This window comes from Aedes aegypti, chromosome 3 (genome assembly GCF_002204515.2).
Source record: "Aedes aegypti strain LVP_AGWG chromosome 3, AaegL5.0 Primary Assembly, whole genome shotgun sequence".
Lineage (NCBI taxonomy): Eukaryota > Metazoa > Arthropoda > Insecta > Diptera > Culicidae > Aedes > Aedes aegypti.
The window spans coordinates 192,305,784-192,435,000 of NC_035109.1; the positions used below are offsets into that span (position 1 = coordinate 192,305,784).

At 37.4% G+C, this 129,217-nt stretch overlaps 3 protein-coding genes and 1 long non-coding RNA gene across 4 annotated transcripts; 1 reads left to right on the forward strand and 3 right to left on the reverse strand.

Annotated features, from left to right (window-relative positions):
- Positions 1 to 1,719: 1,719 nt before the first annotated feature.
- LOC5575047 lies at positions 1,720 to 16,110 on the reverse strand. Its single transcript, XM_001655434.2, has 5 exons — positions 15,149 to 16,110; positions 14,798 to 15,092; positions 5,183 to 5,259; positions 4,951 to 5,097; positions 1,720 to 3,230 (listed from the first exon to the last, which is right to left on the reverse strand). The coding sequence occupies exons 1-5, from the start codon at positions 15,713 to 15,715 to the stop codon at positions 3,174 to 3,176; spliced, it is 1,143 nt and encodes a 380-aa protein (XP_001655484.2). The 5' UTR covers positions 15,716 to 16,110; the 3' UTR covers positions 1,720 to 3,173.
- A 21,258-nt stretch (positions 16,111 to 37,368) lies between these two features.
- Positions 37,369 to 60,419, reverse strand: LOC5575046 (ADP-ribosylation factor-like protein 13B). Its single transcript, XM_021852627.1, has 6 exons — positions 60,245 to 60,419; positions 60,059 to 60,189; positions 58,035 to 58,111; positions 57,570 to 57,983; positions 37,637 to 37,895; positions 37,369 to 37,571 (listed from the first exon to the last, which is right to left on the reverse strand). Exons 1-6 carry the CDS (start codon positions 60,289 to 60,291, stop codon positions 37,459 to 37,461), a joined length of 1,041 nt encoding a protein of 346 aa, XP_021708319.1. The 5' UTR covers positions 60,292 to 60,419; the 3' UTR covers positions 37,369 to 37,458.
- On the reverse strand, positions 39,685 to 40,240 carry LOC110678937. Its single transcript, XR_002502062.1, has 2 exons — positions 39,936 to 40,240; positions 39,685 to 39,875 (listed from the first exon to the last, which is right to left on the reverse strand). It is a non-coding gene; the product is annotated as an uncharacterized LOC110678937 (long non-coding RNA).
- Positions 60,420 to 86,612: 26,193 nt separating the features above from the next.
- LOC5575045 (DNA topoisomerase 3-beta) lies at positions 86,613 to 126,846 on the forward strand. The gene is made up of 8 exons (XM_001655432.2): positions 86,613 to 86,834; positions 86,906 to 87,653; positions 124,458 to 124,586; positions 124,648 to 124,719; positions 124,788 to 125,385; positions 125,501 to 126,155; positions 126,373 to 126,500; positions 126,563 to 126,846. The coding sequence occupies exons 1-8, from the start codon at positions 86,744 to 86,746 to the stop codon at positions 126,710 to 126,712; spliced, it is 2,571 nt and encodes an 856-aa protein (XP_001655482.1). The 5' UTR covers positions 86,613 to 86,743; the 3' UTR covers positions 126,713 to 126,846.
- The last annotated feature ends 2,371 nt before the right edge of the window (positions 126,847 to 129,217 follow it).

Here is a 129,217-nt window from a genome sequence, read left to right on the forward strand (position 1 = left end):
GAAATCTCTAAGATTTTTTGTTTTGAACAAGGATGGAAATCTAGTGATCATGATAAAACATATGATGCATCGTGGTTTTTCTTTATCATGCAATCATAGCAACAACGACAAACCTTTAGTCGTCAAGCCATCACAACAAACTCCGCTCCGCGAAAAATGAATCGCTCGGCCTGTGAGCTGACGATCAGTGTTCACGAATCAAAGTCATAATTTTAGAGGATTTTTTCTGATTGTACTCCACGATTTGTCTCCTAGCTTGTTGTTTTTAATCTGAAAGTCAATCGTGCGTGGTATGTGAGAGTTTATCCGTGAATTTTGAATTGATTCGCATTAATCGCGACATGTTACAATATCCGACAAACCCTTTGTCCTACGACAAACAGTTCATCGGATGCTCGATATATCTATGATCATCGCGCGTGTTGAGGTGTTGAAATCATGTTGCTGCAAGAGTGACGGCCCTCTTGGACCATTCAGATACCGTGTTGTTTGTCGTTAGAGCTGATTTTTTTTCCATTCTTGGTTTTGAAATTCTAATTTTTCTGCATTGAATCCTTACATATTCTGTGTATGTAAAGATATTTTACAATAATTGTATAAGCTCTAGTTTTCAATGTAGACATACCTTATAGAGCTCTGCGTAAAAATCTTCCTCTATCTTTCACTCTTTCAAAATAATTGTGAACAACAATGCAAGAAGGAGTAAAAATGCCGTATAAAATCGAAACAGAGCAGTGCCGTATGTATTTGTATATCTGTAAATGTTTATGGCTGTATGTAATTGTTTAATTTTATTGGCTTGAAAGCTTAAGAAAGCTACATGTTTATTAATATTTTCCAATGATTTCAATTATGCAGTAGAATTGGGAAAATGGATTAAATCAGGCCTGCCAAAGTCGAGCACTCGACATTGAAGAAGTATGTAAGTCGCATACGAAATAAGCCTATCTGTCAAGATAAGCAACATATTAGAGTTTAAAGGCAGTTGCTCGTCTTACTAGTGATTTTTAGTATTTTCATTAAAGGTAATAATTTCTCTGGTCGGATTATTATTGCAAACGGATCAACCATTTATGTTAAAATAAACCAAAAAGGTTAGGCCGGCCTGGATTAGATTGATGAGTTGTAGTGTGTTTACTTTAAATTCATAAAAGGTTATGTCAATAAGTGAAGTCGTTATAAAACGGCATACTACCATGGGCTGGTCATATTGTATGACTGTGCGTAGGAAATTATGCTCAATTCAAAACATCTGATAATTCATTCGTGTTCAATATACGTCAAATTGGTCGTTAACCGGTAAAAATTCATAAACATTAGTGTAACTCTAATATTTTCCTATGAGAGAAAGGCCAAGAATACATAAATCGACTTTTTTCAAATTTTTGCCGTTGAAAGATTTTTTAATATGCCGCAAGCTTGTTTTGACTACCAAGGCTATCTTCTAGTGAAAAAATATCGGAGGTTCATGCAAGTTCGATAATATGTATGTTTCAGCACACCGTGCCCCGTTCGAAATGGGGAATGTACGAAAGTTACCCATTTTTATATAATGTAATAATTGGGTGGAGTTCTCCTTGAACTCAATAAATCCTATGGGGTACACGACACCTTTGGTACCCCCTAGTTTTGCCTATGCACTTACCCCAGTATACTCTGCATTTAGGTTTTTCAGTCAATCATTTAAGTGGTCGGTCATCGAAAGAAGAAATCCCCTGCGGTTTTGGTACAAGTACATCGTTTCCTTTATTCGCTACTAATCAAGATTCCACAGCCGTATAATCTCTCGATGCATTCCACAGCAGACTGATATCGGATGCGCTTTCGACCCGATCGGAGAAAAAGAACAGCAAATTGCTGGCATCTATCGAACCGTTGATAATTCGCAGTGTTTCTTTCGGCGTGAGATATAAATGCTCGCCATACCGGATAATGCTCTCCGCCATTGCTGAGCGGCCGTTGTGAATATTTAAATCTAATAAGCCACGCACCGCGTCTTTCGAGAAAAGGATTGGTGCTTGGACGTTGCACTGCCCTAGATATTTAACTTCATTCATCGCATTTTCGTTGGGCGACGCTTTTGCGCATATTGCTGTGTGACTTCGGGGTAATCGCTGGTTTATGGCAGTTATAATTTGCGGTGTGTTGATAAAGTGCATGTCGTTGGTAATTAGTAGATAGTCACCCGGAATACATTGGTGATAGTAACGTTTCAGGTGTCTATGAATGAAGCTTTCATGCTCGTTTAGCTGGCTTGGTAGCTTTGTTAATGCAAATTTTATTTGTACGGTGGGGTAGTTTCCAGTGAGAGCCCACGTGTCTCTGATTGTTTGGCGCACTTTCCTATTTCTTTTGGGTGACCGCACTAGTATGAATAACTTCGTATGGATATGTTGCTGGCACTTTTCACTGCTGTTGTTGATCCAACCAGAACTTTGGCGTATGCTTTTTAGCTGATACATGAGCTTGTCGTTATCACGATTTATCACTGTTGCAGGCTCGTAAGCCAATTGCACACTGGTAACGATTATGAGCGACAGTGCAGTTATCACAGTTATCACACAAAAAAGGGTAAACTTCTCAAAAAATCGTGTCATTCTGTTAGTGTGTTTGCCAAACAATGTCGTGCTTATTGCAGTGGGTAGCTTGTAAACAACTGATTGTGTTCGAAGCACCGTCGAGGCAACGGTGTTTGGGTGGGTGGTCAAGTGATTGTCGCCTGAATCAACTGTGCATACCTATATTTGTTTTATGAAAGATACACATTCTAGCACATACTATGCCAGAGGTTTCCAACCGTTTTGATGTAACGACGTATCGACTAAACTGTTTTTTTAGATTTGCGCTAATTAGTTCTCTTAGTAATCACCATGCGTTTCCAGATCTGATTTTGTTGTACGCCCTGGCATTGCGTATTTTGTGTGTGCAATACTCAGATTAGAAGTAATTAGCTGAAACACTTCATACTTTATCTCCATGCAAACACGTGATTTACACATGAGCGAAACGTCCCAAATAAATAGATCACCCTCAGATGTCATACTTCAGTTTTCAATCATCCTACATTCGCTCAGTTGGGAACCGCTGCGCAAAGTGGTATGGAAATTCACAGCTGCATCAAGGCACTTCTTAGTTCGATGAGTAATAGGTGGCATATTTAGCTGAGTGTGAATTTAGTTTCCCTCCAGTTGGAGCATTATCACTATGTAAGTGGCGGTAGTTGCAAGTGTCTGAAATTGAGAGTTCAATGTTTTAATAAAACTTCTCAATATATCGGAATGGGTAATTCCATGATAAAATATTACTAATTATCTATATTCATTTGTGGATTACAAAATATTAATTAGATTATTTATGACTATTTTGATTATTATTTTGAATTTCACCAATAATTAATAATGCATCAATAATTCTCACAAGAGTATCGGGGTTTATTACTGATTTCTTTCTAGGGTTACTCTATAGGTGCTATCATATAATCCTGCTTTTTCAAATAAAAACCCTAGCTAAAAGAAATCTCTCGTGAAACTTCCAAATATCCCGGCATGGATTTTCTAGGTTATTCCATAGTTTTGCTATGGAAGTCTGCTTTGTACAACAGTTGTGATTTTTATGCTATCATTTTGCAACAAAGATATCTATCGACACCAAACCAAAATTTATTCCTCAAGAATCTTCTTAAGAACAATATTCGACAGTTTTTATTTACAGTATGACCCTTTATAATACGGTAAAATCAATAAATGTACATGGAAGTCGCATAATAATGAACGCACTTCGAGGAAACCACAGTTTGAAATCGTCATATCTCGAAATCCAGATAGTATAGAAACTTGGGGTCTTTAGTAAAGTTATTCTGGAGGTGAAGCGCTATCTGATGGTACCTCATTTAATTCGGAATTTGACCGCTAGGTGGCACTAGTGGGCATGGAAGTTTTTCTTTTGTTTTGCAGATTTTTCAGGATCCTGACCATTTAGAAGGATGTCGTCTTTGGCAAAGTTGTTTAGTAAGTTGAGGACTATCATTTTTCGAGCTAGTTAATTCAAAATTTTGCCACTAGGCGGCGCTAGTGAGCATGAAACATATGTTTGCAGATATATCAGGAGCTTGACCACTTAGAAAGTTGGTGTCTTCGGCAAAGTAGTTTGGTAGCTCAAGGGCTATCATTATTTGAGCCAAGAAATACGATATTTTACCAACAGGCGGCGAGTGAGCATGAAATTTTTGTTTTGCGGATACTGCAGGATCTTGACTTTTTAGACAGGCACCTTTGGCAAAGTTGTTCAGAAGCTCTGGGACTATCATTATTTTAATAAATCTCTAACTTTAAGGATTAAACAAAGAAAGAATTTGAGCTACTGAACAACTCTGCCGAAGACACCATCTTTCTAAGTGATCAGGCTCCTGAGATATTTGCGAAACAAATGTTTTATGCTCACTAGCGCTGCCTAGTGGCAACGTTTTGAATCAACTAGCTCAAACAATGATAGTCCTTGAGTTACCGAACAACTTTACCGAAGACACCATCTTTCTAAGTGGTCAGGATCATGATATCTGGGAAACAAAAGCTTAATGCTCACTAGCGCCGCCTAATGGCAAAATCCCGAATTTCTTGGCTATGAAAATGATAGCCCATAAGCTACTGATCAATTTTGCCGAAGACGTCATCTATCTAAGTGGTCAGACTCCTGAGATATTCGCAAAACCAAGGGTGTTGTACAAAGTATAACGCGCGACTACTCGCGTTACAAAAATTTGCGCGACGACCGAAAGGTTAAAATTGAGAGTAGGATTATTCAGAAGTAGATAGTGAATTCAGTACTCCAACAATATTTTTGCTATAGTTCTATTAATTGGATTCTATAGCGATGGTCATTTCAATTAACATTCGATTTTTCCAACTGCTGAGACTTATATGGTGGTTACCCTACAGATACCTGATAACTTACCGATCCAAGCAAGCAATAATCTATATCGAAGAAACCATTAGCCGATGTGACGAACGGTTGATGTTGCATTTGAGCTAGGAAATCACGTACGTCCAAGTCTTCGTAGTCGTAATCCGGTTTCAGCAGGGCCTCCGCTGTATCAAGTGACTTGATGAAATTAAAGTAATATTCACTAATCGCATTTTACGTTTTTTTTCCGTGCGCTACGAACTATGATTCAAATTTCACTTACCTTTCTCTTGCAGTTGGCTGCAGAATGACACAGTAAAGCAAGGCTGCTTATTATAAATACTATGCTAAGCGATGATTCTGTCAATCATAAAAAAAGAAATGTTAAGCATATTTATTGAATTATGGCATTTTTTTTCGCTTCCTGTCAGTATCTCATTAGGAAACCCGAGGATCTTTCTGATAATCTTCATGGTCTTCTTCTTCCTGGCGTTACATCCAACTGAGACAGAACCTGCATCTCATCTTAGTGCTCTTATGAGCACTTCCTTAGTTGTTAACTGAGAGCATTATTTGCCAATTTACCATATTTGCATGTGTATATTTATCGTGTGGCTATAACCTGGGAGTTCGTGAAAGTTTTTAGCCCGAAAAGAATCTCTACCGATGAGATTCGAACCTACGACCCTCAGTATGTATTTTGTTTAATATCTGCGCGTTTACCTTTACGGGGTTTTCGTTACGCGGGTTTTGCTGGGCAGTGTTTTGGAAAGCCCAAACAAGACGATTCGTTTTTGGGACGCCGGGAGTTTGGTTTTCGGTTTGTGGGTTTTGCTGGACAGTGTTTTGGAAAGCCCAAAACAAGACGCTTCGTTTTTGGGACGCCGGGAGTTTGGTTTTCGTTACGCGGGTTTTGCTGGGCAGTGTTTTGGAAAGCCCAAACAAGACGATTCGTTTTCGGGACGCCGGGAGTTTGGTTTTCGGTTTGTGGGTTTTGCTGGGCAGTGTTTTAGAAAGCCCAAAACAAGACGCTTTGTTTTCGGGACGCCGGGAGTTTGGTTTTCGTTACGCTAGTTTTGCTGGGCAGTGTTTTGGAAAGCCCAAGCAAGACGCTTCGTTTTCGGGACGCCGGGAGTTTGGTTTTCGTTACGCGGGTTTTGCTGGGCAGTGTTTTGGAAAGCCCAAACAAGACGATTCGTTTTCGGGACGCCGGGAGTTTGGTTTTCGTTGCGCGAGTTTTGCTGGGCAGTGTTTTGGAAAGCCCAAAACAAGACGTTTCGTTCGGGACGCCGGGAGTTTGGTTTTCGGTTTGTGGGTTTGGCTGGGCAGTGTTTTGGAAAGCCCAAAACAAGACGCTTCGTTTTCGGGACGCCGGGAGTTTGGTTTTCGTTACGCGGGTTTTGCTGGGCAGTGTTTTGGAAAGCTCAAGCAAGACGCTTCGTTTTCGGGACGCCGGGAGTTTGGTTTTCGTTACGCGGGTTTTGCTGGGCAGTGTTTTGGAAAGCTCAAGCAAGACGCTTCGTTTTCGGGACACCGGGAGTTTGGTTTTCGGTTTGTGGGTTTTGTTGGGCAGTGTTTTGGAAAGCCCAAGCAAGACGATTCGTTTTCGGGACGTCGGGAGTTCGGTTTCCGGTTCGCGGGTTTTGCTGGGCAGTGTTTTGGAAAGCCCAAACAAGACGCTTCGTTTTTAGGACGCTGGGAGTTTGGTTTTCGGTTCGCGTGTGAGTGCGGCACGCTGTGTGAGTGCGAGTGTTCAGTCGAGGTTGGATTACCAACTGGTGAGCTCGTTTCATGCTTATGATAACACATTTTTTCCTGTAAACGTTATTTTTTTTGTAATATTCAATCAAACTTTGTATGGTTCGTCACTACAAGTGTCGGCATTGTGCCTGTTTTATACAATTCTAATAAACATAGAAACTTTTTGACATTACTTAAAATATTGTTTGAATTGTTCGGCATTATGAATGTCGACGTTTATTTTGAAACTTCTACCAAAAACTTTTCTTCTTGAAGCATAAATGTTCAGTAAAACTTTTATGTAATTTTCGAACAAACTATGTATGGTTCTTCACTATAAGTGTCGGCATTATTCCTGTTTCATATAATTTAAAACATACGCATAGGGGTCGTCCATAAATGACGTAGCTTTTTAGGGGGGAGGGGGGTCTTCACGTATTTGTGACGAAGTGTGACGAGGGGGAGGGAGTGGTCCTAGCTAGAGGACGTAGCATTTTAAGGTGATTATAAAGCAAAGCCAAACTTTGAATTTTTTAGTGCACAAGACTGGAGAATCTGGCAACAGATCGCGTGGAAAATCAAATCAACTTGCTTGCTTGCTGGTGGTGACTAATGGGATACATTTTCAATGGGAAGCGCTGTTTGGTTCTCAAGACTTGTGTTCTTGAAAATTTGAGGTGTGGCTTCTTTCTATAATCATCTTAAATCAAGTTCGTTAAAAGAAAGGCGCTGAAAAAATTGCATAGAATTTTTTTTTTTCAAACTTTAATTTTTTACTAATAAACTTGGGTTATAAAATTATGATTAAGCTTCAAAACATTCATATGACAAGATTGAAAAAATATCTATCAAACTTTAGATAAATGCAATCAAACAAATGTTTTGAAGCTTTGAATAATTATGTGAATATTATATTAAATTTGTGTCTAAATTAATACATTTATAAATAAACAAAAAAGTTTAATAAATTGATTTAAAATCAATACTCTAACTACTTGGAGTACATTTTTTTGCCATTTGTTAACATCACATAAATTCAGGCGTTTTAGTTTTATCCACATTTTCTGTTGGAGCTTTATATCTTCAACAAAATAAAATATGCTCTTCTTGGCAAATATTACATTTAAAACAAAAAAAATATTCCGTGAATTATGTCTTCAATGTTGCAGGAAATCTCCACCCAATCAACTCATCATTTGTTTTGATATATCAATGCTCTTGATGGAATAGATTCGAGTGTTATAAAAATTGCCCTATCATTCAATTTTCTTAATAACTCGGTAATTTGGAGATTTTTTATTATTCAACTTTTTCCAAGGGGGTGGTCACTCTACACACTTGGTCGGTGCACTTTATTTTTGGTTGTGCCTTCAGAGTGCCAAGGTGTGCCGAGCGTGCCAAGCTTGCTATAAGATCACATGCTATAAAATATCAATGAACTGAAATTACGAAGAAACGATCTCAGCAAACATTGACATTTAATTTTTCTTTTATTTTGCCTCTCGTTCTACAAATTTACTCTAGAAACGTAATTTTGCAAATTTAATTATTTAGCTATAAGTCAAACTAATTGCAGCGCAGCGTTCTTTTAATGTAATTTTAAACATTTTCAGAAATTTAAAATCAACCCTCCTTGGTTTGCATCTGTATTCCAAAGCTCGCAAGTTATTTGATTAATGAAGAAAATCAGTTGAAATTACATGCAACTTATTCAAGTTGCTCTGGTTCTCTTCTAGATATCAACGGGATTTTTGCGGAATGAAAGAACCATATAGCTTAAAAAAAATACAAACTTTATGAGTAATTTATTGACAATAATTTTTCATTTGAACGAAAAACATATGAAGCTTCTGCCAATGATTATTTCCACGATCACCACTACTCGACTAAAAACGATTGTTTTTCGTTAACGCTGTATTACACAACCACCACCACCATTTTACGGTAATTGGATGCAACTTCTAACATTCTGTAATGGAAAAGGCATGTCACCTTTCTTCTCCAACAATTAGTTGATTCGTGGGAGAAGAAACCATCATCCTTTTATCTTTCACGGTATGGAATCAAGCATTAAAAAAGGCTTTCGAGCCCATCCCCTCGGCCGCCGTGGATCATACAAATGGAGTCATGGTCACAGTCAATGAAATTCACATATCCTTTCCGAAAATCATTCAGTTTTGTGAACCTAAAATGTAAAATAAATGAATAATTAGGAAGAAAATTTTTTTCTAGTTCCATGCGAAAAAATCTCTGGGTGACAGTAAACAAAACATTTGAAAACCATGGCTAGCTGGGATTTTTTCTCAGAATTTTCAGTTCAGTTTTATAGCAGATGCTACTATGGCAAAATTGTGCCGCTGAGCGTGCTGATGTGCGCCCAATGTGTGTAGGGCACACTGTGTAGAGTGACCACCCCCTTGACTTTTTCATTATAGGTTTCGTAAGATTATTTCAGTATGGAAACAATAATGAAATTTAACTGAAATATTAATAGAGATTATTGTATTTGTATAATAATCGCTAAAATTTTCTAAACATTCCAAATATTTCAAGTGTAATCTTTTATGTATCTGGCCACTGTTTGCTAAAATGATTTGAAATTGGATAATATTAACGATGATTCATTTCGAATTAATATATTTTCTTTATCATCTTCATTGAAATCTATTTCCCAACAACGAATAATTGAAAAAAACAATCCTCTAATATAACAAAATGTTTGTTAAATATATTATTAAATATATTAAACCCTAACTCGACAGTAACAAGCTTCATCAATCCAATCAAAATTTGTTTTCACATTTTCTATAGTAAACTTGTTTTTCATGGTAAGAACAGCAAAAGAAATATAATTTAGCCTATATGAACCTGGAAACCAAAATAAATGAAAATGTTTACTTGAAACTTTTCCAAATTAATTTTGAGCGCTACTGTATATCAAACTGTTAGATTAGATTATTCTTACATTTACAGTAATTAATATCAAACTTTGTATTGAACTTCTCAATTCCAATTTTTTGTTTCAACCAAGTCACTAAGGAAAACAAATTAAAAAAATAAAGGGGGGGAGGGTGCTTGATATGCTACGTATTTTCCAGGGGGGAGTACCAACATTTGTGACGAAATGCTACGAGGGGGGAGGGGGGTGTAAAAAATCAGTGAAAAAATGCTACGTCATTTATGGACGGCCCCATATATTTTTTTTTTCGCCATTAATAAAAACTTCTTTTGAATGGTTCGACATTACAGATGTTGACGTTTATTTCAAATCTTCTACCAAAAACTTTTTGAGACAAAACTAAAAACTAGCTTTAAGTATAAACCGTATTTTTTCTCCTTATCCATGGATCGCATCACCGACCAAAGGTGACTCCCAGATCTTTTCCTTCTCCACTAATAAACATCCTTCCCGTGGTGATTGTGGAGATGCAGAGGTATTCTCGGTCTCTAGAAGCAACAATCATTACACCATAACATTCCTTCCCCATCCCAACTGACTGTAAGGACTTGGCCGGCGCCGTTATTGATCAACAATATTAGAGCTGCTAAAATTGCATTCCGAGAGTAAGCGGAAACTCCCATCCCTTATTCATTTGGATCGCAGTGCAATTATTACCAGTTCCGATCAATCACGGAGTAGCAACCATTGACATGTACAGTCAGTCTATGCTATGCTATGTTATGCTAATATCTGCGCGTTTACCTTTACGGTTATTTGGACTCCTTCAGATTCTCGCCTTATTTTTGTTTCTGGGATAGTGTTGAATAAAGATACCGCTGAAAAATTAGGGATCAAAAGAATCTTGCCAGGAATCGCTGAAAATACCTCGAGTTTCTTGATTCTTGCTGAAACATCAGCCCGTTAGGAACTCCGTGATTCATCAGTGAACCTGCTCAGTATCATATAGATTCCACTTTTTGCCGCTAGCAATCCTCAGTAAGGCACAAAGAATTCACATGTTTTGCTGAAAAATCTCTAAAAATGCTAAACATCTAGCTAGAAACTCCCAGGAATCCGCTAGGCAGCCTCAGGATCTTGCAAGGAATGTTCACAATCTCTCAATATCTTCAGTAACATGTCAAGAACCTGAATGATTCCGTTAGAATCTTGCTGAAAATGTTAATAATTTTGCTAGAAAGTCTTAAGCTCCAGTTAAAAAACCCAAGAATCTCGCTGTCAATTTTCAGAGTCTAGCGTTTCAAGTTCTTTGAGATAGTGTTGAACAAAACTAATGCTGAACTTTTCCCGAAAACTACGGTCGTGTTAGGATTTCTCCAATAACCCTCAATATCCTATTACAATTAATAAGGAATTCGTTGGAAATCCTCAGGACCCCTCAATGAATTCCATATGCTCTTATTTTCGCAATAGAAAATGACACGTTTGTTTTGTAAATGATTCTCGTTCATTTTGTTATCCATAACAGACAAAGTCAACTTTCCATAACTTAATATTAAAGTTAGGAAGATATCGATACTCAAGTTATAGAACACAAAATTAAAATCAGTGTAGCTGGGGGCCTTTCTTAGCCTAGTGGTAACGTCCGCGGGTACCAAGCAAAGTCATGCTGAAGGTGTCTGGGTTATCTGATCCCTGGTCCGGTTCAGTATCTTTTCGTAATGAAAATTTGTTTGTCTTCCTAGGACATAGTCGTTGTACCTGCCACACGATACATAAATGCGATAATGGCTACTTTGACAAATGAAGCTCTCAGTTAACAACTTGTACTAGGCCATACAGATATGTAAAATAAAAATCAAAAAAATATATATCATATATGGCTGGATAGACTGAACCAAGGGTTTTTAAGGTGCAAGAGAAAATGACACAAAAGTAAAAACTAAAAAAGCAGTTTTCTTCTTTTAAAACAACAAATTGATGAAAATAAAAACGCACAGCCTTTTTATTTGGCAAATAAAAGAGCTGTGTGTTTTTATTTTCTTCAATTTGTCTATTTAAAAATAGAAAACTGCTTTTTCAGTTTTGACTTTTGCACCATTTTTAATTGGGCCTTAATGGTTTCTGGAAAATGTACCCCAGCATTCGAAATATCAAAATATTTGCATAATGGAACTTATCTGTTTGATTATACGTCTGTATCAAAATAATATCGGAATAATCAGAATTTATGAAGTTACTTCCATATCTTTGAAACGCTAAATTATCATCTAGTCCGGTCTGTCTCAACACCATATGATCATCATATTTTTTTGTTTTTTACAAGGGGAAAATCTGCAAACAGATCCCTTGAAAAGGTAACTCAGGGAGTGCGGGGATGACGCACCAACGACGACCCGCTAAAACCAGCCTATGCACTGTGCTTGAGCAATTCTTTTAGAATCCCATCGACACAACCCTTGAACTCAGACCCTTATCTCTTATTTCTTCGGGGAGGGACCAGTGCATATAGCACAATACGTGTAGCAGAAGTAGCCTAGGCAAACTGCTTCTCCTAGCCGACTTAAACAATGTTACAAGGGACCAGCCTCGGTAGGGCTAGTCCTCTGCAGCCAACTCTTGGTCGGCGCGCCATAGGCGCTGCAATTCTAACATAATGTAAGTGACAGCCGTAGTTACTGCATTCCAGCACTCGGCATCCGCACACATTCTCTCTATAATTTTGTCGGGGGACGTGTCCCCTCCGCATGTAGTGAGCATGCGACCTCTCACAACAATATGAAACGGGGGCAATGGAGCTTAGTGGAGCTATCCCATTCCTGCTGCCAGCTTCTGAGCGTTCCCTCTTTACACGCGTCGCGAACTCCTCTGGTACCCCTTTGGTTGAAGCATTGAACATCTTCCTTGATGATGAGCCCGATGGGCGTCATCCCGGCTATGATGCACACGGCCTCTTTAGATACCGTCCGGTATGCACTTGCTACTCTTAAGCACATTATCCTGTACGTGCTTTCCAACCGCTTTAGGTTTCTGCTCGTTCTAAGCGCTTTTGACCAGATTGGTCCTCCATACCTTAGTGTGGATAGCGCCACGCTTACCAGTAGCTTGCGTTTGCTGGCAATTAAAGCAGAGCTGTTAGACATCATCCTCGAAAGCGGCGCTATAGCCGTAGAAGCCCTTTTACAGGCATATTCAACATGGCTAGCGAAGCTGAGCTTGTCATCGATCATTACCCCAAGATGCCTAAGGGATCGCTTCGACTCTATGGTGCAATCACCTACCGAGATAAACGCCCGTTGCTCGGACTTGCGGTTGTTGACCACCACCACCTCAGTCTTGTGACGGGCCAGTCCTAGTTTCCTAGACTTCATCCATTCCTCAACTATGGAAAAAGAGTGCGCTGCTGTCAACTCTACTTCCTGCATCGATATCGTCGGCGAAGCCAACAATCTTAACACCCGTCGGAAGGGGCAGCCTCAGTACATCATCGTACATCGCATTCCATAACAGCGGGCCCAGGATTGAACCTTGAGGTACTCCCGCGGTAATTCGGACGCTTTTCTGCCCCTCCTCTGTGTCATACAGCAGAATCCTACCATCAAAATAGCTTTCTAGAAGCTTACACAACTACACCGGCACCTTGAGACGGTGAAGTGCGTGTGCTATTGCTTCCCAGCTTGCGCTGTTAAACGCATTTTTCACATCCAGAGTGACAACCGCGCAGTAACGGATGCCGCTTCTTTTATGTTCGATTGCCACCTCAGCTGTCTGAACGACCGACTGGATGGCGTCCAGAGTAGATTTACCTTTTCAAAATCCAAACTGGTTGTTGGACAGGCCGTCCGCACTCTCCGTATACGGTACTAGCCTGTTGAGAATCAACCTCTCCAATAACTTGCTCGTCGTATCTAGTAGACAGATAGGTCTATACGCCGACGGATCACCTGGTGGTTTCCCCGCCTTTGGTAGTAACACCAATTTTGTCGCTACCATACATCCGGGAAGATTCTTTGATCAATGCAGCGTTGCATCGTGGTTCTGGACATGTCTGAATCCGCGTTCACTGCCGCTTTTAAGGCAACATTCGGGATACCGTCGGGTCCTGGTGACTTGTTTGACGCGAATGATTTCACGACTTCTGCCAGCTCTTCGTTTGTCACTCTCGCCACTTCTTCTCCTTCATCTGCCGCATATACGGCGCTAGAGGCCTGGTGCGGGAAGAGTACATAGATTATCGATCGAAACAACTCGGGCGACTTCTTTTGGGGCGCTATGGTACCTTTGGTCTTAGCCATTACCACTCTGTAGGCGTCACCCCATGGACTAGAATTGGCACTCTCATGATCATCATATTATACGATAAATGATTATCACTATCACTTATTTTAATGGAAATTATAAACTTAGGTATATGAACTTTGACTAGAAACTCAAAATCCGACTTTAGCTGAGGTCGTTTTATAAAAAGGTCAAGCAAGTCCTCATATATACGTTAACCCTGGGGCCTTCCTTAACCGAGTGGTTAGAGTCCGCGGCTACAAAGCAAAGCCATGGATCTCGGTTCGATTCCCGGTTGGTCCAGAATCTTTTCGCAATGGAAATTTCCTTGACTTTCCTGGGCATAGAGTATCATCGTATTTGCCACATGATATACGAATGTGAAAATGGCAACTTTGGCAAAGAAAGCTCACAGTTAATAACTCTGGAAGTGCTCATTGAATATAATGCTGAAAAGCAGGCTCTGTCCCAGTGAAGACGTAAAGACAAAAAGAAGATATATACTTTAAATCATGTAAAAATCCAAAAGTATAGATATCTGACACAAGTAAATCAGAAATTAATTATTTTTATTGGTATTAAAAATGCATGAAATGCTATGATTTCGTAAAGTTATCTTATGTGACTATTGATTTTTAAAAATTTCATAATTTTGTCAATTGTTTTCTAGCAAAGCCAAATAAAATTTCAAACAAAAATTCTTGTGGAACATCTTGGATACAATGTACTTAAACTCCCCACATCGAAGGATTTTGAAAAAAAAAAACATTCATTACTAGTTAAGTTCCAACGAAACACAAAAGTAGGATCAGTGCTGGGTAGAGAAGAATTGACCTTCTAAAATCAATAATTTAACAAAAATAAAATTTTTTAATTGTTATTATTGTTATTAAAAAATATTGTGATTCTCGTTATCAAAGTCGTGCTCATACTTTCTGGAACAGCCTTTATGTTGTGAAAATAAAACATATTTTGACTTACCGAGATATAGCCAGCCATTATTGTTGAAACTTTTCTGTCCGTTGATGCACCAAAAGCTAGTAATGATAAGCAAAACGAACAATTTTAAAACTAATGTAACGGTAGACCAACCGAAAATGCAATTTATTTTTCGGAAACATTTCCATATGGCAGTATAAGTCTGTTGAACCCTTCTGATGACTTCACGAAAATTGGGTTGTCCATTGGCAAAATTCATATCCTCATTGCCCAAGAATTGGAGCTCTCCATTTAGGATGTGCAATCTTTCAGCCACCAAATCAATGTAGAATATTTGCTGGAATACAAGAAAGTGTTATATTGTCTTATTTTTGAAAAAAATATGTCATTTACCATCGATAGTCTAACGTTCAACAACCATACGAGGGGAACTGATGTGAGTGCTTTTTGCAGAGCCAATAATTTCTCTTGCGTGCTAATTATTTCACAAACATGTATTAAAGACCAGTGTAGTCCCAAAAGCAAAATTTTAATCAAAGTGCGTCGTTTAATCCTTTGATCGTTCAATTGCAATCTGTACTTTTCGCGGATTATAAAGTCATCGACCACGATGTCATTGATAAGTAGCATGTGGTTCCGTCGGCATAGCAAAGCTTGAACAAGTATACAACCGGCATCGACAGTTATTAGGATAAGTATACACCATTGAGAAAATTTGACCACCATTCCATGCCAATTGCCTCTCAAACTGTTTGAATATATTTGGTAAAAGCAAGTGATGTTGATTGACACAACGAGTAGCCACAGAATAAATTTCCCTACACTTTCCCTGACATGAAGTGTTCGTTTATCGATGGAAAATGGCACCAATCCGGCACTTGAAAATATTAGAAATAAGCTCCAATTAACACGGACGAAATGTTTCTCCATGATGTAGTGGCACGCAACTAAAATTGCCATCCCGATAATAAAACGACATGGGTGCCGAATGGGCACATGAATATTAGATGATTAGAGTCCGTTTTCCGGTTGCATTAGCTATACGAGCAATCACTCACTTAAAATTGCAATAAAATTATTAGGTAAGTCGTAACTGCTCCAACCATCTGGAAGTAAATTAGAAAAATGGTTATTCGAGCAGTAAATTAACAAAATCTTACGAATCTTACCAAATTAAGAAATTTCAAATCAATATCGAAGAAATCATGTGCGCAAAATACAAGCTTTTGGTGTAACAATTGATGGGATACCATTTCAAGATCGATGTTTGTCTGTAAAGAAGAAGAGTATATAGAAAGAAACTCGCATTTCGTATCGCTGTATTGTCTTCATAGGGTGGCTGATCCAGTGGTAGTGTGTGTACCAATAATAGTGGTAGTGCGGTTTTAAGCGTGTTATAGTCAATTTTTATTTGTATGTGTATTTTCCCAGCATGGCCCTTATCAAATTGATATGAATTTGTATAAAATTTGTCTGTAAATTAGTAAGGAAATAGTAGAAAACAATTAAAATCCTTAACTTTTTTGCTCCTTTGCACCAGTAATAGTGGGACGTTCCTATAATAGTAGGTTTCAATGGAAAATCAATGTAAACCACTATTATAGGAACAGACGTTAGCAAATACCACTATTACTGGAACATGTTCCAGTGATGGAGGAAATGGTTTTTTGAAAGATTCAATGATTTTATCATTCTAAGATTATTTTTTACGTATAACAGAACAAAAAAGCTTTCGTATGACGTATTCAGATGAAAAACGAGCTTCCGTTATTTTCTGGTGATATTTTATCCCTCAACCCGTAACTATTGCCACTATCATTGGTACAGACACCCTATATCTTCTTTCTGTAAATAAATTGGCCGGGGAAATGATTACGATTGTATTGAAGCTACTGAACTTACATTTAGCCATAATATGCGTCGAATTGAAGTGGTTCTTTTTGCAAACAGACCCAATGGCAAAATGAATTAGGTAGCAGGTCTCTTTTTAGAAAAATGGCTTTTTTAAATTCCAGCATCCAAAAAGTCTCTATTTTTATGGAAGGTCTCTAAAGTCTCTTTTTCAACCAAAATGGTCTCTAAAATAACTATGTTCATCTTTTTCTTTGCAGTGAACCCTTGTAGATAATTTTTGGGGTTCCAAAGAAACTTTCATAGACTTTTATGCAATCATTCACCCGGAATTCCTTTTCAGGTTCCCCGATGAAAAGCTAAAGAAATTCTTGTAGTGATATCTTAAGATATTTATTCTGAAATACTTTTAAGAGCTCCTCTAGGCATCCCCTTATAAATTCCTCTCGAGATTTCTTAGAAACTCTTTTAAATTTCAAGGAATTTATCTAGATTTTTCCCAGGAAATTCAGCAATACTACTTCCAGTTGTTTTGATAGGAACGAGCTTCTCGAGCAGTTCTTCCAAACATTCCTTGAGTATTTTTCAAATGATTCATAGATTTTCATTTTTACGGATTTCATCATAAAAAAATCATGGATTTTTCCAAATTTTATTTGAGCATTCACAGCTGAAAATACTACAACCCTGCGGTTTACTCCCCCTCCCCCTAAAACGTAATTTGTACACGGCGCCAAAGTAATCTCTGAGAAAACTGTTGTAGAAATTCCTGATGACGTCTACATTTTCTGCTTGTTGGCATTACGTCGTCATTAGAACAGAGCCTGCTTCTCAGCTTAGGTCCAATGTGCACTTCCACAGTTATTAACTGAAAGCTTTCTTTGCCAAAGTTGCCATTTCCGCATTCGTATATCGTGTGACAAGTACGATTATACTCTATGCCCAGGGAAGTCAAGAAAATTTTTATTACGAAAAGACCGACCGCTAATCAAACCCAGACACTTTCAGCATGGCTGTCCTTGGAAGCCGCGGGCTCTAACCACTCGGCTAAGGAAGGCCCCAATGGAGGAATTCCTAAGAAATGCATATTGGAATCAATGTATGTAGAACTAAAAATTGCCGGATGATTTACAGAAGGAATGCACAAAACAAAGTTGTGAATCTCCAAAGAAATCCCTAAGAATATTCCTGAGGTAATTCTTTGCGATATTCTCAATAAAATTCCTTAATAGATATGATTCGGGGATGACTAGTAGTTTTGATGGATTCTTGGCAGAAATCTGAGAGATTCATGATTCATTTTTTGCAGATGTTTCGTAAGATTTGTCGTGGATTTCTGACGAGACCTATATAGATGATCTGATTTGTGATCGAGAAAAAGTAAAGAAAAATGAATAATATGGATGAAGTGCACTTGGTATATAATTTTATAGTTTAAGTTTAGGAAATAGAAAAGTAAAATCGAATATGTACCTCTTCTTTCTGCTTTTATGAATTTTGTAGCATCGCTGCCCAGTTTATGGATTCTATGTGACAAATTTTCGTTCTGAAATGAAAAAGAGTGGTCGTTTGAAAACAAACAAAATATATATAACTAATGGTACTCTTTGTAGTTATTGTAGATATCGTAAAACGGGATCACTTTGATAGTTTTTTGAAAAAAATTTTGAATATTTCTGCATATTTCAAACATGTCAAACACGATTATAAATCTAAAAGTATTTGTATAAAATTCTATTTGAGAATAAATATCGATTAATTTTTTTGAATCCAACACAAATCAATAGTTTTTGGAAAATAAATAAGTATACTGCTAACAAAATCGAATAAATTACTTTAAATTACACGCAACGTTGCATACTTCTAGGCCAATGTTTCCTAAACTTGATTAAACTTTCCCCTTTGAGACCAAAATTTTCTGGAATCGCCCCGCTCTGGAATGTACACACATAGATTTTTTTCACAAGCTCGGCTGTGCGAATCTCGGTTTTCTAATTTTAACCGAGATTCAGCTAACAAATTGTCTGGTTGCTTAGCAACGAAGCACGATTAACTGATACTCGGCTTTTATTTCCTGAGATCCTAGGGAACTTGTTTGCCAACTACTCGGCTGTGCGGATCCCGGTTAAATTAGCCGAAATTCGGCATTCCTAATTAAGTGTGTAGATTTCACTTTTATGTATTAAGCCTGATTTGTTGCTGAAATGGAATGGAATTGCAGAAATTTTTAACAGCGGCTCCATTTTTTTTCAACTGTGTACTGTGATCAGAAAAAAGAGTTTACCTTTCAACAGCGAATTGGGCTTTACATGCGAAAATGTGTTGTGCTTTGAAAAATATTTCATGATTTGTGTAATGCAACCTTTCTAATAATAAGTTTACTTGTTATAGTATGTTATGTTATAAAAATATATGTAATAATTGGATACTAACCTATCCCGATCATAGTAGACTATGACTTTTATACAATCTGTGACAATTGACAGTAGAATCATTAATCTAAGAATGGCAATGTCGCTGCTATTCGTGTGACCAACATCTAGTTTGCTGCGATGTGACAGCGTGAGCACTGGGCCTCAAAGTGTCAAATGCCGAAACAAAACATTCTCTATTGCGTGGGATCGATCAATTAATTAAAAATAGCAATTAAAGGTAATAATTAGTTAAATCAGTTTTGTGACAACAGCGCCACTAGCGTTCTACAAGTAATATTTCTATTCAATTGACTGACTAGAAATCATTCCCGAATAAACTTTGAAACTTATAATAAGTGTTTTACTACACTTATATAGTACCGTAATTCGGGGTGTAGTTGATCAGTGGGGAGAAGTTGATCAATCACGTACCCACATGTATAAACTGCTAGGAGAGCTATGATTCGATTTCAATTAGCACAATTTCTGTGATGTCGTATTACCTGATGACTGATCTTGATGTTCTTAAATTCGGTTTGACATTCAAGATAATTATACCATGGAAAAATAGACTTTTCAGGAAATGTTTGATAAACTGTTGAAGAGTTCTTCTCCATAAAATCGACTATTGTCAAGGCTATTTGAAGACACCATTTAAATAAACTGTTTCATACATTCCAGATATGTTCTGTGAATCCAGTTTTGAATTTGCTTTGTGGATAAAACATAATTTTCAGAGAACAAAATGTATATTTTGTGCGCGAGTTGCTAATTTGATAGAAAATGGCATAATCTTAGGCGTTTAATGTGATGTATTCTGTAATTTACAACATTCAAATCTAAAATTGACCGATATATCATTAAGTTGTAAAACTTTTGAGACTTGATCCAGATTCACTGACTTCAAATTTAGTAAGTAGCATATCGCTTTATCTTAGGAAACCTATCGCAGTAATTGATCAACTTCACCCCGGAATCAAAAACTCCACTTTTTGATTCCTAAAAAAATGTTTTTGTTATTAGGAGAACATTTCGTCAAAATTTCGTTTGTATTACCCGATAAATATCCAACCAGTACAGGTTTTAAAAATATTTGGATGATAATTCGTGCATCCTACTAGGGGTTACAGAACAGAATCACTCAAAAGTGATCAACTTCACCCCATTTTAAAGTACCGTAAAACGGGGTAACTTTTATAGTTTTTTTTGAAAGAAAATAGAATTATTGAGCTAATTGTTACTTTTTGATTTTGCTAAAGTTCGTCGAAAATCATTCGATCACCTGTCCTACCATGGGAAAGAGCTTAGCTTAGCTTATCTTGGACTACACACTACACTGACTACACATATCAATGGTTGCTATTCCGTTGTTGATCGAAGTCAGTGAAGATGGACAAATAATCAACTAGAAGTTCGGCTGGGATTGACCATAGTCTTCTTCAGTGTGCATAATTCAGTGCCTCTATTAATATACATGCAAAAAAAAATTGTGCGGTAAAAACTACCATATTAGGGGGTTAACTTAAGCGCTCGCACTGGCAATTTTCAGCAGACCAGAAATGCGCTTGATTTTACCATGTCTGTAGTCGAAATCCGATTGTTGTAAATTATTGCTGTCAAATGTACCAGTAATGTGGTGGGATGTACCGTAAACATATTAAATTGGTCTGAAATTGCATGGTAGTTTTAAGAATGGACGTAGTCAGCTAAAATAGTCATTTTTACCACAGATTTTTTTTCCCGTGTAGGGTCAATAACGCACTATGAGCGGTTTCCATGCAGACTGGCGGCCAAAAAAATTTTTCCATCTCATGTCGTATTTATGAGTTTTATGATACAAATTTGATGTTTTATTTTCAAAAACAAGTTTTCGCGACTAACTTTTGAATAGGACCTATAGCGAAACATTAATATTTGTTACTTATAATGCATATAAGCCATTTATGCGATTAACGTTGTGCAAACCGTTATAAATATTAAAACTTACATAGGAATGATGATATGGATGATTTAGCAAAATTCAGTTATTTTCTAAATTAGTTTTTAGCTGTTTTCAATAGAAAATGGTTAAACATATTGGAAAAATTCAAAAAGCCTTAAATTAAAAAAGTGCAAATTTGTGCAGCTAAATTCTTCACGATCCTTTAGTTTACATCTCAAAGTATCCTTGGAACTGAATTGAAGCCTGGGACAACTTGGGACAAAAAAGTACTCGATGTACTATAAGCTTATTCGATTTTTTACCCGCTTTATAAAAAACATCAAAGAAGCCAGTATTTTGAAGCTTTTTTTATTTTTTATATTGTTTATAGAAAGCCTTTTTTGTAAGCTTCCAAATGGTGTAAAAACATTTTACGTTAGTTTTTTAGAAAAAAAAGTTATATTCATTTGAGTAAACCATAGTTTTTGTTAATAAAAACAAGTTTTTTTTTCCAAAGGCTCAACTTTGGCACCTCATATCTGAGTGTGCAATGCAAATCATGCCCTAATATTTTGGGGATTTCTTAGCAGACTTGTTTACAATGAAATGGCGAACAAGAATTGAAATTTGGGGCACATCACATGGGATTTTTTCATAATTTCACTCATAATTTATCTATCTTTACCACGCGTAATGAGTTAATGTTCTAGTATAGCTAGGCTATCAAGGATAAGTGACGAACTTTAATACTATAACTTCATTAAACAGTGATCGTGATCGTAAAACAGGTGGTTTGTAAGCGTTTTGAAAATACTAAAATCTCATTATCAAAGTTACCCGCATTATCAAAGATAGCCCATTTTACAGTAGTTCAATCCTTTCTTGCGGCGTATTTATGTAAATACGTCGCAAAGAGCGGGAACGCTAATAGAAGTGCGCGATTGCATCAATTCGAGTCGGTGTCTTCAGCGGACTAGTTGTTCACATATCAAAGAATAAGTGCCTGAAGATGCTTCGTTTCAATTCCGTAATTTCGCCCCTTATGAAGCCGCACTTCGCAATTCACTGGTGAAAGAAATCCACAATATCTTTTGTGTACATTACCTCGCGGGTGACTTCATTGCATGTTACGGTAACATACAGCATGTAAACTATTACTGTGATGATGCTTGCGACAGGATCTAATAAACATGATATTATTTGAAATCAATCTAGATATATAATTTTGTTATTCACACAACTCACATAGTATATTGTAGAGGAAATTCATGCCGACAACAGAGAAGTTTATGAAAACGTAAAATATGTAACCAGTTAGAATATAAAAACAAAATGCTGTAAAAGGATAAAAATCGTTGTTACATAAGTAAAATGCTTATAATCAAACTATTACCCATTCGTCACTTACCAAAAGTGGTTATGTGGGAATAACCATAAGTTTTATTCATACATTCGATTGCCAAATAACAGTTGGTATGAATTGTTGAAAAGAATTTGATTTCAGTTCGCCATGCTTTTAGCATCTTATCGTGTTTTTGTTCCTGTGAGCATTGAAATTGGTGTAAATATTTGGGTAATTATTTTGGCTAAGAAATACTAAATACTAAATGATGATGAGATTGCTTAGTTTACACTTATACTTACTTTATAGCCTTTTTGCCACAACTGGTTCGATTTCAACAATTTGTTCATACGATTCACCCGACGGAGTAGCTCTTTGAGCAAGCATAAAAATGTAATGTTCCCATTTATCATTATAACCGTACACGTGAATCGATGCATGCTGCAGAAAATGCTTTCACAACATTCGATGGATACAGTGGATATTGCTTGCAGAATAATACTGAGCAAAAATGAGATTGCTACTTTTATTTTGACATCACGATTCAATGCACCATAATCAAACGATGTTTTTAGTTGATAATTAAACTCGGAGTCAATCCGATCTATGTAATGGAACACATGATTTTCTTGGCGCCTCAAGCAACCAAGGACGGATTGAAGAGGGAACGATATTGCAGCCATTTCCAGGACGAATATTGTGGCAGTGCTCGTTATTGCGGTCACAATGGATTTCTGATGGATCTCCTCGAATGTATCGGCAAAGCATTTGATGCACAAAACTATGCTGCTTATTATACATCCCGCTGCGTAGAGTAAGTAAAGCATATGATTTCGATAGGGTTTCAAAAGATTAGCTATTCCAAAACAATAATGTAGCTTTATCATTGGATTAAAGGCATTTACAATTGGGTTTAATGAGGCCATGCTAACCTGAGAATACTCGACTTTGGACTACTAAGGGCATTCCAACGGGGATTCATATAAACGTTAACAACTGACGATGAGATTCATTTGATATGTGACTTATAATATATTGCAGGTAGTACTTATAATTAGAGTCCGGTAATTAATTAAATTGAGTTGGCCGTGCGCAAAGTTAATTTACGAAATTGCGTATAATGTCTCTGTAAATCAGAACTTGAGTTTGATTGGCCATCCGTTATTGATAGATGATATGTAGTTGTACCTCACCTGTAGAAGAAGGTTTTTTTTTGTTTTTTACAAGGGGGAAATCTGCAAACAGATCCCCTGAGAAGGTAACTCAGGGAATGTGGGGATGACGCACCATCGACCACCCGCTAAAACCAGCCTATGCACTGTGCTTGAGCAATTCTTTTAGAATTGCGCAAGTGGTGAACAGTGCATCGACATGACCCTTGGACTCAGACTCTTATCTCCACGGAACCACCTTACGGTATTTCTTCGGGAAGGGACCAATGCATATACTGCCGTGAATCGCAAGTCAGTCCCATCTGCATTTTCGTCAAAATTGAGTTGAGCTCAGTTTTCAACATATCTTCCAATACTCTTTCAGCTGCATATTATTTGTTCGGAAAAAATAGGAAAAAAATTGTCCCATAATGAAAAGTAACCGCATGTCAGTCCCACTACAGATTTCCGCACCGTGTAACACAAAAATGAACCGTGTTTCGATCATCTTTATATTTTTCTCGGAAAGATATCGTAGTAAAAAGCAAGTTGTAAAAGTTTCATTAAGATTGGAACATGTTGCACAACACGTATACTGCCGTGAATCGCAAGTCAGTCCCGTCTGTAAAAAGTAGGCATTGAGAAAATGGGCTGTGAGGTTTCCAAACTCGTTTTCCATACGAAAATTGCAGAGGATTTAAACATGTTCAAATCTTAATAAAATTTTCCCAGGTTACTTTTCACTACGATACCGTTTTGTCTCAAATTCCGAACAGACTCATATTCCGAACACTCTGTTTTTGTATGGCGATTCGGTTGAAATGTTTCGCTGAAATATGTCATCAAATAACAAAGAAATGGCAGTCATTTGCAATTCAATTTTAACGTCTTACAATCTATTTTATACCTCGGGAGTTGTGATGATTCTCTAGTTCGAGACCAGTAAAACTAGTTTAGATAAATTTATTTGCGAAATTATTCATTTGAATACGCTTTATTCGTGCTGTTCGGAATTTGAATCAAGGTGTTCGGAATATGAGACAGATTGAACACAGTGTTCGGCATTTGAATCAAAATGTTGTTCCACGCTTTCACGTATAAACAATACAACATAAGTTAAAATTAACAATTTTATCGCCACACCCAACAGCTAACAGGAGAAATTGAAATTTTCACAAATATCAGCTGATTTATGCCTATCAGATGCATTTGAAGTCACTGTTGGCCTTAAGTGTTCGGAATATGAGTCAAAACGGTATCTTTCCGAGAAAAATATAAAAATTATCAGAACATGGTTCATTTTTGTGTTGCACGGTGCGGAAATCTGTAGTGGGACGGATTTGCGGTTACTTTTCATTATGGGACAATTTGACTTGCTGTTTTTTCCTACTTTTTTCCGAACAAATCTTATTATCTCATTAAAGCAGCTAAAAGAGCATTGGAAAAGGTATGTTGAAAATTGAACTTAACTCAATTTTGACAAAAATGCAGATGGGACTGACTTGCGATTCACGGCAGTATAGCAGAAGTAGCCTAGGCAAACTGCTTCTCCTAGTCGACTTAAACAATGTTACAAGGGACCAGCCAGTGGCGTAGCTAGAGTCTTTGGGGCCCAGTGCGGAGCCAAATTTGGGGGCCCCTCCGAAGGAGGTTAGCCAAATTATTTTATTATCGAACTCACACGTACTTTCAACATTTTTTTCGAAAACGTTCAATATTTACATTAATTAACTCATTAAGCGTGGTAAAGATGGAAGAATTATGAGTGACATCATGAAAAATTCACGAGCTCAGGGGAGATTCGAACCCATTACTCTTGTATGCCAGACGAGTGCTTTACCAACTAAGCTACCGAGCCCCTTGGCGATTCAATAACTCAGAAGGTTACAAGTTTCAAATTCAAACCCAATATTTGTAAAAAAATCGTGACAATCTCTACCTGTGAAAAACCACCCATACCAGGGCGTAACTAGAATTTCGTCCAGGAAACAGTTTTTATTGCTACGTCTTGTGGAATTAAAAAATATTTGTGTGAAGCGATTGCCTCAGAAGTTTCTATATGTTTCTGTTTGAAGGGATCTTTAGAAATATTCTTGGATAACTTTCTGTATATTGCACGGTACTAGGTAGTATGCTTACGGTTATTCCTAGTTGAACTTCTTGAAGACTCGTGAAAAATCTCAGAAAAATCTCAAGGGGTATATATGAAATAAGTAAAATAATTCGTAGAAGAATCCTTGGAATTAATGGTTAACAAATACTTGCAAAAACCACGGGCTTGGCCAAAGGTACGCCAAGAAATCCCTTCAGTGGTTTTTAGGGGAAAATGCTCAAAGGTCGCCTTAGTGAAATTCTTGGTTGAAACCTTGATAAATTCCTAGAATGACTCTTATAGGCAGTCTTGAAGAATCCTTTAAAAAGAAAAAAAATACCTATTTGGAATCCTGTGGCAATTTGTTTAAATCCCGTTATTGAATTGACCTCCATATAGGAACGCCAGACAGATTATTACTAGCTTTATCATAGCGATTTTAAGCCCGAAAAGATTCTTCAGAAATTAATAGAAAAAATCCTGATAGCATTGCTCAAAACATTCTGTAGAGTTTCTACATGAAAGCACTGGAAAAAGTTCCCTAGATTTATGGCTAGTCTTAATTCTGTAGAAATCCAGTTAGGATTTCTGCAAACATTCCTTAAAGAATTCTAAGCGAGTTATTGAAAGAATTCACTCGTATTTTTTAACTAAATCTCTCGAAACGTTTAACAAAAAATAAATGTTGGTAAAATTCATGGCAAAATTTCGTATAAATTACCAAAGGTTTTTCTAAAGAAATATCCTTATGAATTATTTAAGGTCTCCCGACAAAAAAATTTGATGATTTTTGATTGGTGTTCAAGAATGATTCAAAAAATAATACCTGAAGAAAATTCGATTAATAAATTTCATGGAGCAGTTATTGTGGATTGTTCAGTGTAAGTGATTATTGTTAGAATAATCAAAATACTTCCTAACGCAGACACTCTGGAGAAATATCTGTAGTAATTTCTAAAGGATTGATTTTGAGATAAGGCTGATGCATTTTTATCTTTCGCCACCACGTCCTTCAAAAAATCGAAAATTTTGAAGACGAGACCAAAAAAGATGCATTGCTCTGTTTAACACTATCAGAGTATTAACGTTTTTAATTTCAAATAACCCCATGGAAAAACGACCCCAAGGACAACCTTGAAATACAAAGAGCGTATTGTTCTGTCACATTTTAAGAAAAAAAAAATGAAATTTAAATTTGTTAATATTGCCCTTTTTATGTATTTTATTTGTTTGCAGCTCAGTTTGTACCCTGAATATTTTTCCCCGCCTTGGGCCTCCTAAGTGGTCTTGAACATAAAAGAAAATTAGTATTTCCATCAGTCCAAATAGTTAAATAAAAATCAAAATCTTTGGCTTACACATTTTACAAAATTCATTATTTAGAAATCTAAAAAACTGAACTCTTTTAGGCCTTGACTCATTTATCATATTGAGAAAATATCTGTATCATTTCTGAAATAAAAACAAAGAAAATGGTTCAGATCGTAGGAAAATGTGTGCAAGCTCAAAGCGCACCAATGCTCTAGATTTTTGGAGGCCTTAACACTTAGGTAGATTTGTTTGGAAATAAGAATTCATGAAATATTTTTTTTATAAATTCAAAGCCGTAATTAGAATCAATATTTTCAAAATAGGTATTTGAACCTACTTAAGTAACTGCAGGAAGTAAAGCCAAAAGCGGCCCTCATCGAATGCTCTTCTTCTTTTTCTTTTTCTGGTCAACCGACACCTTTTGGCATCGGTTGTAGTTTTACGTCAGCCTAGTTCTGGTACTGAGCCTAAACACGGACGCTCAGGCTGGCCTCCACACACGGGAATTTATACCCGATCGACTGGGGTGAGAGGCAATCATGCTTACCACTACACCACCGACGCCGCTTATCGAAATCTCAGTTTTCTCATGAGTGCAATCGATTGAACATCAAGGAAAATAACATAAAAAACAAATATTTGTGTAGGCCCCTAAACTGTGGGGGCCAAAGCCATGGGCCCTCGGGCCCCTCGACCCACTTTTAACCTAGCTCTAAAGTATTAAAAATAAGGGATAATCTAGGGGCCCCTGTACATCGCTGATCCTAGTCTCCTCCAAAAATTATGCTTGTCATGTTCATTATCTTTTTGGGATCTTACAAATTGTCAGTTTCCAACAAGCTATGTCGAACTTTTAATGTTATGAGAAATCCACCCCGCGGACCGCACCTACCGCACCCCCCTAGCTACGCTACTGGGACCAGCCTCGGTAGGGCTAATCCTCTGCAGCCAACTCTTGGTCGGCGCGCCATAGGCGCTGCAATTCTAACATAATGTGAGTGCCAGCCGTAGTTACTGCATTCCAGCACTCGGCATCCGCACACATTCTCTCTATAATATTGTCGGGGGACGTGTCCCCTCCGCATGTAGTGAGCATGTGACCTCTAACAACAATGAAACGGGGGCAATCGAACACGACATGCTCCGCTGTTTCCTCCACACCAGCACAATTGGGGCACGCAGGACAGAAACTGCGTCAGGTGGAAGTTCACTTCCCCATGGTTTCTATTATACCAATCTGACACATTTGGTATTAGCCGATGGGTCCATCTACCGTTAGTGGAGTTATCCCATTCCTGCTGCCAGCTTATGAGCGTTTCCTCTTTACACGCGCCGGGCACTCCTCTGGTACCCCTTTGGTTGAAGCATTGAACATCTTCCTTGATGATGAGCCCGATGGGCGTCATCCCGGCTATGATGCACACGGCCTCTTTAGATACCGTCCGGTATGCACTTGCTACTCTTTAGCACACGGCCTCTTTAGATACCGTCCGGTATGCACTTGCTACTCTTAAGCACATCCTGTACGTGCTTTCCAACCGCTTTAGGTTTCTGCTCGTTCTAAGCGCTTTTGACCAGATTGGTCCTCCATATCTTAGTATGGATAACGCCACGCTTGCCAGTAGCTTGCGTTTGCTTGCAATTATAGCAGTAGCTTGCGTTTGCTGGCAATTACAGCAGAGCTGTTAGACATCATCCTCAAAAGCGGCCCTATAGCCGTAGATGCCCTTTTACAGGCATATTCAACATGACTAGCGAAGCTGAGCTTGTCATTGATCATTACCCCAAGATGCCTAAGGGATCGCTTCGACTCTATGGTGCAATCACCTACCGAGATAAGCGCCCGTTGCTCGGACTTGCGGTTGCGGAGAAGGGGTGGCAGAATGAATCTGTTATAGACTATCAAACCATGCCCGTTTCCAACATTGACTTCCACCACCAGTCACCACCTGGGAGGGAGGCACAGATACTACACACTATACTACTCTGTTGCTGTGCACCTTTGATCATTCCGGACAAACATGGAAAAAGGGCAAAAAAACATACTTCAAATCCATTCAACATCGCAATACATAAAATAAAACAAAATGAAATTGACATTACTTACACTACATTTTTTTCTATATACTTTTTTTTAATTTCATAATATATACTAGCATTGAGAAATAAAACAAAAACATGTATATGTAAAATGTACTACGTCGGTTGACGAAATAAATAAATAGGGTAACGTATATAACTTCGACATGCATATAATTTGGACAGGCTAGTCGTTCTATGCTCATTTCCAATGAGATGGTGAGGAATATATGTACGGGAAATCATTTATTGCATTATTAATACACTATGCTACTTAATAATGATGACCATTTTCAAAACAATTACAAATTGGCTTCAAAACTATCAAAATTGTAAATCGTATTATCAGAACATCTGTGAAACCTACGAATGCAAGAGGACGTGCATTTCAAGAACATACATGAAATGCAATAATAGAGCTCAGAATTGACGTTCATAAAAAGTTTAAAAGTAGCAATATGATAAAATATGTCTTAAATTTAAGCTAAGTTCATCTAAAATCTTAACATGAGTATATAAGGCATAAATCAGGTGATGTCCAAAATAGATTATGGTTTTTGTTCTGTTGATATAATTTGGCCATCCGATGAAATACACTGGAATGTCGCATGCATGCATACTTGCAGGCGTTTTCTCGTGGATCTGATTATATTTGCTTGCATTAATTGAAATTATTGATTATCACTAATACACACATCCAATAAGCGAAAAAATTGCATAAGTCACAAGTAAACTCTCAAAGTTTTATGAAACAATCGTCTTTTTAAAAAACCATTGTATGGATATTGAGATAACGCCCCTGTCCAAATTATATTCACATGAGGGTGTCCAAAATGTATATTTGTGGTCCGAAATGTACAAGTCACCAAAAAACGCTATTTTGGAAGCTTATACTACAGTTTGTAAGCTTTTTATCCCCAGAATCTCAAAGAACAATGAGACATTAAGCATATAAGCATAATTACGTAATAAAATATTAATATCTAATGCAGTTGATTGATCGCCGTTTCCAGACGGTTGTGCTACTTTTTCCCGAATGTCGGTTCCCCGAATGTCGTTTCCCCGAACGCCAGTTCCCCGAATGCCATTTCCTCGAACATCCCGTTTCCCCGAATAACCCACTTCCCCGAAAAGTTTTTGGAACTCATAATTGTCATATATTTATACATTTCAGGGTGGTGAACGTACTGGTCATCTAATATGCAGCCTTCTTTATTTGGTTGGCGGTTCTTACGAGTGTTACCGTCCTCAGCATTTTTGGCAACATGTGTATAACCCCGAAAATGATCAAATACCTCCTTCTTTTGATTGCTTATCGTTCTTTCTATTCACCACCTAGCCACTGAAAACTATTCCAGCACCTATTTGAACTGCTCCACTTTTCGGGGAAACGGGTCATTCGGGGAAATGGCATTCGGGGAAACGGGTCATTCGGGGAACTGGCATTCGGGGAACCGACATTCGGGGAAACGACATTCGGGGAAAAGTAACACAATCTTCCAGACATATCCTTAGCCTGTCCAAAATACATAATTTACCCTATATTTAAGTCCTTTATGGGGTACCATGTGGGGCCTTCCTTAGCCGAGTGGTTAGAGTGCACGGCTACAAAGCAAAGTCATGCTGAAGGTTTCTGGGTTCGATTCCCGGTCGGTCCAGGATCTTTTCGTAATGGCAATTTCCTCGACTTCGCTGGGCATAGAGTATCATCGTACCTGCCACACGACATACGAATGCGAAAATGGCAACTCAACTAACGAACGAGCTCTACGAAGCATCTCTTGAGGAATGCTGGAGTAGTGTCAAAGCAGCCATTACATAGCGTAACAAAAATGACATTTTTGCGTGTCTCGAAGATCAAATTATGTACCTCCACTCTTAAAAATAATGAAAATTACTGCGGACGTAATTCACATTATGGCAGAATAACACATGACGTAACTGATGAAATGACGTAAATGTGTTCTGAAAGATGCATTGAACAAAAAATGTAATTTTACATGATGAACTTTCATGTCGTTCATCATGTAAAATCCACGAGTCCACTATGATTGATATCGAAACTTTTTGTAATCTAATCCACTGACCATGATGCAGAATATGACTTCAACTTTCATTTCAGATATAATTTGGTTGAAATGCACGATTAAAGTTAGAGTCAATCGATTTTTTCAGCATGCTTGCAGTCTGCATACAAAATTCTTCGTTTCTTTTATATAGCAAAATACAATACTTTTTGAAACCATCAAAAAATAATTTTTGAGCTTCGAAAGTATTAGAAATTTATTGATAAGTATTGTTATACACATGTCAAATTGAGCAAATAAATGCTATACTTGCATGCAAGTTGGCTGAAATAGTCAAATTATGCATTTTCAACAGTCAATATCTCAAAAACTAGACGTGCTTTGACATGTTTCAAAACGGCAATGGATTCAGCAACCCTTAATAGGGCGCTTGCAACAAAAAAAGTGTGCCCGTCCTCCTTTGATTTTGCTGGGTAACGGTTTGAAACGGAAAACAGCTTACAAAACGTTTCCTAGCAAAATCAAAGGGGTCCGTTGGGCACACTAAACAAAGGCTGCAAGTGCCCTATTAAGTGAATAGCGGTATTTATTTTGGGACTTGAGACAAAATCGTGTTCCGCAGTGTTACCGAAGTTGCAACGATGCCATTGGGTTCGTGTAAAGTAAAGAAATCGACGGATCGTTTGGTTCGACGAAGAGTGTCAGACAGTTTTTCACAAAAAGAATGCAATGCGGACGATGTTGCTGCATTAATATACCCGTCAAAATGTGGAAAGATACAAACAGAAGCTAAGCAATCAAACCCATCTATTGTGCAGTATGCACCTGAAACGTAATGTGCTCAAGTAAAATTTCTCTTTTTTACCAAAGTAATTTTGACAGCCGATCCAGTATGAGCAAAGTGTCACTTTTACTTGCGGATTAATTGAGCGGCACATTTTTCCGTACGGAAAAGTGACAGCTCTATTTGATTTGTACAGCAGGCGTTACCGACGTTATGAAATCAGCTCTACTTCTCAGCAGCGTACATCTCAAGTAATTTCGTTAGCGGAATCATTCCTTGACCGTTTCTTGCAGGCTATCGACATGGATGAAGACACCATCTTCTATGGTGACAGAGGGCTCGATTGGCTTGTCAGATGGATCGGGCCAGTGACATCCTGTCTACTGCGAATCGCTGCAGTTGATATAGGGCATGTCAATGGCCTGGTTTCTTGTCCTATCCTTGTAACAAGTTACAATATTTTCTAATAGAAAATACGATTAAGATAAAAAATAATTTAAATTCAAATGCATTTAGAAATAAACATACCCCTCGTAGACTTTGGTAGCAGGTAAGCGGTAAGCTAAAAAAGTCACTCATTTTCATATGGGGTTACGGATAGCCAATAGAAAACGAACACGCGCTCGCGGTCGAATATAATAGAAGCCAGAAAAAGAATAGGAGCTTCATAGTAAATCACCTAGCTTCGGTCTCAGTCCGGTTTAGTCTATTCGCATGAGAAGGTGCATAAGCAGTTCAGAAAATTTAAAAAAAAACGTGGTGTGTTACAGTTACAGTTACGAGCTAGATAACAGTTGAAAAATACCAAGTGAGTTTAAATCATACTGTAGCATTATGCACTGAAAAGAGGTTAACTTAAATTATCTTTGATAGGATTCTCGCTAAAACCATTGTGATTATTGTAAAGCACATGGTTATCAGTCCTTGTGAAATAGAGCAAAAATCTCAGGTAAATTAGCAAACACATTCCTAAAGTATATGTAAACTCATTAAAGTTGTCGTTTGAAGATTTCCTTCAAACGAAGGTCGCCGGTCGGGGCCAAGTTCGGCCGACCCAGGCCAGAAAAGCACTACGGGAGTGAACTCGCACCTAACCATCAAAACCGGAGAGGATCGCTTGGCTGCGATCACGTCGTACATCCGCCATTCTCGTACGACGCCGCAGTGGACAGATCACCAACTATCTGCTAATCACCACGGCGAGCGGTAACCTCCTCCCGCTCCATAGTCCCTTGTGAGCAAATCACCTCCGCGGAGCAAATCGGTGCAACGTTACGCCCAAGCACGGTACCAGAGCATAGATCACCACCTGCTGCCAGCATACCCCTCCGGGGTGGAAGCATTCATAATTAGAGCTTTCAAGTTCGTGTTCATCCAGCCATCCATCGTACCGGTACGCAACGTCTCCAAGCTTCATCCCGCCTCGTCGCCCGCCAGACGTCAGGAAGCAGGTACGAGTGAATCAGGTGATGTACTAGAGTGAATCCAACTAGAATCCATGGAATAGCGTGTGGAACATGTGTTAGGCTGGAGAGAATAAATGTAGACGATTGAATGCGAAGTGTCGTGACTAACTTGACCCGATCTTAGCTAGGATTTTTAAATATCTCGGAAACTCGAATCAATTTTTAATTCAGGCATACGTTTGTTGGAATATTGGTTGCACGTGTCACATATCAGGAAGTGAACCTTGATACCAGAGTCTCATCGGGCATAGTTGAATCGCGGCTTTGCGGTAGCAAAGTTTGTTAGTGAGCTTCCGCATGTGTTACATCCTTTTGCACAGTACTTATGATCAGCGTACCGGCCATATTCTGGGATAAATGGCGCCGCCTGGAAGAGTTTGAGTACGAAGAGATAGAGCAGCTGTATCGTTCTCAGGAAACGCGTAAGTTCTACAAGAAACTCAATGTATAAGCAGCACTACCATGAACACCTAAATGGCGCAAGGGCGGATAATCAAGGCAGTGGGAGGAGTAGCTTCATCGGTACGGCAGATGAGGGAGACGTGCGAACTCCTACAACAAATGACGTTAAGAATGCTATCAAACAGCTCAAGACCAATAAAGCAGCTGGGAAGGATGTATTGAAGCGGAACTTATTAAATTAAAATGGAACCGGATAGGTTGGCCACTGCGCCGATTGATAGCCAGAATCTGCGATACAGAAATGCTACAGGAGGAGTGGAAGGAGGGAGTAATATATCCAAAATACGGTAACAAGTTAGAATGTGGAAAATATCGAGCGATCACTTTTCTTAAGGTGAAGATGAATCGAAGCCAAACTTCAAATTTTCAAGAGCACGGATCTGGAGACCCAAACATCCGTTTAAGCTGAAAACTTAATCGATTGGTCACTAGCTGGTGGTGACCAATCGATTAGGTTTCCAGCTCAAACGGGTGTTTGGTTCTCCACATCCGTGCTCCTAAACATTTGAAGTTTGGCTTCGATTCATCTTCACCTTAACCCAGCTCAGGTCCGTCCCACTCAGGTTCAGATTTGGTACCACTTCTAGTACTGCATTTGATCCCTGAATCCCTGAACCAAACGGGTGTTTGGTTCTCCACATCCGTGCTCTTAATCATTTGAAGTTTGGCTTCGATTCATCTTCACCTTAACCCAGCTCAGGTCCGTCCCACTCAGGTTCAGATTTGGTACCACTTCTAGTACTGCATTTGATCCCTTGGTACTGCAAAAGGTACTCAAGTTTGACAGAACGCAGTAAACTTTTCACGGCATTCTAGATTTTACTCTATTGCCTTATGTTCCATACAATTTTGGGCGACTGCAAGGGACATGGAGATTTTTATTTTGTTTTTGGATAAATTGCTTTTTCAGGTCATTTTCCGCCTTTTTATAGCCGCTAGCAAATTTAATGCTTGGAAGTTATCAAGCCCGATTCGTAGCCGCATGATCGACAACAGTTAAAATCTTTATTGCGGCAGACCCTCAAAAAGAATCGCGATTATCAAGTTCCTATGCAGCATATATATGTCAATTTCAAAGCAATGAGCCTTTGTACGTGCTATAGGCCTTTTCATGTGACAGATCCGTCTATGCATTTGTTTACATCGGTGGAGGACCGGTGCTAACACGGGCCTGTCATTTTCATAGAAGAACTGTCAAAGTGCTTCCCGATCAGGTGATTTGAGACGTCATGTGAATAGGCCTATACATTCTTTTGTTCTTTTGACTTTTACCGTGCGCCGTGTGTTGGTGCTGTCTCGCTCTCTCTCACGGATAACTTGAAAACAGGGCGCACAGTAAAGCTATCAGTACACACTTTGTCAAGTGTGCAAATATTTGGCTATTTAACGTTTCAGACGTTTGCCTAACGTTTGCTGTTTGACTATTGTTTGCCAAAGGTCAGTACACGGTGGACAAACATTTGACAAACTCTTATTTGTCCATGTTTGCCACTCGAGAACTGAACGGAGTTGCAAAGTTGACCAAATAAAACTTGTTTTGGCATACTTTTACAATATATATTTCCTCATATCTTCAAGTATTGGCTATTACAAAGTTAGACAAATATTTGCACATCAATGTTTGTGCAAATATATTTGGTCAATACACATATGACAAACAAATTTGTCAAAATTTGGCAAAAATTTGCACATTTGGCAAAGTGTGCACTGATAGCTTAAAAGTCAAACAATTCATAGCATGCATAGGCTCATAGGAGGATCCCTATTATGGATCAAATAGACTCATATTATGGATCAAAACAGCAATTTGTCTGTAAGGTAAACGAATGGTGTGTAAGTGAAAGCATACGTTTTGGCGTTTGTTTCGAAATTGTCTTATCGTTGATCCATATCTGTGGTACGGTTTTCAATGCCCCACAGTTAGGGTTACCAGACGTACTCTTTTAAGAGTACAAGTACTCTTTTTTGCCTTTAAAATTTGTGTACTATTCTTTTTTGCTAAACGGGCTCAAGTGTACTCTTTTTCAGTTAGTACTGACGATAATCGTCAAATCGAATAACTTGTTGAAGAAACCTTTTTCCATGATAATACGGATAATTCACCGATTTTCGACAAAAACTGGCACACAATCAACCTACTAATTATTTTCAATTTAAAAAAAATCAGCCAAAGATCAATTTAATCTTATTGAAGCAATATTTTTTATCAAACTTTTTTTTATAGAAACGTCGTTTAGGCGATTTTTATGAACAAAGACGTGGGAATGAAAAGGTTTCAGTTTGAAGTGTATTATGAGAATAATAAAGAGTAAACTATTAAATCAATCAAGTTTCTAAGCTTTATAATGTTTTATAAAGTCCTTAATAAAGCTTATGTCGAAGACAATGCTTGAGGTTCTTTATAAATCTACGTTTCACTCTTCTCAGTTCTTTCGGTTCCTTCACAAACTCAAATTGTTCTACATTTTCTTAAGAATTTTCAAAACAAACCTTATTGGAAAGACAATTTTATTTAAAAAAATCGAATACCAAAAGTCGGGTATCGTAAACATAATTAAAAAAAAATGATTGACAAAATCGATTCACCTAGAGTCAATGTTCAATATAGTAAGAAAGTATAGCATGAGAAAAATAAGAGTTAAATTTCGTAAAATATTTGATGAAAAGTTGAGAATAGTGTCTCCCTGAAAAACTTAATTTTAATTGAAATGTATGAAAAGTGGCTGTGATTAAAAGCCCAAACGCAATGATAGTGGAACGGCATGCAACTATAGCATGTTTGTCGACTCAGACTTGGTTCACTTTCGTTCGTTGACAGCTCAGTCAGGACGGGGTGTTACATGCTGGCGAACCGGTTCCGCTTTCCGTTGCCGTTCCGCTATCATTGCGTTTGGGCCTTAAGAATCAAACATTTTTTTTTGCAAGAAAATGTCGAAATTATTAATTAGTAGTGCATTTAAAATTTTTCAAGGTAGGCTAAGTGTACTCTTAAGTACTCTTTTACAGAGTTGAAAAAATGTACTCTTTTCAGTGAGTGCAAATATGGTAACCCTACCCTCAGTTATGAATCAACGTTTGTGGGAATACGGTTGACATTTTATATCCTACGGACGGAAAAAATATGATCGAGCATTTTGTAATTGATTGCGACGCTGTACAGATTTATGGTTCACGTAGGCAAAATGTGTTCTGCGTAATTGCAACTCTGTTTAATGAGATATTCCCGTTTTAATCCAACTCTGATCCATATCTGTGTGCTATCCATAACTGTGGGGTGACTGTATCTAGGATAAAGAAGAACTGCGAACTTGTGCAACTCTAAGGTGAACCCAGTATCTAGAAAGTCGCCAAAGTCGGAAGGGTACGGTGGGTGGGGCACGTTGGGAGAATGTCGGACGACAACAAACAAAAATGATGCTCACCTCGAATCCGGCCAGTACAAGACGAAGAGGGGTGCAACGAGCTAGGTGATTTGACCAAGTGGAGCAGAATCTTGCAAGTGTGGAACGACCGAGGAACTGGAGACAAACAGCCATTGAGTTTGCTGGCGTAACATTGTAACGCAGGTCATGTGTTCAAGGATGTAGCGCCATTAAAATAAAGTTGGGTATAGTTTGTCAAATAAAATTTTACACAATGTGTAAGAAGTGGAGAAAATTGCTTACACGACAATATTTCTGACTGCAGCGCGAATCAAACTGTAATACAATTAGTTAAGGTTCTCTACAGATTTATTTACCCGCAAAATCAAACTACAGTGTTTGGCACAAGAGCAATATTTAATAGGTGTGTATAGTGTTATGTTATACGACAATCCCGTTCAACATTTTGTTAGCTTCTGAATTATGTAACGTCAAAGAGAGGTCCTCAACAGTTAAATCTTCAGTTGGTCGATTTGTTATGAGGACTATAGTTTCTAAAAATAGGAACAGTTCAATTAGAAAAATTATTGATCGAATGGAATTGCTACTCATTTGTTACCGGTGTGATTCTCATTCATCGTGGTCACGGCTTCGGTGCTTTCAGTAACTTCTTCGACCATCGATAGTTCGTCTGGATTGCTGTTGGAGTCTGCAGTGGTTTCAGTAGTACCCATGTTGGTGACCTGACTTTTTCCACTTCTTTCGGAAGCCACGCTGTTTCTTTTAGATAAATAGTTGTTGTCGTTTTCCCTCAGCCAGCTACGATACTCCGAGGGAGCTGTTTTTGGTCGTAACTCTCGTATGCTAAATCTTGAGCTCTGTAAAAAATGGTAATATTTTTAGTTCCATATTATTGAAAAGATTTGTACGTGTAATACATGTAAATCATTATTCCGAGAAATGCCCTAATTCTGCGCATTGAAAATTTTCGAGCATTTTCCAAAGCTTTATGAATTAGTTTAATATGATATACTAGCTTACCCAACGTGGCTAGCCACGTTCCAACGAAATTTGAAAGCGAAAAGCTATGTATAATCTTTCAAAGATTGATGATATCTATGTTCAACTGCAAAATGACAACATGGCCAAATAAATTTCTCTGTTAATAACTGTGAAAGTGCTGTATAATAATAAGCTGAGAATCAAACTCCGTTTCAGTGGATATTTAATGTCAGCAGTAGAAGATAATAGTTATAATTTTATTAATACAATCTGACATTGACACGCATAAAACTAATGTTCGCAAAATTGCCTAAATTTATGCTTTGAGCATACACCATAGTGGTTATCACGCCCAATGGTATGGGTGCCCTACTGTAGATGTAGTTGTGAACCTTAGAGGAAAACAATATGCACTCTGTCTCGAGAAACACCCAGAATCCGGGTGTAAATTTTTCAAATTGGGTAATATTTCCATATGCATTTTGATGAGTCTGGAAAGCGTGTGCAAGTTTCTTTGAGGAAAACAAAAACAAACTGTGTATGACGAGCGTATGCTAGTCTACGTGTGTTCAAATGTCACTAAGCTCTATACTCCATTTTACGCAACTACAACATTGATGATATTGCTGTTACTTTCACACGATACGCAACCGCCTCCTGTCAAATTTTCATTCATAAAATGAGTGATCAGCTGATCCGAAACGGCTCGTAAAATGGACTATTGAGCACGTAACCTGTTGTTGTAATGCTGTTGTAACGTTCTAATCTGAAATTGCAGCCTCAATATCGGTGTAGTGTTTCTTCTGTAACATTTCAAAACCAAACATCTGTGGGCTTCATGGCCGAGCAATTAGTAATCGCATCGTGTCATGGGCTGTGGGTTCGATTCCCGCTTCAGCCATTGAAACTTTTCGTCCAGAATGTTTCTCGGCTGTGCACTGGATCATGCTTATCCGTTGTCTAGTACTAGATTACAGTTTGTGCAGCTAAATGGCTGAAGACGGTGTTCGTATCTTTCTTAACGTGTAACAGTTTGGAATCAACTTCTAAGATTGCACTGAAACTTCAAAGGCACAACTTGCGAAGAAAACATCCAACAGCAGTGTACTTTTTATTTTGACTTTGTGCACTAGCAGAATGCTTAAAATAAGAAGATCAGAAACGATTGCCTACTATTTCTCCAGATTAGTACCTTCGAAAACGTGAGTAGGGGCACAAGTTGGCCATTGTGCCGGCCATCTTTGGATTCCGAGATGTTTCACCTTAAAAGTTCCAAAACCGTCTTTGAATTAGAGAGATTACCGAAATTTCTTGAATAGCCACCGATCCATGGAAATATCGGGTCGTGGAACAGGAATGCTTTGGAAAGCTTTTTTAGGGGATCATCATAGTATCTTTGCTTTTAGCTTTTGCATACACACTTAATTTGTTTCGCCGAGGCCGCCGAAAATAATTACCGAGAACCCAACAGCTGAGATTTCGGCAAAAATCTCGGTAAAAGTTCGAAGTGCCGATTGTGCCGTAAAATGCTTAATCAACCCAGCTGTCAAAATTTAACGAAAAGATCGGTAATTCATTGCCGAAAATCTCGGCACACTATTACCGAAATCCGGAAAATGATTTTTTTTCTTGATTGGAAGAAGAATAAGAAGAAAACACTACACATAAATTTAAATAATATAAACAAATTTATTTGAAGTTAATGTATTATTGCATCACAAATATATGAGCCACATTTCCCTTCTCGCTCACTTTGGGGAACGTTGCGCTTTTCCGTTTGAAGCAAATATTTAATAGCCGCACGACCATTTTGGCTGCAATTCCATTTCGAGGGTGAGACGTTCCAAGCAATATTCCTAAAACGTAATAAAAAAAAGGCTAGGCACAATTATGCAATAAATTATGGGAATACTCACATGCAGGCGCTTTCCACTCGCTGTTTACCAGAACGTTTTAAAACATTCCGAACACATGTTGGCTCCTGCAGCTCTGATTTTAAGATTTTGACAGATTCGCTTTGCCGAAATTCAGTAAAAGTATTTGTTTGCTGATTGTTGTGGCAAAATAGATTAACGAGTCTTAGTTATTTACGTAAACTACCGATTTTCGTCAATTTTCATCTGTCAATATCGCTCATCTCATCATTCCTGTAGCAGGCGTTGATCTGACAGGACGTTCTTTTTTCAAGCAACTGACATTTTTCTCTGAATTTCAGGAGAGAAAATTTTCAAGTTGAGTGGATTTGGACCGTTTGAGATACGATTTGAAGAGAGGCTGATTATTGCTATTCCTGTGTGGTGCGGTAGGAGAATATATCCTGTGTGGTGCGGTGTTTGAAGATTTTCAAGCGGATGTTATTCGTCGGTATTTCAAGATCTCCTGAACAAGATTCAAAGGATTGTTCGATTTTGGATCATCTTTCCTGTGTGGTGCGGAAGAAGTAATTACCTGTGTGGTGCGAAGGAAGTTATTGCTGTGTAATGTGCGAGGAGAAAATTATCAAGAGGACGTTGCATCAAGTTTGAAGCTTGAAATCACATCTTCGCGTGGACATTTAACTTTGGAGTTCCTAAGTATCTTTTTATTATTATTTTTATTAATTGTTTTCATTAAAAGTTTTGATTTTCTTTTAAATTTTGATATTTTTGCACCCCAATTATGGATGTTGATGTGCATAATTCTGTTTCAAAAGATGGTGATCCTCCACCGGGACTAGGGTTACCATATTTGCACTCACTGAAAAGAGTACATTTTTTCAACTCTGTAAAAGAGTACTTAAGAGTACACTTAGCCTACCTTGAAAAATTTTAAATGCACTACTAATTAATAATTTCGACATTTTCTTGCAAAAAAAAATGTTTGATTCTTAAGGCCCAAACGCAATGATAGCGGAACGGCAACGGAAAGCGGAACCGGTTCGCCAGCATGTAACACCCCGTCCTGACTGAGCTGTCAACGAACGAAAGTGAACCAAGTCTGAGTCGACAAACATGCTATAGTTGCATGCCGTTCCACTATCATTGCGTTTGGGCTTTTAATCACAGCCACTTTTCATACATTTCAATTAAAATTAAGTTTTTCAGGGAGACACTATTCTCAACTTTTCATCAAATATTTTACGAAATTTAACTCTTATTTTTCTCATGCTATACTTTCTTACTATATTGAACATTGACTCTAGGTGAATCGATTTTGTCAATCATTTTTTTTTTTAATTATGTTTACGATACCCGACTTTTGGTATTCGATTTTTTTAAATAAAATTGTCTTTCCAATAAGGTTTGTTTTAAAAATTCTTAAGAAAATGTAGAACAATTTGAGTTTGTGAAGGAACCGAAAGAACTGAGAAGAGTGAAACGTAGATTTATAAAGAACCTCAAGCATTGTCTTCGACATAAGCTTTATTAAGGACTTTATAAAACATTATAAAGCTTAGAAACTTGATTGATTTAATAGTTTACTCTTTATTATTCTCATAATACACTTCAAACTGAAACCTTTTCATTCCCACGTCTTTGTTCATAAAAATCGCCTAAACGACGTTTCTATAAAAAAAAGTTTGATAAAAAATATTGCTTCAATAAGATTAAATTGATCTTTGGTTGATTTTTTTTAAATTGAAAATAATTAGTAGGTTGATTGTGTGCCAGTTTTTGTCGAAAATCGGTGAATTATCCGTATTATCATGGAAAAAGGTTTCTTCAACAAGTTATTCGATTTGACGATTATCGTCAGTACTAACTGAAAAAGAGTACACTTGAGCCCGTTTAGCAAAAAAGAATAGTACACAAATTTTAAAGGCAAAAAAGAGTACTTGTACTCTTAAAAGAGTACGTCTGGTAACCCTAACCGGGACCATCATCTTCTACTGCTAAAACATTTCGTATAAAAATATATCCCATTTCTTTTGCTGGTCCTTTTGTGGTATTTTTTCGGAAAAAACAAATTCCAATTAATGTTTTACTAATTTCATCCAAAATTTACGAAAAGTACTCTTCTGTCAAGGAAATCAAAAAGGTTTCACTTGACAAATTACAAGTTGTGTTTGGTTCGCGTGATGATGCAAATTCACTTTTAGAATCTCATCTTTTCGCAGAATCTTATCGTGTATATGCTCCCAGTAATTTTTGCGAAATTAATGGAGTTATATATGATGAGTCTTTAGAATGTGATGAAGTTGTAAGTCATGGTACCGGTATTTTCAAAAATCAAGCTATTTTACCAGTTCATGTTTTAGATTGTCATCGTTTGTCTAAACTTTTTTTGAATGACAAAGGCTCTGAATATGCTCATTCTAATTGTTTGAAAATTACATTTGCTGGATCAGTACTTCCTGATTTTGTAAAAGTAAATAATGTCATTTTTCGCGTTAGACTTTTTTTCCCAAAAATAATGCATTGTGAACGATGCCTTCTTTTTGGACATACGAATCAATTTTGCTCCAATAAACCTAAATGTGCAAAATGTGGTCAATCACACTTATCATCGGAATGTAATAAAAAATCTGAGTTATGTATTTATTGTAATCAAAAACATAACATTCTGAAAGATTGTCCTGTGTATAAAAATAATGAATCCAAATTCCATCAAAAATTGAAAAACAGAAATCAGTTTTCTTATTCCGAAATTTTGAAAAATTCGACGGATTATACTGCTTCGAATATTTATGAATCTTTAACTGATGATGAATTTGAAGACACATTGAATTTAGATAATTACAATTATAAACCACCATCAAAAAGAAAAAGAATTCAAAAAAATACATCTAAAGCTCAGGGTAAAATTGATTCTGATGCAAAATCATTCAATGAAAATTTTCCGCGATTGAGTTCTTCATCTTCTCGTATTATTCCAGGTTTTCAACGAGTTGATTCTGACCCATCAAATAGTAATGTGAATGAAAATGTCAATACTTCAAACAATAACAATAATGTTGGTGAAAATTCTTCAATTTTAGGAATTTTGGAGGAATTAGTAGAATTGTTGGGATATGGTGATTTTTGGAAAAAAAATATTAAAATTATTTTACCATTTGTTGCCTCCCTACTTGAAAAAATGAATGCTTTTGGACCCATCTTTGCTTCATTATTTTCATCGTAATGGCTTCAAATTCCAATAATTATTTGAATATTTTACAATGGAACTGTAGAAGCATAATTCCAAAGATATATTATATTATAAACCACCATCAAAAAGAAAAAGAATTCAAAAAAATACATCTAAAGCTCAGGGTAAAATTGATTCTGATGCAAAATCATTCAATGAAAATTTTCCGCGATTGAGTTCTTCATCTTCTCGTATTATTCCAGGTTTTCAACGAGTTGATTCTGACCCATCAAATAGTAATGTGAATGAAAATGTCAATACTTCAAACAATAACAATAATGTTGGTGAAAATTCTTCAATTTTAGGAATTTTGGAGGAATTAGTAGAATTGTTGGGATATGGTGATTTTTGGAAAAAAAATATTAAAATTATTTTACCATTTGTTGCCTCCCTACTTGAAAAAATGAATGCTTTTGGACCCATCTTTGCTTCATTATTTTCATCGTAATGGCTTCAAATTCCAATAATTATTTGAATATTTTACAATGGAACTGTAGAAGCATAATTCCAAAGATATATTATATTATAAACCACCATCAAAAAGAAAAAGAATTCAAAAAAATACATCTAAAGCTCAGGGTAAAATTGATTCTGATGCAAAATCATTCAATGAAAATTTTCCGCGATTGAGTTCTTCATCTTCTCGTATTATTCCAGGTTTTCAACGAGTTGATTCTGACCCATCAAATAGTAATGTGAATGAAAATGTCAATACTTCAAACAATAACAATAATGTTGGTGAAAATTCTTCAATTTTAGGAATTTTGGAGGAATTAGTAGAATTGTTGGGATATGGTGATTTTTGGAAAAAAAATATTAAAATTATTTTACCATTTGTTGCCTCCCTACTTGAAAAAATGAATGCTTTTGGACCCATCTTTGCTTCATTATTTTCATCGTAATGGCTTCAAATTCCAATAATTATTTAAATATTTTACAATGGAACTCTAGAAGCATAATTCCAAAATAGATAGATTGAGAGTTATGCTTGAACATAACAAAATTGATATATTTTGTTTAAATGAAACTTGGCTATCTGAATCAAAAATAGTACGCATTCCATCATTCAATATAATTAGAAAAGATAGAGATATTCCTTTTGGGGGAGTTTTGATTGGAATTCGCAATGGTATTGAATTTAAATACATCAATTTATCATTGAATGTACATTTTGAATATATTATTATTTCTGTGAAACATACAGATTATCATTTTCATATTATTTGTTTGTATATTCCTCCTAATGTAAATTTTTCATTATCTGAATTGAAAATGGTTTTAGATAGTGTTCCTCATCCTTTTTATATTTTGGGTGATTTAGATGCCCATAATTTTGCTTGGGGTAGTGATAAAATTGATGGTCGTAGATCATTATTATTGGATTTGATTGATGAATATAATTTAAACATTTTAAATGATGGATCGTTCACCAGAATTGCTTTTCCTGCATTACAAAATTCATGCATTGATTTATCTTTATGTTCAAATAATTTATCTTTTAGGTCAACTTGGAGTATAATCAATGATCCAAATAATAGTGATCATCTTCCAATTTTGATTAGAATGAGCCATTGTATGCAAAACAATCATCAAGTAAATTCTTCTATTCCTGATTATTCAAAAAATGTTGAATGGGTTAAATTTTCGGATTTAATTTCTTTTTCACTTATTAAGCTTAAAGATTCAAATACTCCAATTGAAAATTACACTAAATTCATCAAAATTTTGTTCAATTGCTTACTTAAATCTCAGAAAAATAAAATTGTTTGCAATAATAAAAAAAATAAACGTCCTACATTTTGGTGGGATAATGATTGTTCAATTGGGTCCTAAAATTTTTAATGAAATCTTGTTTTTATTTAATAACACGAAAAAGCATGTTACTGTAACTACTTTAGCAATTTTTCCCGCTCAAATAATGGCTATATCATGTTTAAACTTTAATTTAAAAATTTGGTCCATAAATGAACCTTGGCACTTTTGATCATGTTTGACATTCGCTTAGTCGACAAAAACACCACAGGGGTTTTAGTTCGACCACTGGGGTTGTTCCTATCTGATATTTCGTAAGGGACACGGAAAACAAAATACACCCAAAATTTGAGTTTAAGCCAAAGGATGTGACAAAATCTAAAACAATGTTTTTTGGGCTTAAACCAACGGAAAACATTAGAAAATTGAGTAAACATGTGTTTTTGGCCTAAACTTAAGCGTTTGGCACTAAAATTGGGACAGGGCTTTAGGACCCTATTGCTTTAAAAAATAAATCGGAAGCTTTTAAAAAATTTCGTCGTTTAGGATCTAGAGAAAATTATTTCTTATATTGTAAAGCAGAAGTTTGGTTTACCCGTACCACTAAATTTAAGAAAAGAAATTATTGGAAAAAAATTATTGAAAACCTTGACAGAGACACTTCATTATCCACATTGTGGTCTGTAGCAAGAAATTTGAGAAATTATGATAATTCTTCTCCTGTTTTAATGGAGTATTCTGATAATTGGATTGATCAATTTGCATCTAAAATTTGTCCAGATTTTGTTTCTCAATCTATTAGTTTTAGAACAAAGCAATCGATTAATTATTTTCCAGAGCTTTGTTCACCAATACTGCACCAGGTATTGACAATATTAAATTTAACGTACTTAAAAATTTACCCTATGAAGGGAAAATTCATTTACATGCAATTTACAACTCATTTCTCTTACAAAATGTTATTCCATTAGATTGGCGTTCAGTTAAAGTAGTAAGTATACTTAAACCAGGAAAAGATGCTTCATTGGCTGATAGTCGTAGACCAATAAGTTTACTATCATGTCTTCGTAAACTTATGGAAAGAATGGTTTTAAATCGTCTTGAGATATGGGCTGAACATAATAATATTTTATCTCCATGTCAATTTGGTTTCAGAAAAGGACGTGGTACTCGTGATTGTACAGCACTTTTGGCTTCTCAAATTAAACTTGCTTTCAATAAAAAACAGGATACTATTTCTACTTTTTTAGACGTGTCTGGAGCTTATGATTCTGTACTTATTGATTTGCTTTTTAATAAAATGAATTCTTATAAAATTCCTTTAATTTAATCCAATTTCATATACAACTTATTTTCATTCAAAATTATGCATTTTTATCACAATGGGTCGTCTAAATTTACTCGTAATAGTTATTTTGGCCTTCCTTTTTGTACAATTTATTCACAAGTGATTTTTTATCTGCTTTTTTTTATTTTCTTTTTTTTCTTTTTTTTTTTTTAGGCACTCCGTGCATTTGGCCACTACTATGCCGAGGATCATATATACAGAATCTATTTATATCCTAGTTCTTATTGCTATTTCTCTCATACCGAGCAGGTAGAGGAGAGTGCTGCCGTTGGTCCAATCCATATCCATATCGAAGTCCATTGGTGTGCGGTGGTTCATTTTGCCATGTATATGTGTCGTGTGAGGCAACAGCCTACAAAGAGGGTCAGTGTGTCTCAGTCACCATCCGATACTGACGAAGGATGGATGTGTTCCCCTATGCACAGTCCTTCATGCGGCGTCTTCTGGTGGCTGGACGGAGTTTTTTGTGTGGGGGGATTGGGAATCGAACCCATGACCTTCCGCTTACGAAGCGAAAGCGTAACTTCGAGGCTACGAGACCCCCCATTTTTTATCTGTTATCCCAAATGGTTGTTTTTTAGTTCAATTTGCTGATGATAATGTTATTTCCGTAAGTGGATATAATAGACAAATAATACGTCATTATATGCAAATTTGTTTAGATAATATCGGTTCGTAGGCTTACAATAATGGTTTTACGTTTTCAGTGCAAAAAACTAAATATATTATATTTTCACGTAAACATTCCTCAGTAAGTGTAGATTTATTTCTTAAAGGATATGAAATCGAACAAGTATTTGAGTACAAGTATCTTGGTATTTGGTATGATTTAGAGATGAGCAAAAAGAATCGGAGCCGTTCAAAAGATCCGGATCACTCAAAAGAACGAGGTATCCGTGTCTCTTTTTTGGCGGGAGTCGGTTTATTTGATCAACACGGATCAGACAAAAAGTGACCCGGAAAAAGAACGAACCGATTATTTTCCCCAATTCTGCTTCGTTCGTTTCTCAGCAGCATTAAAACGCTTGACACGTGCCTTGCTTTGCGCGAAACGACACACAAGCAAACACAGATTGCTGCCGTTCCGCTCTCTCACAGCCAAACAACTAATTTGCCCCGTCATTTTGCATCTTCCTTCGGGTAGAGGAAATCGTCCGAATTTGTATCGTGAGTTTCTGGGGAAGAATGTACTATTAATGAAAGAGTGAAAGGTACGACGTATGTTGCGCAACATCGAGTGAACCGCTCTTTTTTCCGTTCGCTCTTCATTTGCGAACTGCTGAGCCACTGAACCATTCAAATTATCCGGTTCACTAAAATGAGTGATTTGGATCGGATCCGCACACTAAAATGAGCCGTTTTGCACATCTCTAGTATGATTCAAAATTAAATTGGAACTTTCAAATTAAATACATTCAGAAAATTTGTTCTAAAAGGATTAGTTTTCTTCGTACAATTACTGGTACTTGGTGGGGTGCTCATCCTTCTGATATGATTATTCTTTATAAAACTACAATACGCTCAGTTTTAGAATATGGTTGTTTAACTTTTGGTTGTGCCACTCAAACTCATTTTTCTAAACATGAAAAAAATCAATTTCGTTGTTTAAGAATTTGTTTAAAATTAATGAATTCTACTCATACTAAATCTGTTGAAATTTTGGCAGGAGTGGTTCCACTCAAAATTCGTTTTCATGAATTAAATTGTAAATTTCTAAGTCAATGTCTCACAAATCAGCATCCTCTTATTCAAATTTTAAGTGATTTACACGGAATAAATCCTTCTAGTAAAATGTTAAACTCATTTAATCATTGTTCTACCCAAAACATATTATCTGGTTTTCCAAATACATTTTATAATTGTGATATTAATGTACATTCTTTTCAGACCTTTGTTGATAAATCTTTACATTGAGAATTAAATCAAATACCAAGACATATGTGTGTTCGATATGCCAAATTATGTTTTGAACGAAAATTTTGTGGCTTCGACCAAAAATTTATTTATTACACAGATGGATCATTAATTCAAAATAGTGCAGGTTTTGGAGTTTATAATATTGATGTAGTCCATTTTTACAAATTGAAATCTCCTTGTTCTATTTTTGTAGCTGAATTGATAGCATTGTATTTTACATGTAATATAATAAAGGATCATCCTCCAAATATGTTCGTTATTTCTACTGATAGTTTGAGTTGTATTTTATTTTTATTTTTTTTTTTAAGGCACTCCGTGCTCGTGGCCACTATTGTGCCGGAATCAGTTTATCTGTATCTTCCTTACCGATACAGTTCTATTTTTAACTCATCTATATTTACATTTAGTTTCACTCTCTTCTGCTCTTTTGCTCTCACACCGAACAGGTAGGAGAGTGCTCTGCTGTTGGTCCAATCGATTTCCATAACCCATAGTCCATTGCTCTTGCGGTGGTTCGTTTTGCCGTGTTTCTGAGTCGTTTGAGGCTAGGCTGCCTGCGAAGTGGGTCAGTTTGTCTCAGTCACCATCTGATACTGACGGAGGATGGATGTGCTCCCCTATGCACGATCCTCCGTGCGGCGTCTTCTGGTGACTGGACGGGTTATTTTTTGGAGGGGCTGGGAATTGAATCCATGACCTTCCGCTTATGAAGCGAAAGCGTAACCTTAAGGCTACGGACCCCCCTATTTTGAGTTGTATTAATTCCATCGAATCTTCAAAATTTAATTTTAAAACCCATTATTTAATTTTATTGATACGAAAATTGTTATACGATTTGCATTCTCAGGGGTTTATAATTAAATTTGTTTGGGTTCCAGCCCATAGTAATATATTTGGTAACGAACAAGCGGATTATTTAGCTAAACTAGGAGCTACTCGCGGAATTAAATATTTATGAACGAAATGTTTTTCATTCGGAATATTATGCTAAAATCAAAAGAAATGCTTTAGATTCTTGGCAAATTGATTGGGATTCTAGTGATAAAGGTCGATGGTGTCATTCCATTTTTCCAATTGTGGATGAAAGTACCTGGTTTAAAAAACTGTCTGTCGGAAGAAATTTCATTTGCATGTTTTCGAGACTTATTGATTCAAATTTATGTGATTGTGGAGAATCTTATCAAGATATCAATCACATAGTTTTTTATTGCAAAAAATATATTTTGCCTAGGAAAAAAATAATAGAAAAATACAAAAATTTAGAAATTACAGTACCTATATCTGTTCGTGATATTCTTGGTAGCAAATCACTTCCTATGTTAAAAATTTTATACAACTTTTGCAGAGATATTCCTCCCTTTTTGGTTGCTTCCTTTTCAAGAATTCGGCTCATATATGGATCACTTCCGGTTGAGCCTTTAGTTTTAAGATTTATTTTTGTAACGTAATAAGAAAAGATAAAGAGGTTTTGTGCCCTTTTGAGAACGATGTCCAATTGATATCACTCTAAGGGATTTTTCCCTCTTTCAAAAATTTTAGTTCAACAAATAAATAAATAAATAATATCGCTCATCTGTCAAAATTTAACGATATATCAGTAAAAATATGTTTTACCGACTGATTTCGTCATTTAAGTTTACCGAAATGAAATTCTACGATTAACCTTAGTAAGGACCTTGGGTCTTTTTCGACCCATTTTAAAATTCAAATCAATGTAACTTTTGATTGAAATAACCTAGCAATTTGAAACTTTCTGCCAATTACTTTTTTGTGGGAAATTTTGTTTTTGCGGAAACAAAAGTTTTGAATGACCCCTAGGGGAGCTTCCATAAAAAAAAGTTACAAATTGTGACTTAGGGTCGCTTTCGACCCGAAAATTCAAACAGCTCGCAAAAATCAGTGTGTTGACCGAATTTAGCTCTGTTGGGCTTAAATGAAGGGCACACATGTCTAGTTTTAGAAACCTTCCCGAAGATCCGGACTTGGTCACTGTGGCCACCGGGAACCTGTGGCCATCTGAAAAAAGTCCCTTTAGAGACCCTTACATTGACGACCTGTAGTTTCGTAACTAAACAAGTAATCTGAACCGTCCTCATATTGTTGAACAGTTATTCTCGTGGACTGTGAATAGAGATTCTCGAATCACTTAGTTATTCATACCCGGTTCCGGAATCCCGGAACATCCGAGAAGTAAGTTTCCATCGCAGTTCTGTATATGTAATTCACATCGGTACTATTCGGTTGATGGATATTTTGGCATAATTTTTTTCTATAATAAGGAACCAATTACCGGTGCACATTCCCTGTTACCGGTGCACATTCCCTGTTTTGATGTATTTTGCCAAAAAAATGAATGAATGGTTATTCTGGTCCTTTTTGAGAACCGGAATGGCCACCGGGAAACCCGTATTTTGGGACATTCCAGTTTTTGTGCCAAAACTAGGCATGCGACGGCTCAATCTTCATGATTTTAAATCCATGTTACTCTGCTAGTTCAATTATTGATAAATGACCACTTTGGTTCTTCTGGCCCACCGAAATAACCCAGGAATGGCCAACGGAGATACCCGTATTGTGAGACATTTTAGTTTTTGTGCCAAAACTAAGCATGCGACGGCTCAATCTTCATGGTTTCGAATACCTGTGACTTTGCCAGTTCAATTATTGATGAATGACCACTTTGATTCTTCTAGCCCACCGAAATAACCCAGGAATGACCACCGGAGATACCCGTATTGTGAGGCATTCCAGTTTTTGTGCCAAAACTAGGCATGTGACGGCTCAATCTTCATGATTTTGAATACCTGTGACTCTTCTAGTTCAATTATGGATGAATGACCACTCCGGCTCATTGTTACCATGAAATAACCCAGGAATGGCCACAGGAGATACCCGTATTGTGGGACATTTCAGTTTTTGTACCAATACTAGGCATCCGACTAGAGTGTCCATTTCCCGGCCATTTTGCTTGTCCCGGGATTCGGGACAAAATTTGATGCTTGGCCCGGGAAATCCCGGGATTCCGGGATTTTTAGGATTTTCATTAAAACTTGTATTTTTGTTGAAATGGAAGTAAAATTTCCATTTTACAATGGTTTTACATATTAAAATGGAATTTTAATTTAAAATAAAGATTGTTTTTCGAGAAAAACAGTTGAAATATATAAATTAATTACAGCGAATTTATGCTTATAAAGTTCTGCTTACTTAATACATATCAAAGCTTACCTTGAATAATTAGGTACGGGTATGTTGGGTAAGTTTACAAATTCTCTATTATAAATGAAAGAATGATAAACATTTAACGAGAAAGAGAGATTCAAAACCATTGAAGGTACTGTACTGCCGTGAATCGCAAGTCAGTCCCATCTGTAAAAAGTAGGCATTGAGAAAATGGACTGTGAAGTTTCCAAACTCGTTTTCCATACGAATATTCAAAAAATCCCAGAGGATTGAAACATGATCAGATCTTAATGAAATTTTCACAATTTGCTTTTCACTTCACTTCACAGAAAAATATAGAGATGATCAAAAAACGTTTTTTTTTGTGTTACACGGGGTGGAAATCTGTAGTGGGACTGATATGCGGTTACTTTTCATTATGGGACAATTTGACTTGCTATTTTTTCCTAATTTTTCCGAACAAATCATATTATCTTATGAGTGGAGCTGAAAGAGCATTGGAAAATATGTTGAAAACTGAACTCAACTCAATTTTGACGAAAATGCAGATGGGACTGACTTGCGATTCACGGCAGTGTAGTGGATCATAGTAATAGTTAATTATTAAGAATTAGGAATTTTTATTACTTTCAGATTAGCTTTATCAATCTAGGGTTATGGAAACGGCCAATGCTGTAAAGATACGTAATAAGTAGACTAATGATAACATTTATTACTTTTTTGGTAATTTAGCCTTTTTATGAAAACAGAGTTCTGTTTGATCTATCGACCTTGACGCTTGCTCCTACGGGGCCAGCGACAAGGGCAGGATCAAACATGTCGCGCGTCGGTCTAGTAAGTGAAAAAGTGGCGTGATCGGTTAGTTCGGTTAGAGTAAGTGAAAAGTGCCGCGATCGGTTAGTTCTTTTTGATCCTTTGACCTTGACGCTTGCTGCTGGGCAGTGCGTCAAGAAAGCCAAGTTTTTTTTTCCTTTTCGGGTCGCGCGCCTTTTTTTTTTTTCTGAGTGCTTTTATATAGCCGAGCAAACGAGTGAGGCTGAGAGTGGATTGTGGCTGCACAGTGAAGGTTAAAGAATCAATTGGTGAGCTCGTTTCATGCTACTATTTCTAATCTATAAAATATGTATGACTGCACATTTAATCGTTACAATTGTGGGACGTAAATATGAATTTTCAACAAACTATGAATTGTTCGTCACTGTGAGTGTCGACACAAACTCTGATTCATGAATTATTTATGTTTCACATTTTTTTTTATTTTCAGAACACCCCTTTATTTTTGTAATTAAAAAAAAACTTTGAATGGTTCGACACTACAAGTGTAGACTTGCGAAAAGTTCACTTTATTCAACAAACTTTGGATGGTTCGCCTCTGTAAGTGTCGGCATAAGCATAAGAGTGTTCTATGATGTTCCAACCAATTAAGTCTTTTGTTTCTTTTCAAATAAGTAATATACAATAATACATGCTTTCGTCCTGACAGCTGTAGCAATATTACATTTAGGTATTTGTTCAACAAACTTTGAATGGTTCGTCACCTCAAGTGTCGGCATAATTTTCCACTACATAGAAATTGTTCATATCAAATGAAAATATTATATTTACAAATAAGCATGTATATATCTCACAAATCATTATTTATCATGGTCTAATCGCTTATCAAAGTGAATCCTGTGACCCAACGATCCTTCCCATTAACAAACATCCCTCCCAGTAACCTTTGTGGAGATGCAGAGGCAAACACGGTCTCCAAATAGCAAAGGTTACACACTAACATTCCTTCCCCCAATTCCACCTGACTGCAAGGACGTGGCCGGCGTCGTTATTGACCCTGTATAAATAGAGGCACTGAATTATGCACATTGAAGAAGATTATGGCCAATCCCAGCCAACTTCTAGTTGATTCTTTGTGCATTTTCACTGACTTCGGTCAATCACGGAATAGCAACTTTGATATGTGTAGTCAGTCTAAGCTAAGCTAAGCTAAGCTAATTTAGCCTTTTTATGAAAACAATTACCCATTTATTCCCTTCCCTTCATGATTTTTTTTTGTTTTCTATTTTATCGAATAAAGTTTACGTTACGCAACTATGGTTGTCATGTCTTTTGGGGATTAAACCAGCCGACGGTGTTTTAAAAATTACGAACTTCAGGTTTTTTGTTCGAAAAAAGTTTGATTCTGAGAAAGTATGTCATTGTTTTGCTTGTTAATTTAGCGGTTTTCATACATTTTTTCAGTCACCTCGGAAATCCCGGGATTCCCGGGATGGTATAATTTATATCCCGGGAAACGGGAAATGCCGAAAATCTTCAAATCCCAGGATTTTTTGTTCCGGGATGGACACTCTACATGCGACGGCTTATTCTTCATGATTTTGGATACATGTGATTCTGCTAGTTCAATTATTGATGAATTATTGGCTCAATTTTCATGGTTTTGAATACCTGTAACTATTCTAGTTCAATTATAGATGAATGATCACTTTGTCTTATTGTGACCGAAACTAAAACCTGAAGTTCGTAGACAATTTGCACACATTGAGACGTAAAATTTGTGAAAAATAATGGAATCGTTTTGGTGAGCTTCGATCTCACGAGCCCCAATACGCTAGACTGGGTGCGTTAATCAACTACGACACAGAACGGGTAACGATTCTAAAGCGTCGTCAGCCAACCTGAAACCTGAGGACCTGAGTGAACATTTACTTATTATTGTGTGAGAGAAGTCACATGCCCGAAAAACCACAAAACTCACAATACGGGTGTCTCCGGTGGCCATTTCTAGGTTATTTCGGTGGTCCAGAAGAACCAAAGTGGCCATTTATCTATAATTGAACTAGAAATCATGAAGAATGAGCCGTCGCATGCCTAGTTTTGGCAAAAAAAAACTGGAATGCCTCACAATACGGGTATCTCCGGTGGTCATTCCTGGGTTATTTCGGTGGGCCAGAAGAACCAAAGTAGTCATTTATCAATAATTGAACTTGCAGAATCTCAGGTATTCAAAATCATGAAGAATGAACCGTCGCATGCCTAGTTTTGGTACGAAAACTTAAATAGTGCACAACGCGGGTATTCCCGGTGGCCATTCCTGGGTTATTTCGTGGTAACAATGAGTCATAATGGTCATTTATCTATGATTGAACTATCAGAGTCACAGGTATTCAAAATCGTGAAGAATGAGCCGTCGCTTGCCTAGTTTTGGTACAGAAACTAAAATGTCCCACAATACGGGTATTTCCGGTGGTCATTCCTGGGTTATTCCGGTGGGCCAGAAGAACCAAAGTGGTCATTCATCAATAATTGAACTGGCAAAGTCACATCAAAACATAAAAAATCGTAAAGAATTGAACACAATTCATTTGGTTTTTGGATTCAAATCTGAGTAATTTCATCGAATTGTCTAGATTGGAAACCTCCCGGGACTCCAGGAACCGGTTCCGCATGGACCATACTGGACCGAATTTTTCAGGGAATGTACGCCGGTAATTGGTTCCTTATTATAGAAAAAAAAAATTATGCCAAAATATCCATCAACCGAATAGTACCGATGTGAATTATACATATACATATACAGAACTGCGATGGAAACTTACTTCTCGGATGTTCCGGGTTTCCGGAACCGGGTATGAATAACTAAGTGATTCGAGAATCTCTATTCACAGTCCACGTGAATACCCAGATAGGGGCCCAGATAGCCGTAGCGGTAAACGCGCAGCTCTTCAGCAAGACCAAGTTGAGGGTCGTGGATTCGAATACCGCCGGTCGAGGATCTTTTCGGATTGGAAATTTTCTCGACTTCCCAGGGCATAGAGTATCTTCGTGCGTGCCACACGATATACACATGCAAAATGGTCATTGGCATAGTAAGCTCTCAGTTAATAACTGTGGAAGTGCTCATAAGAACACTAATCTGAGAAGCAGGCTCTGTCCCAGTGGGGACGTAAGGTCAGAAAGAAGAAGAAGTGAATAACTATTCAACAATATGAGGACGGTTCAGATTACATGTCTAGTTACGGAACTACAGATCGTCAAAGTAAGGGTCTCTAAAGGGACCTTTTTTCAAATGTAGCAGGTTCCCGGTGGCCACAGTGACCAAATCCGGATCTCCGGAAAGGTTTCTGAAACTAGACATGCGTGCCCTTCATTTAAGCCCAACAGAACTTAATTCGGTCAACACACTGATATATGCGAGCTGTTTGAATTTTCGGGTCGAAAACGACCCTAAGTCACAATTTGTAACTTTTTGTTAGGGACTAAGAATAGAAATAATAAACCATAGAAGAATAATGTCGCTGGTGTTCCCTTTGTTCTCGCTCAGAAACATGTTGGGTATATAAGTGTCAAACTGCATACATTTTCGCGTTGACATTTATAGCCCTGCCTATCTCCGCCAGCAAAAGATGTTCCTACTGCGACGCCAGCGACATTCTTCTTCTATGGTTTATTACTTCTATTGGACTAAGGAAGGTTAAGCGTGTATGTTGAATTCGTATTTGAACCTAAGTTGGAACTGGCGAAACCCGTTCTGAATCACATATTCTACCCCAACCAGATTTAAGTTTGGCCGAACTACAATTTGCTTAAAGTTGGTTCGTTTAAATTTTGATCACCGACTAAGCTTCTACAAACTAAAACTAAACCCAATTCTACGAATTGGGTTGAACACTGTTCCAAAAACTATTCTGTCAAATAGCTGCTGTAGTGCTCCACTATTTGTGTTTTGTAATATTTTGAATAAATTTAGTCATATACAAATTATAACAAAGTCTGATATTCAAATATTGATGTTATGTTGTGCTAGTCGGCATACTATGTACTAAAAATAAAACAAACTTTTCCAATTCTAAAGAAATTGTATATATTTAATTCTAATTTAATACTGCATGGATCGGAGAGTTTAAGTGAAAAATATCGGAATTCAAAGATAGCCGGTAGAATGGCCGACTTGTGTCCCTACTCACGTTTTCAAAGACACAAATCTGGAGAAATAATTGGCAAACGTTTCTGATCTTCTTATTTTAAGCTTTCTGCTAGTACACAAAGCCAGAATAAAAAATGCACTGTTTTGGATGCTAGATTTGTGCCTTTGAAGTTTTAGTGCAATCTAAGAGATTGATTCCAAACTGTTCCACCTTAAGGAGAAATAGAGTTATAAGACACAAAATCAGTGCAACTGCGGTTGTAGGGATCATCAAGGTAGCCATGAAAATCGAACTTCAATATGGTTCTACAGTAAACTCTCCATGACTCGATATTGAAGGGACCATCGAGTTAGAGAGGTATCGAGTTACAGAACACAAAACCAGAGCAAATACGATCCAAGGGACCATCGAGTTAGCCATGAAAACCAACTTTTACCACGGTTCTCTAACTTGATATCGAGATAAGGAATATCGAGTAAGGGAGAGTTGACTCTATAACTCGATCTCGAAATATCGGATATTTTATGGAGAGTTGATTGTATAAAGCTTGTGTGTTGTAGCCCATGTGTATGATTATTTCCGCAGATATGAATAAGTTTTGGATAAAACAAGAAACTTCTCGTCAGTTATTGAACATGAAACATTTAAACGACAAACAGATGTAACACTAAGAACGATTTCTCTTAAAATCCATCGCGCACATCACGCAATCATCATCTGGTGGTCACGGTGGTCACGATTATGTGCAACGAGGCCTGCAGATGGCGCTGGTGTGAAATGTCAAACACAAATGAAAACGATGCGCGCGCCTCTGGTTTTGAGGCTTGTAACATAGCGAATTTGAAACTGCCCGTAAATTGGTGGTCGATGGCAATTACGTCTGTTTGTCTGTGATTTATCTGTCTCATATGGACTATTAACTTTTGTTTATGGACTCATATGAACTTTAACGAAATAAATTAATAAATCTATATAAATAAAAATTGAGTGGTGTTTGTATGTCACGAAATGGCTTGAGAACGGTCCAACGGATTGCCGCAAGATTTTCACTGTTGCACTCCTCAAGGGATGCGACGTGTTCGTGCGAAGAAAAAAATCTGGAAAGTCGCCGGATTTATCGGGAAAACGGGAGAAGACTAAGGTGTCATTTGTATGGGGGATTTCTTGACGTTTTCCAACAGCCTACTTGATGGCAAAACGAAGTTTGCCGGGACCACTAGTATCTTAATAAATATTTAGCTGAGAATAGTTGATAGATTTATAAAATAAAAATAAACTAAAATATTATATTAAAATACAAAATTTAAAAAAATATTTACCTTTCGTCGGATTCCGGTGCATGGACGATGGCTTTGGAACAATTTAGAGCTGTGCTCCAACATCCCACGATGAAAGTTTATTCTATTGGTGAGGAACTGTTTGTTGGCAATTATGGTTTTCACAAGCCAATTGATCCCCAGCTTTAAGCCATCGTATTCATTCGACTCATTGGCCCAGTTGCCGCAAGCTTCCAACATACAAGGGTTTCTGAATTTATTGGCCAGGAATTCGACGTCTAAGTATTCACAGATATCTATGCAATCTACCGATCCTGGCAAATCTTGCTTGTTGGCGATGATTAGGAAAGGTTTGCCTATCAGGAAGTCATGTGCCATCAGATTTTTAAATATTTTGTAAGACTGGCATATGTTGTTGATACTGGAAGCATCTATCACGAATATTACAGCAAACATCTGAAACAAGTGAATTTAGACAAGCAAATAGAACTGATACAAGATACGTACATCTAGAAAGTAATATTTCCATAGGTCTCGAAACTCCGGTGCCCCTCCAATTTCAGTCAGTTGAACCTTTGTCCCAGCTAGGAAAAAAAATGTCTGTTACAATTTAACCTCATTAGTCACACTACCAGCAGCTCATTTTTTTCACAAAAAAAAACATTCAAATCGCGATAACTTTTTTGTTTCTCAATTGTTTGCATCATTTTTATAAACTCTCAAAAATATCATTTATTTCAAATATGTGTGTTTAAGTTTATATTGATCATTCCCTGGTTATGAAGACATTCCAGTGTTCCTTGGGGACCGACACTCTTCTTATAAAATTTCTTTGTTTTCAGTCAATTTATAAAAAATAAATAAAATGTGGGCTATACAATGCTATTTGATATTGTTATACCAAATTGTTTATTTTTTTCACAGCAGACTCTCATCAAAGCATTGTTTCTAATAGCTAATAATCGAATACGACAAAAATAGCTATAAGGTACCGCGGGGTAAGTGGGTAAATGGGGTAAGTGAAAACAATTGATATATTTTACTGATTATGTGAATTAACGTTTTAAACTCATGCGTAAACCTTTGAGGCCATTCAGAACATTACGATAAGTAAGAGATTTCTGAGATTTTTCAGCTATTTTTGCATAATAGAGCGAAACATTGTTAACCTGTCAACTGTTACTCCGTAACAAGTTGGCGGCGTACAATCTTATTTCAATATTTTCAGTGGAAAAAAGTTGCGGAAAATAATTTTCTGTACCACTTTTTAGTTGTCCTCTGTGACAGTTTCAAACCGCAATAAAAATAGTTTTAGAATTAATTCGACGTAGACCTAAAAATAACTAAATTTTAACACCGTCAATTTTCTTATCAGGTGGGGCAAGTGAAAAGTTTATCATTAGAGATTGAATTTGAGTTTTCGTACTTAAGTAGCCATAAGTAAACATGGTTCGCAATTATCATAGAAAAACATAACGTGCTGATAATTCAAGAAACACTATACTCAAGCGTTAAAAGCTATTAGAAATCATGGAACTTCTCTAAAAGATGTTGCCAAACATTACAATATTAATATGTCTACTTCGGGCAGCCAATTAAAAGGAAGACGTTGACTGAAAAGTTGCAATATTAGAGAACACACGGAAATCTCGTGGAATGTCTATGTAAGCTAGTTCAAAACATAAAAATGGGGTATAGGTCTATCCACATAAAAAAGATTCTAAATACGTTATTGAAGGATTTCGTTTGATTTCTCCCGAAGAGTTATCCGACGTCATATTCGATTTTCTCAAAAATAAATAACGAGCGGTGGAAATTCTACAGAGCAGAAATGCAATTGCTGTCCTATAATGTTAGAACTAACATTGGAAAGGTTGCAGTTATAATGTTGTCGAATCATTTCAACTAACATAACTGAACAGAAGAAAATTCAAGTGAATAGAATAACATTTTCTTTGTTTACATGTTACTTATGTTATTGTTCATTGGGAAGCCTCAACAAATGTTAAAGCTAATAGAAATCGTGAATATAACTGTTTGTTTTTGAAATAATTGTTCAAAACGGTAAACTATTCACTTGCCCCACTTTTGGGGCAAGTGAAAAGTAAGGAGACATTTTTCAAAAACTTTTTCTGTATTTTTTTCTTCAATTTTTCATAAAAAATAATTTCAGCATGCTGCTTATATTTGGTGGGAATCAAGCTAAAAAATATACACGACCTCATTTGTTTCAATTTTAAGTCTCTAGAATTTGAAGAATCTCAACTATGCGAATTCCATTACCCACTTGCCCCACGGTACCTTAGTTTGAGATATTGACGTGGGCTACGTGGCTACGCGTCGTTCCCCCCGGAGTTTTGAAATATATTCGAATTCAGATGACCAATGATCAACATCGACACAGAGAAGAGATTTTTGAAAACATTTTCAGAAATGGTGTAAACATTTCAAAAAAGCAAAAAAATATTGCAATTGAATGTTTGTTGATAATCTGCTGGTAGAGGAGTTAACTGTAACTTCCTTCAGAATACCTATATTTGCGTTGAACACTCTGCAACCTTTAGTTTGCAAATACTCATCTCGTTTAGTTTCACAGATTTTGTAAGCAAGTTCGGTTTTTCCTGTACCATCTAGTCCAATCAACAGTAGTCCTAATACATCACTAGAATTGATTTATCTGTTAAGTTCTGTTTTCAAGCGATTGCTTCAGCACTTACTCTTCAGGTTGAGTACAGGCACAGCAACGTTGAATAAAGTTTCCCATCGGTATTAATTGCCAATAATATATCACTGACCCGTGCGAGATGAAAGTAACATTTATCTATTTTCCTGATTTATAACCGGACACTTGTCTTGTCTACACTTTATTACAACGTTGCTATTGAATGTTACACAATTTATTTTGTTTATTCATACCATAGTTACCGTTGCTAACGTCGGTTGCCAGGGCGACAAGCATGGTAATACAGCGAACAACATGCAACACGTGGCATTTACAACTAAAGAGTTATTTATCAGTGGTTACAATCCCATTTAACAGTAGTACTAGTAGGCTGCGACTCAATTAGATGTGAATGACAGCCTTCTAGGGTTGTACAGATGACCATTTTTTATACACTTATTAGCATTCCAATTTGGATGATCATCGACTTTTTTAACTTCAAAACAATGTTCCTTCTGAGTAGCGTTTTGTTCATGTATAGCAAGCTTTATAAAACTTAATTAGGCTGAGCTGAAGATTTTTTAGTTATTTTTTAATTCTTTATTAGTATTATTTCAAAAATTACATTAATTTCTTATGTCTATGTGTTCTGTGTTAGACAACACTATTATCCTAATTTGATAAAACTAAATTAAGCATTTATTAACTTTTTGTTAACAACATATTACATTTCATTGGCAGTAGAAGTTAAGATTTTTTATAGGTGAGTTGACTTCACCTGCTTGGAAGAGAAAAAATAACGCTTTCAATTAATTCAACCTAACTTAACCTAGATACGTAACGCATTAATTGTGGCAATAGAAGATTGCAATGATTTATGTTTAAAATTATTAATAATTTTATTCGTCATTTGTTCCAATTATAGTGTCCATCCCGGGATTTGACAAATTGCGGGATTTCCCGTTTCCTGGGATTTTATTTCTGACATTCGGGATTCCCGAAATGTACGTAGAATTTGATGAAAACCACTAAATGTCAATGAAAAGCAATGACATTTTTCCTCACTATTAACCTTTTTTGATAAAGTAGAAAGGCATAATGAAAAAAATAAACGAGTAAATATTTCCATGAAAAGATCAATTTACCATGTAACAAACACATATTTTTATTTGTCTAATTGCAAAGTCTTAATGCTTTTCTTGTCAACATAACGTTTTGTCAACGTTTTTATAAGCTCATTTTGAGAGAACAAATTTGAAAGCATACCTAAATTGCCGCGAATCGCAAGTCAGTACCTGAGAGAGACTCGCGAAGAGGAAAAACATCAACGTCATATGCAGCCCAGATTCCCCTCTCACGAAACGTCAAATGCAGCCCACCGTTTTTATGGCTGAAAAAGCGAAAAGTATTGTGTTCAAAGTAAATTGTTGTTGAAAACCTCAGTCAGCAGAGCAGTTTTTTCCAAAGTTGCTGATAAATCTAAGCAGAAGATTAATTATTTCTAGTGTCTGCTACGTTTGCTGGCATGAAATTTCACTCAAACGGCTATTTGTGATTCGATGTGATGCAAACTCAATCATTTTTTGCTGAGAGGTTCATGTGAGGATTTGAACGGCTTGCGCATGATTGGTATAAACACAAAGTGGAATAAGAAAAAAACTCAGCAATCACAAAAAAAGAAGACCGTCTTCGCGAGTCTCGTCTCAGGTCAGTACCATCCAAGGGGCGGATCACTTCTGATGCATCTGTTAAATTTCAATGCATTTAAGACGAAGTAGGCCATCATTGAAATTTGTACGAGTCGTTGATGATTGTTACTAATTCATCTCACGATTTCGAATCAAAGAAAATCAGTTGGTTTTGTACTGACACAGCTGAAAAAGTGTCAGCATACTTTATGCATGTTAGCGCGTACAATGATACTATTGGGATTTCGTTACCGGAACTCGGAATTGAAAAACGCGGATACTTCGAGAACAATTAAGGAGCTTTATTAAAATGCGACTATACTGCACGATGTGCAAAATTGAAAGAGGAAGAACAATTTGAATATGGGTCGCAGCTTACTACGACCTTGTTGGGTTGGTTGCTATGCAACAGGTATTGCCACGCAGCATGGATGGAATGACCAGAATAGCCGATTGCTACTTGGATTACACCCCCTCTCAATCCGCTATTCCGAGACGACGTCCAAGTTGTCCCAATCGACTGGCATCCATCGGCTTAGTAAAAAGGTCAGCTAGTTGATCTTCGGTGCGTACATATTCAATCTTCACACTGCCGTTGGAAATATGATCGCGAACAAAATGATGCCTTACATCTATATGCTTCGACCTTTTTGATTCGCAGTTCTTTGCCATTCCAATACAACCTTGGTTGTCCTCGTAGATTGTAATTGGAATGTTGGAGCTCTTCAACTTCAGATCATCCAGGATACCAGATAGCCAAACTACTTCGGAAACCGCGGAGCTGAGGGCGATATACTCAGCCTCGCTGGATGAAGTAGCCACCGTAGTTTGCTTCTTACTTGACCAGCTGACGAGATTACCGAAAACGAGGAAAATGAATCCACTCACCGACTTACGATCTTCGACGTCCGAAGCCCAGTCCGCATCGACGTAACCAACCAATGGCTCGGCAGATTCGGTTCGCTTATACTCCAAACATTTAGTTTTGGTTCCTTTGATGAACCGGACCACCCTTTTCAAGCTCTGCCAATGTTGTGTGGTTGGCTTCTGTTGAAATCGTCCTAAGAATCCAACGGAATAGCAGATGTCCGGCCTGGTGCACAACATCACGTACATCAACGACCCCAGAAGTTCTCTGTACGGACGATCCGTTGGTTTCCCAGTTCGAGTTAATTGGATTCCTTTTTCCATTGGAGTCTTCACTGGATTACAGTCCACCATATCGAAGCGCGCCAAAAGTTTGTCTACGTTAGCTTCTTGCGTTAAACGTAAACTTCCACGCCTAACATCGTAGTCCAAACGCATGCCAAGGAAATGGCTGACTTCCCCGCAATCGGTCATCGCAAACATCGTGGTTAATTGCCTTTTCAGCTTCAAGATGGTCATTGGGTTCCTTCCACATATCAGCAGGTCATCCACATACAGAACGATATAGATTTCGTTACCATCCTGAATCCTAGTATAGAGGCAGTAATCATGCCGGGAGCGTGTGAAACCCAATTTCAATAATTGTTCATTGAATTTCTCATTCCAGCATCTTGGCGATTGTTTCAAGCCATAGAGAGACTTGAGAAGTTGGCATACTGTGTTCGACGGTGCTTTGACTCCATCCGGGACCGCCATGTAGATGTTTTCCTTCAACTCACCGTACAGGAAGGCTGTCTTGACGTCCATGTGGTGAAAGGAAAAACCTTGCTGAACGCCCGCTGCCAGTATCGTTCGAATTGTGGCCAGCTTCGCCACGGGGGCAAACGTCTCTTCATAATCCAGCCCAGCCTTTTGAAGAAAACCTTTGGCGACAAGTCGCGCCTTGTACCGCACTGGATTTCCATTCACATCGTCCTTGACTCGGAACACCCATTTGGCCTTAAGGGGTTTGACGCCATCCGGGCACTTGACGAAACGCCACACGTTGTTTGCAGCCATCGAATGCAGCTCGTCCTTAACGGCACCAAGCCATTGTTGTCGGTCGTCACGTTGCATGATGTCGTCATAACGCATGGGTACATCTGTGGAAATCGATTCGCCAGAAGTTGCTCTATAGTTTACAAAGTAATCGAACAACTTACCAGGAAGCCTGCGCTCCCGTTCGCTACGCCTCGACACCGGCTCACTCGGAGTTTCGTGTCTTTCAATTTGCAAAGGGAGCGCGTCTGCTGAATCCTCGTAGTCCGTTGAAATGTCGCCATCCTCAATAGTGCCACCAGCAGCCTCATCACCACCAGAATCGCTTTCAGCTTCGTTAGGCACAATGCCAAGATCTTCATCTGCAGAGCTTTCCCCCTCTTGCTCGAAAGGGAAATTCACCACCAGTGGAACATCGTCGACAGGCTTCAGCTGAGCATACGGAAAAGTATCTTCGTCGAATTTTACGTCACGAGCAATTCTCACCTTTCGCGCTTGCATGTCCCAAAGTCGATATCCGTTGGGTGCGTAGCCGATCATAATCATCTCACGGCTCTTTGGATCCAACTTTTTGCGCTGCTGATTTGGAATCCATGCAAAACACCGACACCCAAATACTCGTAACTTGTCCAAACTTGGCTTCGAACCAAACCATCTTTCAGCCGGAGAAACACCGACCGGTAGGGCAACCGTGGGGCTTCGGTTCAACAAGTACACGCACGCCAACGCCGCTTCGGACCAAAGATATTTTGGTACACCAGAATCAATCAGAACAGCACGAATTCTTTCTACGAGAGTTCGGTTGAACCTCTCAGCAACCCCGTTTTGTTGAGGTGTATACGCAACGGTGCTTTCAATTTGGATGCCTTTTCGCTTGTAATACTGTTTCTGGGCGTTAGAACAGTATTCTCTCCCTTGGTCAACGGTGATTTTCGAAATCTGCAACCCAAATGCGGCGGAAACTGTGGCTTCATACTCACGAAATTTTTCAAAGACGTTGGATTTCTTCTTAAGCAGGTAGATCATCGCAAAATGTGTGTAGTCGTCGATGAAGGAAACGATGTACTTTGACCCGTCCCAGGCTGTCGGGTCGATTGGGCCACACACGTCGGAGTGAATGCGCTCGAGGGGGCGACTTGCATGACTTCTAGTTCCATTGAACGGCTCACGACACTGTTTCCCTTGCACGCAAGCTTCACAAAAACCGACCGTGGGTAGCTTCTTGATTCCTTGCAGCATACCTTCTCTAAGCATGGTGTCCATTCCATGTTGGCTGATATGACCCAGCCGCCGATGCCACAGCGTGCCCGGATTCGTCTCACAGACATTCGCGCAAACGTTTTCCAACGTCAGCACTATTTCGTATAGGCTACCTACCAACTTGCCAGTCGCTAAAATTTCGCCACGTTTCTTCAACAGAGCCTTGTTGTCGGAGAACACTACATCGATGCCAGCTCGTGCCAGCTTTTTCACCGACATCAAATTTTCTCTCAGGTCCGGGACAAAGAGGACATCCTTCATGTTGAACAGGACCCCCTTGTTGGTCGTTGCATCAATCTTACCGATCGTCCTGGCAACCATCTCCTGACCTTCTTTTGCCACTTTTATTTCTATTGGGCGCACTAGCGTTTCGAACGACGAGAAAAAAGATTTTTGACTCACCAAATGATCGCTGCAGCCAGAGTCCAATTTGAACGCCACAGTGTTGGTCCGGTCACGTTTTGATAACGATGCGTCCGCCATGAAGCTCACCGCGCTTCTTTTAACGCAGTTGGCTTCGCGTTTTCCTCGCTCGTTGCTATGGGCGTTACCACGTGCACCGTTGCTATGCCCATCGTCTTGACCACGTTGCTTGCAATCTTTTTTCATGTGACCACGCATGCCACATTTGTGGCACTTACCATCGAATTTGCGTTGACTGCTTCCGGAAAATGCGGCTGGCTTGTCTTCGCTGGCATCTTCTTGTCGATCCGACCGTTTTGACTCCTCAGCCAAAAGCCGTTGCTTCACCAAATCGAGCGTTAAATCCTCTTCGCTTACGTTTTCCAGCGCCGTCACCAACGGGTCGTACGAGTCCGGTAGTGTCAGGAAAAGTTGAGACACCAGATCCCCTTCCGCTAGGGTTGCACCGGCCGTTTTGAGCTTTCGTACAAGCCCATCGAATTCCACCAGATGACTCCGCATACCGTTGCCTTCTTTCATCCGGAGCCGTGCCAGTTGCTTCCTTATCAACGTCTGGCTGGCTACGGACTTTTTCGCGTACGTTGCCTCCAGACTCTCCCACATTTCTTTTGCGGTTGCCTTTTCCCGAACGACTTCCAAGCACTCGTCGGAAATAAAACTCACCAACAGTGATTTCGCCTTCCGGTCCATTTCCACGAACTTCGCTCGATCAGCTTCTACTTCCGGGGCTTCCCCGGTGAGAACCACTGACACGCCAGCTGCTTCGATGAAAAGCTTCACCCGGTAACTCCAATTCTGGAACTCGCTTCCATTCCCGCGGAACTGCGGAATTCCGTGCGCCAGCTCTTTCTGTGTGGTGCCCATAACCTATTGGGATTTCGTTACCGGAACTCGGAATTGAAAAACGCGGATACTTCGAGAACAATTAAGGAGCTTTATTAAAATGCGACTATACTGCACGATGTGCAAAATTGAAAGAGGAAGAACAATTTGAATATGGGTCGCAGCTTACTACGACCTTGTTGGGTTGGTTGCTATGCAACAGGTATTGCCACCCAGCATGGATGGAATGACCAGAATAGCCGATTGCTACTTGGATTACAGATACATTTCCAAGTCTATAAAAACCATCAAGACTGAGTTTTATCACTTTGAAATGCAAGCTGAAAAGTCATCATTGTTGCCAAAACGAATGACGGGCTACTTAGCCTTAAGTGCACACTCAGAAAATTGGGAATTCATGGCTTGCTCCAGTGTTTATTTCCTATCCTTGTCAAAATGTCAAACTCATTGCGCATTATGGAGCGCTCAGGAAAGGCTACTGAAAAAAAAAACACTACCTGTGATACCTCGTATTGTAACCGGTATTGTCCTTCGTCCCGACTGATCTACACGGAGACGGAATTCAACTCAATTTTGGGTTGTTTCAACGCAATTCCGTAGTTGAGCCCAATAACTCAATTTTGGCTTAATTTCGTAGGTCCCCACTAGGTTGTTTGGCTTTAATTCCATTAGAAAAATATACTCAATTTTGGGTTGATTTGATGCAAAATTGAGTTCTTTCGACCCAAACATAAGAAAAGTTGCATTTACCCAAATTTGGCTTATTAGGCCAAAGTACCCCCATTGGGTAGATGCAGCTCTCTCTATTTTTGACAACATTCGTGTGGGAGAAAGAGAAAACCTAGAGATTTTGGGTTGAAACTTTAATCAATATACATAATTTTGGGTAAAGTAAACTCAAAAATTAGGTAAAAATATTTCTCCGTGTAGCGATTGATAAAGACCCGATACCACCCGCTTACTCTACTCGTAACCAGTGCGAAAGTGCTATTTTCTGATGCCTGTCGTAGTAAGAGAAGTCCTCATAACTTACTACAAACCGGCAGCTAAGCGCTTCAACGAAGCTTCAGACCAGCTCTAACAATTGTTTTTTTTTGCTGGCCGCAGTTAGGAAAGTTCTAAAAACTTCACTTTCGGTCGGCTAAGGAATACGTGCTTCGAAGAAGCCTCGGCCTAGCTACTTGTGCCACTCTCCGGAACCATTGGAGTATCGTATATGGAATCAATATAATCACAATCATTTACCTACATGAAGGAACACGAGTGTAGGTAAAAAGCTGGTGTTTAGGGGCGATCCATTAATTACGTAAGGGTTTATGGGGGGAGGGGGGTTTGAGATTTCTTACGCGCCATACAATTTATTTTTAGTTTTCATACAAAAAATCTTACCATGGGGGGAGGGGGGGTCGAAAAATCCCGAAAATTGTCTTACGTAATTAATGGACCGCCCCTTGAAAGTCGTTGAAATAACAGACACTACAAAATTCATTTGTGAATACCTGCGACTACACTGTCTAACTTACAGAATGACGGTATTATCGGGTTCTGAAGATTCGAGCGGATAGGTGTACCAATTATGGATGCAATATGTCAACAGTAGTAATGAAAATCAAGTTGTAACCGCGTTTCTAAAACGCAAGCATGACTTGTTGGTGTCAATTACTAGTTTAAAGCCTTGTGAATCTGTTGATTTAAACAGTTTTAGTACTAAAATGTCTTTAAGCTTCTAAAAATGGATTTTAAAAAGCGATGTCTTTGTACCAATTATGGCAATAGCGTTCCTAGCATTCGACATAAAAGTGTACCAATTATGGACTATCGAATATTTGCACGCCATAAAGAGCGAATGATAATGCAACGCTAATATGTAATGAAGATATCGCTCATAAAATTTTCCAAAAATTTTGGGTTAAATAGATGTTAAATCATTTTTTGCAATGGGTTCATGGGAGGAAATTAATTTTCGAAAAAGAAGTCAAAATGTAGTTTAAATGCAAATTATGATACAAAACAGCCTTGATGATCTCACATTACCTTTCCAGTGCCAATTTTTAACGAAAAAAGAGGAAAAATTCAAAAATCGAGTGTAGCTGAAAACCCCTCTCTATCATGAAATTAGCATCTTCCGCTCGCGAACGTTTTCGAACGTGTGATTGAAAAATCTTAGTAATTGAGTACAAAACATGAAGATAATGCCTTACCGAACCGTCCCGTCGTGGAAGTCACCCGTAAAATAGCTTTACTTCTTTTATTTTACTGATCAAAAAATATAAACAAACCGCCTCCAGAGTATTGCCATAATTGGGCCCTCATACACTCTTTGTACCAGTTATCGACATAGTGGAAATAACACGATTTCCAACTTAAAACAGTAGAATTGATTGCATACCAGCTAAATTTATTCATTTGTTCTCACTAGGTAACATACATTCATCGGTTGAAACAGTTTATCCGGATGAAAACATACATTTCGTAACGGAGGTCCCTTAGCCAACTGCTAAGAAGGTGACATATAGGGAGACTTACGGCTTCGGCACCATTCGACTATTATCGGCAATCAAATTTCAAACGCCAAATACACAGTATTTTTCTGTCAAAACACATCAGTGGAAACTCTCAGATGATTCTTTGTTTTGCCCGCTTCCCGCTGGTGAGTTTTCCGAGAATAAACAAACAATATCGTCGGAGATGTCATCAATTCAAATGAGCAAGCCTCAAAAAGCGACTGATTTGGAGCTGCCGAAGAGATTCACCAGCAGTTGTTATGGAAAAGTTGCCGAAGAGATTGAGGCTGCCGACAATAGTCACACTGACAAGGGATGTTCGCAGCATTGTAAAAACGTCTCCAAAAGCATTTTGACAAGTCTTTCGGTGTGAATCGATAGAGGATTGAGCAACGCATAAATGTAAATAGACAAACACGGAATTTGTCTGCTGATGTCCGAGAAAACTACAAAACAAGCACGGCATCGGCTTAAGCTGCCGAGAATACGTAAGTTCCCCTATATAAGGCAAAATTTTCAAATGTTCATTTTTCGAAGCTTATTGCACGAATGTTCTTTTCAATCAAACCATCAAAAACAAATAGTTTAATCATTTCTGTGAATATAAGCCATTATAGTCTAGTGAAACAATAAGAAAAATCTCTTTTTGTTCCTACCTGAGACGAGACTCGCGAAGACGGTCTTCTTTTTCTGTGATTGCTGAGTTTTTTCTTATTCCACTTTGTGTTTATACCAATTATGCGCAAGCCGTTCAAATCCTCACATGAACCTCTCAGCAAAAAATGATTGAGTTTGCATCACATCGAATCATAAATAGCCGTTTGAGTGAAATTTCAAGCCATCAAACGTAGCAGACATTAGAAATAATTAATCTTCTGCTTAGATTTATCAGCAACTTTGAAAAAAACTGCTCCGCTGACTGAGGTTTTAAATAACAATTTACTTTGGACACAATACTTTTCACGTTTTCAGCCATAAAAACGGTGGGCTGCATTTGACGTTTCGTGAGAGGGGAATCTGGGCTGCATATGACGTTGATATTTTTCCTCTTCGCGAGTCTCTCTCAGGTTCCCACTATTGCCATAATTGGTACTTCTACCCTAATCCAAATATTGCGGTGCGACGTAGAAATGTACATTCTGCAAGGAAAACTGGAAGAAATAGAAATACTTGAAAGGGAAAATATCAATTTAAAGAACTCATCGCTCTTTAACTGTCTCCAAGAGCCCCAACCGACATTGTAGAAAATAAAATAAGATGTTTGGATAAAAAAAGTACCTAATTGGTTGTTTTATTTATTTTTTAATTATTAATTTGCAAATCTATGCAGATTTCTATTTGCCACTGGTAAGCAGACTGTAGCTAGGTTTCTTGGGAAGAAGGTTCCGAGGACTTCTGATTAGTCATCAGAACGTGCGACAATATATTATGTATGCATCTAAAACTACATAGACCGTTCTTGACGTAAAGTCTCTAAGTAATCAGATGCTTGATCTTAATGTCTCGAAGTTTAGCATCAGTCAGGTATTTGAACTTATTATATTTCCCGGTTTTATAATATCTTGATTATCTGAAATGAATAAAGCTTGTGATTAGGTAGTTGAAGGAAATCATTGGAGAGTACCAAATACCGTTTTGATTCATATTACGGACAGCTTCAAATTCCGGACACTCTACTTTGTATGGGAAACATTTCACATGAAATGTTTCAATTTTTGCCGTTCAAAAGTTCTCAATTTCGAGGCTCTTTTTAGTAAGCTTTTTCCATAAATATCTTCGAAAATTTATTATGCCCAACTACCTTGGATGTCTATTTAGTGGTTTGACGATTTTAGTTGATGATTTGACTGTTCCATTAATGATTATCATGAGCTGTCCGGAATTCGATTCAAAGTGTCCGGAATATGAGGCAAAAGTGAGGAAGCGTCCGGAATAAGAATCATGCAAAGGCCACACGTTTTGATTTATTTAAAATTATTCAAGTTGCCGAAGCGTATTTTTTACCCACCATTCGAAAGATAAGGGCTTCCTACGCTCGATAACGCTAAGGTATCATACATAAATATTTATTTTGTATGCTCTATGCTGGGTTATACTTCACTGAGTCCTTAAATGTCCGTAATATGAATCAAAACGGTACAACCATTTTAACATTCACAACAAACAATGACGTGTTGCTATGGGTCACTGCACAAAAAACGTCCTCTCTCTTTCACTCTACCATGAATTTTATAAACAACAAGGCCACTAAACGTCAAAATCCTAAGCAAAATCAAAACAGTGCAGAGCCCCATAGCACTCTACGATGGAATAGGCCAGTGCTAAGTTGATGTGAATTCCAAAAAAAAATGCATTTGATGCAAATTGAAGTACATCTGATGTGCTCTGAAAAAGTGATCCACTCCTTGGTACCATCTGTTAAAGGCAGGGTTCTGAATTATCCAGGCTATCGACATGATAGATACATAATCTTCTATGGTGACAGAGGGCTCGATTGGCTTGTCAGATAGATCGGGCCCGGGACATCCTGTCTACTGCAAATCGCTGCAGTTGATATAGGGCATGTCCATTGCCTGGACTTATCGTATCAATGATGTGAAATCTACGATTTTTTGCACATAAGGAGAATGCTTTTTCACTGAATTTTTTTTTTTCGCTCGCACTTATATCCCCTAGAGTTACGATGGAGGATAACCGAAAATCATTCCACTCCGGGGATAATTTCTTTTTCGCCCCATCATATTTTCGCTCACCAACTTATCCCGAGAATTATTACGGTTGTTAAGAAAATTTTCCGGTTTGCGGTAGCCGCAGAGTTCTACCGCAGCTGTCAAAGTTCTACCGCAGGCTTCGAAATCATTCCATCATTGAAGCAAACAAATCAATCATAGTATGCTTGAAAGAGAAAACGCTATGAAAAATAGCAACAAACAACGATCATCAAGACGGTATCCAAGGTATCATTGAAGCCTACTGATAATTTACCAGTGCAAATCAGTGATGTGTCAGCTGCGGTAGCTTTTCGTTGAACCGTAAAACGGAAAGTTTTCCCTAAAATTGCAATATCACTATGTGGATAAACAATAACTGTTGCCGCCGACGGGGTTCGAACCTACAACATTGCTAAAAACAGCCGCGATGCGTGCACGTTAATCATGCTACCACATCAACTTGACGAAAGCAGCAGTTAATTTGATGCATAAAAGCAACTGCTGCTTGTGGCGATGGACACATGAAAAGTTCTCCTTGGAGAGGAGAAAGATAAAATAAAATTCTCACAGCTGTGGAGTTGTGCCATTATTTATTTTCGCTTTGTTTTGTAGACGAATAATTTCGCAAGGCAGCTTTTCGCTGAAAATTGTGGTGAGGGAGAAATCCATTATCGTGAGAGTGAGTGAGAATTTGGAAGCTTGGTTAAAAGTAAGCATTGAGAAAAAATATTCACCTTTCTAGGAAAAATATAAAGATGACCAAATAACGATTCATTTTTGTGTTACACAATGCGAAAATCTGCAGTGCGACTAACATGCGTTTACTTTTCGTTATGGGACAATTCGACTTGGTGTTTTTTTCCTAATTTAACTGAACAAAAAGTGATTTATCGTTAGTGTAGCTGAAAGATCATTAGAACATATAATGCAAACTAATATCAACTCAATTCTGACCAAAATGCAGATGGGACTGACTTGCGATTCACGGCAGTAAACCTCAGTCAATAATTTTCAGTAATTAACTTTTAGAATGATCTACAATAACTTCAATGATCTTTAATCGTTTCTTTTGCCCTAAAGTTTTTATGTTTTTTAAAATGTTTGAAGCAAATTGCTTTAAAATTATAAATGTTTTATCATACTTCCATTCATAAATGTTATAGAGAATTTGGGAAAAAATTCATAGTTAGGTTACTTCATCAGAATAAAAAAAAGTCTTATCTGAAATGTGATTTGCTTTGATTAACATATTATTTTGAAAAAGTTACATTATCTGTTTAATTAATTGAAAAAATATGTATTGTTAGGTTTGTACTTCCATTTCAACCGGACTGCTAGTTTTATTGAAAACTTGATAAATCCCGGGATCCCGGGATTTCCCGGGACAAGCATAGATTTTTGTTCCCAATCCCGGGACGAGCAAAATGGCCAGGAAATGGACATTCTAGTTCCAATGTTTCAACATTGGATATTCTGTGTAACTCATTAGTACTTTACCTTTGAGGGAGCTTCAGAATCGTTTTCAAAATTTTATTTAGAATCCTCTGCAAAGCTTCCTTCCTGGTATTACAATAGCTAGTCCATATTGGTACAGCATACAACATGGCTGGCCTGAAAATCTGTTTGAAGATCAAAAGCTTGTTGTTAAGGCAAAGTTTCGATTTTCTGTTAATAAGTCGATACAGACATTTAATATATTTGTTACATTTGGCTTGAATGCCCTCAATGTAAATTTTGAAAGTTAAATTTTTATCTAGCATGAGCCTTAGATACTTATCTTCATCTGACAAATTTACTGGAACCCCTCTTATCGTGACAACATGTCTACTTGATGGTTTCAAATAAACGGCTTTTGGTTTATGTGGGAATATTATTAGTTGAGTTTTGGAAGCATTAGGAGAAATCTTTCATTTTTGCAAGTATGAAGAAAAAATATCCAAACTGTTTTGCAATTGACTACATATGACACGCAGACTTCGTCCATTGGCGAATACATTGTGTCATCCGCAAACAAGGATTTTTGACATCCCTGAGGTAACTCAGGTAAGTCAGATGTGAAAATATTGTGTAATATTGGTCCCAAAATGCTGCCTTGAGGAACACCAGCTCTTACAGGAAGTCTTTCAGATCTGGAGTTCTGATAATTAACCTGAAGTGTACGATTTGACGGATAACATTGAATTATTCTAACAATGTATGTTGGAAAATTAGAGTTTTTTAATTTTATGAGCAAACCTTCATGCCAAACACTGTCGAATGCCTTTTTCTATGTCTAGAAGAGCAAGACCAGTAGAATAGCCTTCAGATCTGTTGGAACGAATCAAATTTGTTACACGTAAAAGTTGATGAGTGGTTCCATGCCTGAATTCCATGCCGGAATCCGAACTGTTCATTAGTAAAAATTGAATTTTCGATGATGTGGACCAACATTCTGTTCAAAATGATCTTTTCAAAAAGTTTACTGATGGAGGAAAGTAAACTGATTGGACGATAGCTAGAAGCTTCTGCTGGATTTTCCGGATTTTCGTCTGGTTTCAAAATTGGTACAACCTTAGCATTTTTCCATTTGTCAGGAAAATATGCCAACTAAAAACATTTATTAAATATATCAACTAAGAATGATAAGCTACTTTCTGGAAGTTTCTTGATGAGGATCCATCATCACCAGGAGCTTTAATATTTTGGAATTTTTCTAATAGTTCTCACTTCTTCCAAATAAGTTTACCAGGAATTTCCGAAAACGTTCTCTTGATTGAAAATATTTTCGAAGTCCTGAATAACTTGATTTTCAATTGGACTAGTAAGCCTAAATTAAAATTGTGCACACTTTCAAACTGCATTGAAAGTTTTTGAGCTTTTCGCAATTAGTTAGTAATTATTTGTTTCTCCCTTCAATGCCGGAATTGGCTCCTGAGATTTTTTCAAAATTTTAGGTAGATGAAAAATCGAATTTAGTACTATAACATTTAATTCCACTAGAGTTTGTATCTTTTGACAGATACGCGTATTTCGATCTCAACTGTACACACGGTTGTTTACGAATACCCTTTAATGGGTAAAAAATTATCCATTATCGAATAGCAATCATATCTGTCATGAAATGGGGGAATTTCACAATCATGAAAAGGGTAAAAATATACTCATTCTTTCAACTCATGTACGGTGAAAAAATGGGTAAAATTGGAATATATTCGCAGTATACAAATGCAAAATGGTAGTTGATTGTTTGTAAGTTTTACTTTTTGTATACAACGTGTTTACCGATGAAAGCATACAATGAAGTGGTAAGTTGCGAACTTAAACACCTTTATATTGCGCAGTTCCCACCTTATTGGACCCCGCACTTCAGAAGTGCGGGCGGGTTCATAAGTGCGGAAACGTCAAACCCTTTGTTTTCGCTGTTGGCGGGCAAGAAAAGGCAGTGAATCGGTTTCGCGCCAACGAAAATTGTTTACGTTTTATCAAAAGCATGTGCTCTCAGCAGAGTTGCTAGTTTGTTTGTTTCATTTGTTTCACGAAAACTTGCTTGTAAAACATTTGTAAAAGTATGTCAGCCATTTGAAATAGGCTTGTTCGATTATAATTAATTGTGACAATGATGCAGTCAAGTGCAAATCTGCATTTGGATAGAAAAACCAGTGTAATTTGTCGCGTAAATGTACATTTGAAGAACTTTCCTTTTGCTTAGAAACATATTGGAACCACTGCTTGGTGACCTTCGAAATGCGATACACAACTTTCCCAATAATCCATTTATCAAAGCAAAGCACAATACAGATTAACTGATAATAACACGCATAATTTCCAGGTTGTCTCGTTATTCCTGCCACCTTGCATGTAGCTGACATGTTCTAGAACCAGTGACTAGGCGGCATCCATAAATTACGTAACGCTCTAGGGGGAGGGGGGAGTAGGCTCAAGCGTTACGACTCATACAAAAATTTAAAATTTTTCATACAAAAAGCGTTACGGAGGGGGGGGAGGGGGTCGAAAATTTCCAATTTTAGCGTTACATAATTAATGGACGCTGCCCTATCGAAAGGAAGTAGCTGTTGTTTCAGAAACAATATAAATATCTTTATATATTAATACATTTATCCAGCGTATAAAACAACTTATTGTATTATTAAAAGCTATTATTTCGATTTAAATATTTATTTATTTCATAAGTTATGATTTGAGGTTACACACTCAAACAGACTTTCAGAGTTCGGTAAAGCAATTTACCGAAACAGACCGGTAATTTCAAATATTACAGTTGTCTCGGTAATTACCTGCTAGATTACCGAAATTCGTAAATCAATCTACGGTATCCAGCTTTTTACGCTCGCCATAAAAACAATATGCTATAAAATATTTGAAAGATACTGACTATCAGCACTGAACTGAAACTTGGAAATATATCCTCAGCATGCCTTGAAAATTCGTCAAATTTCATTGTTTTTCTTTCTGTCAATCAAATGACAATTTTGTATGAATTTGCAGAAATTATCTTATTTGTTATTGTTATATTTAATAATGAAGAACTCTTTATTTTATTTTAGGCTTAAATAAGTTGGTTGACCATACCTCCCAACAACTTGAAGGAGAAATATTTAAAAGACCCGGATTAGCTCTTTGATTTTCGCAAGACTAAGGCTGACAAATTTGCGAAAAAAAAAATGGATTAAACATTGCATGGTGAATGGTTTGGCATGGCGTACCATTGGTACCTCGCGTACCTGCAGGAATAAAATAGACCCCTTTGTGTGGTCCTTAGCCTCTTGCCCAGCAACTCCTATCCCTACCTCTTCGTGGTACTGGCCGGGGTACGTGTAACCTTAGGGAAGATCGGGTAACCAACCCCGGTGGGAACTTTGGCGTATGCTGACAGGGAAGGGGGGTTTGCTTTTGGTTCTGCAAACCTGGACATCATTCTCACAGATTTCATGGCAAGAATTTTCTTTGAATCCAGAACTGGAGTCTGCAGACTCCATGGCGTAATATTGAGCACGATTTTAACTCTGGATGATAACGACGGAATGAGTTCCAAACAAAATGTACCTCTGAGCATATAATAAACGAATCTTAATTTGTGCTACAGTCAACTGAGTCAGTTATTTTATTTCGGTGCCTCTTTTTTCCCAGTTAGATCTATCCCTGGGAGATGTTTTCACAAAACCTTGAAATTGTACTGTAGCAGAGATCTCAATTTTCCAGACAACAAGGGCCCATTCACAAATTTCATAACGCTGAAGGGGGTGGGTAGGTGTCCTCTTGATGTTACGGCTCATACAAAATTTGGATAACATTTGTACAAAACGCGTTACGAGAGGGTAGGTGGGTGTCGAAAATGATCATTTTTAGCGTTATGAAATTTGTGAACAAACCCCAATTTCTTGACTGATATTCAAGCGATTTACGAAAATGGTGTACTGTACTGTATTGTTTCAATGATTTGGCCTGCAGCTCGAAAAGGTATTGCGGCCAGGATCTAAATGGAACCTACAAAAAACAAAAGAGAATGATTAATAAGCGATTTAAGCATTAATTATGCAAATCGGAATTGGGTCCTAAAATTTTTAATGAAATCTTGTTTTTATTTAATAAGACGAAAAAGCATGTTACTGTAACTACTTTAGCAATTTTTCCCGCTCAAATAATCGCTATATCATGTTTAAACTTTAATTTAAAAATTTGGTCCATAAATGAACCTTGACACTTTTGATCATGTTTGACGTTCGCTTAGTCGACAAAAACACCACAAGGGTTTTAGTTCGACCACTGGGGTTGTTCCTATCTGACATTTCGTAAGGAACACGGAAAACAAAATACACCCAAAATTTGAGTTTAAGCCAAAGGATGTGACAAAATCTAAAAAAAAAATTTTTGGGCTTAAACCAACGGAAAACATTAGAAAATTGAGTAAACATGTGTTTTTGGCCTAAACTTAAGCGTTTGGCACTAAAATTGGGACAGGGCTTTAGGACCCTATTAGATTTTAGTTTGAATAACAGAAAATCAACGAAAATTATTTCAGTGAGTGATGGGTTACTAAGGATTTATTTTCGAGTTTCAGTTCAGTTGTGATAATCAGCTTCTGTCAAAGATTTTATAGCATGGCTAGCTTAAAAAGCTGGATATCGGTGATGTAGTTCCATTTTAACGAGTACGGTAATTTTATTCACCGAAAATATCTGTAAAACGGATCCAATACCGAGTTCGGTAAAGTATTACTGAACCATCAGTAAATTTGAACTGTCAACTCCGGCCTCAATATGTTTTTCGACAGAAATTGTCAAATACGTAGTGCAACGCAATCCTCCTGAAAGGTGCAACGAAGGCGATGGGCTACGAAATTGGTGTATTAATTCATCATAATCCATTCGAAACTGTTGGTAAGTATCCTTCGGTTCCATGCTTAGCAAATGGAGACAGTTGTTTCTATAATTTCGTTGGTGTTTTCCTTCTAGAAGCAAAACTCAACTCCTCTTTCATCGAGCGCCATGAAGGTCGGAATCGGGATGAGAGGACTGGCAAAACGTGCGGCGCTGGTGGAAATATTATACTACATCGTGTAAAATGGATTTAGGAATAAACGAATATTTGAATACAAATCGCATCAAACGGATAATGTTTTTTTGTTTTGTTTTTGAAGGATGCAATAGCTGGGGAACGAAGCGGGTAAAAAATTACCGATAGATCAGTAGGTGGACCTTAAATTTACCGAAGCGTTCAGCAATTTTTGATGTTTCATGGCACATCACAGTTTACCGACCATTCGGTACTTTTTTCGTTTACCGAACGCATTACCGACTGTTCAGCTGTTGAGATTTCGGTAAATAAATTACCGACGTCGGTGATTTATTCTAAGTGTGTATAATTATTTATATCTATTAATCGCAAAAGGGTAAATTTTTACCCTTATTATGCCGTGAGTGAGATTTACAAAAAGGGTAAAAAATACCCATTTATTGACAGAAACCGCTTTTACCCGTTAAAGAGTAAACCGTGTTTACTCTTAAAATGTGGAGAGGCACTTCTAGCGGAAATGGGTAAATTTTTACCCATTAAAGGGTATTTGCAAACTACCTTGTAGGTGATTCCCTAATCTTCTTTGGAAGAATCTTAAAATATAAGAGCTATTAGGTACATCCCATCCCTCTTTTGTTGAAACTCGAAGCTCGAAGATTTATTATCAAAATTTTAGATAATTTCCAAAAGGGCTTAGAATCAGGGTACAATTGATAAATTTTATTTTCAAAAAATTTTTTTCAATTGTGAAAAACGTCTTTTTTCAATTTCTTTCAGCAGATCCTGCCATATAATTTTCATAAAGGATCGCGAGTTCGTTGAAATTGCCTTCTCACGTTTTTAAGACGGATCAAGAGTTTAAGATCATCTTTTATAATCACGGATTCATATTTTGGAATGGAACATTGAAATAACCAGAACGGCTGCTATGGAAAGCATAGATAGCGCCACCGTAGCCTTGTGTATTTGACAGAACAGCAATGCTGTCACAATGTCAAATCCCATATACAGTGGCGCCTTTGTTTTGATGCGGTGAGCACTGACAAAAACTAGGATATGATAGGATAGAGCAGTGATTCCCAAAGTGGGCGAATTCGCCCCCCTGGGGGCGATTTTCAGGTCCAGGGGGGCGAAAATTTGTAAAAATGAATTTGGGGGGCGAAAATGCTAGAAAGGGGGCGAAAGTTGAATCTATTGAAAAATAAAAATAGATTCAAAGTTTATAAGATACATTCATATTTCAATGATAGCATATACATCTGAGGAAGAATTTATTTGAACCTTACTATTTCATCGGTTCTTTACTCTAAACGCGCTCGTTTTTGAATTATGATAGAAAAAAATGGCGAATTTGATTGTCATTTAGATCTAAATGGTTTTTGCTAAAAATAATATTGAATGGCATTTTTAAGAGCAGAAACTTTTGGCGATGTATGAAATTTATTTTTAAGTAAAAGGAAAAGTTTGGCGACTTTTTGTTAGGGAATGTTAGAACAAGGACGATTAAGTTTCAATTGTTTCTCACACATTCGTTAATTTACTCATTTTGATATTTTGTTGACACGCATACTAATCAGTATTAGGTAATCAGGCCCATGGCACTGGACGACTTTTGGCGTAGTCAACATCTCCATGTGTTTACTCATTTTCGGGTAATTTGAATCGAGAGTGCAATCAGAATGCGAAGTTTTGTTTGATGTTTATGATCCATAATCGAGCAAGTGTCGCAATAAAATCACTGATTGCTTGCTTGGAGGCTTGCAGGATGCCTTTCAATGTTTGCTCTCCTTCCAAAACCATCAAAATGTTGAATGTGCTTCAACTTTTTGGCACATTATTAGCTGATTTAACAATATCAAAAATTCATAATTAAACCATAACAAAGAATTAAACAAAACAATGGTCTTTATTTTCACAGTTCTTACAACTGACAGTGGGCGATATTCACTTATCGCCCGGGACATCCTGGCTACGAAGAACATTGTGTATCGATATATGGTTGTCATGGGCCTGGTATAAGGCAATCCATGAGACAGCTGCGAGCAGCTGGTTTTTTCGTTTACCATGTGCTTTTGACGTTTCGCGATCGGAGTGACTTAAGTAAGGCTATAGCCTTATTAATAGTACAAATCATTTTATAAATAAATTTATGTGACTTTGGTGGACAAAAATTGGGTTCCAATAAAAAAATTAAAAAAAAACCTTAAAACTTAAACTTAAAAATCGGCCTGAGTGAAATGAAATTGCATGGATCAAAGCTTTAAAATAATCTAAATTAAACGTTATATTTCAGTGAATGAAGAGTTGAAGAGTTTTTTTTTTAAAGATTTTGTATAAAGATTGGACTGTATCCATAACAACCGGTAATGTACAATCCAAAATTTCGTAAATTTATTATTATTTATTTAAAGTGAGTCTAAATTTTTTGGATGGCCGTACATTAGCCAGGATAATAGATTTTTTAATAATGCATATGATAAATATTAGATATTATGGATATTGACTTTTTTAATGATATATAAGTAGAAGAAACTCTTTTTGAGGCTATAACACCCTTTAAATTTGACCAATTTTCAGTATACTTATGATGAGATATTGATCAATACTTCAACGTTAGTGTAACGCTTAATACAAATGTTTAAATTTCATACCAGGGGGGCGATTTCAAAAAATATTGGTGTCAAGGGGGCGAAAGTAAAAAAAGTTTGGGAAACACTGGGATAGAGAATCGCTTCATTTTCTTCTTCTTGGCATTACGTCCCCACTGCGACAGAGCCGGCTACTCAGCGTAGTGTTCTTATGAGCACTTCCACAGTTATTAACTGAGAGCTTTCTTTGCTTAGTTGTCATTCATTCGTATATCGTGTGGCAGGTACGATGGTACCACAGACAAACAGACGTCACACTCTCATCACTGTCCATCGACCACCTTTTTAACGGTCGATTCAAATATATTGTAGTTGGTCAATCCACCATCCGCAGCGCTCGCATCGTTTTTGTTCGCGTTTGACGTTTACACACTACCGCCATCTGTTGGTCCATCGGCCAAACACAACGATTGGGCGTACATGTTTTCTCGACTATGATTTTGATCGCGATTTGTTCTAAGTGTTACGTCTGTTTCTCTGTGATGGTACTCTATGCCCAGGGAAGTCAAGGAAATTTCCATTACGAAATGATCCTGGACCGTCCGGGAATCGAACCCATACTCTTTCAGCTTGGCTTTGCTTTGTAGCCGAGAACTCTAACCACTCGGCTAAGGAAGGCCCCAATCGCTTCATGGGATATTTGAAATGTAACAGGGAAATGATCAGAATCAAATTCAGCATGAGTAATCAGTTGGCTACAAAGATGACTGAATTGCCCATTGCACGGTGACGTCATCAGAAAATTGCTCTCTTTCCCTCCTCCGGGAAATCTGAAAACAGCGGTGCCAGTTCCTGTCAAAATTGACAGGTGCTGGCACCATTGTTTACAAGTTTCGTTGAAGAGCGAAAGAGGGAGAATTTCGCCGTGAAATGCCTAATAGAGTCGCCTGCGACTTTCAAAAAAAAAAAAAAAATAATAATAATAATAATAATAAAAAAAAATCAAACTCTGGAGTGGGTTGGTCGGTGGTTTAAAGGCCCCATCGGACCTAGTTGGGTCAAAAGAAAATATCCAAGTCTGGAGTGGGTTGGTCGGTGGTTTAAAGGCACCATCGGACCTAGTTGGGTCAAAAGAAAATATCCAACTCTGGAGGGGGTTGGTCGGTGAGAAAAAGGTCAGTTAGAGATATTTGTAATGCGTTTTGGAATGTTATTTGTAATGTATTTTGGGGTGCTTCGAGCCTGATAGGCTCAATCCAAAATAACAGAACTTTGGGAAGACATAGTTATTTGTAATATGTTAGAACATGTAAATTGAGATGCTTCTAGATAGTTGTTGATTTTTTCTAATATTGTTGCTTATGGCATGCTTCGAGCTTGATAAGCTCAAAACAAAATAGCAGGACTAAGGCCAGACAGAGTTATTTGCGCTAGAATAAGTAAATTATTATGTTTCGAGTGATAAGCTCCAACATAACAGAGCTTAAGTAAGACAGAGTTGTTTGTAATGTGTTAGAATATGTAATAGATAAGTGTTGAATGTTTTCTGAATTTGCTGCTTATGGGATGCTTCGAGCCTGATAAGCTCAATCCAAAATCGTAAGACTAAGGTCGGACAGAGTTGTTTGTGATGCGTTGGGATATGTAAATTTATGTATTTCAGGATAGTTCCTTATTTTGCTTCTAATAGGATGCTTCAAGCCTGATAAGCTCAATCCAAAATAGCAGGTCAGACAGATCTGTTTGTAATGCGTTACAAGAGTAATTTGTAAATCACTGAAACAAGTTAATTGATATACTTTGAGATAGTTGAATTATTTTCTGATTTTGCTGCTTACGGGATGATTCGAGTCTGAAAAACTCAATTCAAAATAGCAGGAGGTCAGACAGAACTGTTTGTAATGCGTTAGAGCATGTAAATCAATAAATTTCGAGACTGTTCTTGGATGTTTTCTTATTTTCCTTCCTATTGGATCCTTCGTTCCTGATAAGCTCAATACAAAACTCAGGACTAAGGTCAGACAGAGTTATTTGTACAGCATTTTAATATGTTAATTGATATACTTTGAGATAGTTGTTGAATTATTTTATGATTTTGCTGCCTATGGGATGCTTCGAGCCTGATAAGCTCGATCTAAAATAGCAGGAATAAGGTCAGACAAGGTTGTTTGTACTGCTTTAGGATATGTGAATCAATATATTTTGAGACCGTTCTTGAATGTTCCCTTTTACTTCAAAAGGACAGATAGGGTTATTAATAAAGCATTAGAACATGTTAATTGAGGTGCTTCGAGAAATTTGTTGAATGTTTTCTTATTTTGCTGCTTATGGGATGCTTCGAGCCTGATAAGCTCAATCCAAAACAGCAGGACTAAGGGCGGACAGAGTTGTTTGTGATGCGTTGGGGTATGTAAATTTATGTATTTCAGGATAGTTGCTGAATGTTTCCTTATTTTGTTTCTAATGGGATGCTTGGAGCCTGATTGATAATCTCAATCGAAAATAGCAGAACCAAGGTCAGACAGAGCTGTTCGTAATATGTTAGTATATGTAAATCAATAAATTTCGAGACTGTTATTGGATGTTTTCGTATTTTGCTTTCTATGGGATGCTTCGAGCCTGATAAGCTTAATACAAAATCGCAGGACTAAGGTCAGTCAGAGTTATTTGAAATTTGTTAGAACATGTTAGTTGAGATGCTTCGGGAGAGTAGTTGATTTTTTTTTATTTTGCTGCTAATTAAAAGCTTTCGAGCCAGGTAAGTTTAAAATACCAGAAATATGATGAGCGCACGCACGAGCATATACGTTATACTATTAAATTTATACAGATTACAGAAATGTAGTGTTTAAAAGTATCTGGGATTTACTTCAGAGAGTAGAGGAGAAGGAGAATGTAGAGAATAGAGAAACTTGATAAAAGTAAATTATCTTGGAGTATAATAAAACATTTAACAATGAGTAGTTCTGAACGAGTGTGTAAAGAACTGTCACTGAACGCGTACCGCAATTCGGGACTACGAAGTTGCTGATGTTTTCTTCGGTTTTCTGTGAGAAAACAAGGAGAGATATATTTTTTGCTTTTTTTTCACGCACACGGTGACAGTTCCTTACGAGGTTTTCCATAAGTGCGAGTGCTTTGTAAATCTCTTTTTGTTTCGTAGTCGCGAATGTATGTGTGCGGAATCTGCGATCAGTTTTGAAAGGGATTTACGCAATGGCGGATGTGATAAGTGTGAAGGGGGTGCGCGTTTGTTGTTCGGGAAGCCAAATTCACTACAATATATTTTTTATTTTTTTTTTATTTTAATTTAAAATAAATTTTTTACTTCTAATACACGACTGGGTATTTACCGGGAATTGAAATAAGGCGCCGGTACCAATGGTTGTAATGTACCAGTAGATTGAACTATGGAAAAAACGTACATTTTTCGATAAAAACGACATGTGCTATTTATGGCTTATAGATCGCCTCTAGTTTAATCGATTTGCCAAATTTCATCTTTTTATTTTATCAAAAAGTCATATAAATAATTAAGCTTACGCAAAAATTTGCTCCCTTGCGCCAATAGTTGCCGTCGTGTTCCAGTTGTAGTGGATCAACGGATAGAAGCAGTTTTTTAAATGGATGTATAAAAATGAAGAAAAGTCCCAGAGATGATCTTTATGCTTAATTCGAAAGATATTAGTTGCTGTTCCGAGGGAAAAATGTTAAACCTATGCAAAAATTTACCGCAGAAATTTACCATTTTGTTTAAAATTCCTTGTATCATTCCCGAACGTCTACTACTGGAACACTAGCTCAACTACTGGAACACGTGTACCAATAGTGGCTCAAGCATTTTTTTTGTTAAAAAAATAGTTTTATCACTCTTTTAATATTTTTCCTATATAGTAAAGGATGGAATCTTTCTGTTGACGCCAAAAGATCTTTGTTAAGGCTCTTCGTTATTTTGTTATGATTTTTTATAGCTTAGATAGTCCACTAATGGCACCGGCACCCTACCGGGAGAAAACCGGGGATTTGAAATCAACCATTTACTGCAGACCATGGTCATCTTGGATTTTGTAGTTGCAACAACATAAAACCTGGTAGGGAGGCACCGATACTACACACGAAATATGACACAAAGTTATTTCAAACAGCAAGAAAAATCCAGCTTGCCAACGACAATCAAGGCTGACTTGATGAAAATCGCTAGTTTTCTTTTGTTGTGTACCTTCGATCGTTCTGGACAAACATGGAAAAAGGGCCAAAGTTTTCTATGCATTTAATTTTCGTTTTTATTGAAAAAAGTAAAATTATGAGTATTTGAATACTTTATTTTCAATCAGAATAAAAGGTGCTATCGTGACATTACTTTTGAATAAGCGTGAATAGCTTTTCAATCGATTTTTTGTCATATTTGTTAAAATGCAAAAATATGTTTTGATAAATTACGCGCTTTTATCATGTTTGTCCATTGTTCAAGATCTGGGCTCACAGTGACAGTTCGTGACAGCAGAATCTCGGCTCACCTTGACGTACATAAATTTCGTATTGGTTTCTCCCTCCCAGCATAAAATCACCATTTCTCGATTACTTTTTCAAATCGACGTAAGTAACTTTTATACGGTTTTGAGAAAATTAATTAGGAAAAATCACAATCTATCTTCTAAAACTGTTTTAAAATGAATCACTTTTTTAACATTTTTTTGCCGTGTACTTCGCTCAAATTTTGCATACACTCAGCTCACGTTCAAAAACTAGGTAGTTTCTATTATTTCCCACAAAAATAATTATAAGAAAATGATAAGCCGTTTCATTCAGTTACTTTCGACGTTTTTCTACCAGTGTAAAATCGGCTCAAGTAGTGTTTTGTTTTGATTCGTGGTTAAGTCACTTTGTCTCTCCATACAGCGGGGCGGCGAAAGTAGTGGTTAGGTTGTGAAAGTTGAAAATGTTACTTTCGTCGTTTTGTAAATCCGGAAATTAAACGTTCTAAAAGTGAAAAGTTGAGTTGGTACAGAGCGGTACGTGTAGAATTCCGCCTGCTTAACACGTAGGATCGATAAAGTAAGTTTGTATACTTTTTTGACTTGAGTCTGTATGAATAAGTTTTCGAGATTTGTTTTCTTGGGCACGCGTTTCCTTCCGTGCACATTGTTGAAGTGTGAAGTTACCCCAAATCAGTTCCGTTCACACTATAATGTTTTTCGCAGAGTGGATCTATACACTGTAAACTCGGCATTACCCTTTAAAGAATAAAAAATGCCCATTTTTTGCTGATGTATGCAGCTGTCAAAATAATGGGTATTTCAAAATTTCCAATAATGGGTATTTTGTGCCCTTTTACATATTCCGTTCATTTACTCTTTAATGGGTGAAAAATTACTTGACAAGAATCGGTCGGCAGTGTTTGGGATGTGCTTCAAAGTTTTTTCCCGTAATATCTAAATAAGTTAGCAGAAATGCGGGAACGTCCAGAAGGTAGGTACATGAATTGCTTTTATTGCCGTTTCATCTAAAAAACAATCCGATTTTACAGGATACTTTGGCTGCAGAGCACATTCCGTGTGAATGTTCTGCTCTTTGCTCTACAAGAATCTCCAGCGCCATTTTACAGGTCCAAAACAAACTCAGTCCCTGATGGATGAAGAGGATGCATGGAGATATTGATCGGAATAGTATATTTTATTATGCATTGAATAAATTTGTTTATATTTATGAGATTTTACTGTTGATTATTCTATGGAAATGAATATAAAAATTAAATAAGATTTTCATCTACAAAAAAGAGTAAATTTTACTCTCTTTTTTTTTTTAGTTTTGGATAATGGGTAAAATTTACTCGTTGATCTGACGTACAAGCCGTTTACTCTTTAAAGAGTAAAGGCCCTTTACTCTTTTTATGAGTTAAACTAGTTTCTCTCAAAGAGGGTACTTTTTTACCCTTTAAAGGGTACTTTGACCTTACAGTGTAGATAATCTAGAGGCACTCTAGTTTTTCGAGCATCCAGGAAAAGTTGATTTTTGCGTGTATAACTAGTAAACAGATTGAATCCAGTTGTCAAAAATATTGTTCAAAAGTGGAAAATCTCCGACTGTTTCGCAGGAAATATTAATTTTCCCATCCAAAAATGAAGTCCGCTCTAATGGTAGCAGAAAAACCGTCGCTGGCGGCATCATTGGCAACAATATTGAGCAACGGGAAGTGTTCCAGTAGAAAGGGTAAGCAGTAAAATCGAAACCAAAATCTCATGACACAAAGTTTGTTTTTCATGTGCTCTTGAACTTTTTAGGCTCGAACAATGCCTGCTCCGTGCACGAATGGTTCGGAAACTTCCGCGGCGAGCAGGTCAAGTTTAAAATGACTTCTGTTTGCGGACACATCATGGGACTGGAGTTTGTCGGCAAATTTAACTCTTGGGACAAAGTGGATCCGGCGGAGTTGTTCTCTTGTCCGACGGAAAAGAAAGAATCCACCCCCAATCTGCGCATGCCGGCATTTTTGAGCCAGGAAGCGAAAGGCTGCGAATATTTGATCCTGTGGCTCGATTGCGACAAGGAAGGGGAGAACATTTGCTTTGAAGTCATGGCGGCAGTGTCCGGTGTGATGCGAAACGTTTTCTCGAACCGTGTCACATACAGAGCAAAGTTCTCCGCTATTACCGATAAGGACATCAAATATGCAATGGATAATCTTATTCACCCAAATGAAAACGAGGCAAAATCCGTCGATGCCCGCCAGGAGCTGGATCTCCGGATAGGATGTGCATTCACCCGTTTTCAAACGAAGTTCTTTCAAGGGAAGTACGCAGATTTGGACGCGTCCCTCATTTCCTACGGGCCATGTCAAACGCCTACGCTTGGGTTTTGTGTGCAAAGACACGACGAAATTCAAACTTTCAAGCCGGAAAGCTTCTGGTACGTTCAAGTGACCGTCGGAGAAAACCCGGAAATCAAACTCGAGTGGTCCAGAGTTCGGATATTTGAGAAAGAAGTGGCCTGCATGTTTCTGAACAAAGTGAAGGACCAGAAGGAAGCTTTGTGAGTATAGCAATTTCATAATGTAATATGTATATTAGGTTGGTTAAAAAATTGTAATATGAACTTATTTTACTCCACACTGCTCAATCGATCTGAGATGAAATTTCGAGTGTCCTTTCAAAATTTGAGCTCGATGGCATGAAAATCGATACTACACAAGCGCTTCAAAGTTTGTATGGGAATTACAGGTGTGTCACGATTTTATCATGTTGGTGTTTTCAACATGCCATACGCCAATGTTAATAAGGTCGCGTGCTTGGGGACGTCAGGAGTTGATCATCAATATTAAATTCCTTTTCCCACTCAGCATAGATAGCGTAGTGCAGGTAGCGAATGTTTCTATTGGCTATGAAATAACACTACGGACTGCCTGTACCGGTGGTAAAAGTTCACCTCACACACAAAAAAAAAATCTACATGTCAAGGTCGTGTGTCTTACTTGTACTTATTCAATGCTGGAAGTAATGCATAGTTTTTATAGAAAGGTAGAATGAAGTCCTCTTATTTCGGACTTCACTGATAAAAGAAAAATCGAATCCGCAAGTTTTCCTCTAACACCTTCAGCTTCAGAATTTGCTTCTTCTCTTTGGAAGCATGATGCAGGGTGGCCGGGAAAAGCGGGAAAAAAAAGGAAATTTAAATTCATCGAAAAAAAAAAGGGAATTTGAGATGATCTCCGGGAAAATAATTTTGAACGACCATCTTAAGGTCTAAATTACTCATTGGTTAGCGATGTTTCGTCAACTCTCCCTTACTCGATATTTCGCCTAACTCGATGGAATGAACGGTCCCTTCAATTTAGCATACTTTGATCCCTCTGGAAGTCGATACCTCTCTAGCTCGATGTTCCCTAACTCGATGCGATTTGTTTCAGTTTCCTATGCAAGTTTACCTCTCTAACTCGATATTTCCATGAACATTTTTAAATGTCCTCCAAATGTTAATTAATTTCATAAATTTTATAATTATGTTAATACTGATAGTAAAATGAAGGTCAACAAGCCATTTCAGGGTGATAAAATTTTAATTTTTTGAAAATTATTTTTAAAGTGTCACGTTGATAAATGTGCCTAAATTTTACTATTTTTCACATTCAAATTACTATTTTGAATGTACTTTGTCAAAATATCAAAAATTACGAAAAATGAAAAATTGTGTTCTGTATCTCGATACCTCCCTAACTCGATGGCCCCTTCAATATCGAGTAAGAGATGTATATTTTTAATTTTTTTCTTACTATCAGGGCTTGAATTTTTCTCTAACTTATTCAGAATCTCAAAACTTCTTTCAAAAGGTTTAAGCACTAAAAATTTTCTTTAGTTGCTTAATTATAAATCAATAAATCCGAACGTTCTTGACAACACTGCTTAATTTATGTAGCTTTTAATATGTCATTAGATTACATCAACTAAAAGTTGAATAAGTAAGGTAAGATATATGCTTCAACATGTGTGGCTTCGTATCATCCTTACCCTAAACTTATTTGCTTTAGCAAACTCTTCATTTTTATGGCTGGTACGCTGATAGGGGGTCCTAGATAGCCGTAGCGGTAAACGCGCAGCTATTCAGCAAGACCATGCTGAGGGTCGTGGGTTCGAATCCCGCTGGTCGAGGATCTTTTCGTAAAGGAAATTTTCTCGATTCCCAGGGCATAGAGTATCTTCGTACCTGCCACACGATATACACATGCAAAAATGGTCAATCGGCAAAGAAAGCTCTCAGTTAATAACTGTGGAAGTGCTCATAAGAACATCTGAGAAGCAGGCTCTGTCCCAGTGGGGACTTAACGCCAGAAAGAAGAAGAAGAAGACGCTGATAATAAGTACTATGCAAAAAGATAGAACAAGAAACGGTCAAGGAATGATTCCGCTATATACCGAAATTACTTGAGTTGTACGCTGCTGAGAAGTAGAGCTGATTTTATAACGTCTAACACCTTCAGTGCAAATCAAATGGAGCTGTCACTTTTCCGCACGGAAAAATGTGCCGCTCAATTATTCCGCAAGTGAAAGTGACACTTCGCTCATACTGGATCAGCTGTCAAAACTACTTTGGTAAAAAAGATAAATTTTACTTGAGCGCATTACGTTTCAGGTGCATACCACGCATTATGAAGAAAAAAAATGAAAGATTTTGAATTGAAACGCTTTTAAATAGGGTAGATGCACAAAAATCTATGTAAATTAAAATTGAATGATGTTTGTATGTCACGAATTGTCTCTAGAACAGGATGACCGATTTGAAAAATTCTTTACCAATTGTTTTTTTTTTCATCGTCCAAGAAAGTTGAGAGTACGGGAAATGCAAATTTGACATAAACTTCGGGATTTTTTTTGCAGCCTGTTGTAGGGAGACACGGGGCAGTATGGACACCTTAAGGAATTTGCCAATGTTTACTGTAAAGACATGAATATTACACTGTTTTTTATGTGCAGTATGCTTTTTAGAGTTCTTAAGCATTTGTTGAACATTGTTGCTTAATTTGGAAAAAAATATTTCTTTCAAAAAAAAAAAAAACAGTTTAGGGTTTCGTTCTACTTCGTCGTAAATGCTATTATTCGTCGTATCAATCTTAAAATGTTTCACTAAGGCGGATATTCCAACTTACCTGCAACATAGATTAATTTTCCAAGTGTATTTTTGTGAAAGCTGTCATGGTTTGTACACTTGTACACCAAAAATGCAATAACAGGGTGTCTACTACCTGGAAAAACCTGGAAAACCTTGAATTATCAGGGAATTTTATTCAACCTGGAAAAAACCTGGAATTCTCAGGGAATTTCGGACATAATCAGGGAAATTATTTTGCATCTGTAATACAAGGTAGAATATGTACTTTTCATGACAGAAAATCATTTCAATCATAAAAATTTTCGGCTGCGCCGCTATCAAGACGCTACTTCAATTATTCAGTCCTCTTTTTTTAATGATTTTTATTTATCCAACATAAAACATAAACTTAAGATTGGAAAGCTGGTAAAGGCAAGTACAGTTACCATTTACAGTTGGGTGTCGTTCATGAGCATATGAAACTTGGTGGAAAACAGTCCAAATTTATTTACAAAAATGTTTTTCGACTATTCCACAAGTTCTGGAGGAAATTTCAAGGAATGCTTCAGGTATTCTAGTCATCTTTTCTGGAAAACCTTTATGAGCTTCTCCAGGGATGCTGTCAGCAATTTTTCAAGGGACGCTTAAATGAATTTCTTCATAAATTTTGTCAAGGAAATCGTAGAGCACTGCAACATTATTACCTCCAGTAATTTTCACAAAGATTACTCTGAAAAAAAAAATGACAGCGATTCTTCTATGATTTCCTCCAGATGTTTTTTCCACTGATTCATACACCGATTTTTTCCAGTTGTTAGTTCTAGGAGATTCACCACATATTCCTTATTTTCACAAAGGTTCCAAGGTCATTCCATAGTTTCGATATTTTCGCGAGAAATCCTACAATAATCCCTACGCTGGTTTTTTCATTTTTCACATGGATTCTTTAAAAAAAATCATCCACGATTTAGAAATTGCCCCAAAAAATTACTCAGGCTTTATTCCGATGAAATCTTGTATGAACTTTGCCAAGAATTACTTAAAAAAATTCGACCTGAAATTCCTCATTAAGTTTCACCACAAATTTCACTTAGAATATCTCCAGCATTTCATCAAAATGTTGTTGCTGTAGTTCAAACATTTATCTAATATTGTTCCAAACAATATTTCCACACCCCGTGAATTCTTCAAAAATTCAAGGTTCCACATAAGTTAGCTATTCTTTCTTACAGGTATTTTTCTTATTATTCATACTTAAATTTCTTCAGGGAGTCATTAGCATTTAGCTTAGCTTAGACTGACTACACATATCAATGGTTGCTATTCCGTGATTGACCGAAGTCAGTGAAAATGCACAAAGAATCAACTAGAAGGTCGGCTGGGATTGGCCATAATCTTCTTCAGTGTGCATAATTCAGTGCCTCTATTTATACATGGTCAATTACGGCGCCGGCCACGTCCTTGCAGTCAGGTGAGATTGGGGGAAGGAATGTTAGTGAGTAACCTTTGCTATTTGGAGACCGTGTTTGCCTCTGCATCTCCACAAAGGTTACTGGGAGGGATGTTTGTTAATGGGGAGGATCGTTGGGTCACAGGATTCACTTTGATAAGCGATTAGACCATGATAAATAATTATTGGTGAGATATGAACATGCTTATATGTAAATATAATATTTTCGTTTGATATGAACAATATCTATGTAGGGAAAAATTATACCGACACTTGACGTGACGAACCATTCAAAGTTTGTTGAATAAAGTGAACCTTTCGCAAGTCTACACCTGAGAGAGACTTGCGAAGAGGAAAAATATCAACGTCATATGCAGCCCAGATTCCCCTCTCACGAAACGTCAAATGCAGCCCACCGTTTTATGGCTGAAAAAGTGAAAAGTATAGTGTTCAAAGTAAACTGTTATTAGAAACCTCAGTCGGCGGAGCAGTTTTTTCCAAAGTTGCTGATAAATCTAAGCAGAAGATTAATTATTTCTAATGTCTGCTACGTTTGCTGGCATGAAATTTCACTCAAACGGCTATTTATGATGCGATGTGATGCAAACTCAATCATTTTTTGCTGAGAGGTTCATGTGAGGATTTGAACAGCATGCGCATAATTGGTATAAACACAAAGTGGAATAAGAAGAAAACTCAGCAATCACAGAAAAAGAAGACCGTCTTCGCGAGTCTCGTCTCAGGTCTACACTAGTAGTGTCGAACCATTCAAAGTTTTTTTTTGATTACAAAAATAAAGGTAAAAGGAAAAAGGTGTTTTGAAAAAAATAGACATAAATAATTTATGAACCAGAGTTTATGTCAACACTCACAGTGACGAACCTTTCATAATTTGTTGAAAAATCATATTTACGTCTCACCGTTGTAACGATTAAAGATGCAGTCATACATATTTTATAGATTAGAAATAGTAGCATAAAACGAGCTCACCAATTGATCCGTCATCCTTGAGCATTAACAATCCACTTTCAGCTTCACTCGTTTGCTCGGCTATATAAAAGCAATCAGAGAAAATAGGCGCGCGACCCGAGAGGGAAAACAACTGACGACTGCTCGGGTTTTCTTAACGCACTGCCCAGGAACAACGTCAACGTCGAAAAATCAAAAAGAACTCGAACGCGGCACTTTTTCACTTTACTCGACCGATACGCGACATCTTTGATCCTGCCCTCATCGCCGGCCACCGCAGGAGCAAGCGTTAAGGTCGAAGGATCAAACACAACTCTCTTCAGGGAGTCATTACCATTTAATCAAGAAAATCCTAAGAGAATTTCATTATCAATGTAGGAGTACTTTCAGAACTCACATAAAAATTTTCTTTAGAAAATCCACGCGAATTTTTGTTAACATTTCCTTCTAAATCCTCGACGTTTCCCTGGAGACATCTCTAGAAGACGCCTAGAATTTTTTTTTAGGTTTGTTTGGAAAATTTAAAATAAATAACAGGAATTTCTGAATGAATTTTGAATTTTGACGATGCTCTGAACGGGAATGTCGGAGGAAGTCCTAGGGAAATCAATGGATATATTTCTTGAGAACATGGAACATCCACATCCACATCCACAAACACATTATGTTCATATGTTTGGGCTGAATTTTGATGACGAACAAAGAATTTTAAATGAAATTACTATATTCCATCTTGCTGAAGAAATGAAGGGAGATGCCCATAGATCTATACATTCTAGTGAAACATTTTATTATAGTGTTGATATGTTGTGTTTTGATCACTCAATATATCACAGTAAGCTGTAAGCTGTGAGACGAATCCGGAAACTAATTGCGACAGAAATGAAAACAATACGACGAATTAAGAATAAGGCATGATGCATTTTCTTTGCATTATTTCTAAAAAGAAATCAAGATTTATCAAAATCTTATTGTACAATACTAAAGCCGTTTTGAGAAAGAATTGTTTGGCATCGGTTTATATCAGCAACTTTCACTGCAATACTGGGAAAATTGCAGTTCTCACTGATCAATGCTTAATACGATGGATACTAGCATACTTTCAATATTGCCTCCAGATTAGTTTTAATCCAGAAAATTTACAATTTTCAACCGATTTATGGTTCCACATCATAATCATTGCATTAAATGCTAAATATTTTTAGATGATTTTGTGTTTAAAGTTATATTTCTTTATCTTGAAAAGTGTCAGCTCTACTTTATCACCCGGTGTCCATATTTCCCCAACAGTATTAAAAATTTTCATATAAGTTTTTTAATGTCTTTAAGTAGCAGAAAAAAATCAACTATATTTTTGAATATAGCATAAATATTTGAAGATTCAATCAAGAGCTACCTTATCGGCTAACTTGCAGTAATTTTCCTTTAAAACCTTATTTGATGAGGTGTGAATGTTATAATTTTCGAACCCAATAAAATCATGCTCAATTTTTCGGTTCAAAATGTTTTAAACATTTCTTTTCTGAAATTTTAGTGGATAATTTACTCTTTTGGCAGGCACCTGAAATGTTGTTTGCATCTAAAGTGTAAAATTATTCGCATAAGCAAAGATACAGGGGGTGTCCATTCTGCCCCGGGTGTTCATACTGCCCCCGGTACCCCTACTGGACAATACAAAATTTGCCGGGACAGCTAGTTGTTGATAAATATGGACTTGTTAGCATTTAAAACAAACCCCTGTCGAAGAGAATCAAAAGTGTTAAGAATAGAAACTGTCCTATTAGCACCTGAGACGAGACTCGCGAAGACGGTCTTCTTTTTCTGTGATTGCTGAGTTTTTTTCTTATTCCACTTTGTGTTTATAACAATTATGCGCAAGCCGTTCAAATCTTCACATGAACCTCTCAGCAAAATATGATTGAGTTTGCATCACATCGAATCATAAATAGCCGTTTGAGTGAAATTTCATGCCAGCAAACGTAGCAGACATTAGAAATAATTAATCTTCTGCTTAGATTTATCAGCAACTTTGGAAAAAACTGCTCCGCTGACTGAGGTTTTTAATAACAATTTACTTTGAACACAATACTTTTCACTTTTTCAGCCATAAAAACGGTGGGCTGCATTTGACGTTTCGTGAGAGGGGAATCTGGGCTGCATATCGTCCCCTTAATGCTACAACTAGATAACCCGAAAATCAAAATTTTGAGATGTGCAACTTTGAAAGTATGACCGTTTAACAAGGTGATGGTTAATCGCATAGATTATGATTGAAAAATAATCTTTAACTTGTATATTTTGAATCACACGCTTAAGACCTGTGGATATTTTGCAGATCTAATTAAGAAAAATGTTTTGACATATTGAAGTCAAAAATTTCAAATTTCGAGTTATCTAGTTGTAGCATCAAGGGGACGATATGACGTTGATATTTTTCCTCTTCGCGAGTCTCTCTCAGATTAGCACCATTGAAGGGGGTTAAAAGCAGAGGGGTTTAAGTGACAAAAAATAAGTTTAAAAAACAACTTTTTTGCAATTTCTCATCGTAATAGGCTGTTTTTCATCACGCCAATCTGTCATGGAACGGCCTACTTTCCTACACTGAAGTATGCAGTGCGGGAATAGTCATTGCTTAACTGAAACCAGTGCTGTAATGGTTCATTACGCAACGCTTTCTCATTACGCAACTGTTTTGAGTTGCGTAATGACTCATTACCCAACTATTTTCAGAAATTGCAAAATTATGGTGCAAGCATCCAGATGTTATTTCTGATACCCTCCAGTGGTGTTCTACGAAATTGCAAAAAATGTTGTACGCAACTCGTTGCAGAACTCGATTTTTACAGCACTCGTCGTAGTTATCCAACTCGGCAAGCCTCGTTGGACAAATGTACGACTCGTGCTGTAAAAATCGTCATTCTGCAACTTGTTACGTAAACTACTATTAAGTTTTTTTTCAGCGATTCTCCGGGACCGTTCAAATATTACGTAACGTAAGAGGGGGAGGGAGGGGGTCTAACATAGTATTACGGTTCATACAAAAATTTAAAATTGTCTATACAAAAGCTGTTACGTGGGGGTGGGAGGGGGTCTAAAATTGACCAATTTTGCGTTACGTAATATTTGAATGATCCCTCCATTCCATACTAATTGTATTTTGCGTTTTGTGTTTTTTTGTTTTTTGCAAGGGGGAAATCTGCAAACAGACCCTTAATAAGGTAACTCAGGGAGTGTGGGGATGTCATGTCGCACCAACGACGACCCATTAAAACCAGCCGATGCACTGTACTTGAGCAATTATTGCTGAATTGCTCAAATGGTGTACAGTGTATCGACATAACCTTTGGCCTCAGACCCTTATCTTCCCGGGACCACCTTACGGCATTTCCCCTTTTCGGGAAGGGGCCAGATACTACCGTAAAGTGCCGTAATTCAGCGCAGTTAAGGAATAAAACGATTCATATGTTTAATTAAAAAATAGTAGGGGAAGGGGTGGTAAAATGAACACCTTAAGGATATCATCTTGTTTCCAATAGAAAAACGAGGAATTTTTAAAGTTCTATCGCACAACATCAAAAGTAGGGATGATATCTAAAGCAGCGACACGAAATCAGACTAAAGTTGTTAAATTTTCACATATTGTTATCGCTAGCAAAAAACGATGCAAATGTTCATTTTACCTGCACTATGTTGGTAAAATTAACAGCTGTTGGTGGTAAAATGAACATCATGTGAAAAACGAGAGCAAAACAAATATTTTTGAAAATATTCATTGTATTTCCGAAAATATATCCATTAAGGATTGTAACCCATTCAAAAAAAAATTAAAGTTATCAGATTTGACATCATATTATATGGATATTAACCTCACTGAAAAACCTCAAGACCTTCGAGCGAAAAGTTACGTCAGTTTTAATTTTCAAACGTGATTTTCTAAAATCTTATTTTTTGTTGATATTTTCATTTCAATTGACCTCCGTATCAACCCGAACACTCCGATTTATGGTCTAAACCATCCGTGCGTGATAAAAAATCATTGAAATTTGGTTTTTCTCGGTAAAAGGTACGGTGTTCATTTTACCACCCCTGATCATTTTACCACCACTTCCCCTATTGCATAATGAGTGGATCGCTAGCAAATCTGTCTTAGATTATGGGAAAAATATAAACTAGACTGTATTCATAACTTAAACTTGAGATTTTATTGAAATAGTTCACTCGTAGAAATTGCCTAATTCCGCGCACTTTTTGAAACGCTTTTCCATATTCCGCGCAAAAGAACGCCTAATTCCGCGCACTCGCGAAGCAATCAAATTAATATTCAATGTAAGGTAGCATTCATTTATTACGTAACGCTGAAATAGAAAATTTACAACCCCCTCCACCCTCCATAATAGTTTTTATATGAAAAAATATATATATATATATATATATATATATATATATATATATATTTTTTTTTTGTATGAGCCGTTTAGTTTTATTTCTTATATTTTTATGACTATCACATGAAACAAAGATAAACATTTGTTATGGTCTTTTCATTAACGTGGTTTGATACTTGTGAATTTCGTATAGGGGAATGTGGGGCAGTTCGGAGACCTTAAGGAAAAGTCAATAGAAGTGCAGAAAATATTATGGAATTATCAGTTCTTTGTATGATTTCCAACAATTTTTAGATCCGCACGATTTCCGTTGTTCACAAATGAATGATTTTTCAAAATTTGTCATTTTTCGTGTCGATTTTTTATTGATGGGGTGATATGAGCACCCTATTTTAGATTGTAAAATTATCTCATAGAATCTAGTAATTTAATTATTTTGTTCACTAAACTGGAACATACATATTGCTTAATTTCCTTGCCAGCTTTGGAGTCGCATGTTACTGCAGATGAAATTTCAAGAATTTATGCAGTTTTCAAGGGGTGCTCATTCCAACCAATTGGCGAAACCGCCCCGACTACCCCTATAGGTATTTGTATTCTGCATTGTTCATACAACACAAGAACCAGTTCGCATTATTGATCGGAATCGATATATCTTAAACAATTCAATCCATGGTATCCGCTGATGCCACAAGTACCTGAAACTTAAATCTGTTAAGCAAACTAGAAACCTCAGAAGAACCATGAAGTTCATCCATAAATTACGTCTCACAAAATATAGCCATTTGCAATTCCTCTTCCCCGTTTATCATACTTTTTGTTATTTGTGGTTCACAATGTTAAGTAAGGTTAAGCCCAAGCAGGACAGTTTTTACATTCAGAAATGGAATAGTGAAAAATGAAAAAGTGATTTGTTTGATTTGTGTCCTCAGTACTGTGTGTTTTTGGCTGCCCTAAGTTCACCGAACCATCCGGAAGTGACATGCAGCACATAAATTTAGAGAATCAATCCGGTGAGTTTGTTCCAGTATGATACTTTTTCTTTTGTGAGCCTTCCGGATCGTTTTTGTCCGCGTCGTGGAACTTCTGATCGTTTCTTGAACGGAAAATGTTATTCTCGGAGTTTGATAATTATGTTCAGATTGCGCATTCTGTCCGGGCGGGTGTAACGCAACTAACAATCGGTTGTGGATGCTTTTTAACCGTTCGATGACCCTGGAGGGATCGATTCTGCTTTTCGTATAATTTTGAGCAGAAAAACCGACTGTGTTATCCCAGGGTGTTTAGTTCGAACGCGCTTCCTTTCGTTTTTCGATTATCTAAAAATACAGTACCACCCAGTACAGTTTTTCAATAGGCGTGATTTTTTTTTTTACGCGTATCGTTATTTTATACAATCCGATGACCCTGGAGGGATCGGTTTTGCTTTTTATTGGTTATTGAGCAAAAATATTACTGCACAATCGACAAGCATTTCGCGAAATACTATTTATACTATAAATAAGCTATTGTTTTCTCTTTTGATTGCCGGCATTCAAAAGATTAATTTGAAAACGCTTAAACAACAAATATTTATGGTCTATCGCCAGCTTTCTAGGCGAATTCTGACAATATACCTTCCCCAACCTCCAACTCCGTAGCACTTATGAGGGTGTCGCTGAGTCGGTGGCCTCTCATTAAGTAGGTGCTACATCAACATTTCCTTCCCCTATCCCAAGTTATGGTAAAGATGGGCGTGGCCGGGAATAGCGATATTCATGCTTTTAGTATTCTTGTTTATGATTTGAACAAAATATACTCCCCTGCCTTGTTCTTGAAAGTAGTCAGGATGGGATTATTAAAAAGAAACATGAATGTTGCTAGTATCCAATCTACGAAGTATACCGTAACTACGCTAACGCTAACGCTAACGCTTGTGGTTCACAATGTTAAGTAAATTTTGCGTGCACAGATGTATAGATTCTCTCCTCTTGTGGTATAATTTTTAGGGCCTTGGTCTTTGGATAAACTTTTCCTCTCACCATGAATGACCACGTGGTTTCTGGACGGCCGCTTTTAGTTTCGCTGTAAGTTTTCCCGAGATTCTGCTTGCCTGAGAAACGTATTTATGCACGAAGACACCTTTCATAGAAATAGTTAGATGTGAAGACGAATAGGGGAAGGCGGGGCAGTGTGGTCATACGGGGTAAAATAGGCCACCTTTTATTTGAGCTTATAAAGCAGATTTTGACCTCGATAACCTTAGAACCTCATAAAGTATGTTTCAATTAGCCACCACCGTGAAAACCACGCGAAAATCTTATTGTGTAGGGGAACACGGGGCAGTATGGACACCCTAAGGAATTGTCCTATTTTGACTGTAAAGACACGAATATTATACAGTTTTCAATGTGCAGTATGCTTTTTAGAGTTCTCAAGCATTTGTTAAACATTGTTGCAAAATTTTGAAAAAAATATTTTGTTTGCAAAAATGGGTTTAAAAAAAGCTCATATTTGGTAGTCACCATCAAGCTAGCGGGGCAAAATGGACACCCCCATGGGGTAGTATGGACACCTTAACATTTATAGGAAAATTGTCCCGCGATCATTCCCAAACCTCGAAAAATGAAGTACACATTTAGGAAACCATAGCGATAGATCACTGTGCCACTGAAAACATGATTAAAACCAATTTACGACATTTTTCGTAGTGATGCCTTAAATATTGCCTCCAGATTAGTTTTAATACAGAACTGACCATTTTCAACCGATTTGTGGTTCCGAATCATAATCATTGCATTGCATGCTTGATTGTTTTTGGATAGTTTTGTGTTTTAAGTTAAATTTCTTTTTCTTTAAAGTGTCAGCTCTACTTTGTCACTCGGTGTCCATATTGCCCCAACAGTACAGGAAATTTTCATATAAGTTTTTCAGTGTCTCAAAGTAGCAGAAAAAAAATCTACTATATTTTTTAATTTAACATAAATAATTGAACATTCAGTCAAGAGCTACATTTTCGGTCAACTTGCAGTCATTTGCCTCTGAAACCTTGTTTGGTGAGGTGTGAATGTTATAATTTTTAAACCCAATAAAATCATGCTCCATTTTTTGGTTTAAAATCAATGTAGGGGGACACGGGGCAGTATGGACACCCTAAGGAATTTGCCTATTTTGACTGTGAGGATATGAATATTATACTGTTTTTTATGTGCAGAATGCTTTTTAGAGTTCTTCAGCATTTGTTAAACATGGTTACATAATTTGGAAAAACATATTTTGTTTTCAAAAATAGGTTTAAAAAAAGCTTATATTTGGTAGTCACCATCAAGCTAGCGGGGCAAAGTGGACACCCCCATGGGGCAGTATGGACACCCTAATGTTTATAGGAAAATTGTCTCGCGATCGTTCTCAAAACCTCGAAAGATGAAGTTCATATTCAGGAAACCATAGTGACAGGTCACTGTACCACTGGAAACATGATTAAAACCAATTTACGACATTTTTCGTAAAGATGCTTTCAATATTGCCTCCAGGTTAGTTTTAATCAAGAATTGACGATTTTCAACTGATTTGTGGTTCCGCTTCATAATCATTGCATTGAATGGTAAATATTTTTGGATAATTTTGTATTTGAAGTTATATTTTTTTCTCTTTGAAGTGTCAGCTCTACTTTGTCACCCGGTGTCCATATTGCCCCAACAGTATAAGAAATTTCAATATAAGTTTTTCAATGTCTTAAAGTACCAGAAAAAAATCCACTAAATTTTTGAATATAGCATAAATAATGGAAGATTCAATCAAGAGCTACATTATCGGTCAACTTGCAGGCATTTGCCTCTGAAACCTTATTTGGTGAGGTGTGAATGTTATAATTTTCGAACCAAATAAAAACATGCTCAATTTTTCTATTTAAAATCAATGTTTTGCACATTTTTCCTGAAATTTTAGTGGATAATTTACTCCTCCGACAGGCAACTGAAATATTGTTTGCATTTAAAGCGTAAAAGTATTCGCTTATGCAAAGATACAGGGGGTGTCCATTCTGCCCCGGGTGTCCATACTGCCCCCGGTACCCCTACCGTCAACGTACCAGTACCCGCTCATGTTACAGTAGCCCGCTCACGAGCTTAAAAGGTAAGGTAATTTCAGAAAATACACAAAATAATGTCCACAGTATTATTCAATTTGTCGATTTGAACAGTATAGTGGCTATAGTTTTCGAATTTACTTAGTGCAAACTTATTTTTTTTTCAGTGTGAGCGGGCTACTGGAACATGAGCGGCTACTGGTGCACTGATGGTATAAAACATTTTTTCTGAAATTTCAGTGGACAACTTATTCTTTCGACAGGCAACTGAAATATTGTTTGCATCTAAAGTGTAAAATTATTCGCATATGACGGATTCCATGTCAAATCGGTCAGTCACTGAACTCGACCATCTTCGATTTGGATTAAATTTTGCACATGTTTTTGGTATGGTAGAATAAGTGTTTTCCATAGAAAAATTGATCATTTTGACTCAAGCTTAAGGCTAAGTAGCCCGTCATTCGTTTTGGCAACAATGATGACTTTTCAGCTTGCATTTCAAAGTGATAAAACTCAGTCTTGATAGTTTATATTGACTTCAAAAAGTATCACTGTACGCGCTAACATGCATAAAGTATGCTGATACTTTTTCAGCTGTGTCAGTGCAAAATCAACTGATTTTCTTTGATTCGAAATCGTGAGATGAGTTAGCAACAATCATCAACGACGCGTACAAATTTCAATGACGGCCTACTTCGCCTTAACTTTTGAAAATGGCCTATAATTTTTTACATGCAACTTATTTGAAAAATTCTAACTCCGAAACTGTTGATTTTAGAGAAAAATGTTCTATGAAGAAGTTGTAGTGAACCGTTTGGACTATAAGAAAAAAATATACACTGAAAAAATATTTTATTTATTTCCATATAAAAATCAAAAATAAAACTTAAATTTTAAATTACACAAAAACCCCATTTTTAATATTTTTTAAATTTTCACCATATAATCTTGATAGTAAAGAGATGTTTGGGACAAAGTTTCATGATGGAGAAATTTTTAATAAAAAAGTTTTTCTAAGAACAACTTTTGGTCGATTTTCAAAATTTTGATTTTTTGTCAAAATAAATACGTTTTGATGATATAGTAAGCATCTTGAAATGATTGTAAGCCATAATGATTATATTAATAAGTTCTCTAGAAGTAGCCATTTTCAAATTATATCGAGTTTATTGCAAAAAATATTGTTTAAAAATTAAAATAGGCCATTTTCATAAGTTATTCGCGTTTCTCCATTAATAATAATACGTTTTCGAGAGTAAAGACCATATTTCTTTCCATTTACTTATTTTCTTTGATGGAGAATCGCGAATAACTTATGAAAATGGCCTATTTTAATATTTTTTGCAATAAACTCGATATAATTCGAAAATGGCTAGTTCTAGAGAAATTATTCATATATTCATTATGGCTTACAATCATTTCAAGATGCTTACTGTATCATCAAAACGAATTTATTTTGAAAAAAATCAAAATTTTGAAAATCTACCAAAAGTTGCTCTTAGAAAAACTTTTTTATTAAAAACTAGTGGTCCCGGCAAACTTCGTCTTGCCATCAAGTAGGCTGTTGAAAACCGCTACGAATCGTCCCATACAAAATGACAGTTCCGTTCACTCTCGTTTTTCCGACATTCCCGATGAATATTATGGAACTTTTATACACACAAACACGTCGGAACCCTTGACGAACAAAATGAAGAAAGAATCATCTAAATCCGCTGACCCGTTCGTAAGCCATTTCGTGACATACAAACACCATTCCATTTTTATTTATATAGATTTATCCATCATGAAACTTTGTCCCAAACATCTCTGTACTATCAAGATTCTATGGTGAAAATTTAAACAATATTAAAAATGGGGTTTTTGTGTAATTTAAAATTCAAGTTTTATTTTTGATTCTTCTATGAAAATAAATGAAATATTTTTTCAGTGTATATTTTTTTCTCATAGTCCAAACGGTTCACTACAACTTCTTCATAGAACATTTTTCTCTAAAATCAACAGTTTCGGAGTTAGGTTTTTTCAAATAAGTTGCATGTAAAAAATATAGGCCATTTTCGAAAGTTAAGCTTGAGTCAAAATGATCATTTTTTCTATGGAAAACACTTATTCTACCATACCAAAAACATGTGCAAAATTTTATCCAAATCGAAGACTATCGAGCACGATTTTTATTTTTTTCGACTCATTCTGGATGGAATTCGTCATATGCGAAGATACAGGGGGTGTCCATTCTGCCCCGGGTGTCCATACTGCCCCCGGTACCCCTATTTCATATATAGATAAAAATCTGAAACTTTGATGCTACTACGAAAATCTTATAAGATTTTGGATGTAAAATTAAGCTTTGCATAAAGTTTTGTTTATTGTTTTCTTTTTTGCACAGTTCGTTTTTCCATTATTTATAGGCATTGTGTGCACGAGATTGTATAGATTGTAAAATAAATTTTCAATAAAACATAATTTATATGAAATATCTAGGGACGGGGCAATATGGTCATAGCCGGTCAAAGCTATCTTATCACAAAAATAGATAAACAAAAAAATGGCTGTCATTTTTGCAGTTTCATTGCGGTCGTCGCACGTGATTTCAATTAAAACTAGGATTTTTTACTGGTTAAACTTATTTGAACGGCATTGTTTGAAAACTGAAGCTCTTAGAACCATGACTTATTGAACTGTCAGCAAAACATACCAGTTTTTGTACTAAACTCTATCATACATATTGTCTTCTTCTAAATTAAGCCTTGCAAACGGTTTTCCAATTAACTGTCAGGATACGGTGCTAAAAAATAGCGTGACACAGATTTTTGAACAGCCATTACTCTGAAACTAATGATTCGATTTTCAATTTTCTTTCACAGTAGTAAAGCTTGACTCTTCAACTAATAAATAAAAATATTCTACATAGTCGTAGCAAGGACCAAAGAGTTTTAAGGGGGCTGTGAAAGTATGTCCTCTTAAAAAAACAGCGTTACAATGGTTAAGAGCTCATATCTCAGCCATCAGACAAATGAATTTTAATTTTATTTCACCGTTGGGAACTTCCAAGACTAGCCTTTCGAGAAAAAATATCAGACATAGTCGTAGCAAGGGAAATTGAGAATGGGGGGCTTCCATTTGATATGTTTACCAAACCTATAAAAAAATATTTCGGCGCCGCTTTGCAATCAATTTTTGATTTTGTTTCACGATTCAACACTTCTAATGTAGACCTACAAAGCAAAAATATTAAACATGGTCGTAGCTAGGGAAAACAGTGTTGAGGGGCACTTATTAAAAATGAGCCCTTTAACTTCAAAAAATCATAACTCTTTAATGAACTAACCGATTTTTGATTTTCTTTCACCATTTGAATGCTTAGAGTTGTGTCTTTGAGAGAAAAATAAAATTATTCATAGCCGTAGCAAGATGTTAGGTTTTTAAGGGGCATACTTCCTTCGTGTTTCCGTTAGCCTATAAATCAAAATGAATCTATGAATCAAAAATCAAAGGGATGACGTAGCTTTATCTTCCAAAGATTTATTGTAGAAATCTAGTTAAAAATTAGAATAGAGGTGTACATTTTTGAAAACACTCAAAATTAATTTTAACTAAAAAGAACATAAAATATTTTTTTGTTCTATTTGCCTGTATCTTAAAATTAAAACAATTACTTGCATTTTTTTTTTGACAGTAAATCAATTGTAGAAGTCAAGTTAAGATGTTTGAATAATAATAGAAGTTTTTGATTACACTTAAAATTTATTTTATCCAAGAATTTGCTAAAACCCTAGTTCATTAGCCTTTTTTACCTGTAAATCAAAATGCAAAGCAATAACAAATATTATTTCCGGCATGATACAGCTTATAGAAGGAAAAAAAACATGTTTGAGGAGAAATATAAATTTTCTGATAACACACAAAATTTATCTTACCTAAGAAACTACGAAAAACCCTATTCTATGTGCTTGTTTGTCTATAAATGCAAATTCAATTCGATGGCATGTAGCTTTTCCGAATTAATTTGCTTATAAAAATTAGGTTAACATGTTTGAGCAGAAATAGAATTTTTGTATTACACGCAAAACTTATTTTACCCAAGAAAATAGGTAAACTATATTTCATAAACATTCTTCTTCTTTCTGGCGTTACGTCCCAACTGGGACAAAGCCTGCTTCTCAGATTAGTGTTCTAATGAGCACTTCCACAGTTATTAACTGAGAGCTTTCTTTGCCGATTGACCATTTTTGCATGTGTAGTATATCGTGCGGCAGGTACGATGATACTCTATGCCCTGGGAATCGAGAAAATTTCCTTTACGAAAAGATCCTCGACCAGTGGGATTCGAACCCACGACCCTCAGCATGGTCATGCTGAATAGCTGCGCGTTTACCGCTACGGCTATCTGGCCCCATAAACATATATATTTTAAAATCAAAATTCAAAGTGACAGTATGTCGTTTTTTCTCAACATTAAATTGATTTTAGAAGTCAAGCAAACATGTTTAAGAAGTAATACAGTTTTTTTACTACACTCAACATTTATTTTACCTAAGAAACTGTTTAGCTGTCAGGAAACGGTGCCACAAATTAACGGTCAACAAATTTTGAACAATCATTACTCTTCAACTAGGCATTCAATCTCCAATTTCTTTCATAGTTCAAAACCTTGACACTATAAGTAATTAATAAAAATATCCTACATAGTCGTAGCAAATTACAATGCTTCATAAGGGGAGTATAAAAACAGGCCTTCAAAAAAAAAAAACCGCGTTGCAATGGTTCAGAGGTTATATTGCAGCTCTCAGACAATAAAATTTCATTTTTCTTTCACCATCAAAACCGCTGGTATTTCAGGGGAAAATATCCGACATGTTCGTAATAAGGAAAATGGTGGATGGGGGGTTCCTCTTTTAAATGTTCACCAAACCTATAAAGAATATATCGGTGCGTTATTCAAGAAAATTTTAATTTTGTTTCACGATTCGACACTTTCAGTGCAGATCTAAAAAAAATGAATATGGTCGTAGCTAGAGAAAACAGGGTTAAGGGACTCTCATTATAAAATTTCCCCATAACTTCAAAAATCATAACTTCACAATGAACTCACTGAGCTTCAATTTTCTTTTACAATTTGAAAGCTTAGAATTAGGTTTTTAAGGGGTGTAACGAGAAAAATCTTACATATATAACAGTTTTGATTTATGTTTTATGTCTAAAAAAAATAATAAATTAGTATTTTTGCTTGGGCTCTAAGCGATTGATTGATGGGAAGAGAAAAAATACACAGTTATTCAAACAGTTTTGTCAGCAAAAGTAGTCATACCCTAGAACACATCAGATTTGAAAGTTGTCATCAGTCATGGTCGTAGCTAGGAATAAAGTATCAAAAAGGGGAGGAATGGTTTTATCTTCCACATAAGCATTTCTCAATTCAGAATCATAATCTTCTTCGATAATTAGAAAAAGTGTAAAATTTCTTCTTCCATGCTAATTGATGCACACCAAACTTATCAGATTTTTTTGTCTCAGAATGGAGGTATTTTGTTTTAAAACGTGCCAATATAAAAAAGAAAACTATGCAATGCTTAAAATAATGTATTTACTATTTCAATATTTGGAACATCGAATAATCATTTCAAACAAAAATATATTCAATTTAGGGAAGCCGTTGCTAAAGTATCCTGATTTGTAACTGAAAAAAATTACTTAACCATAAATAACAATATAAGATTCCAAACTGAAAGAATATATTTTTCATTATCCAAAGGCTTAAACACTTATTCAAAATCCATTGAGCTTTTTCTCTACCGAAGACGAGAGTTGCAAATTTCCAGCGACAATGATGAAAAATCTTTTGAAAACATATTGTCATTATTGATGATTGCTGTTGTTTATTCTTATTCTGCTCTGAAGTTTTTGTGAAAAAAAACTATCTAATGAATCAACTATATTATCGACACGAATTGCAAACATTTTGTTTCAGCTCTACACGGTGTTTCAAACAGCAGCATGTGTCACAATTATGACACTTAACTCTACTGCGAACATTGTGTCCGATACAGTAATAACAAAAACTTGTGGTTTTGTACTGCCTATGCTGGATAGGATCTCCTTGGCATTTATAACATTCATATGCGGTCTTGACGTATCCATGTTTATCGCAAATGAATGATTCACACCTAATACATGTCGTTAGAGGTTCATGCTTGTTGCAGGTTATACATCTTGGGTGGGAAGCTGAAATCCAAAGCGAAGATTGAAAGTATTTTTTTAAATATGTAAGTAATCTATTCTATTTCATATTTCATATAAAGTAATGTGGGAAAAGTTCGATCTTATTGGAACAATACTTCTATAATAATTAAAACAGTTAAACATAAACATGTCTAAAATATATTTGGGAGTCACCGATGAGGTAAATGCACGAAAATCCAAGACAGGCTGTCTTGGTAGTGCCATTCTTAAAACACACCCAAGCCGTTCCCATAGGGGACGTTAGCCACAAGGAAGTGACGTTTCAAGTAATACTGTTTAATATGGTATGCCCTCTTCAACATCTAATCCAATTCCTCTCGCCGTTCCCTTACGGTACCTATCCATCTAGTATTCATTGCTTTCTTCTCCATGCTCCCTCTTACTTCGAGCAAAATGGACCGATATGCCGATAAACAAATTCACATTAAAAACATTTTTATATGATTTTTCCTTAACATTTCGATCAGTTTTGTACATTTGATTGCACATATCATATGCCGAGTTTCTACGAATCATGTTTTTTTTCTTTTGCAAGAAAAAATCGCTTCAAATACACTAGGAAATTTTGGAAACAGTACAAATTTTCAGTGGGTATACTTAATTCAAAACTGTCCAAAATGTCAATTACACCTCTTTGCGTTTGGGCTCCTCATTTTACACCCACCAATTTGAGCAATTTAATATTTCATATAAACAGTATAAATTCAAAATTGGTGATACTACAATGTACAGAATCTTATTTTACCTGGAAAATACAGTCGAATGTATGTAGCATAAGAGGTTTTAGCGTCGGCAGCTACCTATAATTTCATGCCAGTCTTTGCTCCCGGCTTGTTTTTCATGAAGACTAACATTCCGCAATTTCCGGAAAACGGAACCATTCGTTCATCAATAGTTATTGTCTCTGAGGGATTGTAAGCCTTGGAAAAGTTGTCGGTGCAGCTGTCGAAAATTTTTCTTACTGCTTCGGCACGATCTCCAGTTTGCTTTATACGTTCTGGTCTAGTTGTTTTATCGTCGAACCGAATATTTCGAACAATTGCGTAGTAGCGATCCCGACTCATGATGGTAGAAAAAATTGCTTGTTTATGCAGAGCATCCGAGGTGAAAAGTCGGTCCACTGCTACTTTTCGCCGTCGCTCGTATCCAATCGTGATTACCACAGCTATGAATGCCCAAGGTTCAGCTTCCGATAGAGGTTTCCAAGTGACGTCTTTCGTGTCCGATGCGTGTTTATTCGTAAATTTAAGGATTTTTTGAACTATTTCTGGAGTAATAAGAAGCTTGAAACATTCTTCAGGTGTTTTTGCTGCCTGACTGTATTCTGTTAGAGATGGATCTGTTTTGGCGATCGAATTTATCTTTTGCGATGGAATACCTTTGGTCCAAACCATACCTTTTCATATAATGAATTGAAATACGAAATAATAATGTAAGTGTTAATTTTTAGCAGACAACATTTGAAGTGAGAATTTTATTGTATTCTAATGACAGAATTTATATATATTCTTAATTTAATCGCACGTTATTCCAGACGAACAATACCAGCAATCCATTTTTTGACGATCTGCCAACAATTCGGATCTTCAGCTTATTAGGTTTATATACAAGTAGATAATCATTATTAAATATGTTATCCACAGTTAAGTAGATCGTTTTGTATTCATATAAGTTTTATTCGTGCAATACTTTTTTTTTTTTTTACTTATCTCGTTTATTTGGCAGGCTCAGGCGCCTTAGGGCATAACAGAGCCGAAATCTTTTCTTTTTTTACATTATTTACATTTTGAAATTTGAACTTATTTTAAAAACTATGTTAGTTTGCGGAAGTTTTAAGGTTAGTGGATACATTTGAAACAGGGAAGGAAAGGATTTTTTGGAATTTCTTAAGCTACTTAGACTACTAAGCTGATGAAGCTTGAAGGGACAGGATGTCCAGATCTGTAATGAAACTAAACAGAAACGGTTTGTGGGAGACACGACGAGAAGAGGACAATTTGAATGGGAAAAAGAAAGACAGGGAACGAACACAATCAAACCCGGATATTGATACGCTTCAAAAACAGATGGATTAAATTCATATATTCTAAATCAAGGCCCGCCAACACTTCCCTGACAGGTTTCTGCTGTTTTCCTCGGATCCGGAGAGTTTCAGTCAGCTCAGATCTGACGCCACGATGCTCAACGCATCCCCATACAACATGTTCGATATCCTGGTAAGCCACGCCGCAAACACAGAGATTGCTTTCTGAGAGCCCAATACGGTGGGTATGCGCGCTTAACGAATAGTGATTGGACATAAGCCGACACATGACACGAATGAAATCACGGCTCATGCCCAACCCCTTAAACCATGGCTTTTTCGACACCTGTGGAAATATGGAATGCAGCCATCTACCCATTTCTCCGTCTCTCCATTTCTGTTGCCAGCTGATCAAGGTCTCCCGACGGGCCAATGCAAAAAATTCTTCGAAGGCGATTTGACGCTCGTAAACATCGCCTTCTTTAGCGCCTACCTTAGCCAGAGAGTCCGCTTTCTCATTGCCAGGAATGGAGCAATGCGAAGGGACCCAAGCTAGGGTAATAGTGTAAGAGCGAATTGACAAAGCACTCAATGCCTGGCGTATTCTATTCAGGAAGTACGCTGAGTGCTTCACCGGCTTCATTGACCGAACAGCCTCCAGAGAACTTAAACTGTCGGAAAAAATGAAGAAGTGCTCGGGTGGGAGAGAACTGATGTACTCTAAGGTGTAATGTATAGCTGCTAGTTCAGCAACATATACAGAACATGGTTTTTGAAGCATGAAGGAGGCGCTATGAGAAACGTTGTAAACACCGAAACCAGTGATATCATCCATTTTTGACCCATCAGTGAAGAACTGTCGGCTCTCGCTGACATGCCCGAATTTACTTGTAAACATGGGAGGGATAAACTTTGAACGAAAGTGATCTGGTATACCATGGATATCTTGCTTCATGGACAAATCAAATACTACAGAGGAACAGTCGAATTCTAGGAAGTTATCACGATTGGTGTTAACCGAAGATGGGCTAACCTCCAGCGTCATGTACCAGTAGTACACACTCATGAAACGAGTTTGAGGGTTATGTTCAAGCAGCTTTTCGTAGTTTTCAATAACCAATGGATTGAGAACCTCACAACGGATGAGGAACCTGAGTGTTAACTCCGCGAAACGATCTGTCAGGGGCTGTACTCCTGCAAGTACCTCTAAACTCATTGTGTGAGTCGAGTTCATGCAGCCTAGCGCGATGCGAAGACAGCGGTACTGAATCCGCTGTATCTTCAGCATATGTGTTTTCGCCGCGGATTGAAAGCAAAAGCTACCGTACTCTAAGACCGACAAGATGGTTGTTTGGTACAGCTTGATCAGATCTTCCGGATGGGCTCCCCACCATGTTCCGGTTATAGTTCGCATGAAGTTGATTCGTTTTTGGCATTTCTGTGTCAGATACACAATGTGTTTCCCCCAGGTGCATTTGGCGTCGAACCAGACCCCGAGATATTTAGAAGACAAGCTATGAGTGATTGTCTTACCCATGAGTGTAAGCGGAAACTTGGCAGGTTTGTGTTTCTTTGAAAAGACAACCATCTCAGTTTTCTCCGCAGAGAATTCGATACCCAGCTTTAAGGCCCAAGTAGACAAATTGTCCAGAGTATCTTGTAAGGGTCCTTGTAGTTCGACTGCTGTTGGTCCTGTGACAGAAACAACACAGTCGTCTGCAAGCTGTCTTAACGAGCAATTTTCCATGAGACAGTCATCAATGTCTCTCACATAAAAATTATAAAGAAGGGGACTCAGACATGATCCCTGGGGGAGACCCATGTAGCTAATTCGTGAAACTGACAAGTTGCCATGAGTAAAACTCATATGCTTCTCGGACAACAAATTGTACAAAAAATTGTTCAAAACTGATGAAAGGCCACTTGCGTGGAGTTTGTCTGAAAGGACATCAACACAAACTGAGTCAAAAGCACCCTTAATATCCAAAAACACTGAACCCATCTGTTCCTTTTGGGCAAAGGCAAGTTGAATTTCTGAAGAAAGCAGCGCAAGACAGTCGTTCGTTCCTTTGGCTCTGCGAAAACCAAACTGTGTTTCTGACAGCATGCCATTCGATTCAACCCATTTATCCAGCCGAAAGAGAATCATCTTCTCTAACAACTTGCGAATACACGACAACATCGCAATTGGGCGGTACGAATTATAGTTCGACGCGGGTTTCCCGGGTTTTTGGATGGCTATTACTCTCACCTGCCTCCAGTCATCCGGAACAATGTTACACTCCAGAAAGTGATTAAACAAGTTCAATAGGCGCCTCTTTGCGACGTCAGGTAAGCCCTTAAGCAAATTGAACTTGATTCGATCCATTCCTGGAGCGGAATTGTTACATGAAAGGAGAGCAAGTGAAAATTCAACCATCGAAAAAGGTCTATCCATGACCTCCCTATCCACCGGAATATCTCGTCGCACGCGATCAACAGGAACGGAATCCGGACAAACTTTCTTAGCGAAATCGATAATCCACCGAGGAGAGCTCTCTCGATCTTCATTAACCGACGATGTATTACGCATTCTTCTTCCGACGGTCCAAAGCGTTCTCAACGAGGTCTCACGTGATAATCCTTCCACAAAATGACGCCAATAACCGCCTTTCTTCGCTTTGACCAAGCTTTTAAACTTGCGTTCAAGGGAAGAATAGCGCTCATAGTTGTCAATTGAACCACGTTTCCGGAAGTCTTTAAACGCGGCGGATTTCTCGCGATAGAGTGCCTTACACTCTTCATCCCACCACGGATTGGGAGGCTTCTTGCGAACCGACGGACCAGGCACAGGACGGCGTTGGGCTTGAAGAGCGCTGTTGAGAATCAACTCGGATAAAAAGCGATACTCTTCCAACGGAGGAAGTACTTCTACCGCTTGTTCTCCATCAATGATCGTTTCCGCGTACTTTCCCCAGTCTATGTGCTTTGTGAGGTCGTAAGCGAGATCGGTGGATGAAGACTGTTGTGTTCCATTGGAAATTGAAACTACGATCGGCAAGTGATCGCTACCATGGGGATCCTGGATTACCCTCCATGAACAATCCAGCGATAACGAGCTTGAACATATTGAGAGGTCTAAACGGCTATCCCTAGGACTTCCATCTTGAGCTGGAGGTGCCACTCGTGTAACTTCCCCAGTGTTGAGAATTGTCATATTGAAGTCGTCGCAGAGGTCATATATCAACGTTGATCGGTGGTCGTCATACAGTTCCCCCCAGCCTGTTCCGTGGGAGTTGAAATCCCCAATGAACAACCGTGGTTCAGGCATAACAGAGCAGATGTGAGAGAGATCTCTGCGAGATATCGCCGATCTCGGAGGAAGATATATGGAGGCGACACTGAGGCTTTTGCCTCGGATAGTCACCTGACATGCAACGACTTCAATGCCTGACATCGGCGGCAGATCGACTCTGTAGAACGAGTGATGCTTTTTGATCCCCAAAAGCACTCCTCCATATGAGTCGGATCGATCCAGGCGAATAATATTAAAATCATGGAAAGGAAGGGTCACATCAGGTGTTAGCCATGTTTCTGATAACGCAAAAACATCGCACTGTAAATTACTAACTAAAAATTTAAAACTATCTAATTTAGGCATAATACTACGACAGTTCCAGTGTAGAACAGAAATCATATCTTCGACCTCTGTGGATAATTTATCCATCAAAAGATATGATCGTTGCAAGGAGGGGCATTCTAGAAGCCAGTTGCTTCAAAAGAGGAGTCACACATGGAAGCAATCCTTTGACAATGTTCTTCACTGGGTCAGAAGCATTGAAGAAATTAAGGATGATATCTACAATGCCAGAAAGCGTAAACATTGGAACGCCCTGAGGTTGCCCTAGGGGCTCCGAATGCGAACTTTCTTTTGGCTGAGCAGTTTGAAATTTTGGAATATTTGGGATTTTAGATTTTCCCGGTAGTGGCGGAAAGTCTCTTTCCTCTTGGAGTTTGAATCCAGGAGGTGAAAGCTTTGAGACTTTCGCGACAGGCTTAGTATTTTTCATGGCTGGTGGGTCATCACTGCTAGACAGATTCCGAGGCTTTTTTGTGGGTCTCTGGAGTCTCACACGCTTCCTCGATGAACCCTTGAAAACGAAGGAAATTCCTTCACCAACCTCAGAGTCGGAGCCCTGATCATCAAGAGACAGAGAAGAGTAGATATTTTGGGATTCAGCAGACGGAGCAGCCTTTTTCAACATCTCGGCAAAACTACGCCGAGAGCGCTGCTCTAATGATCGTCGCTGATGTTGCTGCCGGCGTACGTACGTCGGGCAGTTTTCGAGGGCATGTGGTGGACTTTCGTTGCAATAAACGCATTTTGGCGGTATACTACATGCACCATCCACATGTCTCTCCCCGCAAGAAGCACAGCGAGGTTTATTGCAGCAATACTGGGCAGTATGGCCCAGCTGCTTGCAATTTGTGCAATTCATTACCTTCGGTACGTACAGCCGCACAGGTAAACGAAGTTTGCCGATTACAAGAAAATTCGGCAAAGCAGATCCGGAAAAGGTCACACAGAAGGATTCAGAATGTGAATAGATCTTCTTTTCTCCCACCAGGGATACGGAATGCAATTGCTTGCATTCCAGTATGGGGACAGATGGGAGAGAAGGGTTTTTGAAGCGACCACAACCCTGCATCAATTCTTCGCAGGTCATACTGCCTTCGGTGACCACTCCCGCAATCTCAACCCGATGGCTTGGCAGATAAGTTTGGTACTCACGAGTAAAGAGCTCACAGGCCACAATCTCATTGGCCTGTTTACGGTCACTGACGGTGACGCGCAGCTTACCAGAACCCACTGTGTCAATGGCGACAACGGAAGAGAATCGCTTAGTCAGATCCTTACTGATCTGAATAGTGTTCAACCGTTTGCCTTTGGATCGAAAGAAAACAACAAAAGGCCCACCAGAGTCGGGCGGGTAGGCCTTGAGGCGAGGGGACGTCGGAGATGGTAGAATATTGGTGTCCATTTGAGACACATCAGATTGAGGGGACACACATGGATTGGGCATAGAGGTGTTTGTGTTTTGTTGGTGCAACACATTCGAAGACTCAGTGAGGGGATACGACGTTCCCCCGCCATCATCATCTACACCCATTGCGGTAGCTTAACACCGCAAAGGGCGCACGAATAACTCAAACTAACACTATTCACAGAAATGGAAATTGAATCAAACTGAAAAAAAAGCATACAAAGGGGAAAGGGAAGAGGGAAAACTTTCACACGCAGTAAAAACTAATCAAAAAAGACGTGAAGAGGAGAAGGACAACGAGAGGTACTTATCTTTTACTCTATCCACGCTGGCGTCGTTGATGCTGTAACCGATGGGCGTCTACGCTTGGGGAGAGGTAGCAAGTAACGTACGACCATTCGCTGGGACGCGTAGATGTGTGATTGATCTCCGCTGTCCACGCTATACGCACACCACAGACGATGATCGCACTGATGAACTCTGCACTGCACACAGGTAGCACACGGGACGGGGTGCGAGCTGCCTTCGATGATACACGTGATCAAAAAAGGACGGTCTGGTTCCTGGTTCGCTGGTACGGTGTATGTGTGGTTGGTCTCTCACTGCCTGCCACCAACCAACACAGGCGTCGATAACGATGGTGACCACTGTCGGTGTGGAGAGCGCACCGCTGTGCACGCTATATGCACACCACAAACGATGATCACTCAGGTAGCACACGGGACGAGGTGCAAGCTGTCTTCTACGATACACGTGATCGGAAAATAACCACGCAATGGCGAAAACGTTCAATAATTTTGCGCAAAACTCGATTAATCGGCAACACAATGGCTTCGCCAAAAGTGTTCCGCTTCCAAGCCGAACTAAGGCTCTTCACTGCACTAAAAACACTTTGCAATAGGCGTCGAAATACCAAAGATTTGGAAAAACGGGGGTGAACCCGGACACACGAGAACTATCGACTGTCTCGCACGGTAGCTCAACAAGGAATCCATTCGTGCAATACTTGAAAACGAAATAAATCTCTGTTTTCTGACGAGAGAAAATTATCCAAAGGTCAAATACCGCCGGTCGAGGGTTTTTCGGGTTGGACATTATTTTGGCAGGTCAGGGGAAAGAGCGTATTCTTGCTATCACACGATATATACAAATGCAAAAATGGTTCAACAAACAGAGCTCTCCGTCTATAACTGTAGAAGTCAACATATGAATATTGAGTTGAGAAGCAGGCTCTGTGCTATGAGAAATGATACCCCAGGTAAATTGAAGAAGAAAAAGAAGGAATCGCAAACATTCTGCTGAAAAGCATCACTGCCCATAACTGCATATTTGTAACATTTGACATGGAGTACCAAGTGTCAATTTCTCGTCAGTATGGAAAGGCCCCAAAATTTCAAAAAAATAACCGAGAACTCAAGAATGCTTATATGAAGCTGAAATTTTGTACAGCTCATCTCACATATTGGGTGAATAGTCAGAAAATAAATCCGATAGAAATTTCCTTGCCACAACATTACGAGGCCCACGTATAATCTCAGAGTGAGTGTTATGCGGTTATATAAAGCAATGTGACAAAACAACTTGGTATTTTTTCCGAGCTTTCTAGAACAATCTCACATTTTTTTTAAGTTAGTCGAAAGTATTTATGATTTGATGATGTTCTACTGTATAAACTCGAAATCGTCAGAAATGTCGAATGTGACAAATATGCAGTTATGGGCAGATCAGGTATTAGATAGTAATGGTAAAAAGAAAAGGCGTATTGGGTTAATGGAACTCGGTGTAATGGGGGAGGATCCTTTAGGGGCATCTGGGGTAATATGCACCATCGAGGCAAAACAACTTTTTAGGATTTTTATGAATATTTGGGAAAAATTGAGACATTTTCCGCGGTTTTTTCTTGTCTAATTGTATGTTGGGGTTCCTTATTATCAGTCCCTGATGAAATATTATTTAAAATTACTTGGCAAATAGCCTAAAAGATCATTGTGGGTCACTTTGCCTCAGAGGTGCATATTACCCCAGATTACCTTATATCCCTTCATTTTAGATGCATATGTAAAAGTCTCGTTGCAATTCACGTAAAAGGGTATGCAATGCTATAACATCATTTAAGCGTTAAAGTTAAATATCCGATCAGAAATCGATAGAACTTATTGGAAAATGTATCGAAAACAGTGTAACTAATGTCGAATTCGTTTTTGAACCTAGGTTGGAACTGGCGCAACCCGTTCTGAATCACAGTTTCAACCCCAACCCGATTCAGGTTCGATCGAACAACACTTTGTTTGACGTTGGTTTGTTTATGTGTTGATCACCGACCCAGTTCCAAAAAACGAAAACGACATAAGTGTATTCGGTGTACAATTCAAGCCTGGTCTTATAAATAAGAGCCGCGGTCGTTACCTCTCAGTTATCTACCGATGTTGACAAAAGAAGCACATGTTTCATAACATTTGTGCTGCTTGTAAAAATAATTTATTGTTATAATTATAATGTGACACCGTTCACGTTTAAAATCACGTCCGCCATTTTGGAGTTTTTCGGTATATGCTGGTGAATGACATGGAAAAGATAGCCTTGCAAATTAATTACCACTAACGCTAGTGTTTTTGCAAGGGTCTTATTTGCAACATAGAGCATAAGATATGTTAAAAACAATATCAATTTTGTAGACAGGTAGTATTTTAACACATATTCAATTCTGTAAATTACCGTTTTTGGATGTAAACCTTTGTTTTGTTCGAGGGCATTTTGTTGCCATTTCGTCTCCAGAGAACTCATCTTCTATAAAACTTTCTTCCTCAACACTGTACTGATCCTCTAGAGAATTGACTGACTCATCGAAATCTTTAAATTCACTTTCATCGCTCATTTTTATTACGAACAGCGGCACACTTATGTCAAGTTTAGCACAGTATGAATGCACTTCACAATGTAAACACCGCGCGACAGCTCTATAACGTATCATTCAACACGATTCGCATTTACGAAGAGATGACGTCAGTCGTTCGGCAATTGTCGGGTTGCGTTGCATAACTGAAAACAACATAAACAAAAATGAATGACAACTGAGGCGCCACTGGCAAATAGAAAGACGGCGGAAAACATAAAGAAATAACATCTTCTTTTTTCTGGCGTCATGTCCCAAATGGGACTTTCACAGCGCTTTCACAGTTACCATTCGTTATTATTATTATTATTATTATTATTATTATTATTATTGATCATTTTTAGCATTTGTTTATTACGTGGAAAAAGTACGAAGATACTATATACCCTTGAAAACCCAGAAAAGTTTCAACCCAACATATCCTAAACCGATGGGATTTGAAATCAGATTCTCAGTATGATCTTGCTGAATAGCCGCTCTTTCCCGGATTACGAAGTGTCTTCGTACATGCATATTTTGAGCGCAATCAATATTTCCAAATTATATTCAAACATGCTCACTTTACTTCAACAATCAGTTCTACGCTGATAAACTTCATGTCATCCCCTTTATTTTTAAAGTGCAGGTTCTGGAAATAGAGTTTTAGTAGTTTTTCGATAAAATAAATATTTAGTGTGCTTAAAAATTATTATTTCTGCTCACACATGTTTACTTCACTTCTACAGTAGATAAAATGTTGAAAAAACTAAGAACTTAAGAATTTTATGTTATATAAATTTTGCGTGTTCCTACTCAAACATGTTTACTTAATTTCTAATATCCATATATGTTGAAAATTTAGGTATCATCGCTTTCTATTTTAATTCGCAGACACACTTCTTCTTCTTCTTCTTCTTCTTGGCATTTACGTCCTCACAGAGACAGAGCCTGCTCATCATCTTGTGTGCAATGAGCACTTCCACTGTTATTAACTGAGAGCTTTCTTTGCCAAAGTTGCCATTTTCGCATTCGTACAGTGTTGGACAAAGCATTTGCAACTTTTTCGATTTTCATACAAAATTTCCAACTTTGGTAAGCTATATCTCGGTTATTTATGGACCGATTTGAATGAAATTTTGGCAGAACATCAGACATAACTTGAATTTCAACATATATTTTTAAGTGATTTTTCCACTCACAAGTTCAAAAGCAGTAACGGTTTGACTAAAGTGATTTTTTTAAAGATTTTTTTATAAATGATTTTACTAAACATATTGAAGGAATAGCTTCATGGTGTTTTCAGCAAAGTTGTAGATTTGAACGAGATGAACAAGTTTGCTGAAGACTGTTTTTGTGTATCGGATTTTGAGATAAATAGCTTTAAATTTTTCATCATAAATTACAGTTTAGTTTAACACTTATTACTTATAAACTCGTGATTAAAAAGAATATTCAAAATTATATGTTAAAATTCAAGTTATGTCTGATGTTCGGCCAAAATTACATTCAAATCGGTCCATAAATAACCGAGATAAAGCTTATCAAAGTTGGTAATTTTGTATGGAAAATCGAAAAAGTTGCAAATGTTTTGTCCAACACTGTATATCGTATGGCAGCCTTTAACATGGCTTTGTTTTGTAGCTGCGGACTCTAACCACTTGGCTAAGGAAGCCACCCCCTCCCCCCGCAGACACAAAGGTACAACAAATATCTTTTCGTGGTTTTGGGATAACATATATTTTGAGTGTAATCAAAAGTTTATTTTTTTACTTAAACATGGTCCCTCCATATCTATAAGTAAATTTATGCCAAACACACAACCATGGCTTTGAAATTTGGGTTTTTAGCAAACAGATTCATAAAATAAAGGTTTTCATTGCTTCTTAGGTAAAATAAATTTTGAGTGTTATCAAAAACTTCTCTTTCTTCTCAAATATGTTCACTTGACTTCTACAATCAATTTCATGAAGAAAAAACTAAATGCCGTTGCCAAATTTCGATTTACAATTAAACATGTTTATGAAACAGGACTTTACGTAGCTTTTCAGGTAAAATGAATTTTGAGTGTTATTAAAAACTGCTATTTAAACACTTAACATCTAAACTTGTCTTCTTCAATCAATTGTATATCGAAAAAATACATGCCATTGCTTTGAATTTTCAGCCATAGGCAAACAGATTTAAAATAAGTTTTTTTTTATAGTTTTAGGGTAAAATCAGTTTAGAGTGTTTTCAAAAATGTGAACCTCTATACCAATTGGTTTACAAGACTTTTATAATCAATCTTATCGAGATAAAACTACGTCATCCCTTATTTTTTAATTTCCAGGCAAAAAAAAAAACAATGAACAAAGAATGTCCCTCAAAAACCTAATATCTTACTACGACTATGTATAATATTATTTTTCTTTGAAAGACATTACTTTAAGCATTCAAATGGTGAAAGAAAATCAAAAATCGATTAGTTCATTATAAAGTTATGATTTTTTGAAGTTTTATTGCAATTTTTTAATGGAAGCCCCTTACTTCTATATTTCCTAGCTGCGACCATGTTTAGTATTTTTATTTTGAAAATCTACACTAGAAGTATCGAATCGTGAAATAAAATCAAAAATTGATTGCATAACGGAACAGAAATATTTTTTTATAGGTTTGGTAAACATTCCAAATGGGAGCCCCCCATTCTCCATTTACCTTGCTACGACGCTGTTTGTTATTTTTCCATGCAGTGCTGGTCCTGAATGTTTCCAACGGTGAAATAAAACTAAAATTTATTTGTGTGATGGCTGAGATATGAGCCCTGAACCATTGTAACGTGTTTTATCTCAGGTTGACAATCTTTGCCCAGCCCCTTATGGACCGTCTACCTTGCTACGACCATGTGTGTTATTTTTCTATATGCGTTTGACTACAATGTTTTCGTTAGTGAAAAACTTTCAGCATTTGGACAAATATATGTGAAGTTATGATTTTTTGAAAAGTCCGTGTAACGCTGTTTTGGGGTCACCGTAGTCTACGGGTGTTTTTTTCTCACAGTAGCGTGACAGTTAAAATAATAAGATTTATTACGGTGGCTCATATTGCCCCGTATAGTGTAGAGTCACACCCAAAATAGTGTTTTTTAAAAATGTTCCGAACAAAATTCTAAGTTATCTTTTTACCAAAATACAACTGTGGCATGAAAGGAGATACTTCAAGCTACACATTAAGCTTATGGATTGATTAAATTGTATTGTGTTACTATGTTTTTCAAGAACTTTTGCTTAGGTGGACCATACTGCCCCTATCGACCCTATAGCATGTTTTACTTGTTTGTTGTTCAGCGAAGAACAGTGTGCGGAATTAGGGCATTATGAAAAAAGACGTGACCTAAATCCGCGCAATACTTTTTGGGATGGAACTCAATAATTATGCTAAAATTTGATAAGATTTCATAGAAGCATCATGAAACATATCTGTAGCAAGTAGTTCCATGGAAAATTGCATAAAAAATTAAACATTTTCAATAAAGAAATCGCGTTTGTTTTTGTCCTACCGTCTTAGCACGGGCGCTAAGGAAATTAGAAAAATGGCGTCGACTTCGACGGGCCTCCACTGATTATTTTTTTACGCCGCGAAAAATTGCCTTATTTGCTTTTATTGATGATTCTACACGGTGCGGAAATTTGTAGTGGGACTGATATGCGGTTACGTTTCATTATGGGACAATTTGGCTTGCTGTTTTTTTCTATTTTATTTTTCGAACAAATCTTTTTGTCTCATTAGTGAAGCTAAAAGAGCATTGGAAGATTTGTTAAAAACTGAACTCAACTTAATTTTAACGAAAATGCAGATGGGACTTGCGATTCACGGCAGTTAGGTCTGATTCAATGAATCGCAAACTTCTTTAAAGAACTTTAACCATACTATATAAATTTGAGAAGAACCAGAATGCCGGCTTCAGACGCACGTTTTTTAATGCCTTAGCACAGGTATTGAAAGGCTCTTGAATTGCATGGACATTCGACCAAACTTCATCTAAAGAAGAAATATTCCTAGTGGCTGTTAGCAGCACCTCCGTGAGCTTTGTGCTAGTGCTATTGCCGGTAGCATAGTGACTACGTTACAGCCAGTGTCCGTTTTATCCACCGTTCCAATTGCAACGGAAATTGCGAACTTGCCCCAACATATATTACAGTCAAAAATTATTCCCATAAAAAAGAAACCATCCAGGGATTTACTGTATAATTTGCGACCCATAAGCATACTTTGTGCTTTATCTAAAGTTTTCGAGCGATTGTTAAAATTCCAAATATGCCGATTTGTCGAACAAAATAAACTTATCAGCAGTTTTTAGTCAGGATATTGCCCAAAACATAGTTCGGAAACCGCAATGTTGAAAATAGTTGACGATGATTTTGTTTTGGATAATGGTAAGCCCGTCGTGTTGACTCTTCTTGACTATTGTAAAGCATTTGTGTAGAAAACAACGTCATAATTTTGATTTTTCGATTGGTGCAACTAATTTAATTCAATCATATCTTCAAGATCGAACTCAAAGCGTTTTCAGCAATGAAATGTTTTCCGCCATGATACCCAATTGCAATCAATTCTTGGGCCCATTTTGTTTTGCTTATACATAAATGACCTACCCAGTGTACTTAAGCATTGCAAAATACATCTTTTTGCCGATGATGTTCAGTTATATTACGCTTACAATGACAATTCAGCTTCATCTATCTCTAGGAATCTGACCTAGCTATGGTCGAAGAATGATCGTATAAGAATATGCTATCACTGAATATCAAAAAGACTCATTTCATTTTTATTAGCAATACAAGAAATTATTTATGCTTAAAGCTCACCATTGTTTTAAACAATCCCTGGGCTTGGGAGTATGTTTTTCAGGGAGCGATGAATTTTGTTGTTAGTAGTTTTGATTAAATGTTGGATGAATTTCAAAGCAATAGCAACCGTTTTATTACAAAATTTAGATTTTTACTTCTGACCTAAACAGTGGCGATTCCCTAACCTTAAATCTATCTGTTCCACGAATAGAAATTCTTGATTTTATGCAACCAATTTGCATCTGTCAAGTGAAGATTTACTAGAAAAGAAGATTCCAATCATTTATTATTATTTATTATATTTGCTTTATGATCTCAATTTGTCGAAAAAGGCATTTTTAGATACGTAGAACACACTGAACCAAGGAATCATATCCGATTTATCTGAAAACACATATAGTTTTTTTCCATATAGTTTTTCACATGACGTTCATCAATATATCACATAAACAGTGTCGAGATGGTTTTGATTGGATTTATCTGATGGAACACATATCTTAGATGTGATAAATACATACGAATTATGGGATTATGTCAATGAATTTCATGTAAATTCAGATGATAATAATTGATTTGGTTAATAATGTCCATGTGATATTATAATAAATTTTAAATGGACTTTTTTTTTGTTTCACTAAATTGAACAAACAAAATATTTGAATTTCGAAATGATTTATTGATAATCTGCTTTTGCTCCTAAGCTCTAATTACATTTTCATTGAAATCAGGGTTGAACCAGAAAAAAAAGTTGTGTTTCCTGATTGCTGATTTGTTGCACCAGTAACTCAAGCGATAAAGTTCTCAGAACTGCTTCTTTTCTGTAATTTCAAATACAACATATTAATTTACTCCAATTAGTTTTTTTTCTAAGCATTCAACTTACATTTCGTTATCAAAAATTCCAATTCACGTCGCTCTGACCAGATGAACCCGAAATTTTCAATAAAATTCTGAAACGCATTCTAAAAGATAATTGTGCTTAATTATTTGGCATTTTACGAAATTTACATTTAAAAGCTTACCATGAAATCTCCGAGAATCCCAGATCTGTGAAAAGTGAATCAAAAAGATGCGCCATCTTGAAACTCTGCTATAAGTTTTCATATGTGCACATCACATAGACTTTATCGGGTAACATCCATAACACTTGGTCATGTATAATTTACTGGTATAACAGATAAATATTATTAGGTATCATATTGATTTTTACGTGTTTTGTACATAAAATTCGATGGATACACATAAGATGAATGTGAATTCGATAATTGTTCAAGTATGTGACGTTTTTAATACTATTTATGATATTTCTTCGTTCAGTACAGGTAAAAAGTGAGGTTACGAGTCGCCTCTGGACCTAAAGATTCTGGTTAAACTATTGTACTATGCAGTTGAGCTGCACAAGGCTATCACTCATCAAAATTACTTTCACTTCGGGAAATATAATTTCAAGCTGGCGAAAAGATTACGAATTGAGGGTGGGTTAGGAGCACAATCAGACCCTTGACCCTTGTTGGTCGTAGAGCGTGCGACCGCACTGAGAGTTCAACGCATACTGAATTGCGTGCCGGCAAGTATTCGGCTTATAGGTATGCGGCTGTAGAGCGTAAGAACTCAGTATCCATAAACAATTCGCTCTCACTTGCGATCGGGAGATACAAACGTGAGCGTGTTGGGGGTTTGGCATCTAAGTCCGAAAGAGACATGGATTTGCGAAAAGAGATGCGTTTATAGTTAGAACTCGGGTTCAGTTTGGCTTTCTATTCCGCAGAATCATAAGGTGTTCTGTAGCTTAGTTGGTTAAAGCGCCGGTCTAGCGTACACGGAGTCGTGAGTTCGAGTCTCACTAGAACGCGTATTTTTTCGCAAATCCATGTCTCAATTTGTCAAACAAACACACTGTGTCTTCTGATTACAAGTTCTCAAAAAACTATGTTTCAGACATACCAGCAAAATCTGGTTTATGCCAGTAAAGGGCAAACATTCATTAATGTTAGGTGAAATTGTTCGAAAAAATAGCATTCATTTGCAACCAAAACGATTCAATTTCACTGTTTTCTTCTGATGATTTCGAGTGCAGGACGTTGAAAAGCATAGAAATTAGAATGCCCTATTTGTCGATGACGGTTACGTCGACTGCACAATACTAATCCTCAAGGGCGCATGGTCAAACATAATATTTTTTTTTTTTATTAACGACACTTTACACCGATCGGTGCATTCGTGTCGAAAAAAACATAATAAACTAAGATCTACTGTACGCATTATTTGTTTTTTTTTTTTTCATTGTTGGTAATCCCAATATACTTTGAAGGGTTTGGGCCGCTTCCATTTTTACTACCAATTAACTATTTTTTTTGGAGGACGATTGTTGAATTATTTTCAATTTGAACTATTTTCAGAGTCGAGAGCGTAACTTCCAAAGAAACGTTTCGCAGTAGACCTCAGGCTTTGAACACGGTTGAACTGATGAGAGCTGCCAGCGCTGGATTGGGAATTGGTCCACACACAGCAATGCAAATAGCAGAAAAGTAGATATCAGCTTATTATAACTGCGTTGTCTCAATTTTACAATGTTTCATTTTCCTACAGATTATATACTCGTGGCTACATCAGTTATCCTCGTACTGAAACTACTCAGTATCCAACAAACTTTGATTTAGTGTAAGTATAAATGACACAAGACCGTACAACTTTTTGAGGAATGAACATTCCATGTTTTAACCTTTAAGTGGTGTGGTTAAACTCCTTCAACCGTCTTCGGAATTTGGCGAAGAAGCCCGAGATATACTGCGCGATATGAGCAGTCCTCGCAAGGGAAACGACGCTGGAGACCATCCTCCTATCACCCCAATGAAGTTGGCCTCTCGCAATGAATTGGATGGTGGCGATACCTGGCGGCTCTACGACTATATTTGCCGTCACTTTTTGGGAACCATTTCGCGAGATCTCAAGTATCGTTTGACGACCACCAAGTTCAAGATCAACAACGAACTGTTCACCAACACCTCAAGCGTTTTGATCGATCCTGGTTATACAAAAGTAATGACATGGCAGGCATTCAACAAAAACGAAGTCATCACCCCTTTTACGGTAAACGAGAAGGTTAAAATCAACGACGTTCGATTAGTGGAAAGCCAAACTGGTCCGCCAGACTACCTGACCGAGTCGGAGCTCATCTCTCTCATGGAAAAGCATGGAATCGGCACAGATGCGTCCATTCCGGTGCACATTAACAACATTTGTCAGAGAAATTACGTTGCAATCGGTGGGGGCCGGACGCTAACCCCCACAAATCTCGGCATCGTGCTAGTGCATGGATATCGAAAGGTAAGTTTTATCACCATCATTAATTTACGTCTAGGTTTAAATTGCCAGAAAAAAAATTCAACCTTTTTTAATTTGTTTTAAATTTAGATAACTTAGACATTGCGTTCTTTTACAGATTGATCCCGAGCTAGTCCTTCCTACAATGCGTTCAGCGGTAGAGCAGCAGTTGAATCTCATAGCACACGGATCAGCAGATTATCGTTTGGTTCTCAAGCACGCGGTGGAAATTTTTCGACTAAAATTCTTGTACTTCGTGCAAAACATCAGCAATATGGACATACTGTTCGAGGCAACATTCTCTTCGCTGTGTTCATCGGGCAAAGCTCTCTCTCGTTGCGGTAAATGTCGCCGATATATGAAGTACATCCAGACGAAGCCAGCTCGGCTCCACTGTTCACAATGTGACGAAACCTACACAATGCCAACCAAGGGAATAGTGCGCGTCTATCGCGAACTGAAATGCCCACTGGATGATTTCGAACTGTTGGCGTGGTCAAATGGCGCAAAGGGCAAATCTTATCCTCTGTGTCCATACTGCTACAATTACCCGCCTTTCAGGGACATGCCGAAGAATTCGGGCTGCAACAGTTGTCCCCATCCAACGTGTGCCCATTCACTTTCCAGTTTGGGCGTCTCCAGTTGCATCGAGTGCGACCGAGGTGTTCTCGTGCTAGATTGCACCATGTCGCCAAAGAGCTGGAGACTTGTGTGCAATTTCTGCGATGTTATCATCAATTGCTTCGACGACGCTGTGAAGGTCAACGTAGAAGGTACGCATTCTGAATATATCTTAACCCTCTAATGCCCAAATTGTTGTTTTCGGTATAAATATAAGCATAATGTTGTAATATACTTGATTGAAAAATTGCTTTCTCTGCATGCTACGAAAAAATACTAAAAAAATGCCAATACCCATCTAAAAAAAAGGGATTGGGTAGTAGAGGGTTGAAAATTGAAGCATCTGAATTTGTTTATGTTCAATTTTAGGCGATTCTTGCGAAGAATGTGGAGCTCAACAAGTAACTGCCATTTATAAAGCTGAGAAAACACCGTTCAAAGATGATGTAACAGACAAGAAAGGATGCATATTTTGCTTTGAAGATTTTATTCCACTGGTAAAATGGGAGGAATTTAAAACTATAATTCGAAGATGTTAATGGGCGTTTTGATTTTGCAGGTTGAAAAACATAAAGCAGTTGAAATGCGTCGGGCACAGGGAGGCAGAGGCAGAGGACGAAGTGTGCGCGGGCGCGGAGGCAAAAGTAGTAGAGGACGCAACAAGCCACCCAAAGACAAGATGGCACAATTGGCGGCTTATTTTGTGTAATCAATATATGTATTCCTATATTGTAAGCCCTTTATTTCTTATTTATTAGCCTGGAAAGCCGCCTAACTATGCATGTTTTAGAACTATTCTTTATCTAAGAAGCAATTGAATATGACCAAAATTACGCAATTTAGGCAATGTATCATATTTCTAATTGTAGAACCTTCATGATTCGGTGTTCAATGATCTTCGAAAGCATTTTTCTTCCTTACGGTAGGGCGAGGCAAGATAAGCGCCTTAACCTTCCTTGTGCATTGGGGTCATTTTGGACCAATCAACATGATAAAAGAGTTAAAACTTTGTAGTGAGAGATAGAAATCTGAAAATTTCTGACTTTTCCCAACTTTTGGAAACGAACATGGAGTGGCACTACAAAAAAGTTACACATTGTGCAATTAGGGTCAAAAATGATCCATGACTAAAACGCTCTAAAAACATTTTTGAATCATTTTTTTTAACTTTTGTTTTGTTTTTCACACCTATTCTTGTTTACGTTCGAATGCTCATTCGATCGAAAACTGTTTCGCATTCCCGTTTACGCCAGCAAAATCAAATGGGCTATGGATTCGAACGAATAGGATTCGATCGAAAGTTGGATCCGCCGTAAACAAAAATGAGGGTGTTTAGCTGGCTTGAGAACGGATCAACGAATTAACGTAAGTTTTTCACTGTTGCACTCGACAAGGGATGCGACGTGATAGTGTGAGGAAAATGTTCGGGATAATCGAGAAATCGGGGGAAGACTAATTTGTCATTCTGTATGAAAGATTACATCACGGCATAAAATTTAACAAGGCAGGCTTAATATAGTACACCGTGGATTACATGGCGTTTCACAAAAGCCTACTTGATGGGAAGACGAAGTATGCCGGGACCACTAGTAAAACATAAAATGGACCAATGCACGAGATCACTAATTTGACGTTTGATTGGTGCCTAATTCACTCGTTGCCATGGTCACGTAAATAACATGGCATCACTTCTAGTTATTTACTGAGAGCTTCTATTGCTGATTGACCATTATTGCATGCGCCGATTTTTACAAGGGGGAAATATGCAAACAGACCCCTGATAAGGTAACTCAGGGAGTGTGGGGATACCGTATCAACGACAGAGTGCACAGGCATTACCCTTGGACTCGGACCCTTATCTCCCCGGAACCACCTTACAGTATTTTTTCGGGGAGGGGCCAGTGCATATAACACAACACATGTATCAGAAGTAGCCTAGGCAAACTGCTTCTCCTAGCCCACTTAAACAATGTTACAGTCAATCAGTCTCTGCAGTTGGCTCTTGCTCGGCGCGCCATAGGCGCTGCAATTCTAGCATAATGTGAGTGGCAGCCGTAGTTACTGCATTCTAGCACTGGGCATCTGTATACATTCTCTGTATTATGTCCCACGATAATGGACTTGTCCCCTCCGCATGTAGCGAGCGTGCGATCTCTCACAACAATAAAACGGGGGCAATCGAACACGACATGCTCCGCTGTTTCCTCCATATCAGCAAAATTATAAGATGAATCGAAGCCAAACCTCAAATTTTCAAGAGCACAAATCTGGAGAACCGAACACCCGTTTGAGCAGAAAACTTAATCGATTGGTCACCACCAGCTAGTAACAAATCGATTAAGTTTTCAGCTTAAACGGATGATTGGTTCTCCAGGTTCGTGCTCTTGAAAATTTGAAGTTTGGCTTCGATTCATCTTCACCTTAACTAACAGAGCTAAACAACACTACATGGTGAGCAGCTTCAGGGCTAATGAAGAAGTATTTATTTTTCACGACTTGCATTTAGCAATATCAATCAATTAGACAAAACAATTTGATGTTAGGGTCAGGCGGGGCAAGATGAGCACCAAGGATAAGCGCGATTTAAGCCTACTTAAACGTTCTTATTTTGGTAAAATTGGTAACCATCCTTAGCTTTTACATTATTACTTTGACCTACAACCATTAAAAGTTTTAAAAAGTGATAAATAATTTTCCAAATAACACGTTAAAAAATAGCTTTTTTATCATCGGTCAAAAAAACTGCGGGGCAAGATGGGCACCCCCATAAAAAGATGCAATTTTCTAGAGAAAACTATTATTTTTCAATGCTAGCAATATCCCAAGATATTATCTTTAATATATGATAATATTTATCTTCAACTAGCTTAGTTTTTAAAACTTTCATCGAAAATTAAATAACTTTTCATAAATTGCTAAGATTTTACTTGAAAAACGATTTAATTTGTTGTTTGTTTATATATTTTTTAGAAAAAAAATGTTTTGTGCAAAGAAGATACCGTAAGTCAAGCCCACAGCTAAATGTGGTTCTATAATTTCACACTTTTACTTAATTTTGAACATGGTGCTCATCTTGCCCCAAGGGTGAAAATTTATTAATATAATCAAAACAAATGAAGTATTTTTTAAATTTGATAAAAGTTTTGCTCCTGATTATCTACAGAAGATTATTCTATAACTATACGGCCAAAAACGTATGAATTAATTTGTTTAC

Coding starts and splice junctions, on each gene's coding strand:
- LOC5575047 (XM_001655434.2), bottom strand. CDS start 15,715: ATGGCAATTTTAGTTGCGTGCCACTACATCATGGAGAAACATTTCGTC. Junction 5,098..5,182: donor CAGCCAACTGCAAGAGAAAG/GTAAGTGAAATT, acceptor AATTTCATCAAG/TCACTTGATACAGCGGAGGC. Junction 3,231..4,950: donor ATTATTGCTTGCTTGGATCG/GTAAGTTATCAG, acceptor TCTCAATTTCAG/ACACTTGCAACTACCGCCAC.
- LOC5575046 (XM_021852627.1), bottom strand. CDS start 60,291: ATGGGAAACTTTATTCAACGTTGCTGTGCCTGTACTCAACCTGAAGA. Junction 37,896..57,569: donor GCACCGGAATCCGACGAAAG/GTAAATATTTTT, acceptor CATTTTTTACAG/AGCTCAAGATTTAGCATACG. Junction 37,572..37,636: donor GATGAATGAGAATCACACCG/GTAACAAATGAG, acceptor TCCTATTTTTAG/AAACTATAGTCCTCATAACA.
- LOC5575045 (XM_001655432.2), top strand. CDS start 86,744: ATGAAGTCCGCTCTAATGGTAGCAGAAAAACCGTCGCTGGCGGCATCA. Junction 124,587..124,647: donor GCAATGCAAATAGCAGAAAA/GTAGATATCAGC, acceptor ATTTTCCTACAG/ATTATATACTCGTGGCTACA. Junction 126,501..126,562: donor TTGAAGATTTTATTCCACTG/GTAAAATGGGAG, acceptor TTGATTTTGCAG/GTTGAAAAACATAAAGCAGT.